The sequence below is a fragment of the Larimichthys crocea genome, chromosome XIII, assembly GCF_000972845.2.
Source record: "Larimichthys crocea isolate SSNF chromosome XIII, L_crocea_2.0, whole genome shotgun sequence".
Lineage (NCBI taxonomy): Eukaryota > Metazoa > Chordata > Actinopteri > Sciaenidae > Larimichthys > Larimichthys crocea.
The window spans coordinates 46,589,848-46,733,125 of NC_040023.1; the positions used below are offsets into that span (position 1 = coordinate 46,589,848).

Genomic DNA, 143,278 nt, shown 5'->3' on the forward strand with positions numbered 1-143,278 from the left:
GACATTTCGAACTCAATTTGTTCCATATAGCAATCCTCGCTGTAAATTACCAAACCAATCACCCACGACCATTTCTTTCTCCTCCTTTCCTCTATGCAGGCAACACGTGAAAGCAAAGACACAAACCCTCTCAGCATGACCTATCTGTAAAATTGGTTACATATTTCAAGGGCAAATGCCACATGTGACCTTGGTGTGCACTCGATCCATGAGAGGTGAAATCAAATCAAAGGGTTACAGGCTAATGGATCCGGTGAGAAGATTCCAGAGAAGTGGCGTTAATACAGCTGGCCTCTGGTTTGACACCTTTTATCTCTGGCGATGCTGATCAGACTTTATTCCTGGTAACATCTACATTATTTTTGACTAAGCATTCTGCAGATTGAACCAAGCACTTGAATTAAATTGAAATCATCTCAGCTGAATGACATTTGCTATTACATGCTTAACAAATGATGGGATTTTATTGCAAGCTGGAATGGGAATAAAGCACAGGAATTACTTGTTTCATCCTGTGTATCATGGTGGAAGACCACCCCCACATGACGTCCCAACATGAAGACTCATCAACAGTTACAACATGTTCGATAATGGCAGTCCACAGAAGAGACAGAGAGCTTTTCGAAACATCAGCGTCTGCTCACGATATGTTCCCTAACCCACTTTCTACAGACAACAATACATTGTTCCATGTTCACTTTCATTGATACATTGGTGATTACTTACACAAGGATTAATTGCTGGTGCCATCAGGTGACCGGTGATATGGCACCTTTTGTACGGTTCCTTTGCAGACGTCCAGGTTTGTCTGGGATTGTCCCAGTTTCAAGCTGTTAAAAAAAATACCTGTAAAACACTAATGTGTCATTGTCAGGGCTGCTCCTAGCCTATGAGTCATATTGGATCCTTTTCTGACAGAACCTGTCAGTATGCTAACGGTTAGCTGTCATGCCAAAGAGAAAGTCTGTCTTTTTCGAAGAGTTCCAGGAAGGCTTACTCCTTCCTTTGTTAAGTACCCCGGCAACAAAAATGCTGCGTTCATGGTATAAAAAGGTGCACTTAGTACGTGTGCTAAGTGCTGAAATTATTTGCCCACATCCGGATGAAAACGCCAATGGTGGGGACGGAACAGAGAAGAACATATCATGCAGATACATACACATACTCTGCCAGTGTGTGTGCGCTTAAAAAGGTATTCTTAAACAGCGTTATTAACTCATCTGTGTTTTGCATAAGTCGCCTCTAATTCTCAGACAATGCGCACACTCACAATATGATGCCACCAAGCAGATCAATCACAATTGCATTCATGGGGAGATGCACATCAGGCCATGACAGAGTTTATGGCATAGATTTAACCTACAAGTATAAATCAGGCTTTAAGGTTCTCAGTTTGGAGAGGTCACTCAGTGAGCAGCCACATGTGGACTTAAGTATGTAATCCCTAAGTGGTTTTCTCCATTGATTATTTCAATAAAGTTAATTTAAAAAAAAGACAACCATGTCATCTTTTTTTGAATTAACTTTATTGAAATAAACAAAAACAAAAAAAAAAAAATAAGGAGCTGCAGAGATCTGGGAATTGCAGACACTACAGTCTGTCTGTCTTGCAGTGAATTTGAGTTTTTTTTTACCACAAGCTAGCTGAGACTATAGTTTGAGCCAAAACATGTCAAACTCTACTCAAGTAATATTAAAACAAGTTCACTACACATTAGAATGAATCCTATGACAGCAGCCATGAGGGGAATTAGACTGGAACTGCACAAACTGCAGGACAGCTGAGCAAAATTTCTGACATGCCAGAAATCCAATCGTCCAACCCACATCGTTGATCTTTCAGGCAATTAATCAGGCGTCGTGACCCCCCCATCAAACTGCATGACAAATGATCTGGCAGAAATTCAGCCCAAATCTAAAATTAGTTGGTATGACCAAGTCATGGCTAAAATTGCCCTCACCCGCACAGTGTGTGTCTGGCTTTATTGGTTTGTCGTGACTGAAGAGGGCTGCCTGGCTCTGGTTGTGTTTTTCACCAAATGTTACTACAGGTTACAAGAGGTGAAGCCCTGAGAGTGGACTGAAGTGTGTGTGGATTTATTTAGTTCAATCTGTCCCTGCCACATCACACCACAACAGACAGTGCAAACATTCTGTTTCTACCTTGTCCATGCGATGACTGATAATTACTAGCTCTTGAGGCATGTAGTTAGTTACATTAGATAGCCCCATTTCTTCAATTATTACAGAATACATTAAATATAGATGCTCAAATTGTGTTCAATCTGTTATTCCTCCCAAAGCTTGAAAGAAATGTTTGTCTAATTTATTAAAATCCCATATTTATGTAGTGTTGCTGCATACTACAAGATCTAAAAAGGACTTAGCTGAAACCATGTGATGGTTGCGCTCCACACTTTTGTCTGACATCAAAGTGAGAGTCACACTTTGCCCTGTCCTTGATCTTGCTTTGCCTAGCAGATTCAGTCATGCCTCATGACACGTAAGAGACTCTAAAATGTTGGGACAAGCGTCTGTGTCAATAATTAATGGATGTGTCCATTTAGTGCAAGCGTTATAAGACATTGTAAATGCTTTTATCTCCTTTGTTTGTTCTTTTCATCCTCTTCACATACTGTTTTTTTTTTTTCAAATTTTGGGGGCTTTTTTGGAGACTTGACTCGCTGGGCACAAAAGCAACGAGTCTCTGAAGATAGATTCAATATTTAACACCTTGCCATTCATTTGAGGGATGGATCACATCAAACTGAAATCGGAGACGGAGTGCAACAGAAACTGTAATAAAAGTGATAAAAGTGGGGGGGTCAAAGCCACGAGAAGCAGACACTTGCCTATAGGAACTTTAAAACCACAGCTGCTAATGAGTCACACACAGCCTTGATGGGAAAACGAACATGAACCTGCATGTCTGAATCAGGGGGTGAAGCCTGTACAATCATATGAAAGCCTGTTGGCTGCGACGCACCGGTGCCTGCGACAACCGCTGTGTTCGTACGACTACATTGCGGCGGAGCTGATATATGAAAGACGTGGAGGCACGATGAAGCCAGCCATGAAATTGATCTGAACATAGAGGCCTTAAGAGCTCCTACACACACACACACAAACACACACACACACGGCAACTGCCCATGCATGCACTTACGTTCACAGATACATCTTATAGAAGATGAAAAGAGAACCTGAGGATATTAGTAAAGCAATGAGAGCTGACCTTCCACGCTCAGGAAAGCAATATCCAACTGACACGGAGCAGAATGTAAATCCACAACCTCTGTAATAACTAGGCAGCTTCAACCGTGTGCTGTTTAGCTAACATGGACATTCCCATTTATTCGAGCATCTATTATATGACTGATTTGGCCTCACTTTACTGCTGCCTGCATACAGCTGATGGCTGCCAGACACATTTAGGACCTAATGAAAGTGCTAATATAACCGGTGATTGACCACATGTGTGTGCAGCTTGTGTACATCTGTTTTTTTTTTTTTTTTTTCAATTATTATTTGTGTGGTGGAGAGAAAAAAACATTAATGCCAATTTTAATGCAAATGTAACACATATATCATCATGTTGCCTTCAAATGAAATGATTTCCCAATCAATGTTTCTTTGTTTCCTGCAACCAGTCACTCTAAATATCACTACATGCCCTTGGTGACTGGCTGCATTTGGTAAATCAATATGTTTTATTGATTCTAATCACTCATAAAACATATCAGCCGTTATAGTAAATTAATGTTGAGCAAGATGTTCACAGGAAACATACATACACACATATGTGTGTTAAAAACACAATGCAATGAAAAACAAATGCATTTAACTAGTTATTAGAATTTGCATGCATGTATTAGTACTCGCACTAGATTTTCATGTAGTTGTAGTTCGGTCCATCAGTTGATTAGGATTCTTCCCTTCCTCTAGTCCATAGCAGCTCTCGTCCAAGCCTCCCAACCAGAATAACATGGCAATTTGCAAGAATACATTATTATTATTTCCCGTCAGAAATGGCAGTCGCCTCCGCTCACAAGTGCTCCTCGCTTTCCCTTTTTTTTTAAACCCTTTTTCATTTTCATTTTTCATTTCCTGTAGTGCACCTGAGACAAATACTCACTCACTACCCCACGCTCTGCGCTGCCGACCCTTTTTCCTGACATGTCAGTCACACAAATACACACACATGTGGTATACATGTACAGTCGCACGTAGACAATATCATACTTTGTCACGCAGCGTCAGTGCTATGGATTATTCAGACATTGAGGCACTGGTCATCTTTTCTGCAGATGTCAAACAAAAGTCTCTCTCTCCATTTTGTCTCCTCTCTTCAATCCTGAGCCCTCCATCGCCTTCAGCTCTTTATCCGAGAGTCTGTTTTCAGGTACACTCGGGGCTTTGTGTGATTGTGGTAACAAAGAAGTAGAAATGATAAAGGTCATTCTGTGGCACTTCCAAACACAACCAGTGCCACGGAAACCCAGTGCACATTTACAGAATAAACTTCAGATAAATTGAACTCCCAGACTTTTCCACCCTTTTTCCTCTACAAGTGGAGCACTTGTAAAACATGTTGGTTGGATTTTTTATTACCGTGGTGAAGAATCATAACCCCCCTTTAGGAATAGGGGAGTGCATAATGTGTGCATAACGAGCGTGTGGCGACAGACACACAGTGCAGCAGACAGTGACGGTGAAAGCGAGCGGAGCAGGGGAAAAAGTTTAGCAGTAGCTTGTCTTGCAGTAAATATACGGTGTAGGTTACAGTTTGTCAACATTAATAAATGCTGCAGTTTGTCAAGACCAAGAAATCTCGTCTTTTATTTCTTAACTGCTGATAAAGTGAGTAACGCTCTGGAAGCTGGAACAGAAAACTTACAATTGCCCGAATCAACATTGTTTCTGGTGCAGTCATATCCCTTTCAGAAGCTTTGTAATCCAGCCTTGAGTTGCTTTGTGTTTCTGGAGACTTCCATAATCCATCCAGAAATCCATAACAATATATCCAACACTGGATGTCTTCTGTGATAATTTCTCAATATGTCTGTGTTGTCTGTCAGATATTATTGTTGTTAGCTGTCAACTGTCACTGTCAATCCCATGAGGCCATGGGTTGAGTCTGTCTACCACTCACCAGATGCTATGTTTCTGACTTGCAGCACTACATATCACATAATTTATTTGATTATCATGTTATCTTTTGGATTTTGTTTTTGTTTGTTTTACAGATTATTGTTATAACTAGCAACCCAACTGTCACTGATCAAGTTTTGTTTTTATTTTTTGTTGTATGCACACTTCACATTGGACCTAAGAAATATGTGGGTCAACTGTCAGAGTTTTACCTGGCTATCATTTCTGATCTCACATTCTTTTAAAAGCCTCAGGGTTAGTATACAGAAATCTGAATGTTTGTGGTATTGAAAACAAAAGCCAAAGAAAAGAAAGAAAAGAAAGAAAAAAGTTCAAGTTGAGAAAACAATGCACGTCTTCTTGTCTTCCCTGTTGAACACAAGGCTTTCACACATCCCTATAGCGAAAAGACACTTCCACATTGAGCCTCTGACAGTTCTTATGGTGTAAAAAAGGATTATATCCATTTACGTGTACCTTAAAATCCTATGAACAGCCATAAAAGCCTTTTTGGTAGTGTAGATGGAGTTGGACTATTTCAGTCACGTATTTTCTTGACTGTTGAGTTAACATTATGGCTTTTACCCATAGCACTCACACCAGACCCACTTCAAGTGCAATTTTTAGGAGCCAGAACACACTTTAATGTCAGTACTTTTACTGTTTTATAACTGAGCGGCTGATCCATACAACATACGGAAAAGTATGGAAACTTTATTAAATGGAGCAAATACACCATATGTAAATCAAAAAAGCAATGATGTATTTTCTCTTTTTTTTTTATGTATTTTTACTTTTTTATACATATTTCATACTTATACTATATATATTTTTATATGTCTGGAGTGTTTGTATAAAGGCAGACATGCACAACATGAGATTAAAAGCAGAGAAGATGACAAGGGCGTATTACCTCCTTCAGGAGTATACGTGACAGTGATATACTTTGACAATTTAGTCTAATAAAAGCATGAAACCAGCGAGCTAAAGTTGTTTGATGTAATATGAAAAATTATTGCTGTCAGATTCATGCATCGATACATCAGATTTGATCAAACAAAGATAAAAGTGTACCATGTACAGCACTATAAAAACACCTCACATGGGTAAATCTCAACTGTTTCAGCAGCATAATTAGTAGCTAATTAGTTGTCACAACTCATTTATGACACTTAGCCCACCATTTCACCAACCATTACACATTCTTTCTCTCTCACGTGTCGCTGGCCGCACTTCACAACATGACTGAAGCAGAAATTAGATTTAGCTGGCTTGTTGGTTATTAGCGTTGTGGCTGTCTGATGGGTGATTAATCAGGTGAGTCGTGGCTTTGCATAAGGTGGCAAAAAACAAACAAACAAAAAATGTATGAAATAATTCTGTAAAAGTTATTTGACTTTTAATATTAATTGCGATAACTCAGTGTTTCCCTTCAACACACAGTTTGCCTTCAATCAAATTAGCCCTGACTAATCAAGCTGTTAAAAATATAGATATATATTTTTTTTTCTTCAGAATGTTCTTTTTAATGCATTTATATTAATTCATTATTTCTATCTCATTCAATTATTCTGTCACTGGCCCCAGTGGCACTGTTGTGGCAAATTAAAGGCGGTTTTCAAAAAAGACACATACACACTTTAGCAATGTTGACAACAGTGACATATCTTCATTAAAATAATAACACATCATAATAATAATACGCACCGACTCATTGACATGCACACATGCTCTGTTTATCAGAGGGTGTCTTTGCCAATAATGTGATTATTTGCAAGTGTAATGCGGCACTGAATGCGATGTGGTGAAAGGGGAGTAGGAGGATTGGATGAGGGAGGGCATGTGTGTTCGCTGTTTGAAAAATGATAAAAAAGAGAGGATAGAAACAGAAGGAGGAGGGGTAAAGTGCTGATTGGATAATTAAGCATTTCTTTTTGGAGCTAAGCCATAACAATAACTGTTCAAACACACTGTGCAGGGTCCAACCCTCCTAAGGGATAGGACAATGATTGTTTACGGGCGATTAGGCAAATTGCTAACTAAAAATATGTGTGTTTAGGAACAAACAAAAAGTGGAAGAAGACTAATGGAGTTGTTAAAGCACACTTTCCAATGGCAAGTTCCCATTAACAAACGTAAGAGTATTAAATGGACCCAAAGACAAATGTTTTAAAGATAAGGGGTCAGTCCACTGCTCTGACTTCCACATCTTTCTCGCAAGCATTAGTTAATGATGAGGTTGACATTATTTAAGAAAAGGTTCAGATGAGGTTCTCTGTTTGGCCTGGAAACTGTTTCGGTTGGAAAAGCAGCTTATCTTTCATTGGCAAAAGGACTACTGAGTGAATCCAAAAGGTCATTGGCTGGGCATCACTAAAAGCGCTTCTCAACTCCACAGAGAAGGTCAACATTTGAGTGCAACTAAAATATATCTAAAATGCAACTCAATCATGATCGTCTGTTTAATAAATTCCAACATTATGGGTAAAATTGTCAAATAATAAAGCCATATTATTCATTTCAGGTGATCAGTATTATTTCTATCAGCACTCAATGGAATACAATGGAATAGTTTACATAGAATAATACTTTAGCATTGAATACCGTGCTCATATCTGTATTCTATATATGAACCTCCCACCAGCAGCTGCTTACCTTATCTTAGCACAAGCATACATCCATGCCTTGAGATTACGGCCAGAAATAGTCTGTATGATCATAGAAATCAAAGAAAAGGAATGCTCCAAGCTTGAAAGTCTGAGAACATGTAAAGGCAATCTGTATTCAGTATCAATCCGGTATTTTAAAAAGAATGGAGATTCCCACTGTGGGCCATGGGCACTAATCATAGAGTTTTTCTTTTCTCCTTTTAAAACTCAGGGCACAGCTGTTGTGCAGAGACAGCTAGAGCTAGATCAGAATGGTATTGAGTTTAAGGTGAGACTATGCACATTAGGTCAAAAATAAAAAGGGACAGTATTGACGAACATCAAAATGGACACATGGAGGGACACAGTAGCTCTCGCTGTAGCCTGAGATAATGTTTTGCAGGCATTCCCCTAAAGAAATAAATTTAACATTTTTGGAAATGCACTTGTCTGCTTTCTTGCTGAGAGTTAAATGGAAGGATTGATACAAGCTGCAGCTGTTTCACTTAGCTTAGCGTAAAGACTTGAAACAGAGAGAAACTGCAGAGAGAAATTGGTTAATCTGTGCAAAAACAAATGTGTATAAATGACAAGTTATGGTTTCATCTAGGGTTTTCGTCACTGTGGGGCAGCTAGTGGAGACAACTCCCTATAAAACTACAATGTTCATGCCTTGTTTTCTTGTATGTAAACAACAGAGTTGCTGGCAGAAGGATAGGTGTGTCCAGACTCTATGCTAAACTGTCTTATGATGGTAAAATCAAATCAAAAATCTAATCTGCCCTTCAGATATCACAGAGCAGTCTTTCATGAATGCAGTCAAATTCACCAGGAAAGAACACACATCCTTCCAAGCGCTGATATAATTTCCTTTGAATGACGTAGGGCAATTTGATGTAGCCAGAGTCCAACTCAGAGAGCATGAAAGCACCTAACAACATAATGGTCTTAAACACAGTGGAGTACAGCAGGGATTCGCACATGCCCCCAATTATTTTATACAAGTCAACATTGAGAACATTCACAAAGAAAAAGGGCAGCCAGATTCAAAAGCAATACTAATGTGATCTAGTCTTACAATGTCTGTCTTTAAAATCTTGTCTGAAAGAGCTATTCTAAAGGCAGGTTTCAGCCTGGGGTATGGTGGAGTAATGTTATAAAAATGGCATGCAATATTAATGGACGTGGGCAGCAGGGTTTCTTATATCTGAGGTGGCTACAGATGGTACGTCAGTTCAGCAAGAGTCTATAAAAAAAGTAAATCCTCTCACCGACTCCTCTGTGTAAGCATGATGCAGACACATAACAGCACTTTTACTTAATAATACAATATATCTATATCTCTCTCCATATATATGTATATATATATAGATGTATATGAACAAAGAGCAGACTAATCCATGAGCAGTGCAGTCAGTAATGACGAGGCACTCATTCCTATAGGCGCACTCAATATTGTGACATTTTGACAAACAGCCTGCCAGAACTGGTCTGTCCACAGAGAGGGGACAGTAGCCCGCAGAAAGTGCTCAGAGGCAGTGCTCTCCTCTGGGGATGAAATCTGCTCAATGTCCTGGAAGGCTGCACAACTTCAAGGACGAGCCTCTGTCTGAGCACAATGAGTATCCGGGCTGCTCCTGTCAAGTCGAACTTTCACCATTGTTTTAGACAAACCGGTAACCCAAAATTAGAGTTTTGTGTCAGGGAGAAGGCATGATAAACTGATGAGGCGGTTATCAGAAAATAGAGTTTTTCATAGGAGCTGTAATTTTAACATGAGCTGCTAATCGCTGAGATGACCTGAATATACTGTGAACATGTCACTGTGCGTGTGCGAGAGGTAGTGTCAGTAACTAACGATTAAACAATATTTTTTTTTATTTCTCTTTAATTAAAGGAGTTACTAGTTGCCATAAGAACACAGAAAAGACTAAATGTTAATGTACATTTATGTTCAACCATTATCATTTTTGATCATAACATTACAGTCATACATGGCTGTAATTAAATGATTTAAATTGTTTTCACTTCTCATGAATTTCTTCAGGTTTTAGACACAAGAATTCACAAGAAGTTTAATGTTTTTCACGCGAAACTAACAAAGTGCATGCTTTCGGGACTACTACCCATTTTTTATGGATGTGGGGGAATCAAATGTAAGAAAATTCGTCTCATCAAACCGAGGGTTAATCTAAATATCAAAACAAGCTCTGATGAAATGAGAGAAAAAGTTGCTTTTTGACAGTCGAATCTACATCCCACTCCCATCCTCCTCCTCGGTCCTCGTCGATGCAGATCATTCCTGCTGAGTGCAGATATTTGGGCTTGTTTGTTATGGTTGAAGTGTATCACTCACTGAGGCACTGCTGCGCTGCATCACATGAATTAATGATGAATGCAAGAAGAGATAGAAAGAGGGAAAGAGAGCGGGCAGACAGCTGCAGAGAGGCCGACAGAGAAGTGAATGAGAAAAGAGAAACGTGAGTCAGAGAGATTAGTCGGAGACATTAAGAGGGGCTCATTTTTAGAGGCAAAATGAGAAAAAAGATTGGATAGAGAATGAAATGATAGAGAAGGGGAAAGAGAGAACGAGAGGGAACGGGAGATAGTGGTGAAAAGAGAGGGAACAGCCACTCTGTTGATTAGATACATGGTCTTATCTTCCCTGGTTGTTTTGCGCTGGAATAATCATGGAATTCATTTGATTACAAGTGTCTCATTGAAAAACATGGGTTTTCATAAGTGTGCAGACAAATGCTTCAATCATAACTGCATGGCATTTTGTAACCAAGGGTTTGTAATGAGGACTGACATCACATCCGGATGATATAGTGCTGGGCAGCCTGACTCTTTCTGGTGATTCGTTCTTTTGTAGTCAGTTCCAGACAATGACTCAAATTTGAGCTTTTAGTGACGCAGGGTGGCTCTTGGAATGACAATGTCAATCTGCCATTCCTGCAGTCACTCATCTGGACTAAAACATCTGTGGGATAGAGATCCATTAAAATTTGTACATGCATTCATGGTCCACACAGGATAAACATTTTGTTGTTGTTTTTTCAGTAAAATATCTCAATAAGGATTGGCATTAAATTTGGAACAGACATCAAAGATGGCAAGATAATTAATGCCAATGACTTTGGTTACCTTCTGACTTTTCTCTAGAGCTAGCAGCAGTTTTCATGCAACATCCACAGGATGGACTGGCACATTCATGATTTCCAGATGATGTATCCTAACACTGATAACGTCCTGACTTCTCCTGACACAAGGTGACATTTGTGATTTAGAGTGAAACATTTCGAATGGATTGCCATGAAATTGTGTGACTTCTCATCTAGCACCATCATCAAGACAAAACCTTTATTTGACCTTGACCTTCAAAACAAATCCCATGAGCCCAGACTTCTGAGCTCTACTTAGCCGGTATTTAAATGCTAATGTTGTGCTCTGACATAAGGGGAAGAGCAAGAGGAAAAAAAAAAAAAACGCAGCTCATGTCTTCATGCATCTGTATTTTGAGGTATTGCTACCAGATGACTGCTACACTAACACACTAAAGTAAGTAATGTAGACTAAAGACTTTTACATGTACCTGAAAGCACCACTGCACCTAAATGCAACCTCAAAGAGCCACTAGCATTATTGTAGACTTCCAGTGTTGCTTGGATTTAGCTAATATTCATTATGGGCAATATGAGACATTGTATTTTCTTTAAGTAACAATCCAAAATCTCAGTTTTGGTCTCTCTGTTCTCACATGTGATGATGAATGGTAATTGTATCTGTGGACCTCACTTCCAAAGAGATCCTGTGTCATATGACATGAGTAAGGAGTGTGCACCTGGGCCATGCCTCCATAACACTTAAGATCGTCAATACATGTGAAAGTAAAAATGGAATAATATCTTCTGGGACAGTGAATATACATACTCATGTCTGTGAGTGTCCATACATTTATATGTTACCCTAAATTGACGAGTGGATCGTTTACACTTACATGCACGTTGACAGAATATGGATTAGACCGTTTCTATTCAGATTCCTAATCATTCCCCGAGTATCATTTATACACCAAACAATACAAGAAAGTTTGTCACAATTCCACAACATTGTTGAATTGTCCAATAAAATATCAATTCAGAACCTAATATTAATATCCAACTACTCATTTTCATGAAATGGGACTGAGTTGAAACCCCTTCCCGTGCCTCTGACTGCTTGTGAGAAAAGTGAAGATTTCCCATCTCATTCTTAAAGAGGTCCAATCCAGAAAGCGTCTGATCTTTTTTTTATATCGTCTCTTTTGGCAATGTTGAGCAATTTCCTCTTCTTACACGGAAATGTATTTCTTACATTAAACTATCCACCTTTTATTTGAGTACAATTCAGCCAAACCCCTTTGACTTCACATACTCAGCAGAGACAAAACACATTCACGTCATCTGCGTGTGATGGAGATGTGCTAGACATGGCCAACAACTGTTACTGAGAGGAAAATTGAAAGTTTAAGAAAACAGTCCACTTGAAAATAATGATGAAGATTAGATTTGTAGTTACATATTATGATACAATGTTTTGAGGAGTACTGGATAAGAAAAGTGCATTACTATGATCAAAGCAAAAACTTAATACAGACTCTTGGAAATCTTGAGTGCTTGGATTCATACCACTTATCCCAGGCACATAGATTTTATACCAAGTACCTTCATGTTCCAACTCAATTTGTAGAAAATTGAGCTCTTCAGAAATATCTGGATGTTTTATGTGAATTGATATGATCATTTTGTCAACAAAATTAACATAACATAAGAAATAAGAAATAAAAGAAAGACGGAGCCAGAGGAGGTTCTTCTATGCAGACGTATTCAGTGTCGATCATTCATAGACATTGTGAGCTCTCTTTAAGTTTTCTTTGTGCATTGGAATATTTGTAATGAAGAGAAGATCTGAACAATATGACCATGAAATAAAACAGTAACAGGGTATGGAGGCGACTATCAGTCTTGTTAACTCTTTGAACTACTCCATGTCAACAAATCACAGGTATTATACTACTTCTTCTGATTCGCTGAAGAGGTGAGCTGCCAAGACTGAAAAGGCTGCCAATGTCGCTCATCTGAAGCATTCTTACAATCACTTCTTTTCATACTTGCATCATCTAAGTGCATGTTTCAGTTTAAGTGTGTGCGTTACTGCTAACATCGCCATAAGTCCTGGTCCTTTCCACTCATCATTGCGGCAGGGATCTATTAACTCGAAGACTGCTGGGAAAAACATTCTGCTCAAGACGCACTGCTCATCTGGCAGCATATTTTACTCTCTCCCTCTAGAGACGTCTCATAAGATGAAAATGAAATATGAGAGTGATCAATATCAAAGTGTTTTTTTTTCTGTCTCATGAAGAGTAATTACCATAGGCACATTGAGAGGAAAGTGTGATTTTTATTACAGGGGAAACATACTGTAGACGTTAATGTCTCTATTCACTGTCAGGCTTACCTATAAAAAAAAAAAAAAAGTCGATAGTGGCGCGAAGAGTGCTCTCGTGTATTCGATCCTTAGATGTTAGTATGTACATGTTTGTTTACGTTCCCCCTAAGGCTTGTTTAAGAGGATGCTGCTGCTGCTTAGACTGGTAACAAAGTGTTAAGTCATACATACATGCAGGATGTTTGTTTCTGCCTTTCTTTAAAAATTCAGTACTCACATCCCCAAATGTACATGTTTTGCTTCTTTAGGTACAAGTCGGCATCTGGCCAAGAAATTGTGTATATAATACCCTTTTTTTGGGTTTTTCTGGTCGGACAAAACAAAACAAAAATATGGCCATTCTTTACTTATTTCTGGTATTATGAATCAATTTATTTAAAAAAATATAAAGATCAATAATAAATCACTATCTACTGTAAGTTGCAGCCCTATGCATGTAGTTTACAAGCAAGATCAGAAAATTTGAAGAAACAAAAGGGAAACTGTACTTGTGTGGAAAAAAAAGAAACAAGAAAGAATAGAATGTCAAGGAACCACTTCAGCTCACAAGATGTGTGGCTCTCAATCATTTCAACTGAGAAAGTCTTTGGATAATTATTAAGGCCACTGCCCAGTAACTCCAAAGCATCAGTCAACATATACACAATAATCAAATCTGTGTTTCTGACTTGTGAAATGCTCGGCTTTTCTTTAGCATTCCCCTATGTTACTCGTTCCCATCACTGAACTGCAGCTAGCTCGACACCAAGAACACTGGCTTGTGAATCTGTTAAAAAATTATATATATACACACACACACATTGTCTAGTATCTAGAGGAGTAATCCTTTTAAAAGCCTGTTCCAGAACTATATACAGGCAGTGTAGCCGGGATGATTAAACATTGTCTGGTTGTGTGTGTGTTCAGGTCATATCCCTCATCCTCAGCATTAAAAGCCTCCTCCGCAATAGGACACCAAGTTCCCTTCTCTCTGCTCTCCATCTTTTTTCTTTTGCTTTTACCCTGGCAAGGAAGACTGGAATAACAAGAGCACAGTTAGATCCACCGAGAAATGCTTATCATTTGCAAAGTAATGAAGAGAAAGACGAGTGAGAGCAGGCAACAGAGGAACCAGAGCGATGGTGAAAATACACCAGGCTTCCGGCAACGTTAGGAGCTCTCAGCATAATCAAAAGTGACAGCACAGCGTCTGCATTATGGATATTCGATCGTGGTCAGAGATGCAATATGCACACGCTCACAGGAACACACACACACTGACAGGCATATGAATTGATTCAAGTTTGCAAAACACATGAAGGTGCACATGTGCAAACACACTCACTTTATGCAATACACTTCAAAAAGTGTTGATTTGCCATAAATTCTATTTCTGACGCTCTGTATCTACACCGCCATCCACCTCTAAATAAAAAAAGGAAAAGGAGGAGAAAAAAAAAAAACTCCAGGCACATTTTGAAACATTTTGATATACATTTTTACATAGTGTCAGCAGTATTCCATCTCTCTCTAATCAAAATATGTCAAACTTAACTTTTCTCCATGCTCTGCCACAGCACGAGAAGCCTGCAGTTGTATTCTTCCTCCTGGAAAATAGCAACAAAAAAAAAAAATCCTGTGACATTTTCTACTGCCTGCCATCGAGCCTTTGTCTACCTAAAAATAACGCCTAGGCGTGGAGAATTCAGCAGTGCTAAAGCACATTTTCTCTCATTGCTACCACCAGGAAAAGAACCTCAAAAAAATATTCAATATGGGTGCTCGTGCCAGCATCAAATCAGAGCGGGGAAGTAATGCTGGCGATACATCATCATTACAGAATCCCCAGAGGGAAAAAAAAGAAAAAAAAAAAAAAAGTTGGTATAATGAAACTTCTTTCTTGCACTTTGCACTGGAACACCTTATTGTAAATCACACCTAACTCATCACAAGATCACTCATTTCTCTCCCGGCTATAATTTTTGCGCATCTCTCTGGAGAGTGAAGAAAGAGCAATATACATGAAATCCAATAGATGCCAAAAGCTGTTGTTTTGACAGTGTGAGGGAGCAGGAGAGGACTCCTGACATAGGATGATAAATGTATGGCAGAGGTGGAAATGGCTTCTACCTGATTTGATATGGAACGCTCTGCCTGTCCCTCTTAATCTCACAGACTTGGTAACATATTCATTGGCACTGTCAAACACACTGCTTTATGGGCTAAAGGTGGGGAGTGTTGCCTCATGCTCTTATCTGTATAGACCCATGTGTAACTTCTGGCATTTCCACGCCGTGCACACAGGATGCTGTTCAACACTGTGGCTTTTAGGTCACGGAGGCGTTGATATGTCATCAAACTATATTGAAAGCTGATTCGGACAAGCATTTAAAGTTAACATTATGCTGGAAATGAGTAAGTGTTAAAACTACAAAATCAACCTGTAGCTGTCTACCTGCAGGCATAAACATTCTCAGCAGACAATCTATATTTCTATCTATATATATCAATTTCTGTCTATGTTTTTTTTTACTTTCTCTCTCTTACACACACACACACACACACACACACACACACACACACACACACACACACACACACACGCAAACAAATTCCCTGCCTCTGCATGGAGAGCTGGGTAAGCTGCTGCTGGTGATATAGAGAGGCTGCTGAGGCCCCAGCTGACCTGGGCTCTGCTTGCGCTATAAATCTTTTATCACATCACCTCTGCAACTGTTGCTCTCTCCACTCTGCACCCAGCTTTCTGCTTCCCGTTCATAGTCACATTGAAAAAAATAACCATGGAAAAAAAAAAAAGGTGGAACATTAGAGAACATATTAACATTAATAAGTCATCACCATATTAATGACACGGCATTAGTGGCATGTCCATAAACAACTGACACCACTGCCAACAACATTATCTGCTGCCTGTCATTTGAACATCACCATGTGTAAATTCATGTGACGGAGCAGCTCCGTCAGCACACACACACACACACACACACACACACACACACACACATATTACACAACATAATGCTCCGCGCTAAATAGGCATAACAACACACACATCCCTCTTCCCCCGGCCAAGGTTGCGCACTTGGCATCCACTCAAACAAATGAAAACTTACCTTACCTGTCTGCTTCCGGCGGAGAAACAGGGCGTAATAAACCGACGTCATTATATAGGAGGATGACGCGCGCCAATTTAGATCAGGTGATGCGTAATAATATGTTTTTGATTAATAATGTCAGTTTGTCCGAGTACTATGCAGTTTCTATGGAAGAGAAATGATGACCAAACTGGTATATTTTTTTGTATAACGTTGGTGATGATCACATGTGAGGGAAATTGACGTTATAACGAGAAAAAGATGTTTATGTAGTTTTTTTTAGAAATGTAGTAGTCCGAGTGGGAGGGGCTGCCTGGGCCCTAATCAAGGAGAGAGTGGTTGGTTACAGAGGAGGTAACAGAGGTTTGGGAAGTGAGTTGAGTATTGTGGGAAGTTGAGTTTTTAAAGAACTTGCATTTTGTTTCATTCACTTTTTTTCTGGTTTTGTAAATATTGGCACCTGGTGAGGTGGAGAATAAAAAAACAAAACATAATTGTTCTGACTAAGTCTGGATTTTTTTTTTTTTTTTTTTTTTTTGGAACAAGCGATGAGGTTAAAGAAAGAACACAGCGACAATTCATCTTCAGTTTTCACAAGGAAAGACTCGCTGGCCAGAGCAGCTGCTTCTTAAGACAATCATATTCACATCTGGCTGAGATCTGTCCACAAAGACAGACCCCTTCCACATCTTGTGTTTACGCCCTGTCGTACCATGCAAGTTTTCCTTCATCCACACAGGATATCTCAATAATGATCACAGGAGTAAATGGGGTTGAATGGCAGATGAAAAATAGAACAATAAATTAGGATAGAAAGCATTCTCTACAAAATAAATAGACACAGACAGAGAGCTGATATGACTGATATAGACAGAAGTCATTTATTTGCCTCCAAAAATATTGAGTACCTGCTAACGTCTTCATATAAAACAAATATTTGATTACATTCAGTCTAATATTTCTTTAATGATGTTTTGCTGAGCTTGAAGGCTCATCATTTTCTCTTATTTTTTATTATTCATACAGCCTGTCTCCACAGGATGATTCTCAGTTGTATGCTTGATGAAGCAGATATGGTTTGATTTTAATCAATACAGCTGTGTACACTCAGCCACAGACATGCTCACATTTCATTTGCCATTCGTGTGCATAACCATGAAACGGTCCGATATCTTTTGACTAAAACATGCAACTACATTGGCTGTGTACTGATTGCATAACCAAACACAACAGAGCCCACACAGGTGTCCTGGCTAATGCAGCTTCCACTACCTGGCAAAAAGCGGAAGTCTCAAGCCTGTGTTCAAATGAGTAAATCAGTCAGCTATCTAGCCCTGGAATACAAAATTTAACCTCCGTCATAGCATGTTTTTGATGGTTTCAGTTAATATTTTAAACTTCCCTATAGTAGTTTGTGTCAATATAGATCAGTTGTTGCAGGGAGTGTACAAAATCTAAGCAAGAAATATATGTACCGTGCCGTAAGTAATTAGGGTAGGTATAAGACACACCAGACATCAAGTTGTTACATTTTAACAGATAATACACAAGGTGTTCACATCATATTTTCCTGTCTGTCATGTTTGGGCATTGGCCCGTAGATGGAAAAGAAGAAATATGGTGCATTTCCTTCAATGTGCAACAGTTTGAGGAGAGGGAAGAAAATCCCCCTCTTGTTTTGGTTTCCTCCATGTCCAGCAGGGCAGTATGGAAAGAAGAGGATGGTGAGAGACTTAGAGAGTTAGAGAAAATGACAAGCGGGATAAAGAGTCACCCTGTGCCACAACTGTGTAAACGCTTCAACAACACCAACACATCTCACAAGCTGCATTCAAATTCAAATGCCTCTCTTCTTAACCTCCAGTCATTCTTGACACTCCTGTCACTCCACCCTGTGGCAGTCCAGAGAGAAGGTGTGGTGTTCAATTATCCCTCTCTCTGTAAAAGACGAGTGTGGCGACCTTGGCCACCCCGACTTAACTTTAAATGAATAACAGAAGGGGCTTTTATGTGAAATGTGAAACAGTACAGCACATGACAGGCAATTACTCTCAGTGATGTCACTCTGTCAAGGGGTCACTCCCGCCGCCATTGTTGTTATGCGCTGCTCCTCTCGCTCGCCTGACTTTTGATAGACATTTCTTTAGAGTTTAGGCCGAACGTTGCTGGCAGTTTGTGGCTGCGCCTGGACAGAAACTCAATATGGGCAAGTACTTGTATGAATGAACTTGAAGAGAGAGACGAAGGGAGGAGGAAAGAATGCAATGGAGGGCGAGTGAGACAACGGCTTTAGAAGTGACACAGACGGAAAGAGACAGAGAGAGAGAGAGAGAGAGAGAGATAAAAATGACTTCCAAAGACTTAGGAAATAATCTTTGTTCTAGGGTTGTAGAAAAATCCTGCCATGGTTTATTCATGCCGATGTCTTTTAATTTCTATTTACATGCATATCATATTATTCCACAGTTAGCCCTGTCCAAGTCCTTTGAGACATCTCAGACTGTATGATGGAAATTTGAGTGACAGTGGAGCACCGTGGCTGATTTCAAAAGCGACACATCATTTAGGGAGAGAAAGAAAACCCTGCTGTTTTATAAATACAAACACAGGCATTCTAAACAGCGCAGCGGTATCCTTTTCTTAAAAAAATTTTGTCACTATAACTGCATCCCATTTCCCTATTGGGCATCGGATTGCTGCTCATCTCTTCCATATCTCTTCCATAAAGGGCAGAAAGAAAAGAAAAAAAAACGGGAGGCGCTCTTTTCCCATGGGCCCCAATTAAAACTTCCTTTGGCAAAGTGGCAGCTTTTTATCCCTCGCTTTCCTAGTGTATTTTCACCACATTTCCTAACAAACTGCAGGAACATAGCAGAGAAAGCAGGCTATTAGAAACTAAAAGCCAAGTGAGGGAGGGAGGAGGGGACAAGATAGGCTAGAAGACGGAAAGAGCAAGAAAGCTATTAGTTACGCATTAGTCAGAAATTATGGAATAATTTCAAATGTTAAAACTCCATATCTGGTATGCAGAGTTATTATTATATGGTTTGCTTGAACCTTGGGGAATGAGTGGACTGCTTATGTAGAACAAGAACAACAACTGGTGAATGGAGGGGAGTTTATAATGCCAAGAAAGAGGTCTTTTAAGTTGAGTTATGAGTTTACAGTAGTTATGTGAAGCAGAAATGATTTCTAGCTCAACATACTTATTGATATTTTGTCATATTTCAAACACTTTAAAGCGTTTGATCCAGTTGTGAGTTTACTGTTGATCCTGGCAGATAGCACATGCCCAGATGTTTATAGTCACAGCATGAGACTCCAGCTCAGGCTGGAACTGAAATTTTAGTTGATTGATTTAGTGCAGCTCCGGTCTATATTTGTGCATTCACATTGATGCGTGCACATCCCATAAACTTCAAGTACAGTCAACTTAAAAATCCCTACATGTTTCTGCTACTTTGATGAAAGGCAGTGTGCTGTGCGGTGATTAGTTATGCTTGTGAGGCTGGGATGGCTGGCTAGATTCTTTTCACTGTCTTCGTAAGCCAACAGCTCAGCTTGTTGTTCCTCAGAATACAAAGTTTCCATCTGGACCAGACCATCAGATTCAATTACTGAGCACAAAGCCCACAGCAGTACAAAACCTGCAGCATTCAATAACAGATGGAAATAAATAATATGATTTTATAAAAAGGAAAAGGGAGCCCTAAGATAGTGGGATTGGCTCATGAGGTATTTTGATTAAAAAATATTCACTGATTGCTTTCTATCTATCTTTCTATCCCATTTAACTTTTGTCTGATTTGCAGCAGTCTAAAGACCTGAAAGAATAAAAGCGGGCTCGTGGCTGAAATCATATAGAGCAGTGGTTCTTAACCTTGTTGGAGGTACCGAACCCCACCAGTTTCATATGCTCATTCACCGAACCCTTCTTTAGTAAAAAATAAAATATGATTTTTTTACTGGTGCACAAAATGAACCGTGCATTAACATCAACTTGTTCAAATAACAAAACCAACACAGTGCATGAACTCACAACAACTTACCTCAGTGTGACTTCTGCTGTTGCCTTTGAGAGACCAGTTCAGATATGCGTGGCTTCACCTTGGCAAGTGCCAGTCTCATGTCATTTTCACAGCAAAGTCTGTTCCTTTTCTTAGTTTTTATGTCCAGCATCCTCGAAAACGATTGCTCACAAAGATATGTTGTAACAAATGGTATAAAAAATTCCAGGGCGGAGGCTCCACCGAACCCCTGAGACCGACTCACCGAACCCCTAGGGTTCGATCGAACCCAGGTTAAGAACCACTGATATAGAGTAACTGTATATCTAAAAGACAAGGTGGCAACCTTTCACAGGGTAACACCAAGATCGAACTGAGAATAATTCAGGAATCTAGCTTTTGCCTTTTCATCACTTTTATTTGGAAACACATTCATCAAAGTCATCAATCAAAATGCTACAGAATGTGATTAGTCAAGGACAAAGTAAATGGACCATAAGTAATGTTGGCCTATGTGAAAATCAGTCATTGATAAATCCTTTCACGCAGTGAAAGTCTTAGTTTTAATGCCTGGAAATCAAACCCAGAAGCCATAGAGCCTCACACTGAGCAAAGAACAAGGGTCCAAACCAATTTAGACTGAATCTCTGTAAAAACTCAAGAAATGCCAACATTTATCTTAAATTTCCTCTATTACTGCAGCTTCCAAATGCTTCGCTGTAGCTCTCCAAAGCATGTTAACATGCCATCAGTTTGAGACTGACATTAATGACACTGATCCACAGCTATTTCTCTCCGTCACAGATAAGAGAGCCACCATTGCTCCACATAAATGAAATCAGTGACCATATCTCACACTGGTACATGATGCATTATGAAATATAGAGGCAACCACGCAAGCTGGGTAGGTAACTGTGTTGGCAGTGAAATGTGTATATGGGTGTGTGTCGCGGGGAGTGTGACAGCAGGAATCAGATAGGAGTGAATGCATCCCAGACTGGATTTAGAGTCTGCCTGATATAAAAGGGTGGAAGATTGTCTCAGATATTTATTGACTGCAACGCTCATGGAAGCTGTAGTGGCGCTGCAGGCAGCAAAGGAAACTTTCATGCTTTGTGTTTCCGCGATTCCAAACTTGTATATGATTGGACTTTCGCTCTCGGCACAGACAAAATGACGATAGCCTTCATATGATGCCCTTTTCTCACATGCTTATAACTGAGCTCTTTTAAAGAATTTTTAATCATAATCCAGTGATTCGTTTAATGTTTTAAATTGTTTTCAAATTTGCTGTTTTAATGATTTTAAATGACATTCTGATGTTTTTAATAAAATTTTCTTCTCTTTTTTTTTAATTTTATTTCTATTTCTATTGCTTGTCTTAATGTCCAATGTTTTTCCTTGCCTCTGTAAAGCACTATGAATTGCCTTGTGTACGAATTGTGCTATACAAATAAACTTGCCCTGCCTTGCCCTGGCAACACAATACTCATCCACTGCGAAACATGCAATATCATATTGTGAGCTTGAATTGAACATTCTCCTTAAAAGTCAATCCCTTAAAGCCACTAATTTGCACCTTGTCAGCAAATAATTACAGTTGTCAGAGCTACACTCAGTCGAGTCAACCATACTGTGCCGAGTGCCAACGCTTTGTGGAGGTTCTACAAAGGGCACTTCAGGACACAAGGCCTCTGAATCCTGTCATTTAAGATTAAATCCATGGCACTCTAGCTTCACTCGTGATGAGCCAGGAGGGTAGACTGCATGCCTCAGGGAGAAAGATGGGCAAAGAGAATGGAAAATTTAGCCTTTGCAGCGAGAGTTATGAATGCTATAAAAAGATAGGCAAGGAAGAAAAGGTTACATGACAAAGAAAAACTACACTGGTTATACCGTTGCTTTTCAGCATGATTAGGTGTACTGCATGCAAACTACGCACAACCTTCCATGTGTGCATGCCTAGGATAACAACACAGTTTGTCACTGGGAGAATTCCTACAAGTCTTTGTCTTGTAGTCAGATTGAGGCAAAGGCCCTGAATGGACAAGCAGCCTGGAGAGAGAGTCTGATTAGCTACAAGAGGCCAAGCCCCCGGCAGACCTTTCCCAAGACCTTTACTTGTCTTCCTCCTCTCACTACTGGAGACAGCAGAAGAGAAAGCCTTAGGTGTCTGGCCCTGAATGTAGAATAGCCATCAAACAGTGATTGCTTTCCATATACACTATATATATGCATACAAACAGCCCCACAGGCATGCATTTTCTGATACGCTCTCCTCCTACAGTGTATTTCCACACCCTGCCATTTGTTTGCTAGGAAGATTGCCAAGTCTTAGCCTGTGCGCATTACCATCAAGGTGCACATTTGAGGAAACACAGTCGGAATAGTGGACTAGTGCATTTGCATGAAGACAAGTTCATCAGTTTCTCAACCTCTCCTCACCCTCTGATTTCCTCTCCTGCCACTCCTATTACTTCCACCAACAGGAAACCTGTTATACATCTTGACAATGGTGGGTGTTGCCGGCTCAGGAAATGATCAGAATACTAAATAAGTTTATATGTTGTTTCTATATGAGCTCCACTGCAGAAACAGGGTTGAATTATACATGCAATTTGGAGATTACTGTGAGTATGTACATGGAGAGGGAGAGAAAAACAAAGCATCAAAGGTCGGAGGTCCGCTATGTAGAATTACGCTGGCCTCATATTCACCCACTCCTCTCCATGTCTCTGGTGCCCTCTGTCAACTGCACTTGTTGAATTTGGATGTATTATTGTTTGTTCCCTCCCACCAGCTCACTCACTCGGTCCCCCTGATTGCAATCGGGAGTTCCAGCCTTCCAGCATTAAGTATGCAAGCCCTGCTGCATGTGGTGCATTCGCTATCAGCAATCAGCAAATGCCACCGTCGTCTCTTGCCTTTTTTCCTACAGACGGGATGAAAAAAAATAAATAAATAACACACGCAAACAGACAGAAAACTGAACACTGACAGGGGGGAATAGAAAAGCAATGAATGATGCGCAAACTTACCTCATTATCTCACTACAAAGCCTTGAATCTGTACCTTTGGAAAATAGGAGTTTCATCTTCAAACTTGACTTTCCTTGACCTTTTTGAAGCACTTTTATTGCTAAAGTTACAGGTGGCCTGCACTCATGAACATTTCACTTTGCGAAATCAAAAAAAAAAAAAAAAGTGCCTAATAATAATGAAATGAAACGTCCTTTGGGGCATTTTCTTAGAAAGCATTCCCAAATTAGAGAAAAGCAGAGGTGTGTTTCTTGACAGGTTCACAAGGTTGCTGTCTAAACCTCGGTTTCGGGAGCGCAATGCAATCATGATAGAAGTGCGGTGGTGGTTAGCGGAGATTAAAGATAGTTGCATGTTGTCTGTCATTAATGGAAACATCAGCGCCTGCACTTTTATCTCCTGAACAAGCAGACGTTACTGATGATCACAGATACTGCGAGAAGCTGCTGAGCACCTACAGATGCCTCAATCTCACACGCTGATGAGCTCAAAGTGTACCTCCAACTGTGGCGGCTACAGACGAGTCTTCATTTAAATTAAAGTTACACAGTTCAGTACTGTGCGTCTTTCTCTTAGAAAGCAAAGAACACCAGACGAAAGGATCGAAGCAAAAGCATGAATATCAACTTAATACCCAACAGGAGAATTCCCTATATTTTAGAAATGTTGAAAAGGGAGAATCTGGAGATGCATAACTGGACATTTTAGGAATTATTGCCCAGATTAGTTGGGAAAACAGCTACCACTCTCATCTCTGTGTGGTAAATATAAAGCAAGCATCTGTAGAGCCGGTTACCTTAGCTTCGCATGAAGATCGGTAACTGTGGTACAGTTAACCAGGCTCTGTCCAAAGATAATGAACTCCACCTACTTGCCCTTTTTAACCAGCACTCTTTAACACATTATATCTTATTTGCTTAATCCCTACAAAAAGAATACTAGGACTATTTCTTGGCATTTCAAGGAAATTTCCTGGATTCTTGTTATCATCTTCAGGTTGCCAGGCAACCATTTAAGACTCCAGGAGAGAGCCACGATAGATGTTTCCCCTGTTTTCAGTTTTCAAAGCTATGCATTTACTGCACAGACATGAGGGTGATATTTCTCATCTAACACTTAGCAAAAAAGTAAATAAGTTAATTTCCCAGAATATCAAACTATTGTGACGAACAGCACAGCCTTAATCAAGAGTTAATACATATTTGCTTTAACATCTGGTTAAAGTGTGAGGATTGGATATAGATGAATCCAATAGCAGCTAATCCTGGAATGCACCCTTTCCTGGAGGTGTTTCAAAGAGTTTGTGGCAATACACAAACTTTTAGTTTTTACTACTCAGATATCAAATATCAAATATCAAATATCGATAATAACATTTCATGGGATTACTCAGGGCCTGATTAGCCCTTTTGAACCTCCACCTGACGATCTGTGCCAACAACCTTTCATCCATTAATGGAGAGGCTTTCACACTACCATTTGAGCGTATGTGAGGAGTTTACCAACTTACTCGACACCTGTGAGAGACCAGAACAAATGAGAGTCAGACACGAGAGCTTTACTTTGTACAAAGGGCACCCTGCCACTGCAACATCTAAGCTACAGATAGCAGAGAGGCACAGAGCAGTTCCTTGTTCCTTTATTTATAGAAGTTTACATGACATGTGACTGGACAGGGGCAGTCCCTGTTCCAGTAAAGTAAAACATTTGATTCATCATGAGTACAGTGTAGTAAGATGAGTACAGTGTAGTAAGACTACTGATGCTGGGACATGTGACATTCTTTTAGCCTTCTAACAGCGTACCTCTCTTCACAGTGATGTGGCATGCACATATCCGCAGGCCTAGCATAAATAGCACTTTGATCTGCCCACAATAGAAGAGTAGCTTAGAGATAATGATGAGATCACCCCTCCAACCCCCTCTCATCCACTCCCTGGAATATCACTCTGGCGGTAGTCAATGAGAAAACCAAAGTCAATAGTGGAAAAGGGCAGTACTGAAAAGAAAGCATTATTGAGTCAATGATTTGACCATTACTGTGAGATTAGCATTACTTGCATTACGTGGTTCAATGCTGAGCCTAAACAAGGCCTTTCCAGGAGACACGCTCTTGTGGAGCAAGGTTGTAAGTCAGCGGGTGGAGCGTTTGTTGTGCTCTGCAAAAGAATAGCTAATTCCTTTGTTTTGATTAGCAGTTTGACCCCAGAGATGGACTTGGCTCGCTTGTTTGTCAGTGAGGAACCGGAGAGGGGAGCGTTGGCATTCAGACCAGATTCCTTGGCAGCCGTTTCACTCAACGGGGATCAGCTGTCTGCCAGAACAGATTACACCTGGGATACTGACGCATTCTCCGGAGAGTTTTGACAGCTGACCCTAAAAAAAATTCAATCTCTCATGTGGACAGCAGTGTACTACAGAGAAGAGTTAATACATATTTGCTTTAACATTTGGTTGAAGTGTGAGGATTGTATATAGATGCATCCAATAGCAGTTAATCCTGGAATGCACCCTTGAATACTGGAGGTGTTTCAAAGAGTTTGTGGCAATGCACAAACTTTTAGTTTTTACTACTCAAATATCAGCATTGATTTACATGTCTTACATCAGATAATACCATAAAGTACAGCATGCTGTGCTCATAAAGCATGTCCAGTGCAAAACAAAGGGGTCTGCTTAGCACATAAAAAGATTTGTAAGTGAGACGTAGGTGGATTTACATATGTCTAAACAATTCACTTCATATGGCATATATTTTAATATACTGTTTGAATTAATGACCTTTGAAATGCACTCACATGTGGTGCCTCCTGCTAATCACGGATAGCTACAGAGCTAAAGTTGGACAGGAACAATGCAAAGAGAGAAACCGCAAAGGTTCCAAACAAAGGAATGTACGCACCTGTCAACTGGAAAAGTGTGACCCTAGCTGCTAATGAATAGAAAGCTCATACACAGCCAATTAGTAGATGTGCTTGTTAAACTGGCCACTTAACGCATGCTGTGTCAGGATAGATTGGTCTTTCATGGCTGCTTTGGGGCTATTGATATGGCTGCTGACGAGTGCATTAACAGAAGAAAAGCGCTTTGAGCCTGAACCAAGCACCCCTTCTCCATTGTTGGATTCTGCAGTTACTATTTCATTTTCAGTGAGCAAATAAGTTAAGGTCAGCCGACGAAACGGTAACCACAAATCGCTCATCTGCTGTTTACCGGCTGCTTTAGTAGTTGTTGTTGTTTTTTTATCAGCTTTGAGGGGGAGAGATGCTGCTTGAGAGGGAAGAAATGGACCGAGAGATAGATGGGGTTAGAGGGTGAAGCTGTGAGGGACTGCAGAGCAGCAAATCCACAGGAAAAAGGGGAGGATGGAAAGACGCAGTTGGAGTTGAAGATGAGAAGCTGATAAGCAAACGGGTGAGTAAAGACGGGAAGAAGAGAAGAGAAGTGACTTTTCTATAGAGATAAGCCAAAGGGGATGAATAGTGTAGACTAAACTAGGAATAGCAGAGTAGGAAGGGGAGGACGGCAGAGGAAGGATGGGAGGTGGCGCCATGGTGAGATGCCTCATGGGAGGATGACACATATCTTATCCCCTAGAGAGCGTAGGAGAGGGGCCAGACAACCCTGCTGATTGACTGGCAGTGTCTCGGCCTGTCATTCACCATCCACTCACACTCATCAACACTGGCTGGGCTCCCTGAGACGAAGCCAAGGGCAGAAAGCAGCACTGTACAATAAGATTCACCCACATAAAGCTAGTCTATGCCAAAACAAGTGTGCAGCATAAAAGAAGCTTTTAAAATGTGCCATTCCCCATCCTCAGCTCTTTTTCAATAAACCGTAAAAGTTATTCTGGCAAGACATCTGAGAGCTGTGTCAACCACTACTCATGTAAACAAACAGCATTAAATTCGTCGTCCTCTCAGGGAAGGTGTTTGAAGGAAACAGTTTTTATGACTCGGAAAAACGACATACTTCGATGTGAACCTCAGTCAGAAACACCATGTCCTTGTTGCAGTCTCCCCTCACTGAGTTAGGAGTTACAGAGAAGTTAAACATCCTCCATTTTCGAACCCCTTCCCTTGTTCCGCAAACAGTAAATATGTGGTTATTAATTACCGCACGGACTCAGCTGCTCAATCCAAACATCCTGAATACAGTGGCAGTATGACTCACCAGGCTGGCGCTGTCCAAGGTGCTGCCAAAGAGAATACATCACACTTCTCAACACTGCAGCCCACCAGTAGCATGTGAGGGGGGTTGGTGAATTAGCACTGCCCTCTAGTGGTCATAACATGTTTTACGCCACTGTTCATATAGGTCTCTGTCACCATCTGGTGGGCAGGGGACACCTCACACTTTTTTTTATCTTCCAGCCGTGGTGCGCTGGACTGTGGAAACAGAGAAGGGATGTGTCTCTACATCCAAACTGTACACTGTACTATGATGAAGGGATGCGAACCAGTGTATGCAGTTATGAACGTCACGACACTAAATCAGAGATCAAGAAACAATGAACAATCATAACATGAAAGACAGAAATAGGAGTAGGAAGTAGAAAGTAGAAAGTAGCACACTGAAACGCACACAGTGAAAAACAAGTGGCGGTTGGCTCATTTGCCTTGACCGAATAGGAAAAATACAAAGAAAAGTCTGAGTATAGAATATTTATTATTCATTTATTTATTTAAAAAAACAGCATTCATTTGGAAACATGTTACAGTCTTCTCTCTTTTTGAGAATAATGAACTGAGCGTATGATTTACTGACCAACTTCCCTCATTAAATGTTGTTTACAAAAGCAGAAGTTGATGTGTGTGTCTTCTGCATTCTGCCGCAACAGTAGCAGTGGAAAAAACAAAAACCAAACATTGTTATACGTTGTGATGTGTTGCTGGGTCAGCTGGCTTCATTTGTCACAGCCATAGTTAGATGCTTCACTCCACTAACGTTAGTCTCTGGTTGACTTACTGGCATACAAAATATTAACACTGAACAAAGCTGAAATATGCAATAAAATAAAAGCACTGAAAGGAGCTCAAGTTTCAGTTTTGGTGTCAGCACTAAGTAAATGTCACTTGTAGCGAAGGTGCTGAGAGAAACTAATTCAAAGTGTACAAACTGAATGAACTGAAGTGCAGCCTGTTTCAGTGTACACGCTGAAGGCAGTTCACTGCTGTGTATGAACAGTGGCATATGCTGAGTGCAAGAGTTTGCATTGCTTGAAAAAGGAGAACATTATTTCACCACATGCTCCAGTATGTTCATTCTGTGTGCTTCTTAATTACCAGAATGAAGTGCTGGGGTCAGTCACCCCAATGTACCAAGAGTTCTTTTGAAAAAGAAAAAGGAAATACATTTTGTCAGTTTGTATTTTGCACATTTTCCATTTGATAATTAAGTGCATCTGTATTTTCTACATTAAAGTTCTCCTCAATGCCTGGAGCGAAATTCTGGTGTGGAAAAACTGAACCGTTTATAATTGTCTAAAATGGCCACTGAGATAATTACCGAATATAAATTCTATAGGATTAGTTGATTTTCAAGCCTCAGCTGATCAATATAGTTGTAAAATGTCATCATTACATTGCAACGTTGCTCTCTTGCATTGAGTTGTGGGCAAACATTGGGATAACCGAGCATCTTTGGCTTACCAATGTTACATTTATATGTTGAAAGGAAGGCAGAGATCGGCAGCAGGTGTGCACCCAGCAATTTGAAAAGCAGACATCTGGGCACATTTTGGATTTTATGAACTTACTGGGAAGCACAAAACTGCACAAGTTGCACACTTTGTGTAAAATAACACACAGCAGTTTTCACCTTGAAATAACAACCATAAAGAGTACAGCGAGCCTATAGCTAACCAGCCAAGACTGGAGGAGGATCTGTCAACTTTACTGTCCAACTCTGAGAGATGGAAGAAAAACACTTTTGAGGAGCGATACCTGCACTCTACAGCCACTGTGTGATGTGATTCCCAGATTTTAAAAAATAACTGTCTAAATAAAAAATCATTAGATTTATCCGACTGCTTTTTTATTCATTGATTCCATGTGAAGTAATTTAGAAAATTAGAATACACTGTGATCCATCAAGACACTTTGCGGATCGCTGACAGGTGAATCATAATCAAATCAAACTCTGAGTCCACTGAAGACTCACGTCTCTAATTAACTCCCCCCCGGTTGCAAGAAAACTGACATTACCCAAATTCAGTGACCTTAACTGACTCTACAGACTTCTTTCAGGCCCTCAAAGGCAAAATCAGTTCTCAGTTGTCAGAATTACTATCTGCAGTGCCACATTTATGATTTTTACATCCCTATTCATTCATCCCTCAAGCAACACATTCTAATGTGACAAACACTCATTTTACAAATGTGCCTCAATGCTGAGTGAAAATTGATAATTTCTTTGAGTGTGCACAGTCTTAAAAGATGTTAAATCCCACTTTGAAAATTAAATGGTTTTGCTCTGAAGCACTAGAGAATGATATGCACCAGTGTAGCCTGTGGGGAGTTACTGTGCGGAAATACTCGGTCGGCATTAGACAGAGACAATTGATCAAAACAGACTAATTAATGTATGTGTTTTACATATATTCATTTCCGTATCAAATATTAATGAAAATAAACGTATTTGTTTTTCAAATGAGCACAAGGCTATCAAATATTTCAGACACACCTCATTAAAGATACAGAGCCAAGAGCGAACATGCATTTTTAAAGGGCCACGATTCACTATGGGGTATCGCAGAGTTGGCTGCTGCTGCGCAGTGCGGCCTAGATCAGCTATGCAGACTGCTGAGTGCTGCAGGAGATCATGGTCTTCTTGTAAAAGAATCTAAACCTCTTGGCCTTTTTCTCCTACGTTCTTTATAGCAAACATAAAAGGAGTCCATGGGCTCTTGATGTCTAGTTAAAAAACGATTCACATAGCTTTAAGAGAGTTAGAGAGACTTTAGCCCAATGAATTTGCAGGGTAAATTTAGAATACATGAACAGCACTACCACAATTACAACGTTACCTTTAAGTGAATCTTCTGTAGTAAATGTCAAGGGGTATGCTCCATATCTAAGACTTGTTTTCTTGTTCACATCAGCATGGGGAGGAGGCAGCGGTACAACATTAAATTGTTATCTGAACGTGTTTCTCATATTTTGTCCACCCCATTTATATCAATTTATATCATTTATACCATTTATATATATTAACACCTCTCTAAAATTAATCAGCAACAATTTTGATCATTTATTTGTAATTTCAGTAAGACTAAAATACCATAACATCTTAGTCTCTAGTAACAGTAAACTGAAACTTTTTCACATTTAAATATTTGATGTACTAAATATTATATATACTTGTGTTTTGATATATTGTAATAGGCAATTTTCTCTGCAGAGCAACATATTATAAACTGAGTGACATTTTAAACACCAACCAATAAATGGTTTAATTTTTAACAAAAGACCATGAATTGCTTATAACAGCCCTCATCAAATTTAATGGAGAAAATGTTTTCTGGTTCTCCCTCTGATTTCCTTTAGATCTGATTTACAGAGTTTTCCAATGGACAGTAAAGTAAAATGCTGTGAACTACAGTTGCTGTTAGATAATGTTAGCTCACTTAGTTAGCCGTACTACCCGGAGTGTGAGTGCAGAGCACTGAGGAAGTGTTACACAGTGTCGCAAATCGCATACTTCCATGCTTACAGTTGCTATGTTTAGTACATAGGTGTGTTCACGTTATCAATTTTGACAAAGACAGAAATGTATTGCCCTCAATAGTAGACAGGGAGCAACACCAGAAGCCAGAACCAGAACTAGCATGGGACAAACAATTACACCCTGAAACTGGGAACACCAAATTACAAGAGATATCAGATTTTTCATAATGTTGCTTTAATTTTAGGTTTTGAGATTCAAAGCTGCTGCAGATGCCATTAATCTCCTTTTTTTGCAATGCCGTAAAGAACTCTACAGACATTAAACACGTGTCCTTAATTATTGGATTCAAGAACAAATTTCACAGCAACCAATTAATTATACATCTACAATCTGCAATCTACAAACATCTCTTTGCATCCCCAAAATGAATAATTTATCTATCTCTGAATGAATCGTATTTTCCATGCATATTCAGTAACGTGTATGACAACATGTACATATCTTCTTGAATCATACAAAACATGCGACGAGATTTGTTAAATGCATTTTCACTTAGTTTTTAAGTTCTGTTTTTTTGCTGCATTTGAATTGTCTCTAACTTAGAAAGATATTACAGCTCAGTGGGACTGAGTGTTATCCAGCTACCTGCAGGATTTATCATGCACATCTTGTTGCACAAATTTTGTATAGACATAGTGATTACATACTTAATGAACCAGATTAGTATAGGAGAGTTATTATTCATAAACTATATTGGCATCAGGCTACTGTATCCTCTCAGCATTATATAACAGGACTAACAAATTGCCACTAAGAGGTTCTCTTTTTGCATAAATCCTATTTTCCTTATCTGTACAAGCCTCATTCACTGCAGATATTCTGTTACTAATATTACCGATACCTGAGCTCTATTTAAGCGTCTGAATCAGCCTATTCACAATAGCAGGACCCTGAAACTGCTGCAGCTCAAAGAAATGCAAACATGGTTAATTATATTAATTACCTGTGCAGCTGAATGAAATATGTTTATCGAGCTTCTTTGTACAACAATTACACAAAGCAAGATTATATGGTACATTAATTCACCTTTATTGTGTCACATTACATTGTGTGGTAATATGAACAATGGTGGCTTCACAGCAGGTTCTCCCAATGTCTGTCTGAGTGTCCTTCAGTCAATATGTACACGCTTAAGATGTGTTGGTTATGTTGATTAATAATATATCCACCTAGTGTATACAATCCGCTGTGAAAAGTAAATTATTAAAGTCTATCTTATCTTATCTTATCTTATCTATTCTTATCCTCTGAGTCAGAGAGAGGCCTCAGCCATCCAAGACTTTGGATAATCTGAGATGAAAAGAAAAGGTGAGTCCTCTCAGCCTTCTGAGGGGGAGACGCAGCATGACGCTTTCTTCTTGTGTTTTCAATTCACTGCACAACAGGTTGGTAGCTTTGATCACTGTCTTACCCAGTAATGACGACATACTGACTGAGTCATTTATCTACATCAATTACCACTGAGATCCTCTTAGAGCTTAGTGACATCTGTTGGTGGGAAGCACTAACACACTTTTCCTGGAATACATGTTCTTGTTACTGGAAAAAAAAATGTTGGTACTTAAATATAATTCAGTAATATAACAAAACTCCATAATGTATCAAATTTAAGGTCTCTTCAGGGGTATTAGGAATGAAACTTCGTCTTCCCAACACCCTTGTCTATCAAACTACAGTGACAATAGCTTCTCACCTGGAACAGTGACTACAAAGTTGGATTTAGATCAGCGGCTTTGTCTGTCATATTTCACTGTAGATGAAATTCATATTACTCAAAGCAGGCTGAACTGCTAACACAAGCTAATTTGTTTGTGGTGCCACAGAATTGTAGACAGTGAACTATAACAACATAAATCCCAATGCTTATTCAGTCAAAGCCATACTTCATTGTTGTGTCAAATTATTAATGTTCAATTTGTACTGATTAGTGACTTAATGAGGGAATACTTTATATACATGTTAGAGATATGTTGTAAATGGATCGTTACACCTTTAACCGCAGACGGGTTCAGTTACAGCTTCCTATTATTAACTGTCCCTGATACTTCCTTAATTAATTGTGCTGTTTGTTTGCCTACTGGCAGACGTCCCTGCCTTGGTTTAACTCACAGGTTTCAGCCATGACAGGCTTTGAGCAGCAGAGGGAGCACATTCATTTGGATCAGGTATCGGCTGAAGTCGTGATTGCCAGTTGAGATTGTGAGTCATTTCTCAGTACCATGGTGTCCTGTACCTTCCACGTGCTGCTGAGTCAGACAGAGGACATGCAGGCCCGGCTTTGACTGACATTCTTAATGAGCACACACTGTCTGGGGAACACCAAGTGTATTTATCATCAAGTGGAAGGTGACAGCATTGTCACTCATTTTCAACAATGAATGGAGGGCTTTAAAAATAAAAAAAATAAAAAATGCATTTCATTATGGTGACTGGTACATACTCCTGCACTTAGCTTTTATGAATTCAGAATATTGATTTGAGGTTTGAATAGGGAGACCAACAAAAGTTTTTATTTTTATATGTGAATCTAACAGGGCATTATAATAATAGGGGCATAATATTAACCACCTCTACTTTAGGAATGTAAATTAAATAAGTTACCAACATTCAAACTTTGAAAAGCAGTGAGAAGACAGGAAAAAGTAACGACACATTTATGCTTTTTATTTCAATTTATTTATCTTTAAAGAACCAATACGAATTGGGGATGTTTTCAAAATGGGTACAATGATAAAAAACTGACCATTTTCATTCTTTTCCACGTTGACTTTCAGGTTGGATCTTAGGCTCTGTGTATATCAGTTTAAATATGCATATTTAGGGAAGTCCTATTGTAGCCCATTTAATGAATGAAAGCAGGAAGAAGTACCTGTTGTAGGAGTTGGTAAGCGTTTTCCTGTTTAACTTTGTGGATGAGTGTCTGAAATGTATGTGTGTAAGTGTGTGTAGGATGCTCAGCAGGGTTTGGTGGGCTTATCTGAGGTGGACTAATTATTGCACTCCAACAAGATAAAAAAAAACAAAAAAAAAAAAAAACATGGCTTCTCGAAGGATAAAAAAAAAAAAAAAAAAAACAACAACAAAACTATTGGATAACAAAGTGTCCTTGCCCCTGCCAAACTCATAACTGCCACACATATCATATCTTGTGAATAAATATTGCAGACATATTCAAACTCAGTGAACCCCTAAACTGAAAGTGACTTTAAGCAAGTGAAGGGTAAAGGGAAATCATTACTGCATTTTCAGGTGAACTTTCGAGTTTTTGTGCAAAAGAAAAAAAGAAAAGAAAAAACAAAACAAAACAAAAAATACCCCAATACCAAACTGGACAGTCGCAATATGTGTTTAAAATTTAAAAATGTTTTTTCTTTAAAAAATTCATTATTCTGGCCTGATCATAATTAATTAGTGGAAATAAAAATCATCTTACATTTCATCTTCTATCACCATTGTTTGTGTAAAAATAAAAATTCACAAAATGGAAAATGGTATTCCATGATTACAACTGAAAAAAGAAAAAAAAAAAAAACAGGATGGACTCAAGGTGAAAAATTCTGGCCCGTGGTTGAACAGTATAACCGGGAGGCGGGCCTATCTGTGTGCTTTGACCTTCCATTCATTGGTTCGGCTGGTGGATCCCCAGATCTGGATTCATTCATTCGATCACTCACTTGCTCTCTGATCAATTAACCATGACTCAGTGTTAACAAATCACAATAATTACTGATAGCACTCTCTTCATTTTTTTGTGTATCTCCCCATGTTGGAAGATTCCCCACTAGATGCACATAAGAAAGATGCATTGACAGGCAGCCTACTGCACACAGCAGTTGTGGCCGTTGGTATCCTTGAACCGCAGACGCATTTTGGGTCTGTATTTCTCGAGGTAAAGAAGCTGTTTGGAGTTGAAGGCTCCACGTCTCTTCCTATGGAGAAGCACAGGAGGGAAAAAGAGAGGGAAGAAGATTAAAAAACAATGATATCCACAAAAGAGAGCAAAGTGCACGCTACAGTAAACACTACGGTCATTACTACAGTAATCAAAGGAATAGTTCGACATTTTGGGAAACACGCTCATTGGCTTTCTGGCAGAAATTCAGATGAGAAGATGGATACCACTCTTATATCTGTCTTTTAAATATGAGGTTACAGTTAGCACCCTTTAGGATCAATAATGAACACATTATATTCTGCTTGTTTAATCTGTGTAAAAACGCCAATTTGCCATTTTACGGGGGTTTATGTGCCGGTCTATATCTTGGCTGCTAGTGGTGACTTCCTGGAGCTTGCCAGAAGACGTACAAGATGTTTAAATGTTCTTTTAACACAGGACATCTTGTAGGATAGCGCTTTGTTTCTCATGGTACTACCAAGCTCTAGAGTTACAGGTACCACTTTGAGGTATTTGCAGACATGCAAATGCCAAAATTCCTAAGCTGTCAACATCAACAAACCAAAAGGCATCGCTGATTTACTTTAAACGCCTTCACTGATAACCATAAGCAACTGTTTTTACACATGCACCTGTTTCTGTTTACACAAATTGCACCATTTACAGACAATCTTTATTAGAACACCTGAAGTTCAAACATCGGGTACTTACTGCCTTATGAACTGCACAGCATCCTCGTACTTCATCCCACTCTCAATGAGGGCTAAGGCCACCAAGACTGGAGCTCTGAGAGGTAAAGAAGTCCAGTGGAGCAGATCAAGGAGACAGTGAGAGAATCAAAAAAGGAGAGGAGGGAGAACAGAAGATTAAATGCCATGGTTCACATGGTTCCATAGTAATATGGTGGAGGGAAGGGGAGGGAGGAGGGGAGGGGGTTTAGACCTGGGAAACAGGCCTGGGAAATCAACAGGGGTGCACAAGTTCACTGTTGCCCTGCTGGGGCACTGTACGCACACCCTGAGCCACACACACACACACACAGAATGTGATAGGTTACAGTAAGACAACCTTCTCTTTCTCACCAGATGAGATAGAGTGGGGGAAAAAAACAAAACAAATATAAAAACTTTCTGTACCACTTGGCGGGTCAAATCTCAGTGCTGACAGAGCATTTCCTTGAGTGGCTTTTCTCTCACACAAAATTCACAAGGGATAGTATGTGAGAAAGGAAGGACTGAAAGAAAAAGGAGGAGAAGAAAAAAAGTGAAATATTGTGGACGGAGGGGTGAGAATACTGGTCAACAACAACAATAACAAGGCAAATAGCAGCAGCCTCCCACACTAAGGGCCTTCAGAGAATGTTGGCTGGTGTACAACAGATCAGACCGTAAGGCTATGGAAACCCCAGATGACTGCAATAAACACAGGACAGGAAAGAAGAGGAGATGAATTCAGAAAATGCCAGTCTAACCAGTACTGGTAATTATACAACCTCCGGAATGCCACAGCAATGCAGAATGCTGGAAGCCATTGAGAAATCATTGGCTTATTGTGCGTTTGTGGTCAGAAAAGATATTTTCACACTAGCTCGCCCACGTCATGCGCTTCTGCCTCCCTTGTTATCACACTTGTGTTGTTAACTCCACTGTAATTCACTGTCACATTGGTCTTCCAGACTATGACTGCGCAACCTCATGACCAATAGACAGATCACATGCAAATGTAATTGCCCTCCCTTTTTTTTCCCCAAGTCCAGAGGCAACAGCAACAGACTGTTGTCCCTGATGATAAATACCTTAACCATTTGAATATCTATTTACAGGGGACTAAGGAAGAGATGACAACGATTAAAGATACAGATTCAAGGGCCAGGGCATATTTATGATGAGATACAGAAGAAGTGGGGTGAACGCACATGTGCAATACAGCACATTCAGTTTCACACCCAGCCAACCATGTGTGATCAATACTGCTGAAACGCTAAATGTTAAACCGAGGAGGGAGGCTGAGAGGAAGGCTAGAAAGATTAGCAGAAAAACTGACTTATTTAGACACTTTAAACACTGAATTAAAAGCTTTCTGTGTGTGTGTGTGCGCTGACTCTTATAGGAGGCACACATCTCCCTGGAGTCATTTTGATGCACGGGAGATTAAATGGACCCTGGTCTAAGCACCCAAACAGCAGCAATGCACTAAAAACAGATAATACTAACAGGAAGGGGAAACAGAAAAGAAGAGATTAGGTCAAATGGGTGGTATTACACCGGGGAACAGCTGGGACCATAAACCAGCTTCTCTGGCTACTGCTGAGAAGTTAGTTACTGTTGCTGCCTTCAGATCGGCGTCTCTGACCTCAAAGTAGAAAACAAATCAAATAGCTCTGAGCTATGCTGTACGAAGTGTATTCGATTGGTGTTCGATTTGTTTAAAGGGTAACGTAACGCACAGCTTCAGCAAAAATGATGGTGTAACTCAATCACTCAAGGGCAGTGGTTCCCAAAGTGGGGGGTCACAAGACACCACGGCGGGGTCAAGAGATGATTTTCAGAAATCAAATAAACTATTAGAAGCAGCATATTTTAGCCGCAATCCAAACAAAACATAAAAATAGTTACATTTCGATTTTCTTTGCCCTTCTGACCCCTGATGTGATTAACGACATTAGCAGCAACATTACCTAAGGTCAATTAGCAACAGGCTAAACATTACAACATGTGCACATAGGCTTTAAGCTCAGGATAGTTTTGTCAAAATGAAACATTGGTTATTGACCAAAGACGAAAACAGAAAGGCCATCAAGAGAGGCCAGCGGAGGAGAGCAGAGAGGCAACACTGTCAGAAAGGCCATCAAACCATGAATGGACTTGCTGTGCTCCAAGCATAGTTCCCACCCATCTCATTAGGTGAGGTTAACATTGAAATAAAAGTATTGAATAAATCATATTATGGTTGTTAGACCACAAATATTATGCTTGTTGTGCTGTTATGCTTGTGTTTCGATAGGCCTCGTTTGTTCGCAAGTCTCCACGTTTTTTGGGTGGAACCCCTTTGGGAACCCCTATTCTATGGGAGGACAAGAATAAACAAAGGAGACAGTTAAGATGACTCCAGCACTGGAGGTCCACGGGTTAAGGTATTCCAGGCACATTCAACTTAAGGGTTTACATATTCCCCTTGGTCTGGGAACATCTTGTGATGGACATATCTGCCACTGGAGTTATCCAAGCAAGGTTTTTTATGTTACAGGAGGAGTCAGGGTAATTTGTTAGGAAAGCAACAACAGGGATTTTAGACCAAACTGTACAACAATCCAGACAGCCAGCGTTGCTTCTAGAGAAAATAATGCAGCTAGACACCCACCGGCCAAGCCCTGCCACACAGTGCACAGCAATGCAGCAACCAGGTTCCTCTCGAAACTTGGTGTTAAGCAGCTTGAGCCAATCGTCCACAATCTGAGTGGGAGGAGGGGCACCGTCATCAAAAGGCCAGTCCTAGAGGTGACAAAAGAAGCGAGATGTCGTACGTCAGAAAGGATAAATATACAATAGGAAAGGTTACTGCAGATGTGCATTTGTGTGTTAACTCTTACCACGACCTGGATCCCCTCCTTCTCTACTGGAGCCTTGTCATAGGTGGCATCACAAACTCTCACCAGTGTGTTCACATGAAACTTCTTCAGCTCCTGGAAGACATCAAAAGAGAGAGGATTTTAGACACGGGATGTGCAAACACACACAGACAGCAATAGAGACAGATACGGGCATACCTCGGTGAACTTGTTGAGCGTGGCATTGGTGGGGTTGTGGGTGATGAGGAACCTCATGCACTCGTAGGCAATCTCGACTGCAGCGGGGCGGTTCATGTTGGCGAGACGGCTTAAAAAACAATTACAATACAATACTCTTACAAAACAAAAGCGACTTTTGGCTCAGAAGTCAGCAATGACTGCAAGGAGATTTATGTATTCAGGAAAGGGTAGAATAAATAAAAATGACAACACGTGGGAGAAGGATGGGTCAACAAGTGTTCAACTATGGGATGATGTACACAGAGAGGTAACAAAAAGGATGAACTAGTCCACAGTACTCCGGGATGTTAAAAAAAAATAAAAATAAAAAATTTGAATTAAACACAAAACCAAAAAATTTAAAAGAATAAAAAAAAAAAGTAAAAGAAAAAAGATGGAGAGACTATCAAGGAGTCATCCAATCAGTTTACCCCATTCAGGAGAGTTGTTTGTGATTGGCTGTTCAAGGAGAAAGTGGAAAGCAAAGGTTTTTCGTATTGGTTGGGACAGGGCAGGGCAGTCGGGCCAAGGACTACGCAATATCCCAGGGGGCCTTTGGAAGAGTCAGCAGTTCCTACGCGCTGGCAGTCAGGGGGGTTTCTGGGTAGCGTAGTCCCTCGGGGGGCGGCCGATTCACTTCTCCACGGAGGTGAGGTGCTGTGCCTGGCAGAATTCTCCACTCACACACGCCATATAGGTGCGGCTCAAGTCAACACAGAAACCCTGCGGAGAGAGGAGATGACAAGAGTGAGGTTACATGACGGTGTCATTTTGATTGTGTTTTTAATATTAAAAACGCAACTTCAAAAGAGTGTAAATTTTGAAGAGTCATTATTTTAATTACATCAAGTAACAAGCTGGAGCAGGTGAGTTTAAAGCATTCACCGACTATAGTGATAATTAATTCCGTGTGTTGGCACATAGACCAAAAAAAAAGATGAGTTCAAAGACCATCATTAAGCACAGAGCTGTCTACAAAAGCAGTGTTTCATCAGTCAGGTATAAAAAAAAAAAATGTTGCCAGACATAACCTCCAAGTACATTATCATCGTACCATTACCATACCTGGACAAATGCGTAGCTGTTTAAATTATTCTGAATGTCATAATTCTATATTTGAGTATTATGAGGCTATTAACTATATCATTAATTGAATATCTTAATAAATGTGGGCTAAAATTGGTTGTACTTGCAAAGTTTATTTAGGAGTTGATAACACATACATTTTCTTCAAATAACAAAATCCTCGTGGCAGCCTGTGTTTATTCCAGCCTTCTTGATTAACGGAAATATAATCTAGAGAAGTTTAACTGCACCTCTGTACATCTGAAATTTCATCTGTAAGCATGTGTGACACCATGTCAAGTTTCCAGGGAGTCAGAAAAGAGTATCCATCATGACTGAAGTTACCTTCCAGCCTTAGTTATGAGCCTGCTGACTGACTACACCTTTGGATTACACCACTTGTCGCCAAAATGGAAACTAATAATATGCACAGTATGGTGCACAGACACACGCTTCACAAGGGTGTCTTACAGAACAGGTAATGTCTGGTTTGTGACTAGCCAGGAAGCAGTCAGTCAAACTGTGCCAAGTCCTTGACAGTCTAAATCCAGCCGCCACAAACTGGCTAGAACCGTCTGAGAGCAGCATAGGGAGGGAGGGAGGGCGAGGGAAGGCTATCACTACACCGACTACATACACAAAGTAGTGGGAGGGAAGCGGCGAGAAAGGGTTTGGACTTCAGCACCGTGTCACAGGCAGTAGTCACAAGGTGAGGATTGCAGGGTGGGCAAAGCTTCAAACAGCCCTAGCGTTTCAGTCCCACGCTCCCTCTTTTCACCTCCTTGAGACCGACACAAGACTCTCTGTACTCCGGCTCTCTCCATTCCTATTTCACTCAAAAATGTACAATTTACTCAGGACACTTAACTGTAAGATGGCACAAACCATTTATATTTTCTCTCAAACCCACCTGCTTCATTTCCCGTATACTTAAATAGAAACAATCAGCTGGAGACACGTAATTTAAGACCGTACTTAAAACCCTCTCTTTCTTTCTTGCTCCCCCCTGACTGCCTCACTGTCACTTATTCTCTCAGTTAACTGCCAACCACAGAGCCACTGTCAAAAGGATGTACCAACCCACTCTCCTCTATAAATTTCTTTCCTCCCCTCCATTTTTTATACTTGGCAACAGCCACAAGGGCACTAAAAACAGCTTTGATTTTCTTTTCTCGTGTGATGGCCGAGATCCTCCATGACGCCTTTAATTACCGCCTCGGAGCAGTACTGAACACAATGTGTCATTGCTTGCAAGCAGACGACTGAAGCTTAGAAAAAAAAAAAAAAAGTAACCTGACTTTGAAAGGCTTGTTTGCTTCTAATCCTCCAGAAATGAAAAGAATGGACAAGGGGCCGGAGGGGGCAGTTAGCATGTGCTTTTCACCTGTAAAACCTGCCAGTGGAAAGTAGAGCACTTAACCACAACCTAGGTTAACAGACAGCAAAACATGAAGGAAACACTGAACAAAAAAGAGCCAAAAGACACACCAAGGATGCCACAATGACAGCTTATGCTAAAAGATGAAAAAGCAACTGGATTGTGGCCCAGATGCACGAAATGACTTCATACAGTCAGCACTTTAAATGCAGCCAATAGTAGGGTTACAAGAGGCAAGACGGCAGACCATAAGACCATTTCAAAGTCACCACTGGCATACATGAACTGAAGAACATCTGGGCTAGGTGGGAAGCAAGAGACATTACGCTGCTTGCAGCGTGCATAGAACTAACTACAACGCATCGCTGCCCATATTGGATGCAATTCTATCACCATAATTAAAAAGTTTAAGCCTCGCCTGCACGGATCTGAAATACATGGTCCATAAGCTCCAGCATGACAACTCTTCATTAACTATACATATAGATTAAAGTAATGTAATGAAAAGGGAAAAAAAACAGCTGAACGCTAGATCTCACTCACGAGTGAGCTCAATCGGGAAGTTAGTAAACTGTGGTAACATCGTGCCGGCCCGCCGCCTGCCAGTGGCTGTGGGGATGCATGCAAATGACTCTGAAATTTGCAAACTGGTTTTGCAGTTACACATTGCACAGATGCAGGAAGATCAAAAACAAACACACACACACAAAATATGTTTGTTGAAGCTAAACCATGTTTAACCACACAGGAAACAAGACGCAGTGTATACAAAAAGTCTTGAAAACTGAGGGTGAGAACAAGTCAGTCATAAACTTTCAGCTCAGTCAAACATCAATGGGTGCCATTACTTCATGGTTTTACATTAACACAGACAATGTATGTCAGGGGCTATTTTTTTTCATTACAGATTAAATCAGTTGGTCTTACACGTCTAAAAATAGTGAGAATGCAACATGCAATTTCCCCAAACTTGACATTCAATGACCACTTCCTGCCTTTGTATAAATAGAAACAGACTGAATAATTTCACTGTCACTATTGGGTGAATGTAGATAGAAAAAGTTCAAATCAAATCCAAAAATCAATGCACCGTATCCCATCATTAAGTGGGGCAGAGGCACCATTAAAGCCGACTTCTCTTGTAGGATCGATTGCAGAACTGTGGCAGGTACATCGTTTAAATAAATTTCAAAGAAACAGTCATGTACTTCTGTTGACGTTGCATCCGGCCTCTAGAGCATGTATGTCTATGTACAAGTATATATACTAAACTGGGAGAAAGGTCATGGAGTAAGGGCAGAGGCCCACGCTGTGGCCCAAAGAAAGCTCCCTTGGTGCCCTGTCCCTCGTCACGTGGTCCACTATTGGAGTAGCACTGCAAGAGGGGCGAGGGAGGGGGTACTGCCTGAGAGTGGATAGGGAGAACTTCCCATATCGGATGGCCTCTCCGAGAAATCTCCTACAGTGACTAAGGAGAAAGAACAGAAGGGGAGAGAGTCAGCTGGGAAGTGTGAGAGCAGGGAGCGGGAGTGGTAGCTGATAAGGCTCACGGTATCTCGGAACAGAAGAGGACAAGCAAACCTAAACAGGTGATTAAGTTGGAAAAGAATGGGAATCAGGGCATGGGTATCCCTGCAACTGCCAGCTCATCATTTTAAGGTGATTCAGTCAGGCCTGCTAAAAATACATGTCAGATTTAATAGCAGACTATTTTTATGACAGTAGATGGTAGTATAGTGTAATAATTTCCACTGACAAAGGCCAAGTGGAAGTTGTAAAGTTATCAAGGCTGAAGTGCATCGAGACGGACGAAACCGCTACAGTGGGACTTCAAATTGAAAGGCTTTCATATTGTTAAAGATTTCACTGCCATGAGGCTCCGTAATTGTAGAGCTAAGGCCGTGGGCAGCTCTTATTGACACCCGATAGCTGTCAGGTGGCCACTCTTCATCACTCTCACGCCACTGCTACTATATACACAGTACACAAACTATGTACACCATGTATGAATGTGGTGATAGTCACAAGCTGGATTGGGCAACACATTTGTCACAAGGGTGAGGGGGTTGTTCTAAAATTAGAAAGAAAAACAGACACGCGTAGATGAGCCCAAATGTCTGGACGTTGAATACACAGACTGGAAGGGGCACGGTGGCAAAATGTCAGTGTTTCACACAAAATGTGGAATGTCTGAGTCCATCCTCTTTTCCCCCCTTGTGAAAGATGTTAGTATTACATGCAACCCTGTCTGGTGATCTGAGGTTGTGCCTGAGTCTCACTCATGTTTTGTCTGGAGCCAGACTGGGCATGACCAGACTGTACTGCCTTGAAGCAGCTGGAGGGCTGTCATCCTCACCAGAATGGACAGCGAGGCGAGGGAAGGAGGGAGGGGAAGCCCTGTGAGGAGTGAGAGGATGGCACGAGAAAGAAAGAAAAGAAAAAAAAGGCACCGACACGCTTGCCTTGTATACCCACCTGCTTGCTACACCCAGCGCACACACTTCTCCTTTCGTCTTGTTTACTCTTCATAAAAACACATACGCACATGCAAAAAAAGAGGTGACGGGAAAGTACTGCGCTCTGCTATACCTAGCACTGATCAGGAGACCATTAACAGTTACAATCAAACTGGGAGAAATTATGTATCAGTGGGAATGAAAATTGGGCCATGTGTCACAGAGGCATATCTTCATTCCTGTGGCCTTTGTGACTGCCAAATAAAAAGATAACCGATATGTTTGGAAATGTCAAAGAGAACAGGGACAAAGGAGTAGTAACATGAAGAAATCGGTAAGATGAGATGGAAAAAAATCGTGGATGGACATAACAATGGATAAGATAAATTAAACAAGGAAGGAAGAAAACAAAAGAAAAGTCGAGACAAGCAAAAAAAATCAATCCAAGAACTTGGCAGTGACTGTGGCTGAGATAAAACAGAGGATCACACCTGCCCGAGGGTCCAGCTGGTTCCTTGCAGTGACGTTGTTGATAAGGTGCGTGGGCGGCTTTCCTCAACCTAGCTGTGCGCTCACGTCAACAAGGGATGAAGAAACTGCTATTCACTCATTTCAAATGATCGCCGGGACATGGAGTGAAGAAAGCAGAGGGTAATTATATAACCAGACCTACTCATGTACACATAACTAACTTTAAAAAGGAGTTTTTCACACTTGTGTGAATTGGCGATATCTTTCTGGACCCGGTGTGAATGTTGCTGTCAAACCTGGGTGCGGCCGCGACAAGCACTCTTTGGTCCATCTCGAACACGATTAATCCATTTTCAAAAAGGTGATGGACAGACGCTGCACATGCAGAATTATTCCGAAAAACCATTCGATGGCCGCAATGATTACTGCGACGAGATTATTTCACTGTGTCTTATTGAAAACAGCACAAACACGTCAGTGGAAGGCCTGTTCTGAAAAACAAGAAGTGTGAAGGTGCAGCTGCCACACATACAGGCATGACTGCTTTTCATCTCTTTTCGCGTGTCAGGGCAATGTGACATGAACAGCGTCTCAATGTTTACAAGTTGGCATACTATGTTGCCATGAACGCCTGTATCACAATCAATCCACAGGGCAGGACTCTTGTGTACGAAAGCACCTCTCTAAAAAAAAACGCATTTTGGTTTCAACTCAGTGTAAGCAAATTTAGTATTTGCGTCTCGAAGTCTGACAATCTCCTTGTGTACAAAACACTTAGTAGGTGTAGCGTGCTGTGAGCTCTTGGGACACAGTCCAAGACTGAAGGGGCCTGTCAATGTGGGGTATGGTCACAGGTCACCACACCATTCAGCAAACAGTACACACATAAAGGAAGTAGTGTATGCAACTCTCCCTCGCCATCGGTCATGCTTGAAAAAAGACAAAAAAGCAAACAGAGAGGCAAACAAAAAAAAACCAAACACATGCACGCACGCACACGCACACACACACACACACACACACACACACACACACACACACACAAAACTACAATACACTAGTTGAGCTACTAATCCTTCTTCTGAGCCTTACCAGTTTATCTAGTGTAACAACCAAGACACAAAAATCCTCAGACATGTTGGGACAGGACAGCATTGAGCGATAGAGACTTGTATGCAAACCTGAGATCTTAAAGTGTTGCTGTGCCTCTCATGAGCTGTACACTCCTGGGGTTTGCAAACAGGAGTCCCGGGCTGAAAGTGATACTTCAAGTGAGTGGATTCTGTGTAGCCTTACGCTTTGTTGACTCAATTCTGATAACGTGCCCACCTCTGGGTTTCTTAGAATGCGGTCATGGATTGTGGGAAGAAGTGGTACCTTCAAAACATAGGGCATTAAACCCTGGGTCAAGTTTGCTACATTAATGACAGTAAACACATTATCTTCTGCTGCCAGACAGCTTTGTGAATGAATAAACCATTATGCATGTTTTAGATGAAGAGAGATCACTCTCACATCTGTCCGATTGTGGTGGGATAATTTCATACGTGATGCTTTGAGTTTTTTTATTACAATTTTCTTCAGCCAATGCCAGGATTCATTTTGTGACGTGAAACACACAAAACAAAGACAACATAACATCTCTAATAAAGTTAGCTTTCAGACAGCAGGTAAGATAACAATATGTCAGCTAACTAAACGTCACCAGATACAGCGAGGCTTATACTTAATGTCTTAGAAACTTACCATGCATGCGTATTTGCTTTCAACGCCAGTTAGACCAACCTTTTCCCCCTCAATCTAATTTGTTATGTGGGGTGAAATCAGCTGATAGGATGCCAAAGCACATCTTTGGTACAAAGATGAAATGTCATAAAACAGCCTTTCACAAGTTTCGTGGCTACTGTAGGTTCTCAGCTGGAGAGGGAGGGTGAGGCAAGCGGTGGTTGCAAGTTGATTGCAATCTGCAACCTCACCGCTAAATGCAATTAATAGCCAATGCATACATTTTGAATCCAAATTAATTAACTCCGGGTCTAAATATGGAGTACAGTGAATGTGGTTGTGCGCTTTCCATGGGAAGGCAGACTTAGTATTTTTGTACATGTGTGACAGATGGACAAAAAGCAGCACAGCAAAAGAGAATCAGTGAATTCCAGGAAAAATAATAGACTACCTGCCCTTTGGACCCAGTCACCTAATCGGAGCCTTATAATTGGGACATGAGTCACAACTGGTCATGTCTGTGTTTACCTGTGTCAAGGTGGGACCAAGCACAGACAGTCTGACTCAGGCTTGTGGTCGTCTCGGTTTGAAATATAATAAACCTGTGTTTTTCGCAGGGCTATTACCACAGACCCCTAAGATAAACAGGCTCCCCGCTTTGGGTAGTAGTACTTTGAAATGGACTTGAAAGAAAACCACAGGCCAAGGCGTCTAACCTGACGTAAGACAGCATAATACTCTCTGTCCAAAATTCGAATGCGGTAATAGAACCATAAACATTTAACGGCGTGAGAAATGCCTTGAAAAACTGAACTGTAAGCCGCAAGGTTTGGTGTCAGATTGTGACAATTAATAACACAACGGTCTTGTCGAAATGAAAATAAAAATGGCAACACTAAATATACATATATGAAAAAGTTATAAAAGACTTCCCTTTGCATTTGCTTGTGAAGAAGAAGAAAAAACATCCATCCTGTTATAGCCTGTATGTGGGTGGACTGTGTTTGATCAAGGCTAGAAATAGGCCAGGGGTACAAAATGACCCTCCATAAAAGCAACACTCCAACCCAGCAGACGCAAAAAAAAAAAATCCTCAGGGATGTCTATAAGTGAGAGTCCTCCAACCACGGCAGGCCTCTTTGTCAGGTTTATAGATAAACCACAAGGTCCCACCTACACTTGCTCATGTGTTTTAACTGTTCAAAACATTTGTGAAAGTCTGTAGAGGTGGCACGCAGTAAAAAGGAGACACATCAAAAGGTAACCGTACTAGCAAATGGCCTGACACTAGTGTGCCAAAACAGGAATGGACTGAGGCATGGCTTTAGACTTTGACCAATCGCCTTCTTTTTGAAATATCAAAACTGAAAGCAGGGGCATTTCTTTCTCTCTCTCTCTCTCTGATTAACCTTTGGTCAATTTACAGAAGTACGTTTTAATATACTACGGTAGATTAAATTTGGGGCGGCTGTGGCTCAGGTGATCCACTAATCAGAAGATCTTTGGTTCGATCCCCGGCTCCTCCAGTCTGCACGTCGTGTCCTAAATTGCTTCTGAAAGCTTCGCTGGTGGTGCGTGCGCGAATGTGATTAGTTGCTTTTCTGATGAGCAGTTGGCACCTTGCATGACAGCCTCTGAATGTGTGTGTGTATGCGGTAGACTAGAAAGACACTAGATAAGTACAGTCCAATTACCATTTAAATGTGCAAGCAACAACTGTCACAGCAATTGGAAAAATTGTTTAAAATAATTAAAAACAAATGTTTGACACATGTATGGAACAGGCAAAGATACCTGTGTCACATCATTTGACAGAGGTTGGAGATCAATTAAGACCAACAAATCCTTCCTTTTGATTTATTTTATACTGGTATTCAAAAGGCCCACAAATATTTTTTGCAACATTATTTTACTTTTTTTTTTTTTTACCAGATGCCATCTGCATATCGTGCACTGTTTTGTCCTGTAGTTAGTCAGAACTGACACAGCAAAAAATATGCAGACAAAATAGAGGCTGTGAAACTTCTTCCTCTTGATTAGATCTACAGTAGTTCAGTGTGTTATGCTGTCGTAAATGGGCGTGCACCATAACAGCATTTGCTTTGGATTTAAGCGCCGTGCCAAGCTCATAAACTATTTGTAGTGCGTGTTGCTGTACAAATCGAGGAAAACACATTATTTGACTGTTTAGAATGATGGAAAAGATTAAGATGCCAGTTGTTTTACTGCCCATCTAAATGTTGTTGACATTTCTGTTAAAATGGACATTTCCATTCTATCCCGTATTCAGCACAACAGGTTACCTCTCACTGCTCCCCCGAGGACAGGAGCTAATCTCGCAGAGAACTTGTCGTTCTGGCTTCTCGTGCCCGTGTAAACGTGGCTGGAGTGGGGAAAAATGCGTAACCCGTTATTTCCATTAACAGACGAGCCCTATGCGCGTACTCGCACATGGCAAAACCCACTTATCACACTGCTTTGCAGCCTCTGAGTGAGCATAGATAAACACTGTGACGATCAAAGGCCTCTGATAGCGCTTAGGGGGAGGGTGCGGGGGACAAGGACTGATCCATCTCTGGAAAGGACTGAAAGAGACCAGGGCTCAGTACCTTAGAAATTGGAATGAAAAGAGGAAAACATATCCAAACAAAGGACTGTTCTGTCCTCGCTCTGGCCTAGTTGCACTTTTAATTACACTTAACACAAAATTTAACACCGGCATCTGAAACAATTGCGTTTGAAGGAGAAACTAAGTCAGACATAAAAACTGACATTTGACTACAATTTGAATATGGATTAAGAGGGAGAACATAAAAGGGGAAACTGATTCACTGCTGACAAAAGGAGTCAAATAAGGCGAGATCAGCTCGGCACAAACAAACGTCCTTGCTAAAAATGCAACAGCTGCAACAGAGGCTGGAGAAAATATCAAATTTTAACTATACATTTGTAATTCTGTTGTTTTAAAAAAGGGTAGATAATATGGCAGAAGGGTTGTGACTGCAATTATCTCAGCATGTATTCTAATAATTTGAAGGAAACTTTCTGAAACGTAATCTAGCGTAGTGGAAGTCACAAAACCGCAGACTTACGCTTCTTGTTCCGAATAACTGCAGCCTGGTAATTCTTCATTAATGACAATTAGCAAACAACGGAAAGAAAGGACAAAGACTTTGTCCTTCCAAGTTTGCCTATAGAATTGATCTATTACATATTCAAAAAGAAACTTCATCCTTATGTATAGCCCAAATGATTCAAACATTAACTTGTTTGGGCCCCTCGAGTCGTTTGAACATTTTCCTAACGTCTTAATAGATCACTAAATGACTGCTGAGAGTCATCCATTCAGAACACCCTTGTTTATGATGTCGCAATGAAGTCACAGTTTAAAGTCATCGGGCAGAAGGAAGCTACTGCCATCACTTTCCCCCGGGCTGGAAATGTTTAAAAAAATAACAGTAAAAGTGAAGGTAGTCATTTCAACGTGCCACTATAATAGCTGTCGACACCATGATTGTTGTTAATAATGCGGTGTCCACGGACAGGACAGGTCATTTTTCTAAGTTTTTCATTTTGGGCGGGAATACGGGTTGTGGAACGATACGAAGCCATCTCTGAGCTCCTTTGTTAAATCATAATCTCACCTCACCAGCTCCATGATGACATTTTCCAGCCTGGATGGATAAATACGAATGTCATGGCAGTGAGCCACACCTCTACCTGTTCGCCACCAAACCAGTTAATCAGTTAATAACAGTTAATCAGTGTTCCTTTTACATGCCAGTTCACAATTATGTCAATTTTGACAGAAAAAAAACCACCACTTCCTGTTTTACAGCAAAAAGTTCTTGTCCGCATGTGTGTCTTGATTGTTGGTTCATCTGATAATTCAGATGTCAGAAATATCTACTCGAGTCACTTTAGGACACATTTGCGATGCAGATTTTTTTCCTACAGGTTGATTCCTGTCAAAGTTCCATGACGGCTCTGAAATAAAAAAATTCAGGAGTACAGGAGGCCGACACTCAGCAACAGACAGACCGAGACAGCAGAATGTCTGCTTGCATTTTTGCCGAGAGGTGCAGAGTCCCACTGCGACATCAATTCTTCTGACATTTGGAAGCTAACTCGGCCTTCTGACAGCAGCATCAGGGGATGCCTGTTGCCATACCAACAATTATCTCTGCAGTAGCAACAAGTGCTCCTGTAGGGAATTTTTGTGTCCCTTGTGAAGAGATCAGAGAAGAGCAATGGTGCTCTCTTTAAACATTCACAGAGCAAAGCAGAAGACGCAGTAGGGGGGTGCAGCTTAAAAGAGGGTCAGGGTTCAGAGTAGATGGCTGCCCACGTACACCAATCTAGGAACTTTTTAACCTATGAATTGCAACTTCCTTGCATAAAATATACCCTGTCATTTTAGATCAACTCCTGGTAGCAAAATCCATCTCAAATCCATAATTTTAAGATTAGAACCACAATGAACACATTAGTTTGAGGTCATGTTGTGAGAGGTAGTCACACATTTCATGTGTTTAATAAGCTGCTTAAGGTAATTAAGAAAAGGCCAAGCTCCACTGAGAAACAAAACAGTGGCCTAGGCGATGGGAAAACACAGCAAGCCTGTTTATGTGTTATAACCCAGCGTTTTCTAGACTATACTTGCTTCAAAACTAGAACACTTTCTGGATCAGGAAGAGTGAGCTGATACATGCACATACAAACAACAGCCCTAATAACAAGAACAACACCCCCTGCTAACTGCAGCTCTGGCAGTTGTAGTTAGACGAGGTAGCTGTAAACACAAATAACAAAAGCAAGATCCCTTTTCCTACCTGTTGCTATAGTTTCAGTAGGCAGCTTTGCAGCAGCATCTAGAAGAGGTGTCAATCTGTCAGACACTGCCAGTACTCCAGAGTCTGCGCCTTTGCTTTATCCCAGCACTGTGGCAACAACAGTAAACGAACACCATGCCGACTAGGGCATGATTCATTAACCAATACACAGCAGAAGAAGAAACACACAAGGTGCCCATGGCTACTAATGCATAATTATATATGGCTTTTCACCTAATGGCCTGAAATGAGGAAAAAAAAAAAAAAAAGAAGTGTGGTGGGCATCTAATCCTAGCTTTGGGCCACTTTGGGCTGATTTCAACACAATAAAATGACTCTGGAGCCAGGGATCTTAGCAAGGTAACACACAGCAAACCAAAGCTTGTGATCCATTCTCACCACAGCCAGACACCGAGGGGCATAACTAGATTTTAAATTGGCCAAATCTGTTAAGCCAGTCACTGTGGAACGGACCTCTTCAACCCTACCTTTCAACACTCACAGCCACCCTGTGGCTAGATCGGCTGAATGCCAGCAAGCTACAACATAGGTGCCCCCACCCCCACCCCTCCCAATAACCCCCTTGGTAAGCTGGCATCATGTTACTGTACACTGGGCTCACCTTTCACGGTTACGGTAACCAAGGCTGAGAACTTCCCTTGTCACATTGCCTTTTTTAAATGCCGCCTGTAGACAGTGGAACCACCCTTTTGTTGGTGTTAAATATCATGCATCATACATCAGTCTCCAGCTAGATTTAGACCTACTAACACGCATGCGCACGCACACACACACACTTGTATCTTAACACCAAACTGTATGCAGAACTCAGCAATGCAGATTTGAATGAAGCTGAGGCCACCCATCAAAGCTTTGAGAAACTTCCTGTGTTGCTTCTTGCGCACAGAAAACACTGATGCCAGAATACACCAATTTTACTTCAAGTGGTGGTCAGATTTTTAGTAATGATCTCAAACACAAACACTTCTTAGTTCCTTAATGTTTAACTTCAGGCGAGAGACAAATACAAAAACAAAAGTCGAACAAAGATATAGAAAAAGGATGGCTCGGATTAGCCTTGCGTTTCCACACTTTACAAAAATGCACAAAAGCAAACACCAAAGGTAACACTGGGAAGTTTGACTTGCAGTGTGGTATCTCATGAATGAGGCCTTTCCACAGTAAAGGCATGCGTTCGGCTGCAGGCTGTGTGATCTAAGTCGACTAAGCGGAGCTGTGTCGTTTCTAGACCGGGCTGTGCATCATGTGTCAATTAACTGTATTATAAAAGCTGGTCAACACGGTGACCTACTTCCACAATAAAATGCAAATAGAGCATAAAAAACAAAAAAACACAGTGGCATTCTGTAAGAGTTGTGAAATCCTAAGTCTATCTATGAAGCCAGTGTGTTTTATTGTTGCCAGCATTACCCAATGTGGTACAACTATAAGGGCTACATAAAAAAAATTATAATCTCTTCCGTTACATCCGCTACATATCCACTGTCATGCCATCAGCTTGTTTATGATCGCATCAACCCATCTCATCTCTTAAGGCAATTTAGGTCACCTTGCAGTGACTCATAAGCAGGAATGTATAATTAGCTTACCTGTTACACCAGTTACTCATTGACTCATCCACCCATGTTGGTAGGAGTGTCCAGAGCTATTCGTTTGCGTTAGCTGCCCACTAAAATGTATTATCAGAGGAGGGGGGGAAAGAGTGAAACCCACTGGAAGGTCATAAATTGAAAACTGAGAGGCATGGGAATGTGCCGCGGCCTTTAGTGTCACAGCTGCTCTACTCAACTTCCTCCCCAAGTGCATTTCCTCATTTCACTTTATCTAACATGGCTAAATGGTTTTTGGGTGCTTTATGTTTTAGGGGGGGAAAAAAAAAAGACACGGCTAAATTATAGACCCCACCTAAAGCCCAGTGTTAGCTCCACTTATACACGAAGGGCTGACGACTCTACTGAGTCAAACCGGGGTTGGTTAACATTAAATGACAGTAGTTTTTTTTTATATATACAAACGGGCAGCCGAGGCACGATAACAAGCAGCCGACCGGAAATATCCGGTCGTCGACAACTTCGTTTTGCTATTAAAATAAACAGCTTAGCGTATGGCTACAAAATAAAATAGGTCAACCATGCTCTGGGTTCAAGATTTGTCACAAAGGGCGGAAGGCAGCTAGCTCTAGTATAGCCAAGCTTCTCACTACTACCGACGTCTGAGAAAAAAAAAAGAAATTAGCTGGAAAATACTAGAAAAATCACATCCACTAGTTTTGTTTTAAACAGATAAATGGTGCAGATGTCGTGGTTAAAACGTGAACCAAAAGCATCGTTAACGATCAGCGAGATGCAGAGAAATGCTAGTTTACTCCATCCAGCAGCTTATTGTGCAGCTAATGGTAACGTTAGCTCTTATTTTATGAAATTTGCGGACGACGTTTAAGTGTAGACAATAACATTCCGTTATAAAGACACCCAATGTGCTGTGTTTTAAAATAAAAAATAAAACAAAAGCCAGTGGTCGCGTGTGATACTGATGCTCGTAACGTTAGTCAGAGATTTTTTCTTATTCTAGGAAATAGCCTTAGCCTGTACAGCGAGCTAACGTAGCTACGGCGGCTAGCAGGCTAAGCCCAGCTCCGTCACTGAGCAACGTTTAGCAGCCCGGAGATAAGACAAGACTCAGGGTGACTTGAGGGTGGGGAACACCCATTGCCAAAACAAGTGGGGTTTAATACTAATATACAATTTTCGACAACGTTATAGCCGTCCAAAGCTTTGGTCTCCGAGCTAGCGTTAACGTGGCTACATACTGGTTTCCTCTACTCAGGCAGCCGCTCATGAAACTTTACTTTAGCCCCCCTTGTGTTGTGCTGCTAATCGTCTAACAATATGTAGCCTTAGCCCAACTTTTAACGAGGCTCTTGCGGATCTGTGGTGTTGCAATCGTGTACGATCATATCAGATCAGACAAGTTTCGAGAGGTTTTTTTTTTAGTTAGTTAGGTTAGTCGGGTACTTACAAAGAGCAGGCTGAACATTGAAATCCCGTGACTACCCCGGAGAAAGTGGAGGGAGTGTAGAAACCGCTGCCAGGTCGCCTTTTTGTTCCTCTTCAATGTGGCAGCTTGAATTCTCGTCGGAGGTCGGGAACTGTTGTTGGGGAGGAGCCACTTCGATTTGTCGACACCTTCAAGGACTGTCGGACATACGGGCTACTAGGTCCGACATGTGCTTTTTTTTTTTATTTCTTTGTCATTTTCAGAACGCACAAGCAGATTAGTGACTGGTGTATTTATATATTAAAAAAAAACATTTTGCTTATGCTGTCTTCATCAGAGTTGTGTTTTAGTAGTAAGCATAATAAATCGAAGAGGCTTGAAGGGTTAAAGGAAAATGTATCCACCTTTATTCGTTTCCCTAATGTTGCACATTGTGAAACACTATGACTTTATTTATTAATTTAAACAAATAGGCATATCCATTAAGCATATAAATTACAGCATTATGCACGCGAACTCCACTTTTGTCGAGTAGTCTCCTCGCAGTTAAATGTCCTAGTTTACCGGGGTCACGTGAATGCAACATGGAGGGTCTAGCGTCAGTACGACGTAAGAAGAATCCGGGTGCACGGTGACAGCTCACCATGGTGACGACAGTTCCAGAAAATAACCGCACGATATTATCCCTCCGCTCACGGGTTGTTTTTACAACATAGCCCACATTTCATCTAAGGTCTTCATCCAATCACATGTCTAGTACCTCTTTGTGTATGCATATTGTAGGCAGGACGTACACATGTACACATGAAAGAGTGCTTGTGGAAATCTAACATTTATTTATGTAGTATTTATTACAGTGTGTTTGTGTGTTGCCTTTATATTTACAAATATATATATTCAGTACATAATCACCTTTAGACCATACAGCCTATTTTAGATGGATGCTGATTTTATGCCAAAACTTTATTTATACAAGCATCCTACCCAAGTCAGTCCTCTAAAACAGCAGAGAAATTAAATCTTTATCTGGCATGATAAAGTTAGACACACATGTCCTTCTATTCCTTAAGTCCCAGTAAGGTGATTTACTACTAGCACACTTTGAGTGTGCTTCTCTTATGTTGGCATCCAAACAGAGGTCACAGACAGATTGATAATGAAGAATTTCAGTGTTGTCTGTAATGACAATGAGTTTACTGGCAGATCAAACAAGGATCTGACATATAAGAGGCCTAAAATACTGTTTTTACTTTAGCTGTATATCTCCCTCTAGTGTTCAAATCTTTACCTGCAGCATATGTCTTCAGTAATATAGTAGATATCTTTACCTTGAAAAATTATAATCACTAACTACAGATACTCAGAGGCTAGTAATATGATTAATGCTGCTATTAATGATACACATTTAGTCTGGCAGTGACTTCAATGTGTTCTATTGATTTTTCCAATAATGTCCTCATGTAGATACAGAAATTAGAGCCCAACACCAATATACAAGAGAGTTTTTATTGATGTGGTATCAATACAATCAAGTACTGTAGATTTTGTATAAGCAGACAAACATTTTCAATCAAAAAGAGTGCATTTAATACCCAAATTCTATTGCATAGAGTGCACGCAATAGCCTTGTATGACAAAAATCCTATACGTTGATACATTGAACATTACACAAATAGAAAATAAAAGTCCACAAATTATCCTTCACAAACAACGCTAGAATGCTAACTACATGTTGTAAATGCTCTTAATTCATCAATGCTGTTAAATACCATTTATACGTTCTAGGCTTCGGTGGTCGGTTTTGGCATCCCTATTAAATTATCATAAATGTATAAATACATCTTCATTAATTTCATGTGCAAATGGGAATGGCCGTTTGTAATTATTGAAACTAAAACAAACAAATATCCCTTAAGAACCGAAGCAAGGCTTTTTAAAAATCTTTTTTTTTTTGTTGTTGTTTTGTTTTTTAAAGAAAAACAGAAAAAAAAAAACACTTCAAAGCAATTTGTGATTGATACGGTACATGGATCTTACTGACACTTGTTAAATGATTTGCACACATGGCAAACTCTGCAAGCAAGTGACATTGTCTATGAAAACATAAGGACAGAGAATAATGGCCACATGTAACTCACATCACCGTTTCATATGTCCAAAAAAGAGAAGGCGACAAAAAAAAAGAAGAAGAAAAAAAGAAAGGCAACATACAGTACATAACGAGCCTCGGACTGTCTTGTAGACTCACATAACAATAATGATACATAGCGGTTGAAGGTGTGATATGAATATGTTATGAGACAGAAAGGGCAAGAGCAAGTGCATTATTTGCATTACATAAATGTAAAATACTGATTAGGCCTCATCCTAGCACTGCTTTTCCAGAGCAAAGAGTTATTGTCTATGTCTGTTATAGTAGATGATTTATAGGAACTATTGTAAATCAGTCAGTATACATTCATTCTGATTGCAAACCTCAATATTTGGCACAATCCTCTTGTACATTGACATTCCTCCATCAAGGTGTAAGGTAGTCCTAAATTCAGTGTAATGATAGCGTTTGATTGGAATCCTATCTGAGCTGCAGCATGTAAAGGCACAGAGTCGGTAATATCAGCACCAACGTTTCACCATTTTGCCCAAACCTCTTTATCACCTCTCTTCTATAACTGCAACCATTGATAAACGATCTTGCACATTTCAACGGCATGTCTTTTTTTGTTCATAACTTGGTACAACAGAAAGATTATTGCACACCATTATGCTACTCATTGGACCAAAATGCAAAATAGCCATATGAAAAGTGTTCAGTGTTAACCATGTAATTTATGTCTTGTAAATGTTGTGCTCTTATCTCATTCTGTTGATTAAATTTCACTTCTCTCTGTCTCCCGTAATCTAGTACATTCATCAAGATCTATTTTATAACTTATTCCCTTACTTTGCAAAGTCACCATTAGAGTGTGACATTCTGTTCAAAACCCTAAATGGAAGCTGAAACATTTAAAAGTTAAATTTCTTGTGGAACATTGACAGGACTGTAAAGATATAAGGTTTTGTAACTTCAGAAAGTTTGTTATTATCTTTGCTGAAGTGTTCATGACCTGAATGCCAGGGGGACAATGTGACACTACACCCACACAGTTACACACGCCCACACCCACACACACGCACACACACACACACACAAACACACTTATATTGACATAGTGACAGCCAGAAGGATACGCCTACTAGAACATACAAGCACATGCATACACACACTGCATGTATCTTTAATGCCTCATCCAACAGAAATGAGTAAATACACAACTCTCACCTCTGGCCCACCACCTCTCCAAGAAATCTGGCAGAGGTTTGTTAAACGTTACACAACCTGTATTTCACAACCTGTGGGCCTCAGTCAGTCCCTTTACTTATTCATGGGGTAAATGCAGATTGATTCTCATTTCACTTTAACAATATTTGGTTATGAAAATTCTTTGAAGCCGCAGATGTTCGGTAAAACTAAACAATAATTCAACCATTTTTGCTACAATGGGTTTAATCAAAAGTCTTTTCATTTGGAACTAGATGTGATTCAGAACTGCCCTCATTTTCCCAGAATCAAGTCACATAGAAACTGGCACTGAAGGAATAGTTGGATGATTTTTACTTATTATCCATTTGTCTCCCTATCTCCCTAAACAGAAATGAGTTTACAGCATCTTCACATATATGTGGTCATAATGGGGCCTTCCTACTATGGCAGTATAGCTTGTTAATGTGATACTGATTTATTAATAGGTAATATACCATTAGAAAGCAGTGATGTCATGGTCAGAGCATGCCTGCGACCTGATGATGGGATCTGCAGTGCAAATGGGAAAACAAGATCGATACAAGGAAACAGGCCATTGATCCAGATATGGCTGTGTCCTTACTGTCCACTTTGCAGTTGCTCTCACTATCTATTCTATGGCATGTAAACATGGACTGTATGCATACATACATGTCGTCCTCAATTAATATCATCCTGAAAATTAAAAAAGGCATTGTTCTTGCATGATGTTGTTGATACTCTTTAAAGGGGTAGTTTAAATATATTAATTATAATACTGCCAGGTCATATTTATTCATGGATTATTTTACTTTCTTGGATTGCATTTCTGGGTATTTTAATCAATTATAGGAAAGATCCATCATTTTGAATGGTCGTCTACCTAATTCAAAAAGAAGCAGAGAAATAAGCACCCAACAAATGCCTATGACAACTGTCAAAATATATATATCTTACTCTTAAAACAAAGATTTAATCCTATTAATAATTTTAACATAGCAATTGTTTAAAGTACCAAAAAGGTCAAACAAAAGGAAATGTGAAAAGTAATGGTATTACAGCACCAAATGCCTTGTTTTAATATTGTTTGTCTATATGTTGTATTGTTGCTCTTTATGTCAGTATTGCCATTCACGGTTTAAATACGAACGCAAGGGGGATGTGACTGCAGCCAGAGGAACCAATCACCCCCCAGGGTCTGGTGATGTTGTCCTTTATGATGTCAGAGCATGAGGGCAGGATGTGCAGTCACATGGGAAGGTCTGTTACTAGCACATTACAAAGTAAGGCACTTAATAGTCTGAATCCAATAAACAACAACAACAATGATGACAAGGACCAAATAATAACAATAAAATTATGACAATATAATAATTAAAATAATATAAGCTAAAAAACACCAACATAAAATACAACCCAAAACACACATTTGAAGGACAATGAAACAAAGAGCACAGTATGAAATTCCTTCCCCTGCCTTTAAAAACTTTCTATATTTCATTCACAAAGTTTTTTTTTTTCTTTCACTGATGATGTTGAGGGTGAGACTGATAGAGATAATGTCAATAATATTGAGAATCCTATGGGTTTTGTGTTTCTATTACGGCTGCAGGTATTTTAGGTTTAGGGCTGCTCTGAGGTGCCAATACAGGAACATGTTTGAATGAAAGTACAGGGTTATGTGGGACAGAGCAGGAATCCTGAGAAGGAGGAGTGGATGTACTCGGTAGAATAAAGGCCATTTGCCTGATCCGAGGGCATCTGGACCCATACTTGGTCACCCTCCTTCAGCTCTAGGACAGCACTACCAGATGCCTGGTCCATGTAGCCTTTCTTGTATTCATCATAGGTGTAAGTGGCTGGTACATTGTTCTTGTACAGTGCCACCCACAAGCTAGTTCCCTTTACATGCATGTGGTATGCAAAGTAGTAGACACCAGATAAAGGAGCAGTGAACATGCCAGTGGCAGAGCTGTAGGCATTTTGCCCATTGTACAGGGTCCTGTCAAATTTGATTGGCATGGCAGAGGGAGGGAAAGGTGTGGTGAGGATGGCTGTGAAGGCTGGTGCCACAGAGGCAGAGACTGCAACTTGACCGAATACAGACCCTTTCCTGTCCCCTGGTACTTCATCGCCTTCCAACTGTGTATCTGTTGGCCCTGCAACAACTGTTTGGCCATTTCCTGGAGGACCAGGGGGCCCTGGAGGCCCAGGAAGGCCAGGGTTACCATTAAGCCCAGAAGGGCCTGGTTTCCCTGGAGGACCTTGGGGACCCATAGCTCCCTTCTCTCCCAGCTTACCCATTCCTGGAGGCCCTGTAAGTCCAGATTCACCCTTTAGGCCAGGGGCACCCTGTGGCCCCATGGGACCCATCGGGCCCTGAAGACCAGGAATGCCTGACTGGCCCCTTGGTCCTGGAGTCCCCATAAACCCTGTCTCACCTTTAGGGCCTGGAGCACCTGTCAGCCCTGGATTCCCAGGTAAGCCAATATGCCCTGCCTCACCTTTGGGTCCAGGTTTTCCAATAGGACCATTAAGCCCAGGGATGCCTTTGTCCCCAGGGATGCCAGGTTTTCCAGAGGGTCCATTGAGGCCTTGGTCACCTCTGAGGCCAGGCAGTCCTGGAGGGCCCTGGGGCCCAATCTCTCCCTTCAATCCTGGCATTCCATGTTGTCCTGGTAGTCCCATTGGGCCTTGAAGTCCTGGTGGCCCTGCTTGTCCATCAAGGCCTGGCTCTCCAATAGGGCCCACCATTCCTTGTTCTCCTTTATCCCCTGGTAGACCAGGCAACCCACTGTGGCCTTTATCCCCTTTTGGCCCACTCAGACCAGGTTTTCCATAGCCAGGAGTCCCAGGAAACCCAGGAGAACCCCTGGGCCCTGGCTCACCCTTTGGACCGAGTTGACCTGGTCCTCCAGGTTGTCCATCTAGCCCAGGCTTCCCTATCCCAATTGGCCCCGGCAGACCTTGTAGACCTGGAGGCCCAGGCTCTCCTGGTAGTCCATGATCCCCTGGGAGTCCTTGATCACCTTTAAGACCAGGCATTCCTGACAAACCTTTTGGTCCTGGTTTGCCTATACCTGGAAGACCAGCTGGTCCTGTACTGCCTTTCACCCCAGGAAGACCCCTTATACCTGGAGGCCCTGGCTTCCCGTTTCCATTCTCACCCTTAAGTCCACGATCACCTGGTGGGCCAACACCACCTTTTAGTCCTGGTTCACCCCGAGACCCAGGGGGGCCTCTCATGCCTGGAACCCCAGGTTTCCCATTCAGGGATAGGCCAGCTGGGCCAGGAAGGCCAGGCTGCCCTGGAGGACCTCTGGGACCTGGTTCACCACGAAGACCAACCTCGCCATTAAGACCTGGTATCCCCTTTGGCCCAATCTTTCCTGGGAGACCTGGAAGTCCAGGCTTACCAATTCCAGGAAATCCAGAAGGCCCCTGAGGGCCTGGCTGGCCATTGAGACCCGGTTTGCCCAGTCCAGGTTTTCCTGGAAGTCCTGGGGGCCCAGGGGGGCCTCTCGGTCCAGGTTTCCCTTGGGGGCCGGGTTCCCCCTTTACCTCCATCATTGGTGGCATATCTAGAAAAAGGAATGATGATTGTGTTAATAATGATGTATTTCAAAACAAATAGAAGTTTTTATTGGGGTCTTAAATTACATATTATATAAGCATCCATAATGTATCAGAGTATACAGTTAATCAATACCATACATGTTGTAGGTTATCTGACATAAAAGGCTGCATTTGGTAAGGAAAAGGATACTTTCTAAGTGAGTACACTACCTATCCTCTTTGCTGAAGATATATTTTGGAGCACACAACACTATCATTTTAGCTCCAACTTGCTAACTAGCCTATAATGACTGACAGGATAGTGTCACGCTTTCATTGTCATTGAGTTGTCATAAGCAATGAGCTTTGTTCTGCTCGAGGTTTCTCCCTGTTAAAAGGACGTTTTTCCTCGCCACTGTGAAATTGTTGGGTCTTTGTAGATAATATTATAAAGAGTACGGTCTAGAACTGCTCTGTATGGAAAGTGTCATGAGATAACTTTTGTTATGATTTGACACTATATGAATAAAACTGAATTGAATTGAATAAGCAGCTGAATGGGTTTATAGCTCAAATTCTTAATCAATTTAGTCAGCAAAGTTATTTCAAAATCAACCAGTCCTTAAAGGTTATCTACTACAAAATATTTACGATCCAGACTGTAAAAAGGAATATGTCTTGGTCAAACAAGTTGATTAGATGGCATACTATGTTGTTGCAGTGGAGTGTGCAAATGATGGACAGATTAGATACAAAAAATCACTTTTTTAGTGTCCGTATCAGCAATTAAAAAAATAAAGAAAAAAAACGTACTAGAAATGGCATTGTTAATATAGAGACAGTAAATGTAGCAGCCCCTGAATCATTAAAGATAGAAGAGAGAGTAGATATAAAAATACAACTCTGGGTGTCTGAGTACATGTCCATTGTAAAGGAAAAAGAATAATGTGGAGCAGAAGGAATGTGAGAAAAAAAGACACGGCAATCTAAATTAAGCAGCTACATACAAGAAAATCTGACATCACAATATCATTACCTAGGAAAAGAAAATTCAACCTTCAGTCATGTAAAATTAAAATTAAAAGCATGGTTATTTTTTTTTGCCTTTCCTATAATTCACAGATTGAGTGGCAGGTAGGGTAGATTGTGGACAGGTCTTCAATATATATAAATAAAACGGTATTCTATATACTGGGTTCAGCACTTGGTATGTAATAGTACAATTGGACAAGAGTTAACGTTTCTGTATTCCAGCTGACTGTTGTATGGGTCTTAATGGGTTTGAACTAGACTGAAGCTGTATGCCACATGCCACAAAATGTCTTGTTATTATTTCCTAGCAGAGTGAAGTCAAACATAGCCAGGCCACAGCACAAATACAAGTTTGCAGAACAATCCAATCACCATGAGCCAACTGCTTTCAGCTGCTTTATTGTTCCACTGCCTCATCTCCTAACACCTTGCAGCTTATCTTGTATTAATAGAGCATAAATGACAAGTATCCATGCTTTGAAATGTATAGTGTCTTTACGGATCAAATAAAAAAATGCAGTGTATCAAATAACCACTGCTTCAGCTGGCCTACTGTACTGAAAGCTTCTAAACCATATCCAAAGAAAGCATTGTGTGATGAATGGCCTCCCAAACCTTGGATCTGACAATGCACTTGCAGGATTGTATTATTTGCGATCACTAAAAATGCCTCAGGTCTTCATCATCAACTTATTCAAGAGCAGTTCAACACTAATAAATGAGATATTGGAAAAACATGCTATTTCCCTTTCCCAATAACAAGCATGCAATTCAAGTTGGATACTCTTGTAACCACAAGCTGACCACTCCCCCTACTGGCACTTAAGAGAATGCAGCCTTTGTAAGATGAATATTTGAATTGCACCACAATGTTGAGAAATGCTTAATGATGCACAGCAGATATGAGTTAGAGTATTGCAGTCTATCACAGAATATGATCACATGCCCCCAAAATAATTTGGAGTTCTGCAATGGTTTAAAGGTAAATAAATTTAGGACCATGACCATTAGGCCAATCAAGAGATGGGTGCAAAACTGAAATCAACGCTGAGCAAAATCTCAATTTTAAAGCTATGCAATAGTAATGGTATGTGTATTTGATGAGGCACATAATCATACCATTACTGTACAGGTTTTGTACAATAGTAGTCCAGTGTGCTCACTTTAATGGTTTAGAGGATATATCTAGATATATCTTCTTTTTTTTTTTGCAACATTAGTGGAATAGTAAGGCTGTTTCTCCGGCCAGTCTCATTTTTTACCCATCCACCAAAAACATTGTATTCAGGCAAATGAGCATCATGGTCCCAGTTTTGTTTAGCTGTGGTGCACAGCTCCACTGCAGACCACATTAATATATCATCCAGAAAAGAGAAGAAATAAGGTGCTTCACTCTAGAGAGGATATAATGGTCTCTTCATTCCTTGTTGTGATGCTCTTCAGGACTTGAAAACTTAAGTTGTGCTTTGGAATACATTTGAACTGACAAAGTTAAACAATCTTTTGAAATCTGTTCTTGTAATAGCAAACCTGCAGTGGTTCTCAAGAATGTTGAGAGCGGTCAAAGGGCCAATGCGCTGACTCTTGCTCAGCTAAGACACATCACTCACAGTTCATGAAACTGAGGAAAATCTGCAGCAAATATGTTTGCAAGGAAAGTTTGAAGTAGTATGATAAGTAAAGTAGGAGAAACACCAGCAAATGCATATAGTTCGTTCTATAGCCTTTAACCTTTCTTTTTAATTGAATTATTATTATATCACATAAGCATAGTCCCCACATTGACCTGGCCAGTAAGGAATTCATATGCTAAATTGTGTTATTTTGTAGCTGTGGTCTGTTCGCTGGATATTTTTGATACTGCCTCATACCTTCTATTTTGTTTAACAATACCAAAATATTTTTCATTACTGGACAGTTGTCTGTATTTATAAATTCAAATACTACCCTTGACGTAGTAGATCTGATGACAGCTATATGCTTAAATAATAATGGATAAATTTTTTAAAGGGCGATGCAATGTAGACATATGGCCACTAAGTGGCAGTAGAGACATTTATTCATGTGAGCTGCAGGAGGTATTGGTTTCACTCCTCCAAACCTAAATCTTGTTTCTGTCACACTTTGAAATCCCGTTTATAGAAAGCATAACTTCTCGAAGCAAATCTTTGATGTATCTGTGTGGGATTTGAATGCAAGCTATCAACACTTAAATTTGCTCTGAATCCAACTTCTTGAGTCTTTGTTGAACATTATGTTATGGTAATGAAATGAAAATGTGCCCCTTGTGTGCTCTAAAATTTGCTTTTGAAAAATGGTCCTCTGATAACACAAGGCACATCTTATATGATCCAGAACTTGTACTGGTGGTTACAGTCAAATTTGATAATGATGACAGCATGCACATCTTTTCTGGATGATTATCACCCCCTACTCCCCCTCCTAGTTCCCTTGCCTCAGCCGTTTTATTTAATCTATTTTTTATTTCCTTCACACTCTGTCCTTCATCCCACAGCTGAAGAATATGTGATAAACAGTGGAGTAACAGCATCCAGATGGCAGGGGGAACAACTGGCCCGGTGCAGCTCAGCAAACTGTGGGTAATCAGGCCTCCATTAGGTCCCAATAGAGTACCTGCCAAATGCTGCTACAGGGCACAGAGACACTTCAGTGAACCCCCTTAACTGTCTGAAGAGAGCCAGAGGTTTTAGTGAAAGTCTGTCCTGGTTCCTGGAAAGATCTCCATATCAACTGCATCTCAAACTCTAAATGTTGGTGACTGCTTTTATTCAGAGGAAGTTGTTTCTCATCTTTACTATGTATTTTTGGACATGTGTGTACATTATCCACACCATGCTCACTTTGGTTCAGATTGTTCAAATTCTAAGGCTACTGCCAACAAGACATGTATACTGTAATTTAAAACAACTGACACAAACATCAAGACTTTACCATAGTTTGTGTAAACTATATCAAATACACAGAGACTTGTCAGAGAGTATTTTCTGTTTCTAATTTGTAATTTCTCAAATTTAAAATGATCTGACTAAGGACTGTATTTCATTAATACAGGGATAAATCATACTGAATCATTTAAAATAAAAAATAAAAATCCCTGTTACCAGTTTTCCATTAACCCAGCTGGCTGTGTGTGACTGGACCAACAGCAGGCATTATGCTGGGCAGAGTGAGACACAAGAAAAGTAAAAGAGACACATATACTACACACATAGGGACTACTCACCAACGTAATGTCCCTTGCCCTCTCTGAATGGGGGTCCAATAGGCCCTTTCATCATGGGCTGCATGTACTTCATGTGGGGTATGGGGGGATAGCCTCCAGCAAGAGCTCGCGACCCCAGCATCAGTATCACACAAACAGGAGCCAACAGCATGGTCACTAGCATCTCAGGCTTCAGATGTCACACACAAAGAACTGCAGGTGAAAACAGAAAAAAAAGATATTTGTTAAGATGTTCAAAGTAACAAGGCTTCATTGTTTTGTTTTGTTTTATTTGGATGAGAGAAATAGCAGTGTAATAATTTTTAGCTTTCAGCATAAGAGGATGATGGGACAAAGCTGAGGTTGCATTTACACCCACAGTGATGATGAGTTATGGAAACATACTGATGTAAATCTTGAAATCTTGCCATTATGCATTCATGCATCTCAGCCTACTACACTAACACCACACATTTGTGGGAAAACTACACTTGTGAAACATGCATTTGCTGTTCAGCAGCTGAAATTTCTGACTTCATCTGCTACCAACAATTTTAAGTAATGCACTGGCATTAAATCTCTTCTTATGTGAAGGAGATGTGTTTATACATTGTCTCTACCACATCTACAAGCATAGTTCATCCTATCCAAGCCAGCCACAGACATTTTTTTGCCAAAGGAAACCAAGGAAGCCAGGGGAACATGTTTCTTGCTTAGAAAGAGGGAAAGCAGAAGATATTGATGCCCAAATCTAAATGGGCTTGGCTGACATCTACTAAAGCAAGCATTACTTTATGTGCAGCTATGCACAGATTTATTAAAGACAGACACTATCTCCAGCACCAGTAAAGGATAAGTTACACCATACATTTTAATGTTTGTCCAAACATGAGGTGCTTGAAGAACTTGCAAGTATATTGCTTATGTACAGTATGTCCCTGCTTTCAGCTACAGCTATGTGGTAAGTATTTGGCTGGGTTAGTGTTTGGCCTCGATGGCCCTCAGAAACTGTGACAGGCAGATCTGTTGACTTTAATTTACTTGAGGAAGAAATGACCACATCAGCCTCTGCCAAATATTTTCACAACCGTGGTCAGGTGTGAACAGGAAACCACCAGAGGATAGTTAGCGTGTTTGTGTATCATAAGTGAGCAACTGCAGGTGTCCAGGACTGGCTTCTACTTGTGAAATGATGTGTGAAAATGGCATAAATTGCAACTCCAACTCTCCCTGTGAGCTGTTTTTTCGTCAGCTCTCTTTGGATTGATGACTGAATGAGTTAGTTAGTTATTTTGTGATAATGCGGGATGCAAAATGTAAACTCAGCCTGCTCCTGTTTAAATGCCAAAATTGTCACGCTTATATATTTGCCATGGAAATTGCATGAGTATGACAGAATATGATGCAAAGCTGTGAAAAACTGAACTACACAACAGAAGTCTCACCAGTTACATGGATATGTGACATTTGGCAAACCAAAGAGACAAAACAGAGATAAACCTGATCGTCCTGACAAAGTGAATTCCTGATCATCAGAAGACTGTTTTGTTAGTCTGCATATATGAACCTGAGAGTTCAGTCTGAAAGTTTACAATGAGGTACAGCAGTTTGACATTTTCTAATTTGAAAATGATCTGACATTTTCTAATTTGAAAAGTACATAAAATTATACACTGCAGTTAATTGGGAGCAGGAATTGTGAGTAATCACAGCAGACTTCACAAGTACTTAGAGAAAGGTGTGTTCATTGACGCCATGTGTGCAGAGATCAGGTCTGTTTTACAGCTTTGCTCCTGCAGTCGTCTGTGATTGTTTAGCAACCGCATAGCTACGCAGTCAAATTCTTGTTTTACAGCCATTTAGCAAAGTGTTTCTCTAGGTTTATAGTTTTTTAGTCATTGTGATTAGTCATAAGAATGTGTCTGCGGTATCTGTATATGCTTGTTTATGGTGCCCTGTGTTGTCTTTGCCAGGAAGAATCAAAGGTTGCTTCTCAAATTTTCACACCAAGCTTACTCACTGAAAAATGAAGGAAGGCAAAGGCAAAGTTGTTAAAAGAAATAAACAGGAGAAAGAGAGAGAAGTATTGGTAGGGCAGTGTTTGGTCATTGGCTGACTTGCTGGCTGGCTGGAAGGGAAGCTTGTCTGGTATGGAGGCCTGTGGTTTTGGTGCAGATGTAATTTCACAGGCAGCTCTGGATGCCCACCATTCTGCAGGCGTCAAACTCTCTGAAGAACCATAGTGACACACACTCAAACACAAGAAGCCGTGCACGAACAGGGATCAGACACACACGAGTGGTTTACAGACCTCCACACACTGTTTATCAAATGTTTTTGTTGAAAAGCTCAGCAGACGTTGTTAAAAAATCTCACGCAATCCTCTCTGACTGGCCACCATGAGCCACTGCTGGACTGGGACTCGTACATGCTCTCAAACACAAGAACACCCACATAACAAAACGCACACTCACAGTATGCACACAATATACCTCTGGTAAGTGGTAACGCAGGGTGTCTTGAAAAGAGCCAAACTTATTAACTTTCTCCCATTTCCCCCCCACATAAAATCAGTCCATTTAAAACAAACCATAACAAAAGCGTGGGTTTGAGAGGAGAAAAGAGCTAATGGTGAATCAAAGCCTAACTCAGTCATTAAACATGAGCGGCATCCAAAGTTACAGCAAAAGAGCCTCGCCTGGCAGGCGGAGTGACACTTTATGTAAAACAGATTTAGCTGGAAAAAAAAAGAAATCCCCACACACATTACAGTAAAGGATCCAAAAATACACGAAGGAAAACAGCAGAGCAGAAAAGCAGCATTAATGAGGAAATAAAGGAGACTGACCCTCGGGTGTAAAAGAGCACCGCCAGCTCCATCATGACATTACTCACAGTCACTTTACTGTTCCCACTTCCAGACTAATTACTAATAACTAATAAATAGCGCTATGTCTGATGACCACATCTACGGACAGATTATAGGAAAATTGGCCCCTGGGTACAGACATGAAGACGTCCTCCCACTTCTCAGAGCCATGGCTCTTTGTAGTCACTTTGCGTCTCATCGTAATAATTTTACATCTCCTTGTAGTTGCTTTGAATCTTTGAATCTTTGAATTTTTGGTAGTTTTGCATCTAATTGTAATATTTGAACAATCCTGTGTTGTGTTTTTCAGTCTTTTTTTTTGGGTTGTTGGGATTGCATCTCGTTTGTGTTTTGTGTCACTACGTAGTGGTTTTGCCCAGTGACATTTTGCAGATGAACAGCACCTAAACATCAGTATTTTGTTCCACTGGAGATGAAGAGAGATTGTCTCACTGTATTCACAGTGAATACAAAACACTACAGCACTGTCAGATTAACCATCAAATACAGCATGCAGGTTCTATTTTATTAAAGTAGAACTGTTTTTTTCTGTCACTGCATTAAAAAATATACATACAAAAAATACATTTGATTGTATTTGGTTTGCAGATACTGTTTAAATGTTCAGATGAGGCTGAGAAGCAAAACAACAACAGAACAATCAGGACACCTCTGTGACTTGCCAGCAAGAAATGTTAACAGTCAATTCAAATAGAGGCTCTGGCTCGGGAGCCATGAGTTCTATGTCCAGTATGTTTGTTCAGAAATCCATCCACATCAAACACAAACACATTTTGGCAAGTGCACATAATGAACATAGACAGACATCCTACTTTCCCACACACAGCACACCTTACTGATCTGTCTCCAAACCACCTGGTAATTTGACTTACGAACACAGACCAAACTCAGAGCGTGCAGTCTCTCTCATATATGTGTTGGATGCCATTTTTCTAAATGTTAATACGTGGGACCGCCAAAGCAGACTCAACAGCCTCCAAACCTAAACTCAGCAGCATCTCAAGTGGCCTGCTCAGACAGGCAGAAGAGACACAGACACCACGGCTGAGTGCAAGCCAAGCACACACTTCCCTAACTGCTTTGTCTACTCGCTAATGAAATCAACAGCGCTGGGGAGGTGAGGTTGAAGGTGCTCTGTCTCCACTTCCCTTAAGCGGTACATGTGTGGATCCAGACTACCAGGCATTTCCTAAACCACGTGCCACAGAGAGATTATAGGTACACCAAGTGTGAGGATTCTGTGTCATGGAGGGAAGAGGAGGCGGTTGTTTTTGTGGTGAACATTTGAGCCGCTACTTGAGTGGAGGAATCATCACCTGAACATCATGTACCACATAATATGCCAGCTTTTAAATAAACACCAAATGGTTCAACAACAACCAAGGTTCATGATCACTGGATAGTTTGGTTACAACCACAAATTTCTTGAGCAGTGCACTTAAAACCTGACCACATATTTTAGCTGATTCAGCCAATTCTGACCAACCTTAGCCACAGCCATAACCATTCCTGAGTGTTACCATGAACCCACATGGGTGGTCAGATGTTATCCAACAACAGCCATCCTCCTTTACCAAACTCTCTTCTTGTAAATTCAGCAAGCAAGTGTTGGAAACTTCTCCTTTCCCAGCACAAGAGCGGAAGAAAGGCGCACTAAAAATAAACTTAATTTATACATCTGTGGTTTATTATTCACTCTGTCGTCTAGACATATGAGTATTAACGTATTTTACAGATTTGCAGTAAAAGGACATGCACCTGCAAACATTAAGCAAACTTTTTTAAGTTATGCAAACAGGCTCAAACATTGCTAAGGTATCATTTCCAGACAACACAGAACTCCATTGACCATTGACCTGTGTGTATGCCTTGTTCTACATAAGAGATTGAGGGGTAAGACAGAGAAAGGAGAAAATGAGCACGGCAGTTACACAACATGCTGGCGGCCAAAGCCACACAGCTCTCACTCAGTCTGATGGTGTGTGTGTGTGTGTGTGTGTGTGTGGGGTTGAGTATGTGAGGTTTTATTTAGAGAATCACCTTCTTTTGAATGAGGTAATCCCTCTGTCAGCCTGAGTGACATTTGGGCCATTACACCTTTCCGGTGTCAGCTCATTGAGTTATATTTGAGTAGTGGTCACAGTTTTTTGGTAGCTTTGAACGCACCCTGTATTACTCAATACTATGAATGTAATGCATATATAATGTAATGTTAATATCTGTTACTTCAGTTTTGTTTGGTCGCTTTTAAGGAAAAAAATGTCCCTTCTTTTCCGCCACAATAAAAGCTCCTGTGTTCTTTCATTCACGTTTCCACTGAATCATTAGTAAATTATAGATCCTACATTAGTAATACTGTAAACTATTATTTTTAGTGTCAAGACATGATTTGCACTGTTTACATTTCTACTGTACCGTGTTGATGCATACACATTTGTGGGTACCCATTTACTCACATACAATGTATTCACATACAAAGTCACTATACAGTACATTAACTTGCAAATAAACAACTGATTCACCATAAATGGGCTCCTACACGCTATGACCAAAAGTATGTCGATTGTAATCTATGAGTGTTAATGGTTAGGGTGAGGCCATTTAGTTGCAATTAAGAGAGCGCTGTAATTAAGTGTTATTTTCATTATCCATTAACATGACTTATTTATTTTCTCATTGAACCGACTAATTGTTGTATCTATAAAATGTAAGAATGCAAGTTTTCAAAACTAATGTGATGTCTTTAAATTGCTTGTTTTTAATCAACCAACACTCTAAAAAAAATATGTAGTTTGTATTAGGACAAAGAAAGCAGCAAATCCTCAAAACCTAGAAGCTGGGACCAGGAAATGTTTCTTAAATTACTTAAATGTCAAAACAATTGTCGTTTCATCCACTGATAACTGACTAATCAATTAATCAGCTCTAACTAATGTATGCAATGATATTTTATCAAATAGGGCCAAAGTATTAAGGATCATGACATAAAAAAGGGAGAGTTTGGTATGGAGGTACTAGCCTTGACTTCAACCCTATCCAACACCTCTGAGATAAACTGGATCGTTGAATGTGATCAACCTCACAGTTGCAAATCACTGCAGCCTGGTCTGAAAATCATATGGAAAGCCTTAGCAGAATATAATAGGCCATTATATCCACATGTCATGCGGTTTATATTACCGTAACATATAGGTCTGTATGTGTTAACTTGTGAAAATGGTTCAAATTTAGCAGAGGAGAGATGGAAAATGATGGAGTCAAAGAGAGTTTTCTCTCAAAAAGCGATTGGCACACAGACTTTATCCATGTTTCTCCCTCTGAGTGATGATAATAATGATAATACTCACCTGCCAAGGCGCACGTGCATGCGCGTACAATGACATCCTAGTTATGCCTGCCTGTGTCTGTCATCTGTCTTCCTAATTTTAAACAGATTTTTAAATCTATCTGTCTTAATATTAATGAGAAGAAGCAAAAAAAATAAAAAATACCAAGGGTATGAGAAGACAGGTATGAGAAAAGACTTTGCAATAAGGAGAGAGAGAGGGAGAGAGAAAAAAAAACACATAGGAGATGAAGTAAAAAAGAAGAGCCTCATCAGTTCAGGAAATGGTACCTGTGGAGCAGAGCTGTGTTTTCCTAACATCCCTGAAGGTTGAAGTGGGTGAGAAAAGGGCTGACAGACGGTCAGAGAGTTTATGCTGATAGAGGGATTTAAGAAGGAAAGAGTGAGAGTCAAAGGAAATGGAGGGTGTAGGTAGTGTAAAGTGTGGAAAGTGAGACAGGTTGTGAAGAAAACATGGAGGGGAAATGAGTGTAGAGGTCAGACAGAGGGTTTTCATTTCTTGATGACTTTGTTCAGAACACATTTAATAAGTGCAGAAGCAGACGCGTTAATCATAAGATGGGTGCATATGAAAAGTTCATGCGTGTGTGTACTCAAGGAAAAAGCTGTCAAAGCTGAAGCTAATTAGTCCAAGAATTATTAACCTGTAGGACCTCACACATGTACACTTGCATGTGAGTCTTAATGAAAGAGTGAAAGAGTTTATTTGCTCTTCCGCCCTTAGCAGGAACTGTTTCAGGCCAGTGAAAAAGCATTAATTACAATAAATTAGCCAGTCCGGCTCCCTGCTGCTTCACCGATTCATGCTCTATCACCTCATCTTTCTGCAACGCATTAAAGATCAGGATACAGCCAAGGGAGATGAACTGAAAGTCTGCAAAACATCCAGACTGACCCACAACTTGCCAAGAAAGCAGTTGCAGTATGGGGAAGTTGAGAAAGTGAGAGTCTGTAGGCAGACAGATACAGCCATACCTTTTCCGGCTGACCCGTCGGTGCACCTAAACTTAATATGAGAGGCTGAATAGGTGAGAGGAAAAGAGCAAATAAATAATAATCTCATAAAGGGCAATCTGCTTCCACCTTTCCAGAGCAATAAATGTTCTGCTTTTCAATGCAGCAAGGCAGGTCACTGAAAGCACACATCACCACTCTCAAAAACGGATATTTCTGGCTTTACATCTTTTCCTCATGCTCACACACACACACAAATGAATACAAAGATAGAGATATACGGATTGGAATATTATAATCATGAAGGGAATTGTATGTTAGAGGGCACAGCGGAGATGACCTCACCTCAGAGGAAAAACTTCGAGGACACCCAGTAACATAATCTCCTGTAAATCAGAATAATCACTCTGTCTCTCCCTGCCTCATAGGTCTCGACTGGCAACCTCAGCTCTTTTCTCTCCCTCTCCTATTCCCCACATTCTCTCCTCCTTAAGCCTCCCGCTCTCTGCGCCGCTCATTGCTGGTGTGAATACTTTTATTGTGTGCTGCCAAGGCCTGACCAAGCAAGGCGGGTTTTTCTCCCCCTGCAAGTCCACTGGTACATATACTCAAGTCTCTGTTATTCCTAATTAACAACACGGAGAAGAACATGAAAGAAAAAAATGTGAGAAAGATGGAGAGAGTGTGGACAGCAAAGCCAACAGGGAGTAAAATTGATGCTTCAGTTTCACAAAAACAGCATTTTCTTATTTCTAGATGATAACAGTGGATCTTGTTTGCTAAAATGATGAACATTAATGTGAAAAGTTAAGTTTAAGTTGGTTAAAAACTTAATCTTCGGCTGACTTTTTAATGTTTCCAGCTGTTAAAGGGTCTTATATGCACATGATGGCTACATGCATGGCATCAGGCTAAAAGATTGAGGCAAAAAGTCTTCATCAGTTGAGGATCCATGTAGAAGATGCAACAAGTTGCAGCATTGTTCTTGCATTGCCGGGTAGAGATATATCATTAGGATCATACTTGTACTAGTAATAGAAACGTGACTCTATCTAAAGCAAGTTTGGCTTAAGTCAAACCAAACAAAGAAGCAGGGCAGCACTGCTGTCATTCCTTTAAACCAGCATAGTCTCCAGCACAGTTGATATCCTAGTCCCCAAATGGGATTTCCCAATGTAATCTGACCAGTTAGCCCAACTTCAGCATTTAATGGTATCAAATGCTTGAATAGCCTGATGTGATACAGTTGCAAAGCTTTGATTGGACAATCACAATTCAGGGGCAGAGTTTCAGCCAATGGTCAATTTTTCAGTAGCTGAATAGGGTGGTGTTGAGTAGGATCAAGGATTGGCTGCAAGACTCTATAGGGCTCTAATGTGCTGGGTTGGGCTTGGTCTGTGTTATGTCTTGTGTTTCTGTGCCATGTATCCAAGTCTCCAAGTAGCTGTTACCTTGTTCCCTTCACTGGGTGGGTGGCTTTGCTTCTGCCAGAATGGGGCCTCTGTAATGTGCAGTAGACACACAGGCCAGGGAACACACAGAAAACTGACAAAAGTGAGACAAAGAAAAGAGCTCCAAAAAAGCCACCACAAGAATGAATCATAATTTTCTTCATAATGACTTTTGCAGTGAGCTTTTTCACAACACAACTTTGTTATTTCCTGACTATGTGTCAAAATATTCCAGGTGGCAGTTCATCCAAAGGCAAAGTGGCGAGGAATCAAGTCCATGTGGAGAGTATGTTCATGGGTTTATTTACGATTCAGGGCACCGAAGGTGAGAAAAGCTCTGGGGCACTGAAATAAGGCAACTTAACCTGGAACAATCACACACCATCAATTGTTCCATTCTTTTTTTGCCAGGACTGGAAAACATCCCAAGCTGCACGTAGCCGGGGCTAACTTCCAGGAGGGAAAAGCCCAGAAAAGTCCTCTTGTAGTCTGTTTCTTTCAAAGGATTCCACATTGACACTCCATGAAAATGCTAAGCTAATACAGATCACATTGTCAAAGGCTACCACTGGTGGTGACGGAGGGAGATGGAAACTTGTGTCAAGGGGTGGGAAGAAGAAAAAGAGGAAAGTGCCTTATGACCGTAAACAAAATCGAAGCAACAGAAGGGGAGGAGAAAGCAAGAACCCATGGAGGAGACATGAAGTCATTACGACAGGCAAAAAGAAAACAGGGAGATGGAGGAGAAAAATGAAAGGGAGCAGAAAGAAAAAGCTTTAGCTCTTGATCTCCCTGTTGACCCGCTTCAGATGCGTGCCCCGCCAATCATCCCGCAAACTCCTTCCGCTGGCAGCCGAAACAGCTTCACACGTACATGCACGCGTCGCGCACGCACAAACACACACATCAGTTGGCAGCAAAACAGAGAGGGAGGCCTATTTTTCTGTCCGAAATGGAGAGAACGGGGGAAAGAAAGAGAGGTAGAAGGGAGATTATAATTTAATAAGGGGCAGGAAATCTCGGTCAAATCCCCCTGAAGGAGCTGAAATGCCTCCGTGCTGGAGGCTACTGGACTTCAGACTGACTGGGCTCCATCTGAATGGGCTTCTCTGGCACAGGGAGAAGGGCAGACGACCAAAAAGAGACAATATACTAGGAAGAGAGAATTCCCACTATACCATGGTTTGGAGCCATATTCCTATTTAAAATACCGAACCTGCAATTTAAAACTCCATTGTATCATCCGCATGATTTATGCTGGATCCACACTGATGAATTTTACAGTCATTGATGATTTACATAACACAGGTCATCTTATGTTTTGTCTAGGGTTGGGTTTTGTTTCACATATTTCTATTGTGTTGAAGTATTAAACAGTAATACAAGGAGTATTTTTTGCATTATTAAATAATATAAAATTGGAAATTTGAAAATTGAAATGAAGAAATATGTGCTAAGTGTATGTTAACAAAACCTGATTGAGTATTTGATGCTAACTTTCAGAACTTGAAAGTTTTGGATACAGACCATTATTTGGTCAATGACACATCTTGTCAATCCTCTTAAGGTCATGTGCTTTGTTTTCTGTTTTATTGTGAAACTTTATGATTTCTGTTTTATTGTGAAACTTACCCTTCCTCTCCTTTCAGAACGCCTCACTTCCTGCCCCTGTGTTTTTCCCTCTAGTTTTGATTGTCTGCCCCGCCCTCATTAGATTCACCTGTGTCTTGTAACCACTCCCCTCTCTTGTGTATTTAGTCTGTGTTTCTTCTCCTCTCTCTGCCAGTTAGTTTTGTACCCCAGTGCCTTACGTCCCAGCCCTTTGAGTTTACTAGTGATCGGGTTTTCCTGTTTTTTTCGTATTTTGCCTGTTTACTGACCTCTTCCTTTGCCTAGCCCTTTTTGGATTTGTTTGTCTGATCTGACTGATTACCATGTACCGAACCTTTCTTCTGACTAGTAAACTGATTTGGCATTTGAACCCTGAACTGCTTTCGAGTCCAAGCTTTTGTGGAGTACCAGTCTTAACAGTAATAATAAAAAAAAAGTACTGAGGTTTACAACCTTGGCCTTTTACATGAAAACTTTCCTAAACACCCGATTTTATCAGGAAAACAGGAAAGACTTTTATATATAATATGAAAAGGGGAGTAAGCATAAGTAGCAATAGCTACCATAACTGAAGAAAGCAGTATATAGAAAGCGAATATGCATTCTTTATCTTTGGCATTCTTAGGTTACGACTGCAACTTGACCTTTAGTAATTTCAGTAACGCAGAAATATCTCTTATTACCAGCTAACGTTAGCCTTCTGCTAACACTAAGCTACTGGTCATACCAGACCAAGTAAGGCTACAGCAGCAAAACCCATGAGCGTTTCGAAATGAGTAACCGTGCATCTTATTACTTATGAATTCACCCTTTCATTTGTACAAAGAAGATTGCCTTTTTCATCTTTCCAAAGTTGCATAATCTCACTTTAAAGCCAGTAATAAAAAAACAAATACACACCGGGGAAATGACACAAGAAAACCACCATCTGAGTAACTGCAGATTCTTCAATTGCTCTCAGGCCAATGTGAAGCCTTGAGCTTATGTCAAGATGATACAAGCTCCTCTTGACAGTCTACAATAAAAGGGATTGGCTAAATGCATTGTGGGCTTTAAAAGAAAAGCAACCAGCAGGAAATGAGCTAGCAAGTGAACTGTTGTGGCTCAAGGACTCAGACAGTGGATGTCACAGAGGATGAGTAGGTGGGATGGGATGACATAAAGCGATGTACTATGAGCTCTTGGACACCATTGCAATTATTATGGCAGGTGTTAGTATAGTGTGTCTAGTGTTTTTACATTTGGGAGTCTTATATAACACCTAACATAGTTGAAGAAATGTGGTCTCTGCTCAGAAATCACTTGTTTCCCCCTTTCCACCCCAAACTAACGTTTAAATAGAAATTCAGTGGATGGTTTGAATCCCAGTCGAGGACCATTAGTCGTTCACTGGCCTCAGTTTGTTTGATTGATCGCTCACTCAAAACGCTGCTGACCCCAGCTGGGTGTTTCTGTCTCTAGACGTAGCCAGCTAAAAAAAGCCCACAAAGCACCTCATACACACACACACACATGCATATTAACCAGACCACCAGCATACAGTGCCTAGCCCCCTCTGACTGTGGTCCTTGCTGAAGCCCACCCCACCCATTAGGATCAATGCAAGTCTTTATTAGCTGCTGGCTAAGAGAGTTGGCTGTGTAAGAGGACCCTGCCAGTTCTGGCCTCACACTTCCCAAAATCTACCGCTGGGCTGTATAAACATGGCTCTGTGTGTGTGTGTGTGTGTGTGTGTGTGTGTGTGTATGTACAACTTTTTGTCCTTATAGGTGAAAAGATAGTGTGAAGCTGTAAGAAAAAAAGATATTTGAAAAGCAGGAATCATGGCATCAGATTAAAAGTGAGTGTATACAGCCAGATTTGGTGTACAGGACAGGAAACATATTCTCTATGTCCAAGTCATCCCTCGCATATAATGCAATAATTTTTCCAAACGGTTTCTCGTAAGGTTTTTGAAACAACAGCACAGGAAGCGTGTGATAAGCAGGGCTTTTACTTTGGCTACACCTGTGCTGTCACAGTCAGTCTGCTTTTCTCGTATGAAACACATAAAAGAAGCCATTTGGCTGCTGATGTGCACCCATGAGGCCGTGTAAAAACTGTGGGAAAACCAAGTGATACGTCCCGTTGGAGTAGTGTACAGTGGGCCCACGCAGGCCTTATGAATGCTATAAGAGCCACCAGAGAGCAGCACAAGTCAGACCAGACACTATTAGGAGCTCTGGGAGGTGTCAGATACTCGGGAGTGGAAGGGGGCTGGGATCATGCCCAGTCCTATTTCATACTACTGCATGTCACTGAATGTCTGATTTAGTTTGTGATTTCACACAGAGATACACACATACTGTAAGTAGTAGTGTAACCATTCATTGTACTGATGAGGCATTCTGTCAGATTCACTGTACTGATCTGCAATAGAAAAGTCAGTTTAATCATTCTGGATTACTCAATAATCAAAAGCTGCAGTTTAAAAACAAAAAAATATTAAAAGCAATATTTTGATGATACTCAGCCCACTATGATGACACTCAGCCCACTATGTAGTAAAACAAATACATAATTTTTAATCACTTGTCTCTAGTGATGACTTTGGATATGAATCGTTCAAGAATATATTACACTATTGGGCTGTCAGACAGCTTTAAATGTAAAGAGACAATATGTTTAAGGTTGCCATTGTTTGACTGTTTTGTATGGTACGTGAATTCTTTATAAAAGCAGAATAAAAACATTAAATCTACAGATATAACATCATATATTCATGCCATCTTTTGTAGTTTTATCTGGCAACAAGGCTCTCAACGTCACTAAAAAAGCCTTACTCAAACAGGAGAAATCCATGCATTTGTTGGGGACTACTTTCAGTTGCGGATTAATATACATTGAATAGACAAGTGAGTATTTACGAGAGCAGGATGGTGTATATAGGATTGATTCTGTGGCATAAAGGAATATGATATATCAGGCTTCGGCTATGAGATGGAGACAATACTTGTTAGTTAGATCAATTTGCAGAAAACTACCAAAGCATTCAGCCCTATGTAGAATTATGTATAGCATATTCTTGTCCAGGGTACAGAATTAGTAATAATCTCTTTATGTTTCTGGCTCACTTGGTTTAAGGCTAAAAATAAAAAAGATGGCTCACAGAAGAAGCACAGACATTTCCTTGTGGAAGTACACTGTGTTCTCCAGGTCAGTCAATAAGTAACAGGCTGACATGTAAACTTGGCAATATCATGATTATAAACTTCCAAAAGAAAATAAAAGAAACATCAGCTACAGCCAACATATTCATTAAAATATCTGAAATCACATTCAGATTATTTATAGTTCTTAGTTCTAGACAAATCGGGCGTGCTGTTTACTTGTGATCCAGTATGACAGGCGTGTTTGTTAAGTATCAAGGAAGAAAAGGAGACAGAGATTGAGTGTTGGTTAGCCAAAAGCCCTGTGTCTTGTTTCAATAAGCATGCTTTGAACGCTGAAGAAGAGGAAACAAAGAGTGGCCAAGTGACATGCTGCAGGTCTGCAAAAGACTACTGCCAATATAATGGACTCACTGTTTCAAAAATGAAGGCAGTGAAACAACTCACACGGGTCGGGTCATAATAATACATTTTTAGCTTGCTTTTTTTAATTATTTTTTTTAATGTTATATCAGCTTCAGCCACTGCAACTGTCCCTCTCGTCTGTCATGTCCTGTGCATTATCTACTGAACCCAACTCAGGTATATGAGGACAAAGTTTAGATTGAGTGTGGGAGGTAAGACGGAGAGAGGAGGAATAAATCAGTCCAAGGTTGTAGCAGGACAGGCGAAACGTTCCTTGTAGATAAAGGGGTTAACTCAATATTTCCTCCCTAAAAACGTACGACGCAGATAGGACGTCCTTTTTCTCTCCATCTCTCCATCTCCCCCTCTCTCCACTGTTTCTCCCTCTAACCTTCCCTCTTGTTCTGTCAACACCCCTCCACTCTCGTGACACTAATCGTGATCGGGGCGGCTCCCTGTTCAGTTCCCTTTTGGTGCGATTGATTTCATCGGGGCTCCTTTTTAGATTAAAAACACATCTTGTCATTCCCTGTCTCTTATCTCCACGTCCCAGTCATCAGGAGGTGATCAGAGTCACACAATGGAATGTTCCACTTGCTATGAGACAAGATATAATGACGAAGATCAAAGGGGGCGGCAGTCAACGTTCTCAGTCTGGGACAGTTTAAGGGGACTAAAAGCTTGCTGTATAATAATGCTGAAAACATGTATGATGTAGATATGAGTCCTCTGAAGGGTCCTCATGCTATATGAGAGATTGTATATCCAAAGTATGATTTCATTTAGTGAAAAAAGGAATTATTTGCACATCTGTTACTGCTGTAAACACAAAAAAAATCAGGACAAATTTATGGTTAATGGTCTGTAAAAGTGTCTGGTCTGCTCCCCAGAATGTTGGGTCTGAGGGCTGTTCATCAGGAAGGAGGGGGGAAAAAAGTGAAAGAGCTTTTAATGACAACAAACATTCAGATAATTGTGTAGTGTTGAATGAACTCCATTTCCTTGTTCACCTGCCTCATGGAATTCCTGCAGCACTGCCAAGAGCCAATAAAACAGCACATTCAACCTCTGCGAGGCCAGACACGATAATAACCTTCTCATTATGTATTATATAGTAAATGGTTGAAATGAAGTGGAAATAAAGAAAAACTGAAAACATATTTCCATATTTCTGAATGGTGGGATCTGTGCTTGGTGTTTTTAATCAGATGGTATCAGTCTATCTAGCATGATGGTTTGCGGGGTTATGATAAGACTGACTGAGGCTGCATCAATTCTGCATGCATCTAATGGTTCATTAAGGGCTGATTTTCAAGATCAGATATGTGTTTATCTCCAACCTGGCAGCCAGAAGAAGGGGACATTCTTGAGAGTCTGGAGTTAGTTTAGATTGATGGGCCCTCGCTTAGATAATCACCAGACCAAAGGAGGGCTGAAGCAGCTTCTTTGTCTCCACTTGGCAGCTGGAGGGGTCGAGAGGATTGGTGGGAGGAATATGAGAGTTAGAGAGGAATAAAACTTACACCACAGACATGAGAATGAGACACATCCTTGGACACCAGAGGAGCGGTGGGGGAGGATAGAGCATTGCTGGGTGGCGGTGGAAGCCAGGCTCCTTAAACAGAGCCTATCTAGAGCAAATAAATCAAAACAGACTACAAACAGTACAAGGTACCCGCCTGCTTCAACAAAAATAGTTCTCACCTTTCATCATCACCTTTCAACATCTGTGTGATGCAGCTGTTGTTCTGTGTGAAGTTCCTATTAAAAGCTGCTGTAGTCACTACTTTTACATCAATATTAGATGACATTACTTGTACTTGTTCATACTCATGTACCCGTAGAGAATTATCACGAACTGAAGTTACTCTCAGTTCTACAAGAACTTCAAGAACTTTCTGCTTAATGTTTTGGATTACAGGTCTGCAGCAGGCAGCTAATTACTGTGAAAAAGCCCTACAAGCACTACTTATGCTACCTGCCCAGAACCAAACAGCAGACGTTATCAATACTAATTCATCAACATAGTATCTATCAAGTAAACAGATATTTCCTGAGTGAGAAAAAATATTGGACCTAAATTCATCAGGTGGCCAGAGACATGATATCCAATTGATGCTAAGTTTGCTCTGTTTCTCCTGGAGTGAAAATAAAGTGCTTGACAACAAGTATGTTTTTTTTTTATGTTTTCTATTCACACAGCTTGTTTCTGCTGCCTCCAAGTGGCCAGAAAATGTTTCATGTTTCAGAGTTCATAAAGAGTTTAATTACGGTACAGTCATCCTAGCTTATAAAACACAAAAGGACTAATATGAACAATAATAAAGAAGACAGTGAAAGGTATACCTTCATGAAGTCATATTCAGTCGTTCCAGCTAAACTTCTCCAAGGGTGGGAGTCTCTGCTGTGTTATTACTCCAAACAAACCTAAATGACCGACCCGCCAAAATAAGGAATGACAGGGATGAAGAGGGGATTTGAGAAGTGGGAGTTGAGCGACCTCTTTCACCAAGTTTGTTTACAAGTTGTCAGTTGGCAAAAAAAATGCAAAGTGGAGCGAGGGGGCCCTGGGCCAAGTGCGGTCGGAACAACACGGGTCGAGAGCGGGGTTAGGTTAGGTTGACTATGTGGTCTTGGCCTGTTCCAGCAGATGCCTCCGATCTACGTGCAAGTTTGAGTGAGATCATCGATGAGAATATTTGTCATTTTCTTCTAGGATACACCCTTGTTAATGATCCGTCAAATAGTACATACAGCAGACTTTATGTTCTGTGGAACACCTGATACTTCAGCTGCAGAACACAAAGTCAGTAGTTCAGGAATTTATATATTGCTTTCTTGAGGCAGTCTTTTTACTCCGTTCTAAAATAAAAGGTAGTAGTACAAACCTCCATGGCAGACCGGTTTAACAGTATGCCATTTTAACTGTCAGAGCAAAAGATATCATCTGCAGACTGATTAAGGGACTTGAACAGCTTCCACTGAACCAGGCAAAGTCCAGACTGACTTCCAACAACTGACGCAGCAGATTAATGGCAAGAATGGGAGAGACAGGAGAGAGAAGGATGGAAAGAGAGGTAGACAGGGAGAGGGAAAGCTGCTCGAGTTCCTCAGATGACATAGAGCAGGCCGCTGCGGGAAACCTCAGCTCCTTCATTCACTGTGGTCTGAGAACATAAAAAGCACCACATTGTTTGATCTCTAGACTTGAATATGTCTCTCAGCTTCATAAAAAAATAACACAGCTTTGGAAACCATATTCCCCAATTATTCCCCCATTACCCCCTCCCTCCCTCTTTCTACCTCTCTCACTCCCTCCTTCCTTCCATTCCTCCCACATTAGCGATTATGTGTTTGATATCAAAGTGGGATGAAGATTAAAGTCTGGGTGAGGGGAAGAGCTTTGTGGTATGGGGCAGCTCGGGCACTTGGCCACAGCTTTAGATGGGGCTTGATCCACAGAGTTATTCGCCCTCTGTCTGCCCACTATTAGCTCTGTTCTAGTGACTGAAGATGGCTGAGAAATGAAGGAGTGCTTTTGTTTCCTCTCGTCCAATCTGACATGCTCAACACGACTCGACTGCTCTGCATCACTTTTCCACTCAAGACATAATCACTCAAGCGAAATTCTCCATTATCCGTTCACACCTCTTACTTTAACGTCTCTGGGAGGGTTTAAAAGTGTGTGTCAGGGAGGAATGTGACGCTATAGCACTGTAAAAGCAAGTAAGCCTCTTTTTGAACCTCCAGCCTGCTCTCCATTTCTATACTTCTGACCCAGCCAAACAGCTAAGCGCTTGTCTGTCAAAACCATCACCACCTTCTTGCTTCCAACTGAGCATGCCTTGTGACTCCCAGTGACCTAGGACATGTCACCAATTATGAAACAGTTGGAAAGATCAGAGGGTAAAATCATATGTCAATCACTTACAAGGATCATGTTTGCTACCCTTGTCACTCAGTGGATGTATACACGGTCTTTATTCATACAAAAAGAGTGGTATTTACATTAGGGCCTGTCTGCCAAAGGTATTACATATTTTGAAGTACTATATGTCTATGAAGGAAACTCTTATTTATCTCAGTGTTTAGTGTATTTGACAGTACAAGTGAAGTAACACTGAATATCATCATCTGTAATGAGTCTTCGAGTCTAGGTCCGAAGGTGATGCGGCTTTGCGTAGTCATATGATTTAAGGATATCTCTCACCAAATAATGTATGACATGTAGACAGCATTCCCATTTCCATTTATGGTATGTTTTCAGTGGCCTTACCCTAATTAGGGACAAGAATTTTAAAAACAAGCTCATTAACATACCACCACTCCTTATAGCAGACACCCAGAAGATACACTTGCACTTACAACATGCCCTAATCATCATATGTTATGGTAGAAAATCTGTTAATGTCATATTTCCTCACACAATAAGCATATTTTTGCATTTTATAACTTAAAAAAAAAAAAAGATTTTCTATTGCAGGCCTGGAGGATGCAAACGTGGTTTTGGAAAATCAATACAAATTGAGAAAAAGTTCTAAACTGCAACAAATCATCAGCCTTTTTTGTAGTTGGCACAGTGGTGCTGCAAGGTAAATGCTAATGTATCTTGTTAAAATGGTCACAATGACATATTTAGCAGGTAGAACTGCAGGTTTAGCATGTCAATTTTTTTTGTTTTGTTTCCTACTTTGCACTAAACAAAGTATAACTGGGACTGGTAGAAATATCAATGCTTTTGCAAGTAAATAGTCACAAAACAAAGTATTAAGCGAACTGACTCTTGACCTGATGATGTTGCAAGATAGATAAATGAATCCCCAAAGTTACTGCAAATCATCTCAAGGGGTACATGAATGTGCCTAAAACCACAATCCTTTGTGCTAAAGGGGATCAGCCAAGTCATTAAGATACATTGTCTAGGAGCCATGTGTGTCTGTATGAAGTTTTTTTTGCCAATCCATCAAGCAGATGTTGAGATATTTCACTGGACAAATGAAAACTGTGTTTGTGGTGCTACAGAAAAAGTCAGCACATCACCAAAGTCATAAGGATTTAACTTCTCAACAACATGGATATCTGTTCTTAATTTCATGGTAATCCATCCAATAGTTGTAGAGTTGTGTCAAGTTTTTTCAGTTTGGGCTGACCTACTCACCAACATTGCCATCCATAGAGCCAATGTTATGAGCATGGCTTAAAAGACAGACTATCTAGCATCATTGGCTTCAATAAAATGACATGTGATCAAAGAATCTTCTTCAAAATAAATTACAATTGCACATGAAAAATATCTGCATATTTTGCTCTGTAAAAGAACCAGTCCCAGGCTTAACCACTACAACTCACTCCCCAGTTGCAAAAGAGACTTGGGAACATCATCATTTGTGATAACTATTGCCATCACTGACTTCAAAGAAAGAAGAAGGGAGAAACAGGGGAGTGTACGCATCAGTGGAAAGCCTCAACCAATCCTCTAATGCTACCAGGACCATTTCCATACCACATTCTGGCTTCTCATCCTAACTGACCTCATAAAACCTTGTAAGCATATCACTGTCGTCGGATGAAAACAAAAAGAAGAAAAAATGTGTTTGTAGCTTGAAAGCCATGCATTTTTTTCGAAGCAATTTAATTGGCTATAAAAAGGTTCCACGCACCCTGAGGACACATGTTGCTCAATCCACAAAAGAGCTTTGAAGTCTTCAATTTAATGTTCACTGGGATATTGACGTTTTTGTCAGACACTGACAATATGCTCTCATCTGTCATTTGTCTCAGCAAGTGATGCAGTTTCCACAAACGCACATACTTTAAGGATGACAGTATTAAGCATTCCCTCAAAGTGTAGCAACTTAAAAACAGCAACGGCATGCATAAAAAATGTTTTTTTCTAAGATTTTCTTTGCAGCACATGGGCCAGAGTGCGTCAATGAGAAACAGGGATAGAGCTAAAAGATGAGGTTCAGGCTAGAGTCTCTGCTAGAGCAATTATCTTGTTTCTCAAACCTGCCGTTTAATGGAAATCCTATGCGTTAGCCAAACTACACGCCTGTCTTTAGGTATGAACCTTCGAACCGATTCCTCCCTCCTTCCCCCCGCTCTCATTCCACCAAATATTTTCATAGGACATCTGACTTCAGTGGCTTGCTATTAGTTCCACAGGTGTGGAGAGACAAACTCCATTAAAACACCCCGGGACATTCCACCACTGCACTTGTCACAGGCCCAATACATGTCATATTTTTCACTCCCTTTGTCTCACTATACAATTCATAATTTTAATGTCTTTACAATATCTGTCCATTCTACCACTCCCCAGAATATAATTAGTCACCACATTTCAGAATTATATCAATTTAATAGTTGCACACTTGGGTTTCTCTTTGTATCAACCTGTGTCTCTCTGAGTGTGTTTATTGCTACAGTAGCTGGAAATATGCAACCAGTCTTCTAGACCCTAAGCTGTTGTTGTTTCAAGCCCCTTGGAGGTCTCTGCATCACTCCCATTCAAACTGGCACGGGATACAAACTGCAACCAGATGGATGTGTTCTACCATTGTTTTCCAGTTGAGCAACAACACGCTAGCAGGCAACACAGAGGGGAAGGAGGTGGGTAATAACGTCATCAAGAAAATCTGAAATCTGTTCTTAAAGGGCATGCAATGGAAATGGATGGTATGTTTAACATCTTTCACTTATTTCCCTTTCGAGGTGTGAGGTTATGCAAAAAGAAATCGCCCAGAGAAGAGAACACACGATTGAAGGCCATCAAACAGAGATATGATGGTCCGTCCAGAGCCAAAAGAATGACTGCCTGCAGCCCACAAATGACCCCGAAATGATTCAAAGCCCCGCATATGTAAATTGCCCACAAAACCTCTCTTTCCTTTCAAATCACTCATCCGCTGCTGAGAAAGCATAACCCCGGGCCCCGTCTGACGCGTCTCTTTAGTGTGACTCTGTATGGTTTGGAAGCCAGTATGTTTACTTAGGTTTGGAGAGGTAGGAGTGAAAACCCCAACACTCTTTGTATTAGTGTGTGTGTGTGTGTGTGTCTGTGTGTGTCTGTGTGTGCATGTTGTTTTTTTCTGCAAAACTAGATAAGATGGGGACAAGAGACATCGACTCATGTTAGTTTAAAGTTTAAGAAAACGTAATGTGTGTTGGAGGTGGAGGTGGTGCATGTCGTGGTAGGTGAATGTAGAGTAGAACTAGGTGGTACGTGTTTTGTAAATCAGAGGTAATGGCTTTTGAGTGGTCTGTTAAAATGTTCAGAGGTGTGAACCTCAGAGGTGTCCTTACGTGCATGCAGGTTTATGTGTGTGAATGTATATGCATCACGCAGTTCTGTGTAAGGCTAAGCAAAAAATGGAGGAAAAGAACAAATCTAGTTTGTGGGCAAAACTGTTGCTGCAGGGTACAAGAGCATCAAGGAATCCATTGTAATATAGTACAACATCGCTGTACGGTCCAAATTACAATATTTTCTTTCTTACATGTGGAGGATTCAAGCCATAAATATCGTTATAGGTGGTGGATTGTTGCTGGGAACTCCACAGATAAAATTCTATTCACTAACATGACATTAGAGGTAAACAATCTGCATTGCTAGATACCACTAAAAAAGGTTTGCATGCTTAAAAGGATGAGTACAGATAAAAGATGAGTTGGAAGAAAATAAATCAAAAGTAAAACAAAAAGTACACAAGCCATAAAGTTGAGGAGCACGGGTTATCCAAGATCTCAATCACCCTGCTCCGTATTTGCACTCACTCGACTATGCTAACACTGGCTGGGATCGTGTGGTATGAGAGGGATGTGTTTAGACGGCTTTTCACAACCCCTCTAATGCCAAAATAACAGTCATCGGAATGCAACACTGCATATGCGGTTATTGGCCTTGGATGGAGATTTAAGGTCATGAGGCAGACAGATAACCGATAGATTTCGAAGGAGATTGTTGTCTGAGGGTAGGGTCTCAATAGGAAGGGTGGGCAGGGGGGTGACTGGGTCAAACAACAGGTGATGGGTGACACGTGACGGTGGACAAATGACTATTAGCACTGTGAAATGTGTTCTGACGAGAAGTTGCCAACATGGGGTCAGTATTTGGGAACTGGACAAAGTTGCGTCATTGTCTTCAAACATGCAGATCTACAGCAGTGGGAAATATGACAATTTTAGCAAAGGAAGAAATAAATTCATTACTGATAGGGCTGCAGGATTATAAAGCCATCACACCTCCTATCACTAAATCTTTTCCCTAGACTGGAGTACTTGCCTCCTACTCAGAGGGAGAATGACAAGAAAAAGACTCAAGTGCAGACTTAAAAACAAACATTATCTGGCTTACTTTTCCTGCATTTTCGTTCTACTACCCCTTAGCCTGCCCATGCCATAACTTTCTCTCCCCTGGACAACGTATTATAACGTCTGCAGTTTTTATTGGAATGACTTAAATGGCCCTTAAAATGCCATTTAAATGATGGGTGCTGGTGTCTGTCCTCTGTGTGTGTGTGTGTGCGCGCGCATGTATGTGTTTATGTGCGAGTGTGTGCCGGCTCCAGACCCCGTTTCCATCGGCGATGCCAAATTTCTTTCACCCACCCGAACCAACCCTCCTCCTCCACCCCCACTTCTTGATGTTCACCACATCTCTCACAGTGGTCACACTCATTTTTGCTTTTCTGCGTCCCCCCGCCTCCCGTTTCTGCCTCTGATTCTTTATCCACACCATGGGGAAAAACACAATTGCCCTCTCACACTCATAAGGTAATGGCTACAATTTGCTTATCGTACAAGTACAGATGTGAAAACAAATCGAGTCTAGACTGATAGTGGAGACAAAATCCTAACATCTGGGTTTAAAACTAGGTTTCCATAAGCATCATAAGTCAATAGAAGAAGATGTTTTTTGTTCTAAGACACTTTTGAGGAAACGGTCCAGTCCTGGACAGTTTTAATTTCTGTATCTGTAGATCAGATGATTTTCTCAGCTCACAAATGTCACCATCTATTACTATGTCTGTCTGTCTGTATCTCTGCATAGGCTCCCACCCACTGTGGACACTTTGTTTTACTGTCTGAGCTCCCCCCTTGTTGCAGAAAAATGCACTGAAAGTGATTACAGACACATTCCAGACGCCCTCTATGAAGTGACTGATGGAGCAATGGAGAAACGTAGAGAGAGCTGATGCAGGGAGGACATAGGATGAAGTGCATCTGAGGTAACAGATGAGGCATGATGGCACTCTATCTTCCCTGAAGAATAGAATATGTAGAGCAGAGAGGAGAGGTAAAGTTTCAGCTTCTGCACAGAGAACAGGCTGTATATGTGTTTTGCAGATGGTGGAGAAAGACAACAGCGTAGCCATGCCATTTCTTGACAATAGACAGAAAAGACATGTAGGCAGTATCTTAGCAAAATGCCAAAATCGCAAAAGGACACTGAAGTAGACAGAATCAAAATGTGCCAGACTGAATTGAATCCACAGACAGCCCGAGACTGTGAATACGCTGTTGTGTCTGGCAGGGCTGAGAACTATTTGGACTATTTTGGACCTTGGCAGCATTACAGCTAATGCCCCCCCCACATAATCATATTAAAAGCAGTGTAACTGGTAGGGACAAAGGCAGGAGGAGAGTCACATGGAGGGGATTTGCAGATTAATCAATGCAGACTCCATGTGGTGCATCCCTTAACATTGTTCTTCCATTTATTTGATATGTATCAGCAAAGAAAGCAACAGTGAGAAAACCCACAGCTAAGCTTCTGTTTTGGGAAGTTTTGGTTCCCATAGCTTCCCCACACAGTAGTTCTTTAACAGTGTATATGTATGTATCTAGATGGGTTTAAAAGTATTGTGCTAGCACCACTTGGGGGGCATCTTCTAATGCGACGATATGCTTTTAATTGTCATCTGGACATCATCATCATGGCAAAGATATGCTGAGGGTTTGACCACTAAATCACTTGGTAAAGGCTAGGGATAGTTCAAAGGCAAAAGTTGAAGTCTGTGACAGGACACAAATTTTGGCCTCCTGCATGAAAGTTGGATGTTCTCCCTGACCTTTACACTCTTACTCTCCATCTTGCTGCATAAATGGCACAATACTTTGCCTGTTTTGGCACTGCATTTTGGCAAAGAGCGAAAATCTTGAATGGAGTCCAATTTGGATGGAATTCTTTGGGATATCTTTCTCAACATACTTGCTATCCTACAAACAAACAAAAAACCTGTTTAGAGGTTCAAAATAATTCAAAGTGACCAAGTCAAATTTAATGGTTTCTGAGGCTCGGGTCTTCGGATACTGTAGATGCAATTGGACCATGGCAGTAGTGTGTTGTACAGCAGGAGCATTATCAGTCTGTGGGAAGAGCTCTGTGTTAAGCCTATCAGGCTCTCATCAGTTTCTGCTCAGATGGGAGATGTCTTTCAACAAGAACAACTCCAGAGGAAACGGCAAGACGTTTGTGATGAACAGAATTATGCATGGGAAGAGAAAAGAGACACAAGACAGAGAGAAATGTCAGAGAACCTGTTTTTTGGATCACACATGTATACAGCCCACGAGGGAAATTTCCTCGATTCATTAGGGCGCTGTTAGTATGTACTGTGCTGACTTGGAGGGGGTCTCTGCAAATCCCCACAAGTGTCAATGGGATCTGGATATGTCATCGACTCAAAGTGAGAGTGGTTGGCCTTTGGTGTGTTTCATTGCTTCGTTACAGCTGGCTTGTCTCAGCTGGCCTTCCCAAGCATCCCTCAAGATGTGATGTCCTGGCTGATCCACTCTCACAGCAGGATTAAGCAAAAAGATCTATGGATCCCCTTGCTCTCCTTTTTGTTTCTGACATTTTAACCTAGCCAGCTAGTTTTTACAGAATATTGCCAATCATAAGGTCATTTAAGAAATGAGTCATTTATTTGAAGAATTGTTTAGCCATATTAAAGAGGTTCACCTGCGATTTAAGATTGCGCCTCAATGTATTTTGGGGACATGCAAAAGGCAAATTTGGAGAACAATAACCAAAATCAACAAGCAAAAGGCCATGGCATCCTGATTTTTGGTTCAAGGTCAAGCTAAGATGACCCTGACGACATCACTAAAGTTATTTATTTACAGGAAAGTTCTTATCTCAATGAAGAAGATATTATCATCGATTTTCAAACCATTTACTTAAAATCATAAAGATGTTTTCCTTAAGACTTATTTTCTTTATTGCTAACTGTTAGTAGATCTGTTGTACCAGCACTATTTTTCCACAACTTGCTTAACAGCAAACATGTTAGCTATTTAAACATCCAGCAGATGCAACATACATTTGGAATATAATTTGTTAGAAATCATTTGAAGTTGTGTTTCTGACTTGCCCTGTAAATGCCAGTCCAATATTCACTCGAGCTTTAGCCCTATGTTAGACTCCATCAAGTCCTGAGACTCTTTAGCTGATAAATTCTCCACCGTGTTCACCAGCTAGCCAGTATCTTTATCTGTCTGCTGTTTCCTTGAAAGCAGCATTGAGAGAGAACCCAAAACAGTTGCAGATCGTAAAAGAATAAGCTGAAAGATGCTAAAAAGCTGCTTAAAACTAAGGAGAACTGCAGGGTAATTCTCTGTGGCTTTGCAACCACAAACAACCCCATTGGCATTACACATATCCATTTGATGCATTGTTAAAATATTGAATGCAACTTTAAGGAAAACAACATTTCTTGATGCTACTAAAGCTCTTTTGTAGATGGATATTTTTTGTCTAACCATGACCACGCCTCTAAATCAACTGTCTTTTTACTGTCTCTCTGCTCTAAACATGAGGTTTGAATCAGCAGGCTGTCATATGGCAAGGACACAGCATTCAGGACACATCCTCTCATTGTAACGATCTGGCATGTCTGCATCTCCATCTTCATCTCCACCTCCTTGTTATCCCCCCCTCTTCCTTCCTACGAGGGATACAGAACACGCCTCGTCCTATGATGGAAGACAGTGGCTGGAGTAGAATGAATGGATTCTGTTATACAATTAAATGTGAAATTACTCTGTTACTGAATAAACTACAGAGTATAAAGGCAGCACTGTTCGACTCAAATATATCTTTTAAATCTTCAAAACTACCCAGATTTCGGCTGCCCTCTAGAGATTAACGGCATAGAAAGTTTAGCTGATTGCAGGAGTTCTGGGGTATTACTGAGCCTGTTGCTCAACTTGAGGAATGGGCCGGGTGTTCCTGACAGGGTAAACAAACATTGGAGTAGTAACGAGGTTGCGGCAAACTAAAGTAGAGTAATTCATGGAGGAATGATCTGTGTCTGGGAGCAAACAGACGGCCTCTGCATGTTTCTGTTGACACTGGTTCAAATCCTCGGCCAGATCAAAGACGCCACATGGTTGCTACAAACTGAGTGCTCCTCAGACCAAGCTTATTTTCTCTTTTCTGGTTCTTCTACCTTCAAATCATTCCTGTTCTTTCACCTCTACTTGCCTCTTTCCCGCAAATACCGCCCCTTCCACTTTATCCTATCCCCATTTTCATCATGTCCTACTTCGATCTTTCTTTCTCTTCCAAATGGATCCATCTCCATCCCTCTTTCCTAACCCTTCCTGATGTTTCCCATATCCCTATCACACTTTCACCACATGTCAGGAAAACTTGGGTTTGTGTGGTTTCTGCCAAATTTTGGGAGCAGTCCAGCACAGGCTCCATTGGGCTGGTTGTCGGTTCGGTTTGCGGAGCAAACCGGGGCCCACTGTTAGGAAATGACCACTTCTCTGGTTCAAATTAGCAATGAGACAACGCAACAGGGCTTTTTTGCTGGCAGTTCACAGAGGAAAAAGCAGGAAAAGTGGAGAGAGAGAGTACACAGCCATCTGCGGACCACATGAAAGTGAGTAGTAATTGATTCAAAGCCCTCCCTAATTAAGTATTTTGTTGGAGGGCCAAAGAACATCCTCCCAGAAGTGGCTGTACTTCTGTAGAATTCACTGTCCAAACATTACAGAGATGCATGGTTAACATCAGGTAGAAGATGTTTTATTTCTGTTAGCTTATTCTGCAATCTATCATCTTCGGAACATCCAGGTTTTAACTCAGGTCATGTAAATCTTTGACCCACCTTACTTCTGTGTTGCTTTATGAAACTACAGCTTTGTTCCTACAGCCAGCAGCAGCTCTGTAATCTCTCTAATCTTGTTCTCTTACATGGTAAAGGGTGACACTGCATTGCACCAATATAGGTGAATTAGTATATGCTGAATATTGCATTTGATCGGCGGAAATATACTTCATGTCATCACCATACATGTATTTGGCTGTTTTACAGTCTTGTGATCGGACACACTTACTGAAATGTCAGTTTTTAATAAAGAAAATCTTTCTGCACTCACTTGCATGCTTACTTATGTTACCTACTTAAGTTCACATTGACAGACAAAACCGAACAAATGTGTGATGGAGAGGCAAACAGTGAGGCTGTCATCCAATTAGCCTTGTGTTTGTTTTTCTTTCTCTTCACTGTACAGAATCTCAAATACACTTCATGAAACTCTATTCCACTTGTGTCCCTCCTACATTGTTAGGCAAAGCAATAACCCTTCCTGTCTTGTAAGCATAAAACAAAATAATTCGTCTCCAACAGCTTCTTTAAGCACTTAGGAACGCTGCCAAACTACATTGCCTCTCCTGTCTACCTCCAGGAAGCATTGCATATATTGTAGGGATAAACAGAAACAAGAGAAGTGTAGTTAGGACCAAGCACATACACAATGTAGACTGCACTCAGTAAAGCAATGGTCACAAAGCTTCACCTCAAATGAGCTGGAATGAGCACAAAGTCGCTTTTTCATTTTATTGTTTTACTACTTTTCTGCTGATTACAGGAAATGATTAGGACAAAAGCCTTGAAGGACTGGTTGTGTTGTACACTGGATAATGCCTCCAAGCCTTATGAAACACATGTTGCTCAATGGGCTCAAAGTCTGTACAGAAAGGATTAACTCTCAAAGCCAAGGCCATTTAAACATAGTCTGAGAGAACCAGCACCCTGCATTGAACAATCATGAGATATCTCCAGTAAAATGTCTGTGTTATTTCTAATTCCTTTTTTTTTATTTGTTGCCTTCACATGGGATTGGATCCATAGTAAATATGTATCAGTGTACAAAATGATTGTATGAGCCCCTTGAGGCTTAATTTGAGCCTTCGAGATGCATAATACAGTGTGACAAAAAAGAAATATTCAAAAGAAACAAAAAGCCTGAGTGGTCCCCTGCAGGGGCTAAGTCATATTAAATCCATCGCTTTGAGGAACACCGTGAGCCAAGCAAAATTTTCAGTGTTGTTTCTGGGCAGAAACTGGCAACTGTGCCAGTTTGTTTAAGGCTGGAAAAAGGAGGGCTAACAGATGTTTGAGGCCATGTGGTGGGCACCTGTAGTCACGTCCTATTGAAGGACTGCAGAGTGATTTATATATGAAAGGACATCAGAAACAGTCTCATGTGTGTTTATTTCATACCATGCTCAGCAGCATTTACATTATGTAAGAACAGACCCTAAAAGGTCTCTTGTGTGAACTATTGTGTTTCTACTTTTTTGTTTTGTTTCACTTTTGCAGCATATCTTGGATAAGACTCTAGTGACTGCTGCGCAGAATGTAGCACTTGTCGGATCACATTATTGCTTTTATGTAAACGAGAGAAAGACGAGAGTTCTCACACCTCATTTCTATATAGCATTTTAGCATCCCCACAAATTTACAGGATCACTTTCCTCTCCTCAGTATCTTTTCCAGCCTATGCAGGCGGCTTTTTTCCATGAAAATGCTCTGATTAGGACTTATTGTACTCTGTTACCTGCCCAGTAGCAATAGACAACTTTTAGCAGCAGAGCCAAGGGTTTCCCTCAGGAGTAGGTGGAGACCAAAACAGAGGAAAAAGGAAAGTAAAGTGGAGTTAGATTCACCTGATGGCCAGATACATAAAACAATGAATGCTAACGATCTGTTCAACCTAATTAAGGTAATGTGACTGCTGTCCCCTAGTGGCCAAAAATCAACTAATGTTGCTTTAAAGATGCCATATGTCTAGAAATATCATAATAAAAAAGACCAGCTGACCAACTTCCATTTTCTGCAACAATATAATTAACATAAAACATTTTAGGCATTTTAGAAGGACATATTTGGTACATTCAATATTAAAAAAAAATACACTTATTCGCTGCTTACTAGCACTTCCTAACCCTACCAATTAGCACCTTACATCTTGTTTGTTTAAGCTTTAAGTTTTATTCTAAGTGTAAAAACAAGACATTGTGGTTTTATAGTGGTTCAGACTATGTCTTATTTAGCAGTGAGATTTAGAGGTTCTGGTAAGATCTTTTCAAAATGTCAAACTTACAACTTTAACTATGAGGTAACTTGTTGATAGATGGTAGATATTAGGTTGCTGTCTGCTACCGAAAGTAAAAAAAAAAAAAAAAAAAAAAAAACTTCTGTGTGTGAGCATACAGTAAATACACTTAGTAAGCATCCATTTCCTATTCCAGAAAATCTGGCGCTGTGAAATAAAATGCTTTTTATTATCCTACTCCGAGGGAACCATAACACCACAATAACCCCAGTCTCTTTTCTCTTTTTACGAACACCTACGCACACGTCTAAATCAAGCTCAGACTGAACAATAACAAAGTCTGGAGCTTTTCAAATGGTCTCAGAAGAGCTGTTTCCAATCCCTTGCTCAATATTGACCCATCAGAGAGAGATATATCCATCCCGCATCTGAAGTGAAATAATAAAAATAAACAGCTGGCTCGGGAAGTATGTCTGTAACAAGATGAAAAGAGGGATAATGTGAGTTTTATACTAAGGAGTTGACCCCTGTTAAGAGTTGGCCCAGTGTCCTGCTTTTGGAAGCCCCAAACAAAATTCTTGCCAGACGGTGAACTGAGGGGCAATGAATGAGAGGTAGCAGAGTCAAAGACCAAATGCAAATAAACCTACCCCCATGTACTGTACACACACCCTGATTTGTAACCTACCTAACATCAAACAACCTTCATTTGGCTGCACTCATTGTTATGGATTCTACTTTAGGCTTATGAGCATGGAGGTCAGACATATCCTCCGATGACACAGGGAAACTCTTGCTTCCTTGTATCCAGTTTTGAATCAGGGAAAACTCAAGCCTCAGCAGCAGAATACGAAATGTCACATCCCATTAACTAGGAACACCACTGTTGCTGGATGAGCGCTGAGGTTCTCATTCCTGTTTGTTCCTGTTGGATTCTCTTTGAAAACACGAGCTGCCGTCCCAAAAAACTCTGCACAGCATTGGAAAAATATAGATTTGACTCCAGGAAGCATTGCTCAATACGTGTTTTGTCCGTGGCTTGGTTTCTGCGCCTTGTCCAGGCCTCACTGACTAAAAGCAATGTCTGACGTTAGAGAACAAGGTTGCTTTACCGCAGGGGTTTTAGTTTGAGCCCAGTAAAGAGTCGGGGTTTGATTCAAGAGGATTTGTAGTCTACATCAGTAAAAATAATGGAATGGATGGAAAGAAGCTTGGACATCTGGAACAAAGTCAAGAAGTCAGTCAGTGTTAAAAGTGGAAAAAGTGGCAATGTGATGAGAGCCACTTCCTCCTGCTTCTGTCCCTGTGATAAGTTCACTCTGATAGCTGAAGAGGGCATGTTGTCAAGCCCCTCTGAGCTCAGAGACCATGCTAAGACTGAGCCACTGCTGACAGAGTCAATAGGAGGTGGAGGAAAAATAATAAGGGGCGTCTGCCAAGCCTCCCCACTGCTTGCTCTCCCTGTCTCTCTTTCTCTGTCCCCGTGTTGCTGCCAGCCCAGTGGAAAAACTCCCTCTGGTCCAGACACAGTTATGAGAGAGAGAAAGAAAGAGCAAGTGGGAGACAGATAAACACAGATCAAGGGGGGAAAGACAAATGGATTAGAGGGTGACAGAGAGGGAAAAATAAATAAGTTAATTTGCCAAAATTCTGAATACACATAAAAACAGAATAAGAATAACAGAAAACTTTACTGTTATTTTTCTTTCCTCCTATGTCTGTTCCCTGCTCTGTGTTTTCAGAACTCATACAAAGCTGAGAGCCAAAACAAAGTCCTTCAGTACACGAGCCTGATTAACAATGTGCTGCTCCGTCCACTCTGGGGGGCCGTATGTTTGTGCAGAGCTGACTGACTTCAACATATATCAGCTGCATGACCAAGCCAAGATGACTACTGGTGATGTGCAAACAAGTTTAGAGAACATAAACACATGAGGCAAAAGGAAGTAAAGGGAGACAGGATGCAAATCGCATGCATCTGCATACAAAAATATGTTTCTGTATTTGTCTTCTTCCCCCATTTTTTAGCTGAAAAACAAATCCGGACTATTAATCCTGAATGTTATGGTCCAGGCTCTGATTAAGACCTCAGGGTCTGTATTCTGTTTCCACCACCCCTCACTGCAATTCTTTATTCAGTATATCAATGGCACCAGTTAGCATGCCTTATAATACATGCTGAAGAGTGTGTGTGTGTGTGTGTGTGTGTGTGTGTGTGTGTGTGTGTGTGTGTGTGTGTACAGTATGTGTGTATGGCTGTGATTACAGACTAGGTTATCTGGCTGAAAAGAGCACTTTAAGAAAACACACTCTTTGTTTGTGAAGCCATTAAAGTGGAGGCCTGTTTTCACACTCTTTCCTCTTTGTGAAACAAAAGGCACAGACAGGGGAAATGTGTGTGTGTGTGTGTGTGTGTGTGCGTGTGTGTGTGTGTGTGTGTGCGTGTGTGTGTGTGTGTTCGGAAGGTGTTTGGGTTGCAGGGAAGTACAGGAATAAGTGGGCGTTCCTTCCTTGAGAATGAGTGGCATTCTCCTTCATTTCCTGCGAGCACAGCATATAGAGTAATGGAAGCACATGTGCACTCGAATACACACATATACACACACACATGCAAAAGCATACATTGTCCAAACATGCACTAAGGGACTATTCAGGAATACAAAGTTGTAAATAACAAACACATGCAAGTGACACAAGATTTGAGATCATACTGAATGATTTTGAAGATGACAGAGATCTTTGATAAAGTTTACTTGAATTGTGTGAGAATATGTGTCTAAATCATGAGGATTGAAGAGGAATAATAAACTACCTGGAATATTTTCAATGTTATGGGATAATCTGGTGTAGATTTATGAGATGTCAAAAGACAGGTTTACTCTCTATAGAGAATTGTTGTATTGTGTCTGTATGACAGTGAACTGGTATTCTGCCCCCTTGTGGCAACAAAGTGTAGACTATGTTAGAAGCCAAAGAGGGGTGAGAAACAGAGAAGGCATAAAGGCAAAAACAGCTCCTGTAACTTCACTTGTTTTTTTTTGTTTTCTCTTTTTGTCTCAAATCCCCAGTACAGCGAACATCATATGCCAAGAGTGATTGGGATTTTGAAGGGAAGACTGATCTGAGAATTAATAAGAGGTGACTGAGAAAGGAGACATTTGAGGAGGATGAAGTCTAACAAGAAAGCAGACAGATCTACAGAGAAAGGCCCTGTTCTTTCACCTTTACATCAGAACAAGAGTTATCCTCAAAGATTTCAATAAAAAACATAGACGATGTTAAGTTTAGAGTCTTAAACGTCCCAGCTTCAACACGTTCTGGCCTATAAAGTAACTGCAGTGGGGCGTGAGAGTCTCAGAGCTATATGAGCAGGCGGTTTGGCAACAGACAGCATGAGTGTGTTCATCTGTTGGAAATGTGTGTGTGAGAGGAGTGTTAAATCCATGTAGGTGTTTGTATTGCAAAGGGCATAAAGTATGCTGTGTGTGCGCCACTGTGCATTCAGCGTGACTGTTGTTTGTGTATGCTTGGTCACGCTCCGGCACTTTGTATCAAAAGCCTGACTGGGCAGCCGGTTGGAGGCTGTTAGTTGTGGTTAAATAATACACCGTACACACTTGAAATCCTTGTAACCACAAAGTGACAAAGTAAGTCGACCAGTTGCCGCCCACCGGAGAACAGAGAATCCCAGTCAGTGGCATGGGGTTGCCATAACTACAGGGAAATGTTGCCATCATGCATGTGCCAAGCACGGAGATACACGCCAAGGAAAAGGCCAGCAATGCCGGTAAAAGCAGAGAGGGGCGTAAATCTCTTGACCTATAGGCACTTTAATAGAAACCAAGAGAGGGTGGGAAGACTGACTGGAAACCAGTAAATCTATATGAGAGGCCTTGAACTTTATGAGCAAATATGACTTTGAACAGTAAAGCAGACACTGCTGGGCACCAGCAGCTTTGCAGACCCAAGAACTCCTGTTGTACCTCTGTGCCAAGGGGGGAGAGTTCACACTATAGTGTGTATCCATTCACCCACTCCCCTTGAAGATTGTGTAACACACTTTAATACTCACGCAGATTCAGTCACCTCAGAGCATGCATGTGTGGCTGCACATGGACCCATACACACACACACACACACACACACGCAGGTACATATCCAGTTGACTTTTCTTGCCGTAAGCCAGTGAAATAGAGGGATGCTGCCAAATGTTTTTGGATTTCAGACCTCCAGCCCACTGTCTTTTCCAGACTCTCTCCCCCCCTCTCTTACACTCACTCTACACCTCTCTTTCCCTCCCTCTCTCCCCTCCTTCCTTCGCTAAGAAAGCCTGCTGTTGGTGCACTGAAACACATGTGATCGAAAAATGTATCTCCTTAGCAAAGCGTTCATTTTTTTTCATCCACTCTTTATTTTCGCACATGTTTCCTAAGCTTCACCACTGTGTTCCTCTCGGTCTTTTTCCCTTTTCGTTTTTTGCTCATCTCTGTCAGCCTTCTCTGCTTCTCTGCTAGTTTGTCATGCGGGATACCTGAGGACTCAGAGTCACCGCTATTTCTCCTCTTTCTCTTTTGCGATGGAGGGATGTCGTTACAATGGAATGCAGCGTCGCTTGCCAGAGGCGTCACAGTGGATGGACAGAGTGAAGCAACAGGGGGACGAAGAGAGGAGAGGAGAAAGAGGAAAAATGATAGGACCATGTGTCTATTTGCAGTATTCCTTCACCATAGTACATTCCACTCCCAATATGAACTTTAATAAACTCTCAGATGAACGAATCAATCAAAAAACTATTAAACAAGCTGCAGGCCTTGCCAACAGAACAGGGGATATGAGTTGCAACTACTTTCAAAAACACACAGAGATCCCACATGGAGGATGAGAATCACAGAAGAATGTGTGTTTTTAAGCCAAACACATTGTACATATCCCACTACCACACTGCCCCATCCCTATACACCCCTCGAACGCACACCACGCCCACCTCAACATCATCTGCAAAAGTTCGAGATGTATGTAGGTATGGATGCATCCACAATGATTCACCTATGCAATGGTGAATCGATACCATTTCAAACTTATACAGAGAACCTTCACAGTAGATCAATAGAGGGTGCACAGACACAGATTTCGTATTGTGATCAGGGTTCACTTACTCTGTATGTCTGGGCTGGAGTTAGTGAACAAACTGTGCCGGTTCTTTTTAATCTGCAAGCCATTACTCTGTGCACTAGCTTAGGAGTGAGGAGAATTATGCAGGTCCCATGACTAAGATATTGCTGCGTCTGTTTTTTATTTTTATTTTTTCTCCTTTCCTGTTCTGTCCTCCTGTTTCTTTTGGCCTCGGCCGCCGCAGCCACATGTGATAAAAATAAAAAAAGGCAAGAGGTGACAGGACACGAGGATGCTAATGGAGCCAGAGAAACGTTAGGGAAGGTAAAGGCTTACCTTTCTCTCCTCAGAGCGTTGAAGGGCAGAGGGGGGAGGGGGTGCACTGGGGTAAGGGCAGCGGTAGGTGTGAGCGTCAGGTGGGTCTCTCTTCTACCTCCCTCCTTGCTTCAGCCACGCGTGTCTCCCATGGGATGCGATGGCATCAGATATTCAATGAACATGCAGCCAGAAAAGAGGAGTGGTGTCCTCTTGGGCAAAGAGCTGGCACCTTGAATTGGTCCAGTGCTGCTCACAAGTGCAGGAAAAGACACAACCAAAGTTTAAAAAAAAATAAAAAAAATAAAAAATGGCTATTTTCAACTGCAGGTGGAGCAAAATGTCTGTTTAACTTTTATTTTTCTGTCTCCAGCAAAAAGCAAAAAAGTCCATCCATGCGCTTTTTGGCAAAATTGATGAAAGTGAGAGAGAGGATGAAAGAGCAAATGAGAGAAGAGTGAAAATCCTCTCTGTGCCGTCTTCAAGCTGTCCAGACGCAGGTCTGAGGAGCACCTTCCCAATCTGTGTGCTCTCACTATCCAGGGTGGAAAGTAGGAGGAGAGGAGTGAGGGAGCAGGACAGAGAGGGAGAGAGAGTGAGTAACAGTGGAGTGAGACTCAGTCAGTCAGTCAAGTCAGTCAGGCAGTCAGGCAGGCAGGAAGGCAGTGTATATTGAGCTAAAGGCTGTGGGTCCAAGCGGGCTGAGCTCCCACTCCCAGGACTTATAACCAGGGGCTGTGCACCTCGCTGCTCCAATCTCCCTGGCTCACTCGGCGATCCCTCTCCCACTGGCTTATTTTGGGAAAGACAGACAGGATTGTTCATTGGGTTAAACCCCTTCATACAAAAAGCAAGTGTCTGTGGCTGGCTGCACCGAAGAAGGAGGGGAGTGAGCAGGATGGGGTGGGGTAGCAGTCGCGTAGAGAGGGGTGGGGTAGGATGAAGAGGAGGGAAAGGGAACGAAAAAGAGACGAGGAGAGGGGAATTCGGAGGCGTCTCTTGCTCATGTTCTGCCTCCCTCCACTTTCCTCTCCAAACTTACCTTCCTAGAAACGAGACTGCCCTTTATCCTTTTGCTATTCAGACACGCTCACAAACACACAAATCAAATCATCAAATGGAGCTCAACCTGTAGATATTGGCATGAAACACGCCAGAGATTTTAATCTCCCACCGAGTCTGCCCTTAAAAAAACGTCTCTCTTTACTTGCCTTGTAGCTCCAATGGCCAATTAATAATCTCTATGCATGACATAACACTGGATAAGTGTAATACATAAAGGGGCATTGTGTTGTCGCCTAAAACCTGCTGCTGTTTGTGTATAATCGTTACTTGATAGCACTCTCTTGGGGTTAATCACCAAAGCACAGCAGTAAATGACATCAGTTCAAATTTCGCTACTACAGCCCAGCCATTCATTGCTACAAGATGTATTACAAGTATCACATAGACCTTACATTTAAAACGTGCCAAGCATTAGCCGGGAGAATGCATAAGTTCTCATAAACATGGGTAAATTAAAATGACGCTTTGGATGTTAGCTAACAACCCAAGTGAACTACAGTCGCTCCTTATCGTTCACCAGGTAACTTCCAACAGAGCAGAGGTTCACTGAAACCACCACAGGCTTAGCATTCACTGTTTAATTGGCACTGTTTTAGCTGGCCCTGTGCTATGGTAGTGGACCTTGAAAAGTAAAACTTCACCATGCTCTGTGATTGGACGAGCGAGAGGGAAGCTGGCCTAGCCTTTTCCAAAAAGACCTATTGGGATTGAGCCATTGGCTGAGTTAGAGATCAGATAGATACTGTGATTCCAAGTAGATCTTGAAACACTCCATCGAGAGGAGAGGGAGAGAGAAGTAAAAATAATTTTAAAAAAGCTGTGTCAAACAATTGAGATTGATTTATTAAAAGGCCTGTCATTTCGGCAGGATCCACTGATTCATTACTTCAATCACTGTTAAAATTCCAGCTAGTAATCAAAAGCTGGCAGTCCTGCCGCATGTCTCTCATTCACGTTTTGCTCAAGAAGAGCAATGAACGTCCTCAGACTGTGTAATCTACCAGCCATTAGAGTCAAAGTCAGTCTGAACTCAGCCTTTCCTTGCCTGAGAACTATACGCAACGTCTCAACGAGGGCATATTTGGATAATGTTTATTATATTAAATGGGAGTCGCTGTTTGAAGAGTGTCATTATGGCACAATTTTATGATCCACATGGGGATTTTATCCATTTCTTTTGCTCCGTTTTGGCAAATCTCGTCAATATCGAGATAGCAAAGTGATTAAACATGCAACGGGGGAATTTATTTAAATTCTTTCTCTTCAGAGATGTCTGTACTGTACTGATGGAAGGTCATAAACCGGCCAATTGTTGATTGTGCCATCAGAGTCAAAAGAAAAGTATTTTGTTCCTGAGCGGAGCCGGCTAAATTGAATAATCACTAAAAGTAAGCAATAGGCGTCATGTCTGTGAAAGAGCCATGGTGCACTTGAAGCTGACTGAATGGCTCTCTGAAACATGGAAAGGGTGGAGTGACCAGATGCCCAGCAATGATGTCATCAATAGGTCCTGTGTGGTAGTCAGGCCTGCCATTCATCCACCCCCCCAGGTGTGTGTTTCTGCATGAGTATGTGTGTGTGTGTGTGTGTGTGTGTGTGTTGTTGATCACACCCTACCACAAAAGCAACAGCCGTCTGTAGCTCAATGAGGCAAAAAAAATTGGGCGGTTGCTCGCACACAAACACAAGAAAAGCCCCCCCGCCTCATCCAGCCATGGCTATGCTACACTTCCACTGAAGAATTCTGCCTTCGGCTCCTCAAGAAATCTCATCTCACCCTCTGTGTAATACTCTCACACAACACACATTCATTCTCACTCAAACCTTTTGGTCAGCACACACCCCTTGAAAAATCCCCAAACCATTCACTTCTTCAGAACGGTACACAAGTCCCCTCCCACTCACTTGCTTTTACAAGGTGAAACATTCCCGAGAAGAGGGAAAAAACACCTGGTCGTCATAAGTTTCTCTTTTCTCACTCCACTTTTCCCCTTTGCTCCGTTCCATTAGTAAGAGTAAAAACAAACAGCGGCCCGTTAACTTGCTGGAAAACCGTTGCATTGCATCACACAGATCCACTTTGCCATTAATGTTCGTCAAAAGCCCAAAAATAAGCCGTGAAGGGCAGGTTGGCGTCACCGATACACTCCACCCTACACCACACCCAGCATCAACATAGACTCACTATGTGTTAACGTATGGGGGTCTGTTCTACTCAAAGGTGGTGTGTTAAGGGTGGGGTGATTTTGTTTGGGGCGGGGGTGTGTGCATTGAGCATGTGTGTTCCCAGAGTGGGTTGTGTGAATGGTTGGAGTGTGTAGAAGGGTGGAGTTGTTTGTGTTTGTGAGCTTGATTGTAATTAAGTTTTGGGTTGTAATATGACCATGTTTATTCGAGTCAGTGGTCAGTCTCTGAGTAAAGTATTGTGTGGTGGTAATCATGTCGATAGCATAATGTAATGTGGCTTTGACAGTGTTTAATCTCATTACTCTGATGCACAAAAGCTCTCTTTTCAATACTGGATTGGAGGTTTGCACCTACACCTTAATGCACTCTCCTTCAGTTAAGCCCCTTTTATTCAAACAAGGCATCGATATCAAGTAACAAAGGTCAGAGTTGAAGGTTCATGCGAGGACAGCAGAGGACAGGTGTTCCTCTCTTCCATCTCTCGCTTTTCTGCTCCGCTTTTATACTCCCTCTTTTCTTCGCTATCAGCCTCTCTTTCCCTCGGGCGACGATTCAAAAAGGCCGTTTTCTTTCAGGTGATGTGGTCCACCTTTGTCTGTTCTAACCTTACAAAGGAATGCCTGGCATTCACCAGGCTGTGCCTACACAGGGCTGTTAAGGAGAGCAAAAAAAAGGTGGCGAGGGAAGAAGGTAAAGGAGAAGTAAAAAAAAAAGGCCAAAGGAAAGTGAATTTTGATAGAGATAAATAGCCGAGAAGTATTACAGAAGGGAAAACAGAGTTTAAAAAAAGGGGGAGGGGAGGGGGCGAATGAGAGAAAGGGAAAGAGAGAAACATTTTAAGAAAACCAGGCAGACAAGAGGAAGGAATGAAAAGTGAATGCTAAAAGAAGAGGGGAGTTACAGTCTTTTCACACGCTGTGGATAAAACTTGAGGCCGCTGAAATTGATATAAATTTCAACAGGGAAATTCCTCTGAGATGGGCTTGGGGCTCTGCCACAGACCTCGGCTGGCACAGGGGTGGAGAGTGTGGGCGGGAGGTGATGGGAGGGCATGAGAGGGGAGGGGAATTAGATGGATGGATGGATGGATGGATGGATGGATGGATGGATGGATGGATGGATGGATGGATGGATGGATGGATGGATGGATGGAGCAGGTAGAGGAGGAGATGTTTTTGGCCGAACTCTCCCTGGCTAACCTGATGCATATTGTTGCCGAGCTCAGTTTCCCCCCAGGTAATCATTTGACACTGATAAAAGGGGGTAGGGGGGACAGTGGAGAGAAAAAGGATGGCAGTGTTTCCACCCTGGGAAAAAGCTCTCCGGATAGATTAGAGGACAGCCGGGGTAATTCTTCCGTCTGTTGAACCGGGAAAGAGAATATTGGGGAAAAGAGAAAAGAAGAAAGGGAGAAAATGAAGAAAGAGTTGCAGGGAAGAATAAAAGGAGGATGGGTGTGCATTTTGAAAGGTGTTAGCTGGGTAATTCCCTCCACTTTCTTTACACACACACACACACACCACATGCACAAATGATTGAAGACAGGAGGGGGGGGTGCACATTTTTTAAGTGTTTCCACAGAAACTAGTCCACCTTTCTTGCTCTGGCATATTCTACGTGCACATACACACACACACACACACACACACACACACACACACACACGCAAGATGCTACAGCATGTGTAAATAGAAGAGTGGCGACTGAATGGTATTTTACTGCTTCTGTATTTGTGGCAGGTTATTTTGACCCTGGGTGGTCCCTGCTGAAAGACTTTGCGGGTCATTAATCATCAGTCGGGAATCAGATGTCAGGTGTGTGTGTGTGAGAGAGAGAGAAAGAGAAGAGAGTTGGTCAGCAACCAAAGAGGGAGCGAGAGTACCTACTGTACCGTGCTGTATGGAAGAAACAGTAAATGTGCAAGTGTGTGTGTGTGTGTGAGCGTGTTTGAGGTTAGCCTTGCGTACCAGTGGATATCCTAATCAGCTGAGCTGGTGGTGGGATGAAAGAATGTGAAGATTATTGCCTGGTAATTGTTTCCAGAGTGCAACAGTGCTGCTATATCTCAAATAGAAGAACTTTCATAGCAGTGTATGTGTGTGTGTGTGTGTGTGTGTGTGTGTGTGTGTGTACACGAATATGCATGTATGTAGTGTACCACAAGTCAAGGTTATGGGATACGTGCAGGAGCAGAACACCCAGCGATGGGAATCCAAAAGGACTGTCAGTGCTTTGACTCAAAGCCAAGCTACCAGATTTTGAAGCTAATGTGAGGTTTTTAGTGAGAACCAGAAACTGACTTAATTATTCCCCCTTGTCTTTAATTTACGATCTCAAAGGTGCACGCGAAAACAAACACACTTTGCAACTGTAATTTCCCTGGCTGCTAACTTCACCAATATCCTGCCAATCTTCCAAGGCGAACACGCTTTTGCACGCAAACAGCAAAAGCAGCACTCACAGAGATCTGTACTCAGCTGATAAGCTCATGACTCTACCAGCTATTCAGCGATTCAAATTCTATTTTTCTTCGTCTTCTTGTTGACAGACTTGCCTCGGCTAGGCGGCTCTGACAGGCGAATGAGAACGACGATCCTTTGCAAAACACAAAGACAGACAGAGAAACGTTTCGGTTTGTTTTGTTATAGTTTTTAAAACCATTTTCCGTTTCAGAACCAGCAGGCAAGAGCAATTTCCTTCATGGCAGGAGCAACAGAATCCCCAAACCCAAACAATCAGGTTAGAATAAATAAAGTCAACTGCCGGAGTTTAGAGATCTCAGCAGCTTATCCAAGATCTCCACCCCAGTTAGATATGAGGGCCTGACTTTGTGGTCCAAAGATGGGTAAAGTTCATTCAAGGGAATTCTTAAATGTCAATAATTCTTGCAAAGATTTGGCTGAAAAAGTAAGTTTATCATTTTAGATCAAATATATCAAAACCCAGAGCAACACGTTTGGCTCATAATGTGTTGAGGACTTTTATCTCAAGCTCACATCTAAATGATCTCAGTAATTCTTGACATAGCAGACCATTTTCTCATACTCTCTCTTTTGACTTTATTATCTCATTATCTTGAGATAAGATACAGCTATGTTGTGGTGCCAGTTACATTTAAAAGCCCATTTTACCCAAGGGATGAGATTTCCATCATATGTTTAATGAGATGTCAAACATAATGGCAATATGTTTACTTATGATTTGACTTGCATAATTCATTGTGACTTCAGTATTTTATCATCTTGAGAAAATATTATTAATTGCATTTGGATATTTTCCTCTTAACATAGACTTGGCAAAAATCTGTGCATTGCTGAAAGACATAATGACAAAATGTCATTTCTATTGATATAAGATTTCAGTAAACATTTTAGATTATCTGGTCAGAATGTTAACACAGTTAAAATTTTACATTGGGCTGCAAATAACAGTTATTTTTATTATGTATGAATTTGTCATTACTGTGTTAATTTTATGATTAAAACTAAAGTCGATGAAATGTCAAAAAAGTTGGGGAAAAAAATGACCTCCAAGGCTTTAGAGCTGAAGGTGATGTCTTCAAATGTGTTAAAGACCTACAAAAATATTAAAGGACCAGTGTGTAGGATTTAGTACAGTCTGTGGTGTAGTTGGTGTTTGCAACCCCTTCGCCTCACCTTACCCTGTCCTTCCAATTGTGAAGGAGACATTATGGTGGCCACGAAACACTCAAAAAACGCTCTATCGAGGACCAATAATAATAATAATAAACTATTGGAATGATGAAGCATGGTTATCCATTTATTTTCTTCCAATCAACTAAGGAATTCGACTAATTATTTCAGTGCTATCATATCAATCATTTGAGTGTTTAGCAGTTTGGATTTCAGATGACCAGTATTTGGATAGAGCTTGTGCAAAATAAAGAAGCAATACCCGTTTCATATTTCAGTTTGTTCACTACATACTAAAGACATCTCATATCTTTTGATGCACGTTATTTTCAGTCTATAGCCATAGTCTGTGAACATTCAATTAGCATACTAACTCAACTTTAACAACCTGTTGTCCTTTAAGCTTCACAAAAAGTACAGAGTTGATCCAATACAGCTTGAATTTATAACTTCATTTATAAATGTTAAATGGATTAAGATTTTATGAGCACATTTGATACTGGATCAGATTTGATGAAATGGCACTCAAATATTGCTGTAAACTCTCCAGGACGCACCCCGCTGAGGCAACAAGCTTCCCAGCAGTATTATGTTTGTAGGTCTTGCTCTCCCAGGCACTACAACAACCTGGGTCGTGACCTCTTGAGTGGCAGCAATCCTTTCCCTGACCTTTACTCGGTGTTCAAACTAAGTAGCTTCTGTGTTCCCACTGCAAATGCCTGGGGAGGTCAGCTCGGTCCTCTCAAACCTGCTGTTGTATGTTTAGTCCTATTATAATAAACTCATTTACTCACTTGACCACTTCCTGACCCTGTAGAACTTTTTAGTATTGTTTGTTTTGTGTTACAGCCAAATATCCCTGCTGTGAAGCTTGTCTCCGTGAAATTGTCAGTAGTGCTGTCTGTAAAAAAAAAAGGCATGTGCACGTACACATCCTGCTAAATGCACACACGCTCACATTCATATACAGTATATTGGTGCCGTGCCCCACCTGGCTTCCTATCTAGCTTTGTGAATGTGTCCTGACCTTCATACTCACAGGAACCTCCTCCCTAAACAGCTGCTTCCACGTGTCCCACCACCCACCATCCTCTAAATACAAGGAAACATAGAAATTACACTGTAGTCACCCTCTCAGAGCTCAGCTCACACACAATCTGTGGATATCACATCATGAATTTCAAATTCTGAATGGGTAATAAATGCATCTGGGAAAATAGTTTGAATAACACAAAATTGGCTCCCATTGAGACATTTAGAAATATTAACTGTTGGAAGAGATCATTTTCCGCCTTTGATCATTCTGTGAATATAAATAGGGAACAATATGGCCTTGTTCAGAGTGGGGGGAATTATCCATAAAGTGCTGGTGACTGAGTGACTGTTTGATCCATAACACACCCTTTGGGGAAACACTGTATTTTCATGTAAAATTCATTAAGTTGACTTATTCCTGTGAAACAGGGTGGCGCGAGGATGGAAATACATGTGTGTATATTACACAAAACAAGCTGTCAAAATGGAGTATAAATAATGAGGCTGTCAACGTGTGCCATGCCTTCGCCAACAAACCACAGTTTATGTCAGAGGAGCGGAGCTGACGCTAACTCTCACATACACCTCTGAGGAGAAAGTGGCAACTCAGATTTGAGGGCAGATCATTTGTGTTTCTCTGCCTTCCTGCTTCTCCACCCTCCTTCTGTTTTTCTGCTTTTTGCCCAGTTTCTCCCCGAAAGCCTGCAGATGTGTAGCTATGTGAAAGAAAACAGGCAGCAGGCGTCCGGCTTTGGTTAGCATGGAGAGACGTGCCAGAAAAACAAAGACCTCTGAACTGTACAAACACCACAGCAGAAAAACTGCAGCAAGGACCACCCATGGTGGTGGCAAGTGAGCAACCAAGACCGAAACCAGCTTCTTGGACCAGGGTGCTACTAGATAAGGAGCAAGACAAGCATGGATGGATAAAGAGTCAGAGACAGATGTGTCACATGAACTGAGGAGGAAAGAAAAGAGACATGGAGATGTGGCCATATCTAAATGGAGCACGGTATCCCCACATCCCTTGGAATTACATTAACCTCAGATGATTCTCACCTCATATCCAATACTAGTGTTCAGTGCCATGCAGGAAGAAGTGTATGAGGTGAATGAGTGAAGTAAGGCTGAGGGCTGTTGGATCAGTGCATAGTTCATCCAACTTTCAAGCAAGAGACTGGATTTCATATCCTATCAGACTTTTGTGAACCATAACCATGATCTTTGACTATCACAGGATTATTATCAAGGTCCAATGGCAGTTCCATGGCTTTCAAAAGCACAAGTCCAAACCACTGCACCAAAGCAGAAAGTAGAGGGTTAGCAAATAGTGTAAACTCCAGTGAATGATGTGTCTCAATTGGTTTCACAGACTTCCACAGGCCGATTAGAGGGCATCAATATCCTGTTTTTAAATCTGCATGTCATGAATAGCATTAGACTTGCAAGATCCAGGATGATTTAGAACAATACATAGCATGTCGAGCCATTTTCAACTGCAGATTTCTATCAATCTGGAAAGAAATGAACAAACAATAGCACCAGCATTGATGTGTTTGATTACATGCAATGTGTACTGTAGTTGTACAGCCTAAAAGCATCATTAAGTGTGCAGTACCTCTTTAATCATAGTTACCTTCTTCCGAACCCATACTTATTTTCGACTAACCTTGGATAGAGATAGAAAGATATTAAAAAAAGGATGAATTATTCAAACATTGGTATTGAATGCTAAAAAGCATTATCCTTGGAAGTAAATCTGGGTTTTGCAGAACTGCCCAATATGAATATTTTTGTCTGGTTATTGGGTTGCATAGTGAAGCTGGGACCTGGAAAAGGTCTTAATGCTCTGCAGTCTTTTTCACTAACATGCCTCCATATCCTGCACAGGGCTGAGCAACACTTAACCAATTTGCACCTTCCTCAATTACAGCTGCTGCCTGCTGCAGGCCTGGGGCAACAGTCTGTCTCTCAGCACATTTGTGTCTGTCTGTTTGCACACATATGGGTGTTTATGTGTAAGAGTTGTAGGCTTGGACATGCAGGACATCTACATTTTCTCTCATACATTTCCTGCTTTGACTAGCTGCTAGCGGAAGGCATGGCTTTTCTTTTCTGAGACAGACGAATAAACATTATTGTTGGAGCTAAGGCCAGCAGATTGTATAGGACAAGGTCATGACTTCTGTCAGTTGTGCATGTGTGGATGTATTTGTGTGTGTGTGTGTGTGTGTGTGTGTGTGTGTGTGTGTGTGTGTGTGTGTGTGTGTGTGTGTGTGTGTGTGTGTGTGTTCAGGAAAAGAAAGGGTGGGCTGCATAAATGCATGGAACAGAAAAGAGAAAAGAAGTGGAAACGAATACAAGAGACACATGATTGGATATAATTAGATATTACATACATTATTAGCAGTCCCTCATAAGTTGCATCTGAGGTTGTTTTTTATAGCATATACTTGTGCATTTGAGCTGTCAAATAAATGTTCTTTACAACAGTTTTACTCAGCAAGGCTATTTCCTGCTGCTCGCTGTGGCTTTTTCTTGCACAGCATGCTCAGAGACTGCAGTTGGTCCCAACAAATCCATTGTTATCATGTTCATACACGGGGCCAAAATCACCAGGAAAGTAATCCAGCGCAGTAAAAATTCCAGGACAAACAAACATTCACACTTAGCATCCAACATCGCGCTAGTTAGGTTGTAAAAGTCTGATAACTTGCAGAGGAGTGGAGCAGGGCTTGAGTTCTCTCCAGGCCAATTTCTCATGGCAAGAGAAAGCAGAATGTGAATTACAGAAGACGTTTAGAAAAACATATTAATGATTTGTTAGCGTTGCAATTGCAGTTAAATTTCATAAATTGTCACAAATGCAGTCTGTGGAATTTATGAAGTCTCATATTTAAAAGCAGACAGCACGCTGGGCCTTTATGCTGACGTTTAATGTCTGAGTACCTTTTAGCATTTAGATGTTGATGTGATTAAAGGGCACAATAGTGATATATCAAACTAAATATCTGTATATGTACTATGTGACCTTTGGATCTGATTTATGCTGCAGAATATCTGATGATTTCATCTATTAAAACCCACCCCCAAAAAAACAGAGTTCATATTAATATACTTCCCCCTTCTTTGCTTGGGGGTAATCTCGCTTTCTCCTCCGTTTTTTACCTTATAAAGCTTAAATCATGCTATCCTGGAAAAGATATTAGTCTGTGTTTTGTATGAAACCTAAAGCCACATCACTAACTTTATTCGAATCCCCACTACCACTTAATATCGTGTAACTCTACATTCCATGTTAATTTATGTCCATAGCAGCTGGAGTAGAGAATAGTTTGGGGAAAATAGCAAGGGACAAAGTGGACTGAACCCTGTATATGTAGAGAAATACCAATGTACAGAAAGTTAGATCCCTCCACACTTTTCTGACCTTTTGTTTATGATCTTTATCCATCTATTCTCTTGTTCTCCCTTCGCTCCAGCCTCTTGCCCTCCATCCTCTTCATATTTCTCCCTTGGTGTGTGTTTTAAAGGCTGAGCCCTCAACCCAACCAGTGGGCTGTGGTTCCCTCCTAAACCATTCACATGGAACTGGTTAGGAAGACATTCCTTCCATGGAGGGAATGTCTGGCACCAAGCGTCTGTAATACAGAAATCATAAACGGGAGGTCCAGCCTAATCACATCCCGTGGCACTCTCACCCTCTCTGAGCTCCCTCTTCCTCCTTCCTCTTCCTCTCGTCCTCTCTAAGGAGTTATTAAGACGGGGATGGGGAGACCAGGAGCATTAGCTGATCCTATCTTTTCCTTTCCTGTGTAATATAAGGGTGTAAATCACTTGTGGAAATCGAGCGGATCAGATTCTCGTGGTTGGCAAATATTCTTGCTTATCTGATCCTCTGCCTTCAATCCCAGAGAAGAAGTGTTTTATATTTCCATAAATAAATTAATAGATAGAATGGTTCATGATTAGGTGCAGAGGTTGTTGTCTTGCTTTGTTTTGCAGTTGCTATAACACACACTCACACACTCACACACATAAGCTTTCTCTCAACAGAGATGTAGTAGAGATGTTCAACAGGCTAACTCCCTACATGTAGGAGAGAACTATGTCTCAGCACTGTAAATGCACTGAGGAGAAAAATCCATTTGTACTACATACAATGGAAACAATGAAAACCCAGCAGCCATCAAGTAACTCTGTTTTTAACCATCTTTTTGACTTCCTAAGTTGTTATGGAAAGTCAATTTTGATCCCTATTCCCATTCCCACAATGGGCAGCGGTGTTGGTCGTTTTAGCAGACTCCTTAACTTCCACAGTTGGCTTAAGGCTACTGGTAGGGCTCATGATGTGGGTTTGTTGACAATTTTTTGGTACAGTCTTTCTCTCTTTAGAAGAGACAGACTTCACCCAAACAAACTGGGCTCACAAGTACTAGCCATTAGCATACACCATGTGGTGCAGTTCACTACAGGAACTGCTTTCCAAGTTGGAAGGTTTTACTAATTTGAATTGCAGATGACCAAAGTTGGTTGTTCAGATCTGTGTTGTTCATCCCCATGGTTAAATTACACAATTTTTTGTTGTCCGGCATAATTACTGGAGAGTAGAGCAACTGTGGAGGACAACCAAGCTCCAAGTTTATCATCGTTACTAAGAATGTATTCCTGAATTCAACATTGTGGATATGGATGCGAAGGCTTCTCACTTTGTCAACCTAATTTCCTCCAGTAAATATAATCCCAACATCCTGTTTAGCACCATCAACAACATCATCCCTCCTGCGCCTCCTGATGTGCCTGTTTTCAAATATGGACTCCAGTACCTTTCTCACTTTCTTTGTGAATAAGATGATGATGTCAGGGCTTGCATCATTACCCTCCTTTACTCCTGTAAGGAGAGGATAATGATTTATTTCCAACTCAGCCATCAATTTTTGACTGTCAAGACTATCAAGAAATGTAATGGCCTATTGGTCCATGCCTGCTCTTGATTGATAATTAGTTCTCTGTAGTCTTGTTTGTGTCCCAGCGTTTTTAAACATGCAGTTGTTCAGCCTCTTGTCTAGAAATATTCAACATGAAAAGCTGTTCTCAGAGTCTCCAGTGACATAATGACGTATATTGATATACTGTAGGTTAATGCACTGTTTTGGTGCTGCTGGATCTTAGCACAGCTTTGAGATACTGTACTGTTTTGCTCATGATATCCAACCATAAGTGTCTTTTAAGCCTGATGAGTCTGACAGACTGTTTTGCAAAATTATCTGAGTGCCAATAAGGACTAGCTAGCAACTTTTTGCAGTTAAACACAGAGAAGACTAAGGGTATTATCATTTCTTCAGATTACAAATCTTCTAATGTTGCTGAGTGCATTGGGTCCCTCTCTTCAGCTATAAAGTATATTCTGGCCACTAATGTGTACAACCATTGTCAGGCTGATTATTACATCTTTAACACATTTTAAATCAATTGCTAAGTTGTTGTGTGTGGCGTAATGAGATCCCAGTGAATACACATATGTATGTGTAGTGTATGTGGTGTTGCAACACATAGTAGATGCTACATTTTTCAGCTAAATTACAAATGAATCACCTCCATATTTTGTGTAGTTTTTAGGATTTTCAATACTCCTTTCCAAAAGGGGGGTGGGCAATCGGTTGTTGCATTGCTCTCCTCTACATGCTTTTCCTTTGTCTTCCTCTAGAGCTATTTGTGTTAAGCTTCTCAAGTCTCCTTCAGTCTTTCTGGCTCTGGAGAACCTACAGATGTCCCAGCCCCTGTTTCCTCCTCCTGTTTCTCCACTGCTGCACTTGGCCCTAAATCGTCCTCTTGGATAGAGGCGATGAGAAATGGGGCAGCAGAGGATTGCCTCTGTCCCAGTGCCTCATCCATGAGGACAAACCAGTGCCAAGTAGAAGCAGTGGGTTTTCCACTTCACGTTCCCTCTCCTGACCTTTGGTAACTGAAATCCCATAATAGAGAGAAATGAGGCCCAGGCTCACTCTTAGGTGACAGCGTTTAAATTTGTTGGCTAAAATGATAACTTCTGCTGGTACATTTTATTAGCCGTACATAATTAATATTAATTATGTGAGCTTTCGTGAGATTTTTTGGTAGTTGCGTATACACATTTAAGATGCCATAACCCTCCATTGATTAACTAGCTCATGGACCTTTGTTTCCAAATCCCAGCAAGACGATTTCCCAAAAGGTTTGAATATTTCCTGTAGGCCAGGCTGCTTCAGATACTGGTCTTGAATAGCTAGGGGCAAAAATATCAGTTAACTTGTCATGTACACATCTTTGCCATTACTCAGATCACACACAAACATGCTGTCACCACTTGTATAAAGGAACTATTTTGAAGGCAATTGATAATTGTTTTAATTCCAAAGTGTTTTTATTCCCCCCTCCCCCCTGTATTTCTGATTCTATGTCTCTCTTTTCATTTTGCTGAAACACTATAAGTGGCACCTCAACATCTCTGCTGGTTTGGGTTTCTAAAGGAAACACTCCATCATTGGAGCCCTGAAAAACTGTCCGAGGGAAACAATGGTGCCCTTGAATTTCTCCTGCTCATTTTGCATGTAATGATATCTAGATTAAACACAATATTATTGTTGGCTCACACAAGCCAATCATGATTTTCTCTCACCCATGTATCAGAGTATGGTGCATGTGGAAATAGTCCTTATTTCAGAACAGCAGTTTTACTTACAGCTTCCCGATGGTAGTTTTTGGGAGAAGGTAATCACAGTGTAGGGAGGAAAGAAATATTGAGGCAGCAAGGGAACAAAAAATGCATCTCCAAAAACAACTATTGCACTGCAGAAGGAAAGAAAAAGCCAAGAGTTTATGTTGTTTCAGTCCAGCTTAAATGTCTGCATTTCAAGGTTCAGCATCAACAGCGGCTTTGATGTCATGGATACAGTTTGTGGTTAATGGAAAAGTTTGGAATTTTAGGAAATGCAGTTATTTGCTTACTTGCCAAGAGGTCTCAATGCCAATCTGAGGTCTGTGAGTTTAGTATGGAGCTAGAACCAAAAGGCGATTAGCTTAGTTTAGCATAAAGACTGGAAGCAGGGGGGAACAGTATGGAGAGGAAACAGCTACCCTGCCTGTCCAAAGGTCAAACCCATTGCCAGCTCAGCTGTGATATAATTTACTGATAAACAATAATGATACATATACATATGTACACATTTTTGATTTAGGTTATCTCTATTACATGCAAAAGAGTGAAATGTATCTTGCCACCCGGTCAGATTACTTTATCATATCCTTCATTCATCATTCATCATATCCACTCCTGCACCGCATTGGATTGTTTACAAACATATCATAACACATTATGATATTGTTGAGGGAGGGGCGAGGGACAAAAAGGTTTTCTGTTGCCAGAGGGCCTTATGGACAGTGCCTAGATAGGCCTACTTTGTACTGAACTGAATGAAACAGTAACAATATGAGCATGCTTACATTCCAGACTGAACTGAAGAATCAAAAGCAATGGTGCAATGTGTTTTGAACTGTGAATGGATGAATCACCTAATCAGCGATACATTTTTGCCCAGGACCGAACTAAAAGAAATCCCACCTCTATCTTATTTGAGGCATGGTCAGATCAGGAATCAGCAGGAAATTCTGAATCTAGCTGAGTCACTTGCATTACTCAGAGAAGAGCCATAAAGCAGAACTATTAGCATCACCTCAAGATGAACCATTTCAATACAACAAAGCATCTGAACTTTCACTCTCTGTCATAAAAAAAATATGACCAAACTACCAACATTCTTCCCTTAATTTCTCCCCTCTCATCCACCTCTTCACCTGGGTCCCCTGAATAACAGGAGCACACAGGAACGTAGGGTAATCTGTCTGAGCCAATGTGCTGGGCTATGCACGGGCTCAGCCTAATCACCTTTCGGATCAGCGTGGAGAACAGAGAAGGCTGTACCTTTTATCCCAAACCAAAGTCAACAAGGCAGGATTCCTGGGAAGCATTGCAGACATTCTTGAAAGCAGAAAAGAGTGGTAAAAAACAGCTTTTGACCCCACTCTCCCAAATTTAAGAGGAGCAGAAAGTGAGAAGGAGAGAAGAGGCATGTGGAGGGGGGGGGATATGGTTCCTAACATCACTAGCTACCTCACGCCTGCTTCTGTCTTCTATCTCTGTTATTTAACGTCACCTCTCTCCCTCTCTGTGCTCCTGCTTCTGTGTCGAGCCAAGAGTTTGGCCGGTGACCGGGGGTAATTAATAACTCCCCTAACTAGGTGCTGTTTGCACAGATGGACCTCCTCCTTCAGAACTGGCCACCCTTTTTGTCAATGCTATTTCCTCCCTCCCGTTAGCCTGAGCTATCACATGCTGTGTAAACACTGACGCTCGCTGAACATGCCAAGCACAGCAGTGCTCCAGTATGAGCTTGAATGTGTGAGTCAGTTTTCCTAAGTGTTGCCTATGTAGGATTTGTGCCCTTACATTTTCTATTTGTGTGTCTCATACCCTTCTTAATAGAAAAGTATTCCTTCTATGAGTCATAACAACAATTTCGACCACAGTTAAGAAGAGAAAAGAGAAATTCAAAGAAACAAACAAAAAAAGAGAAAGATGAGGGTAAGCGGTAGAAAGAAAGTCAAGAGTGGTGGCAGTAGGAGGATGGGATTGGAGACATTTTGGCCAGGGATGTCAGAGAGGAATCAGTGAATAACTTGGCTTGTTCCTTTGTGGTGAGAACAGCATGGGCTGGAGGCTGAAGCCAGAGCCCACAATGTCTAGCCTGGAAGGTTCTCTCATTAGAGAGATTGGAGCGCGCAACCTCCTGGGAACCGCAGCGCCAGAGCACAGCACTCATCAGAGCCCTGGGAATGCTCTCTCTCAAGGCCATCTCAGGTATACAGTTATGGAAATTACAGATTTTTGAGTGTTTTATTTTTTTCCTGTAATGACTTGTCACTCGTCTTTTGTCTCCATTCACCATGTGTCTTAAGTTTGTGGTGATGTTTGGACTTGCCATGCGAATATCCCACCCCTCTGTGCTTGTCGATTGAGAATGTGTCTGAGAATATCCAACGAGACATGAGCAGAGTCTCTATACTGTCTCTAATGCCAGAAAACTCCCCTTTGAAGAAGTGCAAAGGCATGCCAGTGTTTTTTGTTAAAACACTCATTTTATGGCTTTCAGGGAGCAAAGCTTTGCTGGTTGGCAGGAGAAATGACAAAATGCAGAGAAGGAGCAAGAGAGGGAAGGGGAGAAAAAAGGCAAAGGGTACAAATATTCCAGTGTGGGGTCCTCAGCATACAAATCATCGGACCATCTGCGGCAAGGCCTCAGAGGCGGTCTCTAATGTTTCCCTCAAAATGTGGAGAAAAAATATTTGAACCTGTGTACTCAGCCGGAAACCATAAATGGTCAGGCCTTAACAAGAGCCATGCACATGTAATTAAAACAATCAAAAAGTCATAGGGATACACATGTACTGTAGAAGTGTGCTCTCTGCTAAATTACCCCTGGCATGTGGATCCAATAGCAGGCTGTAAAATACATGTATATTTGACTTTACAGAATCTCACTGAACCTTTTTTTGCAGGAGTGCCCATTTGCTTTAGGGATAATGAGAATATTTTTAAAGGTCATTATTGAGTTAAGTAGTGAATTTAACTTGTACAATGCTGTGTGTGTGTGTGTGTGTGTGTGTGTGTGTGTGTGTGTGTGTATGTGTATGTGTGTGTGTGTGTGTGTGTGTGTGTGTGTGTGTGTGTGTGTGTGTGTGTGCGTGTGTGTGCTTGCCTGATTGACTGGCTGATGATTTCTGTGAGACCCTCTGCCTGGGTTGTTTATGTGTGTGGCCTGTCAGTTGTTATATTCAAAAATCTGTTCAGGATTTATTTATATGATTAGTGTAACTATGACCTCAACCAAAGAGCTGGTCTAATGTACATACATTTAGTATATGTGGCTATTAAAAGTCCCCAAATTGAAAATCTGGCAAAAGGTCAAGATGAATATTTCCAAAACACGTACACTAGCCAACCATGTACAGAACCACTGAGTGTTTTTTGCTTGAATTTAAAGAACTTTACTGTCAATAATCTTCATGTTACTGATATTTCAGCATGTGTATGAAGCCCTGTATCAATAATTTAGCCATTTTAATATCTATCAGCCCATTTTCTTTTGTAGGGTCGCAGACTTCTGCCAAACCTGACACACTAACTTTGGAAGTTTATCCTTGATGTTGATTGGTTGATTGTGTGATTTGCAGAACTCCCCACATAAAATGTAATTAGGGCAAAGTGCAAGACAAGTTGCTTTGAAAACGAGCTATAACTTATTTCTGTAACAAAGCCCTTTTGCTCTATGGAAAATGGTAAAAATAGTACGCTAAAACTGATTAGTAAGTGGCATGAAATATTAAAATTGATATAATATTAACATTAGTTCCAAGTGGTGTGTTGAGTGATGTGTATGTTTACATGCAGATAAGTTGGTGGTAAACATGTCAAAATATGCCATTGTTAGGGTTAGCTAACCCTTACCCTGTCAACACACATCAGTACTTTATACTGCAGCCTCCACCCCTACTAATGGGTATAATGTAGGCTAACTTTTAGAAGCTATTCAGAATAAAATGGCTATTGGCTTTAAATAATGTACACTACGATGTGTTGGCCCCTCTGTTTGTGCATCCAAGTGAAACATATTTTTATGGTATGTTTGATACCATAAAAAGTTTTTTAGATATTTCTTTTATAAGTAATATGGTTATTTGCAATACTTAACATTTCTTTACAGCCACTAAAATGTGAAAAAAAGCACTATTTAGGTAAAAGGCCTCACAGGAGCACTGTTTCTCCTGAAAGCTGCAGGTGTTTCAGGAGTAGCTCCAGTCCTCAGCAAAAACAGCAGGCAGCTATACATCTGGGGCTTTTAAAGCAGGTTCACTCTTTATTTTAACAAACCTTTGTGGCTTAGTGTGTGCTTTCAGGCATGTGGACAGCTGGTTGTGATTGAGTGAAAGTGCTGGGTTTGGGACTTGGGTACCATAGGTGAATAAGTGCTTTTTACAAAGTTTCAGCCACCTCGAAGCCATGACTCAGCACTCCTACTCCTACTCCTACATGGCTTTCACTCTGGAGGCAGACAAATAACACTACCTATGATGAAACTGTCAAATTGGGCATGGGTTCAACAGTCAAAACTGTCACTGACATTAAGAGCAAACACAAGCAATATTTGCAGAACACCACTTATGACTCTCAGCTCAAGCCACTTCTCCCTAATGTTACTGTTTTTCAAAATAACAGCTCTGCAAAGTGCGCAGTTGCTACCCTCAACATTTTCTTCTACGTCAAACCTCAAAGGTTAAGAGCTTGTTCTTTCCTAAAATATCCAGCCAGAACCTTTTCAACATTTACCTCATGACTTGTATGAATGAAAAGGCTTCCTGTATGGAAAACCTGGTGATTAATTTTGCCCCCAGCATCATAACTGTGTTGATTGTATTCGCCCTGTAGGGACACACATCCAAGCTGGTCTGGTCCAAATGAACAGTTTAACATTCCCACTGCAGAAAAAAGCTTTCTAAAAACTGACATGACCACCTCAGCAAATTGCCAAGACAATACTGAAAGCACGTCTTCAATTAGATGGTTTTGACATGGGAGAGACTGGGTGCTGTATTTGTGCTAAACTTGGGCCCTTTGGTTGCATTGGTACTTTACTAACATGCTTCAGTAGCTACACAAGCTCTTAATACTATTCATGACTTCTCTCAAGCATAATTTCAAAAGATACATAGTTTGATATAAAACAAAGCAACATGTGTGACAGTGTGTAAACTAATCTTCACATGGTCAGTCTGTCAGTTTGAGACTGCCCATACTCACTTAAATGTGAACAACATCATTAGTTGGGCGATCTTGGCACAAAATGTGGCACTATTACCTAATTCCGGATCAAGCCTTTGAACGTAGATCTCAAGGCAAGCATGCTTCTGGAAGCACTTAACTCAAATTAACTGCATCTGGCAGAACTAATCTAAAGAAATAATCAGCTAAAATCACATATCATTACCCTGCGTATACAGTATGTCTATGAATCGATCTATAGTAGTGAGTAATATGGCTAGACAAAGTCCTTAAGGCATGATTATTTTTATCAGTATTTTGTAACATATTTGGTAATTCACACTCACAAAGATTATGTTTGCTGGCCACACTAACTGGCTCATGTGCTGTGTTTTTTGGGTGGACCAATGGCTAAACAAAATTACACTAAACACTATGAATCCACAGAGGCCACAGTGTCACATGAATAAAAACAGTGCAAAGTTGTCAAGGAACATGGCAGGAAAAAGCCATATAGTTAGATGCTTATTGTAGGGGTGGAGGGATACATAAGACCATCAACTTATGTGTTATGTAGTAAGGGTCCTTTCACACCTTCCTCATTTCATCCAGACTTTTTGCACAACGGTCTGGCCTATATAGCTGAACCTTGCCAGTAAGCAGTAAGTAAGTAGGATCTCATACAGTACATGAAGTCAAAGATGTAGGGCTCTAACTCTAACTGAGTCACCCACCTCAGTGGGTTTTTTTTCCCCACCTGCAACCTTTGGATATTTTCATAACTTGGAAAAAGATGGAAGAAGAAGCGCAGTAGCACTTAACAATCCAGCAGCAGTGTCAAGATCATGATTATTAGAGACAACAGAAGAGAGAAGACAGGAAATTAGGGAGAGAGATGCAACAAAGATCAGACTCAAACCAGGAACGTTTCAGTCCCCATAAACTCAAAATGAATGTTTAAAATGAGTTTTTATCAAAGATGTCTGGCACTATATATCACATATACACTCTACATACTAATATCTGGTCCAGCGAATCTGCCATTGGCAGGCAACAGAACTGGGCTTAATGGTCGGACCAGACTGGGTTCAAACATGGCCTCTGGTAATAATGTTACCAAGGTGATTTACAGACCTTCCTTATAGAAAGATTGCTAAGTAGTGAAGCGCCAACTGCCATTAGCTCAGGTCAGCTGTGTAGCCAACAGAACTTACTCACCCCCGGGATGCCAGGAGCCAAACCTGGCAAGAAAGCCACCTTCATAGGCTACTGTATTCCCTTCCAAAACTAGCCACCACTGGTTTCAGAGGTTATGTTTGGCCCTGGGGCCAATCATGATGACTTAAAGGTCATCAAAGGACACTAGACAGGGCAAAGTTCTCTCTCCTTTTCTGTACCTCTGTGGACCTTCACTTCCCACTAGTCCTCTTTCGGTAATGTGTAATCACACATCTAGTCAAATGCTTTCCAGATAGTGACACACTGATGCCAGAAAACGTTTAATTTCCTGAATCAGTGACAAAGGTTTTGTTGAAGTTCACACTAAAATAGCTTCACTTAAGTGTGTGTGTGCAGATGTTCATGCACCGTTATCTGAGTTTTCCCTACCATGCACACACCTTACAGAGTGTACATCCTGATAAATCAAGGCCTCTGATCTCCCAGCCAAAAATTCCAGACTGCCTGGGCCACACCATTCAGATCCGTGAAATACGGAAACAGCAGCTCTGTGTACCAAGAATTCAAAGAATGCCATTAAACTCCATTTGTTTTCTGCTGAGGTGACAAGGAAAGGGAGGGTGGGGGGGGGGGGTGAAGACATTTTCTGATTTTTGAACAATTGAAATAATCCACTTCTAACCACGGCCACATGTTGTGCTTTGGGTGGACCACACACGAATACTGAGGGATGCATACATTAGTGTTAAGCCACATGCGAAAGAAAACATGTAAAGAAAGCTGCAAAGTTAAAAAAAAAAAGGATGAATGAATCCCACAAAGACATCCAGCAAGGAGTGCACATACCTTACACTACATATCATGTGAATCAACACAGGGAATGCCCCACTTAAGTTTATGCTGCATCAGGACTGATTTTTCTTGAGCAGCTTCCATCCCATCATGCTGTCTTCAGCCAGCTCATTAGCAGGATTGGTGTATGGTTACATGAGGAAAGACAAGGTGGGTGGAACACAAGAAACTGCGCAGTATTTCAGTAGGAGAAACAGCCTGCAGCCTGGAGCCCCAACAGTTACCTCCATACCTTCATGTCTTCTGCAGAGTTTCTGAGGAATGTTCCAAGTGTTTCATGGGTTCCCATGAGGTGAAATCACAAAGAAGACATCAAGTCATGATGTAGATGTGCAGAAAACATGGCTTGTAGGTTTGAGTTTATTTGGATGTGGCCACCAAAGCTGCATGGGTGCTTGTATAGGAGCACCATTTCACACCAAAGTGGCAAAAATGTTCCTCTTTATGTTATCTATGCATCAGTTTTGATTAGCAGTAAAACAAACAAAAGAAACACTAAACTGGTGGAAATTCAAAGCCAAACATGTCCAACTATCTGCTGATGTTTCTTTAATTGGCTAAGTGTGTTTGAGAGTGTATTTGTGTGTGCATGTATGTGTGGAAATATTAAAGGAGACACAGTGGGTAGAGTCACACAACTGGAATTTGCAAAAAGAGGAGCTGAAACTATAACCTAATGCCCCTGATCAAAAGCCTTAAAGAGGACATTTGACAACATAATTTGAGTTAGAAGCCACACAGTTTTGAGCTTGGGTCTTTGTTGTGGTGTGGCCCTCTGCTCACATCTTCATGTCTTTAAAAAAAAAAAAAAACACACAAAAAAACACAATTTACACACGACAAACTGCAAAGCACTTTCACTGCCGAGCTCTGAAAATCAATGATGAGAGAAGGCCTCATCATTGATTTAAAATGTAACAGGAAACAGTGTGAGTGCCAAAGATACATTGATTTAGGTGTTATTCTCTGTGTTGGGTGAGTTCCCATTCTCAGAATAAAATAAAAATCATATGTGTGACTTCCAGGACTGACAGTTGAGCTTGTCCTGATCAGCCAGCAAACGACTTGAACTCGACATAATGCAAAATACTCTGAAAGCAGCTTTGTTGATCCTTTGGAAGCCAAGTCTCAATAAAGGAAAATGGGATTCTCATCATACATCCTCTTTACTCTTTCCGTACATGTCTTTCATTACAAAAGTGGAACAACAATATATCTTCAAATTACATTTAAAAATCAGAGTCCAAAGTAAAACTCCCAATCCTATCCTTATTTTCATGCTTGTCAGGTTGCTGTGAATGGCCAATCCTGAATGAAAACATTCGCCATTGCTGTGTATCATGAGAAGGAGCTGGAAGATCATCAAACTGCAGCTCTTGGGAAAGCGAGAGAAAACATTTTCTAAGCATGTCAGATTTTACTGACACACATATCACCACCTCAGCCTTAGAAACAGGTAATCTCTGTAGGAGACAGGAAAGTGTTTTGATGGTCCTGATAGTTTTGGGAGTCAAAAGTTGGTCGTGGGTCATTTAGAGGGCTGTTTACATGATTTAAAATGGACTGCTAGCAAGCATTGTTAATGTGATTTTATGTTTTATCAACTTATTAGAAATAGAAAAATACATTTCTCGTGAATATGTAGGCCTAAAATTGATTCAGCTGCACCATGAGAGTCAACAATCATTAGTAAATGGGTTATTTTTTTGTGTTACCAGTAATGATTTTACTTTCACCTGTTACGGGTACGGTAATGAATTACTTATAACATTTAAACAATACTATTACTGTCACCTCCGAAAAATAACATAGAAAAATCATTTACCCCGCTACTGATTTGAAATTCAACACTCACATATAAACACATTTTCATATTCACTTTCTTCATCATTGTGCATGCGCATCACCACCACAGGTGGTAACACTTAAAATTCAGGGGCTTGAAATATTCCCATTACTTTGATGCATACTTTGAGCATGTTTTTTTTTCTTTTATTGTTTTTTGGCCCAGAATTTATGTATTGATATGGCTTTTTATGACTTTTTTTTTTTATCGTTCATTGAACCTGACTTGAGATGACACAAAGAGTAATACTGGAGTTGAACTTGAAGGCATCCTGAGATTAGAAATGTCAATGTCATTGATCTGGAGTCAGAACTTGGCTTGGGGGAAAATATCATTCAAAAAGCCCATATTTGAACACAAAGAGCTACAATCTCTCTCTGTAGATGACCACTTGTTATCTTGTGATGACCATGACCATGTGAATGACAACTGAGCACTCTGATAAAGGCTATAAGATGTGATCCAGAAGAAGAAGAAGAAGGAGAAGAAGTAGAAATGAGTGGACCTGGAGTTCAGAATGTTTTGTTACACTCATTTTGTGTTTGGGATTCTTTCATAATGACTGTGTGGGAGCGAGGAACTGGAAGAAGTCATTTTTGGCCCAATCATGTCATGTGACCTGTAACTGTGTGAATGTTTGGAAAAGATGTGACATTTTATCCTTTTGGAGCTTTTAAGATTGCTCCATTGAAAAAGGCTGAGTAGAAAACTACAGCGTCCTGTGAACTTCAGCAGAGTTTTGACTAGCTATTGCTTTAATGCTCTTTTAATGAAGTGTGGCGAGGAGCCCTGCTCTCAGTGAGAGGTGATTAGTTTTAATGTCAAAATGTCAAAACTGAGACTAAACTGACCCCGTGTTTTTAGTTAGCTATACAACCAGCAGCTAAAACTCAACCAAAATGAAGAAATCCAAAAAGTACATTAACTGTACCATGCACACACACACACACACACACACACACACACATACTGGTAAGCACACATGCAAATGCCAAGCCAGGTGTATTCACTCAGGAGGTATAATACACCTCAGGCCACATTTTATAGGCCCTTATAGCTTATAAAAGCTGTGAACCTTTCTATGGCAAATACCTGCCTGCGGAGAGGCAGAAAATTACATGCTAGGCATTAGATCATTTTGAAACAATGTCCATATTTTTATACTTTTTATTCGCAATCTGTGGCTTATACGTCTGAGTCTGCACATCAAGGGTCTCGTATAACCCGACTTTTAACACGCCATTATGGTGTAATAGTCAGACGGCCTGCTTCTGTTGAATATCTTGCTTGTCATTTCTGTTGGGTGACCGCTCTTTGGCTTTTCCCCCTCGCTGTCTGTGTCAAAGGGACAAAGTTTCATGAGGTATGCCAGTGTGGGCAAAGAATGATGAAAATGTGGAGGAATTGCTAAGATTGGATCGCAGAGTGCAGGGGGTGAGCCTGGAATTTGTTGCCATTGATAGCATCTTGCTCGAAGCACAGTGAAGGATTACACTTAATGTAACACAGATAGGAAGGGCCGACACGGTACGTACAGCATATCAGTACAAGGGTGAACATTGCATTTTTATTTATGCTATTCTAGAACAGGATATGGTTTTACAGTTGTGGAAACTACATTTTCATTCTTTTATTTACAGAAGTTGCACAGCCGGACTGACCCTCTCTCTGTCTCCCCCTCCCTTTGCTGTCTCCGTGTCCTCTTGACTACCTATGAGAGTCCCTCATTGATGGCTGCAGGTCAAACATTTTGGCGGAGGATCCAGTAATAAAAGATCAATGGAGGTGCTGTTTCACCCATGTTCAAATCTCTCCCCTTCTCCCACTACAGCGAGAACAGCCCGAGGCTACTAAAATGTATCTGACCCTTGCCCTGTATTTGACCTGACAGTTAAAACAAATACACACAGCGTTTTCCCTCTCTCCCTCCCTGTTTTGTTGCCTGAGCTAAATAAATGAACAGATAGAACATCCTTTTCATCTCCTCTTTTGTTCTCTCATTCTCAACATTTTTACATTTCAGTCTGTCAGTTCAGGTCACTGTTTTCCTGGCCTGATGAGAAAGAGGAAAATACAAAGAAATCCATGACAAACGGTAGGTCCAGTTTGGATGACGGCATTATTCGCCAGAGAAAAAGCAAACAGATGAATGGTGGCTGGAGGAATTATTTTATCGTCCCAGAGGTCTGGCCATGCTCTCAGCAGTGCCAACAATTACCTCGCTGCCCATTCCTTTTGACTACAGAGCAATTCATTGTCAATCAGCGGTACGCCTTTCATCCAGCGTATCTCCCCGGATTTATTTTGACTACTATCTCCGAACAGAAGTCTAGACCTGCACTTCGTCACTGCTGATTCTTTTCGAAATGAAATGAGGTGGAAAAAAAAGGAGAGAGTGTGAGTGAGAGAGAGGGAGATGGTAGCATTCCTTCCAGTTCCTAAAAAGGGAACGCACAGGCACATTTTTGCCATAGTTCACAATAGAGAAAGAAAACTGTAAGACTATGATGGATGGTCTTTGTAAGAGATAGGATTATGAGGTGAAGGGATGAGTGTAAAGAGAGACAGAAGAATGCAGTGTCAGCAACACTGATTAGGCTGCTGTCATGCAGTTTTGGAGTTTTTGGGTTTTTTTGCTATCACTGTCTAGTTCCACGATAAAGCAGTGCTAAAAGAGCGGCATACACAGCTTATCACTGTAGTAATGAGGACTAGGGGTCAGGAAAATACATCCAGTGTATAGATCCAAGTCATCAGCCATAATATGAGCAACTGAACCACATTTTGACATATTATCACAAGAATACTAGTTAAAATTTCAATACCACATAATTTATCTCGCTGAAATATTTTACTTTGAAAACCATCGACTGTAGTAACCCAAAGAGAGACAGAGACCTCAGGACAACAGCAAGCGATATGGACGTTGGACACTAGCCAAGTTCTACAAACCCTAACTTTTGTCTTGCAGCAGACAAACTCTGAAATGATGAACTTCGACATGCTGCCAACAATATCATGTGAGTGTTGTTTGAGTAAAACCGTGCCTTGGCACTCACCTTGAACTCGCATCTCATCAGTTCACTATGTATCTAGCTTGTTTTGCCTCTTTCTACTGTAAGCGGCATATACCATAGACATTATGAATATTGACCTTGTATCTCTCCGGGGAACTGTAGGTTTTAGCATTTACATCACTTCACAGTCATAAAGGTTGCCGCTGGGCAAACATGCACATATCTTCTTCTTTTGTAATATGTACTCAACTTAGTATAATGCTGCTTGACCCCCTAAGTGTGTGCTTGAACATATATGAATGTATGTAAAATGGTTTTACCAAAGAGTTTCCATGTTTGTGAGTAAGGACGCAAAGTAGATCTCAATGAGCAAATCTGCTTTCCAAGTAGAGCTTGAATATATATATATATATATATATATGTGTGTGTGTGTGTGTGTGTGTGTGTGTGTGTGTGTGTATGTATGTATGTATGTATGTATGTATGTATGTATGTATAAAAAACATGTTCTCTACTACAAAACACAGTACAAAAGAATTTCTTTAGTTGTATCCAGCTATGCGGACACAAATAATTTAGTGACAGACAGCTCAAAACCATGGCACCACAAACTTAAACTATGTCAATGACTGCAGGCAGCTAGTGGCAAGAGAGAAAGTATATTTAATTGTGATATTAAAGAAAATATTTTGTTATCTACCTTACAAAGTCTCATTCTGTGTTTTCCAGTGTTTCCATCTGTTATGATAATACTGACCTCACAAAAGTCAGATCTGGAATCGAGAGGACATTGTGGCAGTGAAACTGAAGCAGGGAAATTATCTAAACCATTTCTTTTGGAGGTAAAAACAAAACCGAGCACACCAGAAATGTTGCTAATAATCCATCAATGCAGAGGAAAATTATGGGTGCTCCAAGTATGGTATTCCAAAATTCTGTGATGGATGGATAAATTCAATGGACAGTTTGGCTAACTCAAGGAAACCTGACTGACTTGTCTTGACTGTGTGTGTTTCTTGCACCACCTGTTTTTTGTTTGTTTGTTTGTTTTTTTATTTACTTTGACTCCATGTTTCAGGAACATAACAAGTAACTTGAGTAAAACCTTATTAATATGGACAGAAAAATGGCCAAAACTATGAAAATACATCCCAGATTGTATGAAAATGAAATATCCCTCTAAGTCTGTCACACATTTCTCAGACAAATTCAGTTTTACACTTTCGCCTCTGCTGTGCCAGTTCTGACACTCCATGGCAATCTTTTTTCACTTGGGCCAGTCAAAACATATACAGTCAGTGCCGCTCCTGTCCTCTCCCAGCATGCCTGATCAAAGCCTGTTGCTGAGAAGCGTTTCACCAGACCCTTTGCAACCCATCAGCGGATAATTCCAAAATCCTGTGCAATCCCAGACCGTGGCATCGCTCCGAGCGTCTTCCGGATATATCGATCAAACCTCGTAGAGGAAAAATGTTTCCAAGGCACGGCTACACACCTGTGACCACTTGCAGGAAAAAAAGCATGTGATACAGTGGGACACCAGCTTGGAACAGGGAAATACTAAATATTTATCCTAGTTCCCCAGAGAGGAGGTGGAAAAAACTGCTTTGTGGGGTTGAAGAAAAGATTATGAAAGAGGAATAAAAGAAAGGGGTAGGGGGAAACGCTAGCTTGTCCTTGAACGACAGAGAGAGGGAAAATGTATTTCATATTTGCAATCATTGCACAACTGAAGTGTGCAACTGAATTCACTGTTTGTTTTCTCACTTTCATTTTCCCTCCTCTATTTTGGCTTAAACGAATTTTCTCATCCTTACCCAAATACACAACTGTCACTTCTCCAAATATTCAATGTCTCAGGGAGAAGAAATGTTGAAAATCTGCCCATGAGTCCTCCAACAGCAGCAACCCCATCTCTTTTATCCGTCATTTCCCATTTATACAGGAATCCGCAGCTATGGGTTTAACTTGGTCTGTTTAAACACATTGAAGAAAGTTCTATTGTGCAATTCTTTTAAGTAAAATAAACATATTTGGTCATTTTGTTTCAGTTCGAAATGAACAATAACACAAAGCCACTGCAGACATTTTTAAATAGACCAGGTAGAAGTAATCTATAATCATGTTTCCATCCAGCTGTGCAGGCAATCTTACATAAACATGTAACAAAACAATGTAATGCGAGTTAGGTGTGCTTTGACCGGCAAAGAAAATAGAAACGATAAAAAATAACTTAGCTGCATCAGGAAACACTTTGCTATAAATGGTGTTCCATTACTTATTCATGAAATGTGCTTCCATTGTTATTTAATGCAGAAATTCACATGGCTTTTCTTTCAAGGACAAACAAAGCAAAATATTTTCCCTACCACAATGATTTCTTTAGTTTTGGCAAAGAAAAATACTGAATAACACTGTCATATTATAAGATGAAATACTATGGCGACTGTAGCAACTACTGTCAAACTGCTTGCATGCTCCTTGTACAAAACTTGTCCCAATTTCTGGGAACAGAAACATAAATATTCTCATCAAACTTCATTAAAACATGTGTCAATGACGGTATAAACTGAACAGTGGTTCCCCAGTAGAGGTACCTTTAAGTTTTCTTATGAACCACAAAGGTTATGTTTCCAGCCATTACCTGTCAATCAGACAAATAACAATAACAAATGCTGGATTTAAATCGTTGTACACGTGCATGTGTGTCCTTGTGTCTGTGCGTAATACAAACAAAACAATGTGTTAAAATGATCGCCCTATTACGCCACTGGTGGTCAGAAACTGCACAAGGTAAGTTCAGGTCCACACATACTGTAAGCTAACAGAACATCTATTTAGTTTAACTGCATCCACCAATTCAGTCACGGGTGGATTCAAACTCCAAGCAATATGTGCTGTGAGGAAAGTGCTAACAATTGTGCTAAACTATAGGGTTGCAACAGGGACCTTAATGAAATGTATCAAAAAAAAATGTAGCAACTTGGGCTTCAACCCAACATTGTGAGCATTGCAATGGTTAATTGAGGTTAACACTAATTAAGGGTTATTATAATATATCAGAAGTATAAATAATATGAATAGGTACTAAATCAGCTGCTTTTAAGCCAGGCCAGTACTTCATATGTTTTAATTTTTTCCAGTGTTAAGTAAAGCTGAGACAAGAATTGCTAATGCTAATACTGAGCTTCTCCTCTCTCTGCTACAAGCAGTAAAGCAAGGGTCATGTGACAACATAGATGGCGCAAAAAGGCCGTGAGTACTGGACAGTTGTGCATGTTGTGGCAGAGCTATTTTCGCTTCAGCAGGAAACAATAGATAGGTCATGAAATTATAACCAAATTTTGAGAAAGTTGGCAAAAGAAAAGGCAAATTTGTGCACGTTTTCATATGCATGGAGTTCTTTTGTCGAGATTAACAGGTGGTGGTGCATGTAGTAGTAGGACTACAATACCCAGAATGCAGGGTGTCATGTCTACCTGGTTCAGAGTAAAGAGTTACGTCTTGAAGCAACACGACGGTGTCCCGTGTTATTATTATACAGTGCAAAGTCTCTAGCTCGGTGCCATTAAACCACTATAGAAGAAATCAAATCAAATCAAATCAAATCAATTTTATTTGTATAGCCCAAAGTCACAAAGTACATTTGCCTCAGAGGGCTTTACAATCTGTACAGGGAGTGACACCCTCTGTCCTTAGACCCTCGGTTCGAGTGAGGAAAAAACTTGCCCACAAAAAACCCTTTTAACAGGGAAAAAATGTGCATGTACATGTACATGTGAACATGCACATGAAAACAGGTCAATTGGAACCAAATTCATGTGCAAATTTAAAATAAAAGCCTTGTTCAAGAAATTCTACAACACTTCAGAACATGGCATGTTTGTTTTTTGACAAAGTTGGCCCACATGCTCACCCCACACACGCACGCACCCACACACACACACACACACACACACACTCAGACTGGACCCACAGTCCAAGACCTACCGGGTGGGAACCACAGGAGTAGACAATAAATAAATAAATACATCTTTCAACACTGCAGTGTCGCAGAATCACCCCTGGGTGTACATCTCAACATCTGAGAAGGTCATCCTGTCTGCTCCTGGTCGCTAAATCTTTGAAAGATGCAAGTTTTCATTTGTGTCTGCAGTACAGTATGTGTATGTCTTTATGTCTATTTAATAGCCTTACATAAGCTTTACCACTTACAGTATGTGGCCGTTCACATGCTGCCGTGCACAATATTGGAAAATATGAGGGCGACTTTATTGCTCTGCAGGCTTTGGGGACATACAGCGAAGCCTCCTGCTGTGTAACTGGACAGTGATTGATGACGGGGCTGATGGGATAGTGGCTGGACCACCGAAACCTCCAGGTGCTTTGGAGTCTGGGGGCCTGTTGATCTACAGTCTTCCCCTCAGCATGTGGCAGCATTAAATCTCGCACACACACTAACTTTATATTACTGGGCCACACACACAAACACATAAACACAAGCACACAAACACCGCAAGAAGAAATATGGTGCATGAGCTCTGTAGATACAAACATACACAGAGCTGTAGCATCAGCAGAGGCATAAGTCAGAAATCCAGCAGCAGCTCATTGTGATGGGCTGCATGTATTTTGGCCTCGCAAACCAACTCAGCTTTGTTGAAGGATTATAAACACAGAAAAGTGAAGCGGACATTTTTTAAACCACTGGAGCCAGTTCTTTTCACACAGCTAAGCATGGCTGCTGTTGCGGCTGTGTGCAAATAACCTCGGCAGAGCAGCTCTCGTGTTCTCTGTCTCTTTTTCTTTCTTTTCCCCCTCCTTCATTATTTGATTTTCTCAACATAAGGGAGAGGATCTTACGTATGTAGGGATGGTCTCAACACCTCAGTGTTGCAAACAACCCCCAAAAATATCTCATGAATGTTTAACGCCCTGCAGCTTTTTTTTTTTGGAGTTTCTGTACTGTTCTGAATGGTGTTTCTGCAACTTCTTCTTCTGTTTTCATTTCAAAGAGGCACGTCTAAGCTCAAACTCTCACTCTCTTTCGAGAACTTACTCCGTGGGCAGCAGGGAGAAGCAGTGGGCCAGCTAATCATTTGCGGAATGTGGCGTGGATATAAGATAGGCCCAGATTGGGAATGCACGGAGCCAGAGGAATGGTAATTACTGTGGAAATCAAACACCATCAATTGTGAGGTTTTTCAACATTTCACAGTGTCCCTCTCTCCCTCTCCCCTCCCAAAGCCCCTTCTCCTCTCGCTCCAACTCAAACGACCCTCGCTGCCACTCCCTCAGCCCTCCCTCCTGCCCTCCTTATTTTTTCCACTATTTTCCACCCTATTCCACTCCTCTACTTCTACTTGCCTCTCTCTCTACCCTCCCATTTATTTTCCTTTAATTTTTTCCGCCTCACTCCACCCTCTCACTTTATCTATCTTCACTTTGTTTTTCCTGTCTTTCGCAGTACACCCATTTATACCTAATCCCTCGGTCAAAATCGCTTTGTTTCCCATCCTGTGTGCCCCGCCTCCACACTCGTTTGCACATACACACGCATACAGGCACTCAAATGACCACATAAGACAAATGACCCTCATCACTGTACGTCTGGAATGTCAAAACACTAAAAAACGGCGCCCAAAACATTTGTTATACATTCCAAATGCTTTTAGAGACCCTCACTTACTTTGCACTCTGCTGTCTAGCAAGAAATTACCAGATAATACTAATTCTCTCCATGCATTTGTCTTGTAACTTAGATGATAAATGAGTTTTAGTATTTCTTTTTTCCCATGTGTCTGTCTGCCTCTTGCCTCTGACTAAAAACCACACACATGCTTGCATGACCTCAGGGGTAGTTAGAGGATTGTCGGGTGACAGGTGATTACAGGTTGGTTATAAAGTTTCTTTTCCCAAGTGGGTAGTTAGACTGTCGACCTCACATATAGCTATGCCGAGGTACGTGACACTAGCCAGCCTCGCTGCAATCAAAGGCACTTTTTGACAGTCTGCTGCATGTGTTCTCGAGCGTTGCCTACCACTTTGTGTTGAGCTCACAGGTGAGGATATCAAAAGTGCTGTTGTTGCATAAGACTCTGACACACACTTTCCTGTGCTTCATCCCATCATTCCCTTTTGACAAATATGAATTGGACAAATGGAGCATCTGTCAAGGATGACTCCCGTGGAGAATGTTTCCTGGAAGTTAGGGAGGCAGAGCCTACATATCAGTCTTTCTTTGGTACGCTCGTAAGCCCCCACAACACCGTCAGCCATGCATCTCCAGTCAGATGTGTAATACTTTAGAAGATAGATCTCTCCTGATGGTGTTCAGGTTAAGGCCATACTACTGGTTTGGCATCAATTACAAGACGTCTTCAAGCCAGAAATGTGTTACATTTTATTTGACTCAAATTAATTTTTTCTTCCTCACTGTAATAATATTTGTGGGTGTAGAGGTCTAGAGCGGTTTTAAAAACATCTGAGCTAGATGACCTGGTCAATGAGGAGAGTGCTTTATGAGGCCTCTGAAGCTTATCTCCCATGAGCCCACTGTGCAAAGTCAGCCGCCCGTCTGTGAGAAGACAAATAGACGGAGGAAGCGACGCATTAAGGGGGCAGGAAAAGTTGCACAGATGCGGACACACGCACGCGCGTCTGCACATTCGCCGGGCAGTCCAGACAGTAACAACGCTCTTTGCCAAGTGTCACTGAGCACTGTTTGTCAGAACATAACATTCACACTGTGCCATGGCAACAAGCACTTCCTGCTTCCCGCGCTGCACTCACTGTGTGATGAGACAATCTGAAGAAATCAATTTTACTGCACGGGTGCGGAGCAGAGCATGAACACAAACATGTGCATTGATAAAATGCATGGGTGCAATAGCATGAAGTGGAGTAATCAGGGAGTCCCATATAGAACTGCACTAATAAGACTTAAAGAAAGAGGGAGCAATCTAATGTTTGCATAAAAAAACTGTCTGGATTTTATGTGAAGAAATACTGTAGGATTGTTTTTCAGCAGTGAACTTCCTGATATAAAAAAAATGTCATCCTGATATCACATTATAAATACACATTTTTACAAGAAAAACACAGCCAACAGTTCTCATTTCCACTTGCTTGGCTTGACTAATGCAGAAAAAACAATGGACTTTTCCATTTTCAGTATCAGCTAAAGAAACCCAAACATAAAGATAAAGAAACTGGCTTTCACCACATTAAAAGAATCCAGCATCTATGTTTCATCGCTTGGAGAAGCAAGCAAGTGTGTCTAAATAAATCACCCATTTGCATACAATACTGTTGTGGGGGGGGGGGGGGGGGGGGGGGGGGGGGGGATCATAATCAAAATAAACTGTACTGTCGCTTGGGTTAAAATGCTTCCTGTTTGTGAAAGTGGGCCTATCATAATATCCTGTCTGCACTCATGCGCAAACAGCAGATTGGACGTTTAGTTATACAAACATCTCAGAGGCAGAAACTGCTCTGGAGACAAAAATAATCGAATTAGTTGAGATGTAACGCAACAGGTGGAGTGAAAGTGTCTTTACGATGCAAATTTAAAGAAAGAAAATAGAAAATACAGTACTAGAAATAGTTTTAGACTTCGCCATTTCTCATGTTAATTGACCTCATATTCACTGCCAAGTGATCAACAGATACAGTTGCTACATATCTACATTCATTTAGTGTCAGAATTAAAATTACTCCGTGGCCTGGATACCTGTTGGCAGTCAGTCGAGGCCTAAAGCAAATAATGGAGGAATGTGCATCCTTGAATGATGTAATCGACATATTTCATGGTAAGGACGACGAATGTCGACTGTAAAAACGTTTGGAAACTGAGGGTTTTATTGGTAACCCAACCGAGCCAGCCGATTTGTTACAAGGAATCAAACGGCTATACATCAACCAGTCACATTAACGAACCATATAACAATCAAACTCTTACCGAAGCCAGTCGAGAGGAGAACAAAAACATCTTCTCCATCAAGAGGAACCTTCAGTGTCGTTCCTTGCTCCTCTTTCGACGAAGAAATACTTTCCAGTGCTGATATAATTGATGCTAGCAGCATCCACACTAACCTCTCTAGCAGCTGCCATTGTTGTTCTCAAGCAAACCGTCACTTCTCTCACATCTCATTACACACACCAAGTAATAAAACACCTTGAAAGCTTGACAAAATGGATTCTCACATAAGCTTGTGATTATGTGATATTGCAAGTCCAGCTGCCTCACAAGGTTACCTAATTTAAATCTTTCAGTAAGATTTTCTACATATATACTATAGCTATATTTTAAGTCATTTTTAGTTGCAAGTGTGACTGTTTCTTGCATCTCATTTTGCAGTGCACTTTTAGACACTATTGATTTACCTTTTTTTCAGGATTTGCTATTGGTCAAGAGTGCAAATTTTCATGCAAAATTTGCTACAAAAAAAGTGCACATTTCTTGCAGAAACTGCATTGAAATCAACTCTAATTGTTTTAAAGTCTAGTGTGATCTGGTGTTTAGCACCGGCAACACAAAGGCCCTAACTCTAAAACATCAATACTGAGCTCTTTAAAGGCTTTGGCGCATGTTTCGTACTAACCACAGCGCATAGTACACTGTGTGTCTGCAGTGTGTGACGTGAGTGGCCTGCTCTGTACTCTGTCACATACTAAATGGGTGATTAAAGAGACCAGAGGGCCGGCGACTAAAAAACTGAACAACGCTCTAACATGTCAGTCAACTTTTATGGATAACATTCCACTGTTAAATTAATCATCGAGGATCCAAGCACCCGTGAAGTGAGTCGGCCCCCGTCTAACACGTGCGCATATGCACACAGACACGGAGGCAAACATAAAGGAGCTAATAAAGGAAATCAAAGCAAAGAGCTTCACTTGGTGATGACAGAGTACCCCGGGCCTCCGTCACACGACCCCCGGATGGTCTGTCTGCTCCCATGGTAACCCCCGTGCTCTGATCTCATCTCTCTCATAAACAACATTTGATACCCTAGTAAACACAAACACTGCAGCCAGCATCCATCATCCAGCGGTCAGAACACACTCTTGATTTACAGTTTATTGCTTTGTTGGCTTGTTTTCCCTTTTGTTCCCAGAATTCCTCTTTTTCGTTTGGTTTTGCATTCCCATGTTATTACCGCTCACTGCGTTGAAAGTTTTGTGTGTATGCAGTACTGTAACATTCATTGTAATGAATGCCTGACACCTGGGACTGACTGATATAACAAGAGTAAACCAACTGGGTCATAAATTTGTCTGATTTATTCTGAGGCAGTTCCTGACCTCAGCAGCATGCGAGCAACACAAACGCAGGCAGTGATAAGGAAAAAGATCTGTGTGTGTATGTCAGACTGCGACACTCCATCATATAGTAACTTCCCTTGCAGCCGGACGTCAATATTTTCATATCATCATGTTAAGCTTCCCACAGTCTTATAAGGATTAAACAAATACATGGTTTTCAAGAGAAAAATGTAAAAACATCTGTGAAATAGACCATTTAGAAATACTGTACATGTTTCAGTTAGAGCTGAGAATAAATTTAGAAAATAAATAAACCAAAGTGAGAGTCAAAGGAATTCAACATACCCAAGGAGCCATTTACAAATATTCCATACAGTTAAAACAATATATATATTTTAATAAATGTGAAAATAAGAGAGTAGAATTTGAATAATTCATTTATTAGCGGCGTGTACTGATGAATTTTGTGGTGGAGCCCACTATATATCTTGAAATACAACATTTACACATATTCGGATGACTTAATTTCATACAGAATCTTGGCAAGCAGTTCCCTCACGCTGTGAGGTAGTGCAGGGCAGCTTTTCAGCAATGTGCATAAAGTCCTCTCCATTAATCTCAATTAGGATGTAAATAGCACTGTTCCCTGCCACCTCGATTACACCAAATCATTGAGCTCCATGCCCATTAATCACTGGAATCATGTGCAGAAAGCATAAGGGATCATTTCAGGAAATTCACTGCGTTTTTTTTCCCGCTTTGTGACAGTTCTGTTTCTTGTTCCTCTATCAACATTTCACCCACAAATGTCGCACCGCAGTTTTGTTTTGTTTTCTGCCACAGGAGCAAGAAATGCTAGATCGTGGAATAACAGTCTGCATGACATGGTAAGAAACAAGACAGGTTACACAGCACTGCAAATCGAAAACATGTGCCCAGTGTGTACTTGGTAATAAATGCTCTGCCATGTACGGAGACCATTCCCCATAACTGAGTTTTAAACTTCTTTCTAACTCAGTTTGGCATGTTGCTCTAAGGTACAGACTTTAGCAGTTAAAGCAACATTGCATAGAAAGTTGTACTTTTGTGTTTTAGCGCCACCAGTTTTGCAGTGCAATACCACTGTTATGATTATATTACTAAAAAACTAGCAATTCAAACATCAAGTAGCTGCAACAACACAAGCATCTCAATGTCTGTCTTTCAGCCTTATATCTCAGGAAGTTGATTCTTCTCTTGCAGCATCTTGCTTGGTCAATGTTAATGTTCTCTTCACTCCCTTCTCCTCTGCCATTATGTCTATAGAGGACAGTTCTGAGTACGGTTACATTGCCCGGTAGCCCAGCTCTGGTTCTGGCACGACACCAGCTTCCCACCCATGCCTGAAAATCTCCTCTTCCTGGTGGTCCAAAGCACCTGTGATAAAAACACTCCCCCAGTGCTCTGACCTCATAGTCTTAACTTTAGCTAGCATTATCTAACAGCAGCTATAGCTAAACAGCAGTTTACTGTCAATCAGAGAATTATGTAAATCACAGTGAATAGAGGCAGAGAAGCTGGAGGACATCGGAGGAAAAGCAGAAGATTAAACCAAGACCTCAACGTGACATAGTGCAGAGACATCATTCAGCTGATGGCATGAAATTATTTTAAAATCTGTTGTTTTAAGGTGGAAAAGTTACATGGATCACTTTAGAACTAAACTATTTTGAAAAGTTGACCTAAAATGTGAATTTATTACAGTGTGTTTTGTATTGTGTCCAATTTTCCAATATGGGTGACTAGACACAAAAACAACCAGGCCAGTGCACCACATGTGATTACACTGCAAAACTGTTGATATACTTTGGATGAAGGTAAACTTTCCCAAAGTACCCACAGTTGAAAAAAAACATTGCCACATGCAAACATGTATACTTGCTACAGCTTTGTTTGTTTTTTTGCACACTTGTGCTGTAAACAATGAAACAAAGCCAGAAGGATGACAAATCTGCAACATAAAAGTGTGAAAATTGAGACAAATCACACACTATCACGCATGTGCAAAAGATTTAAAGTGTAGCCACGAAGTTTGAACATCCTACAATGACCACAACAGACAAGATACTTTGTTGTGTTTGTATCAGCCAGCTAGATTTTAGAATCTAATATCAGCTTAAGAGTTACTATGTTTTTCAGATTTTCATATGGGAAAAACACAAAGCTTAGCCCCATGTTGTGTGCTGCTACCATGATTTTAAAGTTATGCTAACAAATCCGAATTATCGAGCAAAATCCATAACACATGAATAAAGAAAATCATCTGGGGGCAGAGGTAGTGAACACAAACAGCCTTTTCTGTTCTGTTTCTCCATATAATAAATATTTATACCTGAGTACAGAGAAAATACACATGCAAAAAGACAATCACCTGGCTCGACTCACACAGGCCTTGATGCTTGCCAAAGATTTAGAGCTCGCATGAGAGTCTAAAGGCTGCAGCGTGTATGGGTCGTTTTCTAAAAGCCATCACTCCTGTCTGTGGACCTTGGTCTGATCCTGGAGCTAAAAATAAAAGAGACTGCAATAAACAGTTCCCCCATACTTGCTGTGTTTGGTGGAACGGTATGGAAGTTCATAAAAGAGTGACACATCCACCCGTGTTCTACATATATGCATGAAAGATGTACATACACACACAGACATACTGTAATTATGACTGTGTGAAGTTAAAAAAAAAAAGTACAAGTGAAATGCTGAGACATTAAAGACATTCATCCCCCCCCTTTTCTATATCGCTTATCCTGTTCAGGGTCATCTTATCTTATAAAGCCCATATAAACACACACATCCCTACACACACACATACAAGATGTTGAAAACCAAACAGTGTAGACGTTGCCCGAAGGAGTGTTCAGCTGCAGCACAGATGTGCTGAATAGAGTGGATGGACCTAGTACACAACATACACACATGCACACATTCACATACACACCTTTGCTTGCCAGTGTGAGGAAGGTTTTAGAAAAGGTAAAGGTTCAGAGGGTGAGAGATAAGCATCACATACCCTCTTGAAGATGGTAAAATATTAAGACACTCTGATCAAATAGAGAATGAAAGAAACAAAGGAAATATTCTCAGAAAACAGCTGCAGGGTCAGGAAGAAGGAGTAAGAGGAAGTTGGAATGAAAGCGAAAAGGAATGAGGATGGTAGCAAATGGAACCAAGACTCTGACATGCGGTTCAGATTATGACTCGATGCCATGAACATCCTAATGGAAGAAGCCGTGTGCTGATCCAAGAAAACTGGCAATGTGTGGCTCGAGGTATTTGAAGGCCTATAAGCATTCTGCACTGCTGACAGTGTGGTACAACAGTGCGCAAACAGCACACACAGGTCCGTTTATTAAGCACGTCATCACGTTGCCTCAATGTGGCGCTCTATTGAGAAGGTATTTTTTGTTTCCTGTGGGGAAGCATCTCGCTCAAACAACATTTACACGCTCAAACAAAACCTGTTTACTTCCCCTGTCGGCCATTCCTTCCCCCATTGTGTTGCACAACATCAGTATGCATCTGACTTTAAATAAACTGTTTAGAAAAGCCAGCTGTCGTCTGCAAACAGTATGCACAAAACAACATGAAATTATTCGTTGTTTCAACGTCTAATCATGTGTAATCAAGTCACGTCAATTAGACAACGGAAAGGTTCCTCTCATGGTTGTCGTAACTTGAAAAGGAATAGCGGCTTAGGTGCATCTCTTCCTTGTTTTTATTTCTGTGGACTTAATGCACCACTGATAAACAGGTAACAGAGATTAGACACAAATTCTCATCTTGAAGTAATCAAAGCAAAGTAGTCTCTGAATTTGTTCCTAACAGGGGCCGGGGTGTATGTGGACTGTTACGGGGCCTGTTTCTGATCTGCAAGAAAACAAAACAAAGTATCCACAGAACTCCGAGCAAAAAGGAGGCACCAGCATCCAGGAAAGGACCACCAGCATCATGTGGACAAACAGACAGGCAGTTACTATTAGTGCATGTCAGAATATAGGATATGTCCAGAAACCCACACCCTGAGTCATACAATTAGAAGAGGAATGGATGCACATTGTTTTGTATCAAAATCAGCATAGTTATCATCCCTCTTCTCATAAGATAACCTCCATCCTGAAGTCATGATTTCATGGTTTCTGTTGGATTGCCTCTTGGTGATTTATGTGTTTTCCTTGGCACAGTAAAATACAAATAATCTGTTCCTGTAAATAATAGGTCTGATTGTAGACATATCAGAAAAATCCAAAGCCATCCTTCCATACAAAGAAAGAAGCCAGTGTCATGGAGGACAGTAATGACTGAATATCAAGAGACACAGGTATGAAGCAGGACTCTTCAGCCGCAAGCCACTCTGAACCCCTGAGGGGCATTAGGGAGCCAGGCAGAGACAAAGACACCACACACATTTGGATGGACCCTTCTATCCCACAGATATAATCACCCCTGGAAGAGCCTCTGCTAGTCTGTTTCCCATTTCAAACCTCAATGAATCCCATCCTCATCCTTTAAAAGCGCACATACACACACACCATGGCCTGGAGAGATGGTTACACTCTATGTCGACTCAGTGGAAAATTTCAGAACCACAGAAACAAAGGCATTTGGTAGAATCGGGGAATAGAACTCATATATATCAAGTGATTGGTCCTTGAACAATCATTACTGATGTAAAGGGCTTCTAAAATAAAATTGTATTTAATAATAAACCAAAAAGACAATGTCCTGAACATGAAGTGCAACATGCTCAATCAGCTTCACGTTGAGCTAAAACCCTAACTCTAGATCTCCTGGGCTGATTACCTTGTATAACACTAATAAAGACAAATGACTAGTTTGCAGTTTTAAGATGAGGTGTTGTGTGAAATAGGCCACCAGAACTTTAATCTCAGATATGCAAAGCAAAAGGGCCTCTTTCACGTTATTATGGACAAACCCTGGAAGGAATTTTGTTGTTACACAAAATTAGAAGAAAGAAAAAACACAAAAAATGGAAAAAATGTTGCAGTAATGTGATGACCAATAGTGTTGTTTTCATGACAGCAAAGCCTGACCCTCCTATGAGTTGATCTATTTAAAGACAGTCATTAATGGTAAGTCCTAAAGTGCCCTGCTCTTTCCTTTTCCATTCTGTATGTTACAAAAAGGAAAACGTGTTTGTAAGTTGTAACATTCACTCATATGCGCTTGTTTCAAAAATGGTCTTGGCTGAAGCCTTGTGTTTCCAGTGTGGGTTCTGAGGATCAAAATGGAAACATATTGAAACCATGGTACAGATCCAGCTCTCTTTTAGTTGTGTACATTCTTCATCAGCAGTGAGCACTGCTGAATCAGAAAGACTTACATAACAAAAATTGCGAAACCAAGAGGCTCAGGGCAACGAAATGCCCCTGGTCGTCTCACTTGTGTGATGGCCTCACTTTGAGCCTAAAAGAAAATGTGCAGATATTATATTCTTTTCAGCCATGGGAAATCTGGAGCTCTCAGTTTAAGAGCTTGAAGTGTCATTATTTGCCTCAATATTCCTTTTAGGGAGTCTGAAGTGTATAATCAAGGTCTGGAATAGGTCTTGCACCGCCAGTTTGGCTCTGTGGACCCACAGCCACAGTTGGACAACAACTACTTCTTATTGCCTTCCCATGGTAATGGTGGGAATGATCAAATCATTAATGTCCTCTGTATTTACCATTCAATTCAAAAGGGAAGGAAGCCAAATTGACCACAGACTGCACAGCCCCAAAATGGGACTGCATACAAGCATATTCTGCTTGCCTCTGATTAAAATCAAACCATACAGTCAGAGCATAAATTGTTTTACCATACAGCAGGATTACAATGTCACAAAACATTTTTATACATGGGAGTCCACATTGCATTTAATGGGGGATTGGGGGAAAAACAGGAGATGTATATAACCAAATGACACTCGAATGGTACTGACTAAGAACCAGCGTTATTCTTCTTACCATTGTTGTCCTCATGGCTTGAGGGATGGGAATGTTAGTTTGTTGGCTGGTCCACCACTTTGGTCCAAATTCAAATATCTCAGAAACTATTGGATGGATTGTTGGCAATTTTATACAGATGTTCACGATCCCTAGAGAATGAAGTCCACTGACTTTTGTGATCCTTTGAAAAATCATGTAGTGTAGCAGAGGGTCAAAGTTGTCACTTATTCAGTGAAATATTACAATATCTACATATGGATTGGTACAACATTTGGCACGGACTTTTATGGAGAAAATTCTAATTTGTTCAATATTTTCGCTTAAAAAACTGACAAATTAATGGCATTCCCATCGGTCTTAGCTGTACTTTGTGTATATGTTATTGCGCTTACACGCTAAACTAAAATGGAAAACATGATAAACCTTATGCCTGCCAAAACAAAAAGCGACACTGTGTTTAAGTGCAGCCTTACAGAGCCGCTAGCATAGCTGTCGACGTCTTAGTCGCGTTGACATAGCAGGCCTCTCATTTTGACATACCGCCTGTTGTGAAACGGCTCAAATACTTTATAGTGAACACAAATTGTATGTGAATAAAAATGAGAACGTGTTACAATAAATCATAAAAAGCAGCCACAGATTTTCCTTCAGAAACTAATTTAAGGGAATTTTTATGACAGTATGTTGAGTCTAGACTCGTATGGTTTTTCTTATCATTTTTATTCTTCTTATGTGTGGTATCTATCAAAGCAAAACCATTTCGATATGTAGACATGATGTCAGAAAAAATGAAACGTTAATATGGTGCCAATTTTGCCTTGTTAATTGTTTTCATCCAACACACTCAGGGCAAGTATGACAAATAACACTGAAACTGTCTGTTACTGTTCCAGTGTTATAATAAAGGACACACCACTGTATGTCATAGTCAATGGTCAGGAAACTGTCATTAAATATGATTAAATATGCAAAAAGTTCAAAGTGTACAACAGATCTGAGGCAACACAAATGGCTTTTCAAGTTGTTATTGGGAATGTTGTTCATTGGCCCTTACATTTAAGAGGCTGAGTCTACAAATGATATCAGCTATTAGGGGACAATTATGCAAATGGGGTCAATGGAGAGTCTCTCCAATTAGGGAATAGAAAACATATGTACCCGAGGCAGGTTGCCAATGTGTAATCTGTATAAAAAAAACGTCTACAGACGATAATAATCTACTATGAAAGTTATCAGGACTGCTGTGCTACACGTATTTCAAAAGAGTTTAAGTTGAGAATTCCCGTCTTTTCGCTCATACACACAAAAAAACACACAGGCTCATTTTTGTCCCTTCAGATACCATGCTCAGTAGCAGCTTGGCATCTCTGTGGAGTTCAGCAGGTAGGGCAAATACTCTTTTAGGACCCGCCGCTGAAATCTCCGGGGCTTTGGAGCGCGTCATTGGCCCAATGCTTCAAAACACTCCCCAAATCCTGGAGATCACCCTGAGAGGGAACATCTGTGGGCTGGGACGGCCTGCAGATGAGAACAGACTGCGCTGTGTGTATGTGTGTGTGTGTGTGTGTGTGTGTGTGTGTGTGTGTGAAAGAGAGATTGTGGTTGTGTGTGGTTGAATGAATATGTGGTTATGATTTATGTCAAACAGTGTTTAAGTCCATGTATGTGTGACATGTATAGGCCCTTCTGTGGACACCTAATTACTAGTATTACTATGTATTAGTGTGTGTCAGTGTGTGCATGTGTGCCATCAAGTGGTACTGTTCTTACTCCCTCAAATCCCACAGTCATCAGCCACTAGGGGAAAGTAAGGCTGCTCGCATGGTACACAATTCT

At 40.9% G+C, this 143,278-nt stretch overlaps 2 protein-coding genes and 1 long non-coding RNA gene across 3 annotated transcripts; all 3 read right to left on the reverse strand.

Annotated features, from left to right (window-relative positions):
• Positions 1–13,738: 13,738 nt before the first annotated feature.
• LOC113747237 (uncharacterized) lies at positions 13,739–16,253 on the reverse strand. Its single transcript, XR_003463468.1, has 3 exons — positions 15,997–16,253; positions 14,827–14,878; positions 13,739–14,307 (listed from the first exon to the last, which is right to left on the reverse strand). It is a non-coding gene; the product is annotated as an uncharacterized LOC113747237 (long non-coding RNA).
• Positions 16,254–33,820: 17,567 nt separating this feature from the next.
• Positions 33,821–53,959, reverse strand: ptp4a2b (protein tyrosine phosphatase 4A2b). Its single transcript, XM_010757188.3, has 7 exons — positions 53,812–53,959; positions 39,277–39,568; positions 38,825–38,933; positions 38,648–38,740; positions 38,419–38,549; positions 35,770–35,844; positions 33,821–35,092 (listed from the first exon to the last, which is right to left on the reverse strand). The coding sequence occupies exons 2-7, from the start codon at positions 39,279–39,281 to the stop codon at positions 34,981–34,983; spliced, it is 525 nt and encodes a 174-aa protein (XP_010755490.1). The 5' UTR covers positions 39,282–39,568; positions 53,812–53,959; the 3' UTR covers positions 33,821–34,980.
• Positions 53,960–57,244: 3,285 nt separating this feature from the next.
• col8a2 (collagen, type VIII, alpha 2) lies at positions 57,245–100,367 on the reverse strand. Its single transcript, XM_010757189.3, has 3 exons — positions 99,528–100,367; positions 64,941–65,132; positions 57,245–60,690 (listed from the first exon to the last, which is right to left on the reverse strand). The coding sequence occupies exons 2-3, from the start codon at positions 65,101–65,103 to the stop codon at positions 58,787–58,789; spliced, it is 2,067 nt and encodes a 688-aa protein (XP_010755491.2). The 5' UTR covers positions 65,104–65,132; positions 99,528–100,367; the 3' UTR covers positions 57,245–58,786.
• Between the last annotated feature and the right edge of the window lie 42,911 nt (positions 100,368–143,278).

Bases quoted from the DNA above. Each gene is read 5' to 3' on its own strand.
- ptp4a2b (XM_010757188.3), bottom strand. The intron at 35,845-38,418 runs GTGGGTGTCTAG...TTTACCTCTCAG, and splicing joins TGTGTGGCAGGGCTTGGCCG to AGCTCCAGTCTTGGTGGCCT. The intron at 35,093-35,769 runs GTAAGTACCCGA...GCTTCTCCATAG, and splicing joins GCTGTGCAGTTCATAAGGCA to GAAGAGACGTGGAGCCTTCA.
- col8a2 (XM_010757189.3), bottom strand. From the start codon at position 65,103: ATGCTAGTGACCATGCTGTTGGCTCCTGTTTGTGTGATACTGATGCTG. The intron at 60,691-64,940 runs GTGAGTAGTCCC...TCCTTTTTCTAG, and splicing joins GGGCAAGGGACATTACGTTG to ATATGCCACCAATGATGGAG.